This window comes from Marmota monax, unplaced genomic scaffold (assembly GCF_021218885.2).
Source record: "Marmota monax isolate L192 unplaced genomic scaffold, Marmota_monax_Labrador192_F-V1.1 WCK01_AAM20220418_F8-fsc00077, whole genome shotgun sequence".
Taxonomy (NCBI): domain Eukaryota; kingdom Metazoa; phylum Chordata; class Mammalia; order Rodentia; family Sciuridae; genus Marmota; species Marmota monax.
In genome coordinates this window covers 2,248,367-2,392,545 of record NW_026694610.1, presented here as the reverse complement: position 1 = coordinate 2,392,545, position 144,179 = coordinate 2,248,367, and the positions used below count along the sequence as shown (strand labels likewise).

Sequence of the window (144,179 nt, the reverse complement as noted above, 5' to 3'; positions counted from 1 at the left end):
TTAATCCCTGTTACAAAAAAAAAAAGAAGAAGAAGAAAATAGTGTATAGCATTTCTATATACTAGCAGCAAACCAATTTAAAACAATTAAATTTATTATCACATCAAGATACACAAAATACTTAGGAATGTATTTAATAAAATGTTCAAAACCTCTACACTAAGACTATAATATTGTTAAGATAAAAATAAAGAGTTAAACAGAGAGATATGCAATATCTGTGTATTGAGACACTTAATATTATAAATGTCAACTTTCCTCAAATTAATCTACAGATCCACAACAATTACAGTTGTAATTTCTGCAAGTATTCTATTACACTGACAAAATAATTCTAAATGTGTATTGAACATGAAACAAAGAGAAAAAAAACACTAGTATAACTGAACAATATTTTTAAAAAAGGAAAAAGTTGGAGGACTCACACTACCTCATTACAAGATTTACTATAAAGCTACAGTAATCAAGACAGCATGATATTAGCATAAAGACAGACAAATAACAATGGAAAACAATTGAGTCCAGAAATATGCTTAATAGTTAACTTGTTTTCAACATGATACCAAAGCTTTGAAATGAGAAAAAAAAACCTTTTCAACAAACATACTGAAACAAAATAGAAATATGAGAGAGAAAATGACTTTCAACTCCTATCTCACCATCCACAAAAATTAATTTGACACAGATCTTAGACCTAACGATCAAAGCTTAAACTATGGAGCTTCTAGAATAGTAGGCTATCTTCAAGACTTGAATATGAAAGTTCTAGAACAGAAAAACTAAATTAAATTGGTTTTTAAAAAATCAGAAATACAATTACCTTGGAGCGTATGTGTCAGGGCAGAGACTTGCTGCAAAGGAGCAAGAAGTTGCTCACTGGAGTGATCATGTTATACAGGTGTATCCATTTGAATCCATCAAATTATACACTTAAGATTCCTGAATTTCACTCCACATAATTTTTATCTCAAAACTACAAACATATATTAAACTCCAGTTAGCAAGTTTACTTTTCACAGTGGTATGATTGAGCAATCCTGAGGCTACATTCTGTGTATTTGAGCATGGGCAAATTAGTAATTATATTGAGAATGGGAAACAGCTTTCTCAGGATTGGAGAAAGTAGTTATAAATATGGAGCAAAGACTAGAATACAAGTAGCCTCACAAGTTCAAAACCAGCCTTAGCAACTTGGTGAGTCCCTAAGCAATTTAGCAGGACCCTGACTCAAAATAAGAAATAAAAAATGGGGTGGGAAATGTCACTGAATGGCCCTGGGTTCAATTTCTGGTAACAAAAAAAATAAATTATTTCTTAAAACAAGTATTGAAATGTTACACTATACCCCATAATTGTGTCAATTAAAATAAAATTCTTAACTCTTTAAAAAATTAAAATAATATATCTAATATTAGCACAAGTTTTTAACATTAATTTTCTAAAACTGGAAATTAAAGATTATTCTGGAAACATGCTCATGTATTTAATCAATTCTGTAACTATGTCTCTCTTTGATACCACATCACTAGTGGTTTGGGATTTTATACATTTTTTTCATATTTTACCCTTTAAGTCGAATCTGTAAATATTTAAACCTATTTTCACAGGTCTATTTTTCTCCTATTTAAAAAGTACTTTCTTCAGTAAATATTTATTATAAGATGAATCTGGTTTTTAAAAGTATTATTTTCATGATTCTTCTAAATAGTGAATCAAATTTAGATTCTGCAAAATGATAGTCTTTATCAATTTCAACCCATTCCAGAAGAGAATATGAACTTATCAAAAGTAAAATCTTTATCAAAAGTTTGTTTCCATTTATCAGTTTGAGCATTCATTCACAAATTTGTCTGCTTCTTCTCCTGTTTTTATCTTAGTAAATATCAATCTCTCCCTATTTGCAAGCTTTGGGGTTTTTTTGTTTTGTTTTGTTTTTGCTGGGTACCTGAGGGGATTGAACTCAGGGGCACTCACCTACTGAGCCACATCCCCAGCCCTATTATGTATTTCATTTAAAGACAGGGTCTCTTGAGTTGGTTAATGCCTCAATGTTGCTGAGGCTGGCTTTGAACTTGCGATCCTCTTACCTCAGCCTCCCAAACCACTGGGATTACAAGCATGTGCCACCATGCCCAGCTCAAGCTTTGTTTTTAATAATAGCTACTTACAGTATACTTTGAGAACTAAAGTTTTTGTCTATTCCTTTTATTGAATAATTTGATTAAATACTTCCAACTGACTATAAATAAAATGCAATCAAAATGAAGATGAATTCTTCACTATAGTTAACATGCAGTTGATTTGCCAAGTAATTAATTCTTCAAAAGCTCAAACATTTACAAGATCCAGTTGATGGAGAAATAGATACTGTCTGTTATACTAAAAGTTTTTGGTTTGTTTCTTTAACATCAGTTTCAATGTCAAAAAAAAAAGTACTCCAGGTACATATAAAAATATTTGTAAAGTTGAACTACTAGCAGTTACTATTTTAATAAAATATTGAAATTTGGAGGCAAGTGGGAGCTGTGTATCTACCACAATCAATCCAAGTACATTTATGAACCAGAGATGTCACGATGAGAACATAGTTTTGCTTTGGTGCTATGCTCTAGCAAAACATATTCATAAGATCACCATAGACACAAATAATTTCACTTTAAATGTTGAACTTTTTATTAAATTTGTTACATAATTCACAATGATGTCACATGTTTCTCCTTCAATAAACTTCTGGAAGCTTAACTTTGAGTTCATAAAATTGTCAGATGGAAAAAAGGAGCCGTTTATAGTCAACTTAATTGACTTCCTATTTGAATATCTGATGACCCTAATATAAAACTGGAATTATTTAACTGTTTACAAAATTCTTCTATTGCTGATAGGGCCAACACTTTCACATTGCTTTGTACATGCAAAAAATAATAATCTTAGTATTAAAAATGATTGAAATTAATTTAGAAAAATAGACATTTGATCTACATGAAAAATCACTTCAAAGAGTGATGTGTAAACAAACTTTTCCACAGCTGCACGTTAAATTGTTTTCTTTGAACATAATCCTCTTAAAATAACTTCTAACTCTGAAGTAGGTAATGTTGCTCCTTTGGCGGATGTGTGTCTTCTGCTTTTTATGTTTCATGACATCACTAAAATCTCTCAGTAGGTGGTAAATGTCAACAAACATTTTGTGCAAATTTTTTATTTATCATTGTGTTAGTTTTCCTTCACTATATCAAATACCTGAGATAAATTAGCTTATACATAGAAAAGGTTTATTTTGGCTCATAGTTTTGAAAGTTTTAGTCCATGATTGATTGTCCAATTGCTTTGGGTGGACAGCACATGGTAGAGCAAAGCTGCTCACTTCATTGTTGGGAAGTGAAAGGGGGGAAGAGGAAAGAGCTGAAGTCCCACAATTCTCTTTAAGGACACACCTCCAATGACTTAACAGCCTCCCAATCAGTCCCACCTCTTAAAGGGTCCACCACCTCTCAACAGTACCAACCTGAGAACCAAACCTTTACTACATGTTCCTTTTGATAATATCCCAGATCCAAACTGTAACCTTGACAAAGAAACCTTGACAAAGGAACATTTTAGAACTAATTTTTCATTAAACTTGTTCTTTCAGGATTTGGAATTATTGGTTTTCTTTTTAGTCTTTCTTCTCTCAGCAGCTCATTGTTGCTGAAATTACTTACTATGAAAATTTTAAGTAGCTACCAAGTAACAAATGACAAAACCATTATAACAAGAAAGTTCACACTATTTTCTAAATATGTCATCTGTATCAGTACTGCTCAGTCTTTTTATCCAACACATCTCTTACACAAACCTAACCTGTGATTTCTGGTGTTTCCTACTAATGGGGAATATTTTGGCTTTGTGAATCTTCCTGGTTATGGCCCAGCACATATCAGAGCACAACTGACTGGTAGACTGGGGGATAGGAGAAGAAGAAGATAGAGAAGAAGCTGCTCTACTCATTCAAGTGGATGACTGTCTTTGTGTGTGTGTATGTCTGTGTGGTGCTGGGGATTGAACCCAGGGCCTTATGTATGCAAGGCAAGCACTCTACCAACTGAGCTATATTCCCCAGCCCAGGCTGGCTGTCTTTTTAACAGCTAGCCTCTGCATGTACTTCTTGAAAAACAGTGGTTAAATACATTGCATCTGGGAAGACTGGGAAGGAGTATACCTACATCAAAATGTTATACCATACTTCATAAATATGCATAATTATGAGTCAATTGAACAGAAAAGTATATGTTAAAATTATAAAATTAAAAGAGACACACTATTATTGGTCCCCTTCCATATTTAACCACATTAGATTTAAAAACTCTTCATTGCTTATGCATGAACATGTGCATATCACATGTGACCATGGTAGAACCAAAAGCACAAGCTAGAGGGTTATTGTATTAGATTCATGTGCTAGACAACATATTTTATTTATTTATAAAATAGGAATAATAGCATAGCTACTCATTGGGTTCTTATTAGGATACAAGTGAATAAATATAAATATGACTGGGCCAAGAAAATTGTATTTTGGAATTAGAGATTACAATAATTACTGCTTTCTAGAAGAAAATAAAATACTATATGATTCCTTCAACAATTCTTCATTGTTGAAATTGTTAGGAACCAACAAGTTTTCCAAATCTTTCACTGTCATCAGTGTTCTCCAAATATTCCACTTGCCAACTCTTAGCCCAAAGTTGTATTTCTGCAGATAGTAATTTTATTGCTGCAACCTCAACAATTTGCTTTTGGGGGAAGCTATACTGCGTGTATGTTGGCTTATGTTAAACTTAAAATCTAAAAAATAAAAAGTTCAAATGTATTTCACATGAGCTGCTACTAAATCATAGTTTCTTATTTCAAAATCAAACAGTTGGTTTTATGAATATATGTTCCAAATTTTCTATTTATCCTTTATTGTCTAATCTGGTTATCTCTATTTCTTTCAAGATATTTTTGATAATCCAAATGAGAAGCTTTGGATTATTTGTCATTAAGAGGATAGATTTGAATTTAAATAGTTTAAAGTTTAAATATCAGTCCCACCTCTCATTAACTATATGGCTTTGTGCAATTTCAACCTAAGTCTGTTTTCTCATCTGTCAAATAACAAAAAACAAAAATTCATCTCACAGGATTCTTGGGATGATTAACTGTTATAACTGATCTACTGCTCAAGGTATTTTTATATAACTAAAATATTGCTGCAAATATAATACTTATTATATATAACATAACATCAAGTATTAAATTCAACGTGTCAAGTATTTCTACTTATATGTCAAGAAAGTGTAATTATAGAAAATTATTCAACAGAATAAAAATTATGTCTGTGACAGTTCAATAACAACCTCTTTCCAGGGTTGGGGATGTAGTTCAGTGGCAGAGTGCATGTTTTGCATCTGTGAGTCCCTGGGTTGGATCCCCCAGCACCACAAAACAAACAAACAAACAAACAAATCCCACCTCTTTTTCCAGGTAATAAGGATATGACTTTTGACAGCTACAAATTAATTTTATCTATCAATTTTAAAACTGTACCAGTAAGAATAACTTCTTATAGTCAAATCATTCTTTTTCTAATGCAATATCTTTGTGTCTCATTTTCATTCTCTTCTGCAATTCTTTGCATGTGTCCATATCAGTGAAAGCAAGTTCCCAGACAGAAAATGTATCTTCAACCCAGCATGCAAACAAGCAGAGAGCACAGCATCATGGACACACTGATGTTCAAAAAGCATTTGCTGATGACGATTGAATGTCTTCTAAGTATAGATATTTAATAATAACAAGAACCAACACTTCATAATTCTGTTCTCAGCACTTTGCATGTATAAACCTATGTACTCCTGTAATGATCTATAGCTGATGCTGCTATTGTCCCACTTTTAAAATGAGGAAACATTGTGTAGCTGTCCAAGTGACACAGCTAGGTTGCAAACACAGAGAGTGAGATATCGCCATGCTTTCCACTCTAACTCTGTTACTTTCTGCTTGTAGGAGACACTAAGTGCCACAAATAATGACCCAACTCAGTTGCTCTAACCCAGAGGGAGCCCCATGCTGCCTGGAAAAGCACACAAAGGGAATATATCCCAAGACGACACAACCCAAGGGCTGCGCCAATACTAAAATGATGCCACCTATTTCTCTCTAAGCCAACTTTTTCCATCTTCCACATTGTTTTCAAAGCAACTTACACCAAAACTACTTCTTTCTCCCTCCCTCACTATCTGGGTAGACATTGTGGGTGTCAGGGTGAAGGGATGGTGGGGAGGGCGACACTGCACCTCGTACCTTATATTTGACTGTAGAACGAAGTGCAGCACCTCTCAGGGTGTTTCTCCCTCACTGCACAGGCCAAAAATCTCACCCCAGCTATCACAGCCTGGTTCATCTTTCCTTTGCCCTACTTTTTTTTAAGCTCCTCCATCACAGCTTTTCCATTTAGAATATTACACAGAGGAACAAAGGTGAAGGAGTGATGGCAACTCCTCATCACATTCTCCATGGTGCTAGGTGGCTGGCACATCCCGAGCAGCCAACCTATCTCCAGCCTCTGCTCTGCCTGAATACCCCTTCTCTGCTGCCACCAGAGCCAGGTCTATCTGCAGTGTGGCCGGCCACCCTGTTCCTCCTCCCCTTTGCTCCATTTCCCCTTCCTCTGAGCGCTTTCGCCACCATCGGGCACCATTCCAGCAACTTCTGCTGGACAGAGCCCTTCTGCTGAGCAGCCACAAATCCTTGGTGAATGCCAGAAGCTTCCCTTACATGCTTGCTGGAGAAGTCAGTTCTACAGGACCCCAGCTCATGTCCTCCCTCCTCCAGAACCACAGTCATGCTCTGACATTTGCCAATGTATGCCTGCATACACATTCCTTCATCCATTTTTCCTCAGGGGGAAAGGCCACTCACACCTTGAGGATGCATAAACTGAGTCTGAAGATCAGTAACTGGAGACGGGGAGTGGAGACCATCTTCCTCAGCATCTGATACACTCCAGCTCACATGTCTCACCTCCAGGTGATGCTTCTGGGGCTGTTTACTGATGCTCACAGGCACAGGCAACTCACCCTAGCCCTTGGAGTGGAACCTTTTCCCCCCACTCCAGTTCAGTGCTCTTTCCACTACAGGAGTAAGGATGCTTCCCTCCAGATCCCCGAGGAACACAATCTCCCTCTGCAAACTTCCTACAGCACATGGTGTAAATCACTCCCACCTCCCTCAGCCTCGGCGATTTCCATAACTGGCTTACCCCCATCGCTGTCTTGGAGGGCAAGGCCAACATCTTGTTCATATTTAGAGTCAACCCCCTTTCTCCCACTCTGGAGATGCTCAGCGATATCTGTGTTATAGGGTTATTTTAAAATAGACAAGGGTCTGATAGAAATGACTTTCATTAATACTTAGGGTCAAGGTTATACACAACAGGAATTGGGGCAGCTGTCTTTTCTTCTAAGTGACTCTGATCCTGATCTGACCCATACACCCAGCATCACTAAACACAATAGATTCTGCCTTCATCTGTCCTTCCATTGGGGTTTAGTAATAACATCTCTTATAGCCCTTATCACAGTGGGTCCCGTACAATTTTTCCCTCATCTTGTCTAGACGGGGAGTTCATCAAGGACCAGAGACTAAGCGATTCACCTAGGCACCACCTACCATTCATAGTTTTTAAATGGATGAAGATTGCATGAATTAGATTGTCCACTTGAAATAGGAAGTGAGGCAAGTTGACATTGGCTGGTAGGATCTCAGAGTCTTAGATCTGAAGATGTTTGTGTTGAAAGACACTTTGGAAATGAGGCCTCACTCCCTCATTTTAACAAGGGTGACACCCAGGAAAGTTGAGCAACTTGCCCAAAGGCACAGTTAGTCACTGAGCTGGCAGTGGACCTTTGGTCTTCTGGTTCCCAATTCAGAGATTCCTATCCCTTTGACAGAAGAAAAAAGACTTAGATATCTTTCAGTGTTCCCATTTCCTCATCAGTCTAGGAGCCTCTGGAAACTAGTTTCAAAACTGTTCTTTTCTCTGGGTCTTCGATAGGAGGTGGCTGTGGAAGTTATGAAGAATTTGGCTGAATGGCTGAAAAGCTTTGTTTGCATTCACATTTTCTCCTTTTCCTCCACAGTGGCTTTCACTTTGCATAATCTACCTTCATCTAAAAGGTGGACAAAGTTTTACATGGAAAGAGTTTCATCACATAGTTATTTAATAGCAAAATTTTTATCCAGTATAAATGTCCAAAAACAGGGAGTCAGGAATGTAGTTCAGTGGTAGAGCACTTGCCTATCCTGTGTCATGCTCTGGATTCTATCCCCAGTACTGGGGGAAAAGAAAAATAGGAAAACATGAATTAAATCATGGTACAACTATATAGTGGCAGATACTGTTGTACAGCAATTCAATGACTCATTGAAAATTTTATTTTAATAATACATTAATCCATGCATGATATGAAAAATATTAATGTTAGCTGACATTAAATGGGTGCTTAATATATAGTAAGCTCTAGCTAAGGATTCTATCTGCATCTTCTTATTTAGTCCTGACAGAGTTCTTACTTACTGTTTTCTCCATTTTACACAGGAGAATACTGAGGCTTAGGGGACTCACTAATCACCGAGGTAGCACAAGTAAAAGGAGGAGTGAGAAATTTTAGAAAAATGTTTTTATTATAGTAACCGTAAAAACCAGGTGCATAACTTTATGTATAATTATATTATTCCAACTATCTATTTTGTTCAAAGGAAATACCACTTAAGGGACTTGTTAATGGTTTTTGGAAATATGTATAGCTTTTGTTTCCTAAGGATATTAAATATTTTTAAATATTCTATGATGGATAAATATTTGCTACATTTTATTTGTTTATTTATTTAAAGACATAAAGAAAGCTTTTTAAAAAAAAATATTGCTCTTATTAACCAGAATTTGAAAAACAATAAAAGAGGGAACTAACCTCTGTTGCTATATTCCTCTTTTCTGCTACTGAATTCCAAAAACTGAGTAATTTATAAAGAATAGAGATTTAAAATAATTTTATTGAAAATTATTCAACATCTTTAGTCATCAGGTAAATGCAAACCAAAACTACACTGAAATTCCATCTCTCCCCAGTCAGAGTAGGTATCATCAAGAACTTTTTTTTTTTTAAGCACTGGGAAGGATTTAGAGAAAAAAGGAACCTTAATAAACTGTTGGTAGGATGTAAATCATTACAATCAATATGGAAATCAGTATGGAGGTTCCTTCAAAAACTGAAAATAGAACTACTCTGATCCAGCTATGCCACTCTTTGGTATATACCAAGGAATTCGCTAGCATAACACACAGCCACTGGCAGACCCACATTTATTGTGGCACTACTCACAAGAGCCAAGTTATGGAATCAGTCTAGGTACCTGTCAACAGATGAACAGATACAGAGAGTGTGGTAATAAATACATAATCGAGTATTATTTAGGCATAAAGAAGAAGGGACTCGTGTCACCTGCAGGAAAAAGAATGTAACCGGAGATCATCATGTTAAGCAAAACAAACCAGACTCAGAAAGACGAGTATTCCATGTTTTCTCTCCTATGTGAAATCTAGAAAAAAACATGACGTGAAAGTAGAAGGGAAACAAAAAGAAGAAGGGGATGGGGAGTGAGGTGCCAGGGGGAAGAACAAGGGTCCGGGAAACGACCAAGTAGACACATGTACGTATACTCCACAATGAACTCATTGGTCTGTATAATTAATACACACTAATTTTTTTAAAAAAAGAATAGTGGTTTAATAAGGCTACGAGGACCCCACCCACCTTCATGACGACTTCATCTAACTCTAGTTACTTTTCAAAGGCCCAACCTTCAAATTCCATGAACCCATGAATTTGAGGATTAAGTTTCCAACCTGATTTTTCCTAAACCATAGGGTTGCCTTATGAAAAGGCATGAGAATGTGAGAGAAGCTGACCCCACACCCCACTCACACCTCCTCCAGACCTCCTCCCCGAGGTCTAGTATAGGTCCTGCCTGCACCAGTAAGAACTTTTCCAACCCAGGATCCAGGGATGGGGAACAAGAACTGCTTGTCTCACAGTTTCAGCTACATGAACACCAATCTTGGCCATTCTCCAAAGAAATTCCCCAGAAGGATCCTGAGTGGGAAATTCTGAACCCCCTTCCCTGAACTGTATTCTTCATCAGAGAGTAAGTAACTTACACCCACCTCAGACCCGCAGTCTCTGTACTGGGGATTTCAATGATTGCACAAGGGGTGCTGTTGAGAAGGCCAAGAAGGCCAGGGGTGGACACAAGAGCCACTGCCCATTTTCTGCTCCTAGTCAGCTATGCCTGGTTTCCCCCAGAATGACCTGTAGTTCAGGGAATAGTAGGAATGAATGCTTTGAGCTGTATCTGGCTGTTGCTTCCCCCAGCTTGGACAACCTCTCTGTTCTTTTGAAGCTCTGGGACTAAACTGCTTCATATAGTCACTACCCTTCAGAAGCATGTGCACACACATTGACACACACACACAGAGACACAATCACCTCCACACGTTCATAGGGCAGGGCACATCACAGACTCTCATAAAGCTAGTGCAAGGAGGAAGGTAGGCAGTAGGCAACTTGTCCAAGAAGCTGCTCTCTTCATGGTCTGCCTGGCTGGCTCTTCCTCTACCTGAGCCCACATGCTGGAGTATCCCAGGGCTCAACCTGCCCCATATCTGCTCTCCCACTACTGACATCCCTGTTGATGTCAACAAGACCCATTAATAAGCCAACAGTCCTCTAATATGTTTCCAGCCAGGACTCTCCAACTAACTCTTATAAGCCAATGATATTTATAGACAGCATAATTTTAATTTTGAGTTAATTTTTATATATGGTAAGAGGTAGGGTCTGGTTTCTTTATTCTGTACATGGATTAGTCAATTTTCCCATTGCTAATTTTATTGAAGAGATTTAACTTTCTCCAATGCCTTTCTTACTGTTTTTGTTGAAAATCAGTTGGCTATAGGTGTGTGAATTTTTTTTTTTCCACTAGGGATTGAACCTAGGGCCTTGTGCATGCGAGGCAAGCACTCTACCAACTGAGCTATATCCCCAGCCTGTGTGAATTTTTTTCTGAGTTCTCTGCTTCATTCCATTGGTTTAGAGGTCCGTCTTTTTGCCAGCACCATGCTGTTTTGTTTCTGTAGATTTGTAATAAGTTTTGAAGTCCAGTATTGTGTATTTCCAGCTTTTTTCTTTTTGCTCAGGATTGCTTTGGCTCTTTGGGGCCTTCTGTATTATAGTTCCATACAAACTTCAGGGAGTTTTTGTTGTTTGTTTGTTTGTTCTGGAACTGCATACAACCTGTATATCACTTTGAGTGGTCCTGATATTTTAACAATATTAATTCTTTCAATCCATGAACATGGGATTTCTCTCTAGGGTGTGTGTGTGTGTGTATGTGTGTGTGTGTGTGTGCGTGTCTTTTTTAATCTTCATCAGTGTTTGCAATTTTTGTTGTAGAGATTATTCGCTTCCTTGGTTAAATTTATTCCTGGGGTTTTTTTTGTTTTGTTTTTGTTTTCTTGCTTGTTTGTTTTTACTCCTGTAGATGGAATTGCTGTCTCAACAACTTTGTTATTAAGTGTGTAAAAATGCTACTGCTTTCTGTATGTTAATTTTGTGTCCTGGGATCTTACGGAAGTTGCTTACTGGTTTTAATGATTATTTTATTTTATTTTGTGTTTTTGTGTGTGTGTGTGTGTGTGGAATCTTTAGGTTCTTCCACATACAAAATCATTTCAACTGTGAATGAATAATTTGTCTTCCTCCCTTTCCGATCTCAATGCTTTTTTTCCCCTCTTGCCTTATTGCTCTAGCTTAGAATTACAATGCTATTTAATAAGAGTACAATGATTTTTTTTAGTCTCTACTTTCAATTATTTCTGTTCTTACCTTTGTTATTTCTTTTCTTCTACTAATTTTGGATTTGGTTTGTTTCTACATTTTTAGTGTCATTAGTTGAATCATTAGGTTGCTTACTTGAAATATTTCTTTTTTTTTAATGTAGATGCTATTGCTATAAAATTCCCCCTCTTAGTGCTGTTTTTGTTGTAAGTTTTGGCATTTTGTGTTTCCATTTTCATTTGTTTCAAGAAATTTTTTTAATTATGCTTTTGATTTCTTCTTTGACCCATTGGTCATTCAAGAGTATGCCATTTAATATGCCTGTATTTATAGAATTTCTAAGTTTTCTAAGTTTTGTTCCATTGTGATCAGGAAGTATACCTGCTACCATTTCAAATTTTTTAACTTATTGAGACTTGTTCTGTGGTTTAACACATGGTCCATTTACTGATGAGAAGAAAGTATATTTTTTTTGCATCTGTTGGCTAAATTATTCTGTAAGTGTCTGTTGTGTCCATTCAGTATTGGTCTATAGCATAGTTTAATAGCAAAATTTATTTGTTGATTTTTGTCTGGATGATTTGTCTGTTGATGAAAGTGAAGTGCCAAAGACCCCAGCTATTGCTGTATTAAAGTCTATAACTCCTTTTTTTTTAATCTCTTTTTTTACAGCCTGAAATACTTGCATTATTTAATTGGGTGCTCTAGTGTTGAGAGCACATTTATTTATAATTATTGTTTCCTTTCTTTGGATTGTCCCTTTATCACTATATAGTAGCCATCTTTATCTCTTTTTACAGTTTTGATTTAAAGTTTATTTTATCTGAATATGGGTGTTTCTGAAGAGAGAAATGGGAGATGTGAAATAATAAATAAATAACCAAATGAAACTTCCAGAGATGAAAAATAAAATGTCCAAAATAAAAAGTTTACTGGATAAAATTATTAGCTAATGAACATTAGAGGAAAAAACAGTAAATTTTAAAAGAGAGTAATATCTGAGTTAAGATGCAGAAATAAAGCAAGCTAAAAATAAATTATCCAAACAGCAGTGATATATGCAGCAGCATCAGGTGGTCAAGTATATATACAACTGGAGTCCTAGAGGGAGCACAGAAAAAAATATTTAGATAAATGATGTTCAATTTTTTTTCCCAAATTTGATGAAGAATATGAACTCACAAATCCAAGAAATTCAACAAATCTCAACAGAATAAGCACAAAGAGACTCATGGCAAGGTACATTATAATAAAATTGTTGAAAATCAATGATGAAGAGAATTATTGTAAAAATCAGGAAAAGAAAACATACATTAATGCAAGGGAAATGAAGATAAGAATTATCACCGATCTCTCATGAACAAGCCAGAAGAAAATGGACCCACTTTTTTTTTTAATTTAAAAGTGGGGAAAAGGAGTCAACCTGGAAATCAATTAAAAAAAAAAAGACCTTCAAAGACAAAGTTGAAATAAAAGAATTTTCAGACAAATTAAAACTAGGAGAATTCATTGTCACAGACAAAGACTTCAAAAAATGTTGAAGTGGTTTAGTCTCAAGAACAGACAAAAATTTCAAATGGAATAAGTTCACACAAAATGATGAATAGTCTCAGAAATAGTAAATATGTAGGTAACTGTGAAAGAACCTTGTCTTGTTTTTAAAGGTATTGAATGATATGTGATTTTTAAGGTGAAAAAAGGGATCTTGTGAGATTTATATCACGTGGAGAAATAAAATCTATCACCATAATAGAACAAAGAAAAAGAAGGAGGGAAAAAAGGTATGTTGGCCCTCTGTGTTTTGACTTTTCTGCGAAGTGTTAGACATGTACCTCTTATCCTTCTACCTTTCTTATTCCATCAAACCCTACTGAACCCAATCTTGGCCTTCATTATCACCTCCATACCAATTCTTCAACTCTATTGCATTCCTTGTCTTCCAACTAACTCAGCAGGAGCCTGTGGCCCTCACATAGATTCACAGATGCTACAGTGCCAAGAATCTGACAATATCCATCTCAAAACCTTCTCTTCATCCAGGTAAAGAGAGAGAATTCAGTCTTCCAGTTTCTTTGCCTCCAGTGATTCTCTGACCATGCTTCCAATGCTCTGCTTTGCCTTGCCTAACGCCAAGCTGTCTACACCCTTCATTAAGTTTCTTCATTTTTTAGAATTCATTGCCGTAATTAATTGCTTAAGAAATTCACTGGTAATTCAAGGGGTTCTATTACCATTGTGTGCATCTCATCTCTGCCTGGCTTCCAACACTGCAATATCTTCCTTCTGTCAAACTCTATTTAGTTCCTTGGTGGAATTCATAATTTCACCTCAGATATTTGCTTTTTTGTTTTCTTCTAGGTTGATCCGCCCTCTTTCTTCCTATGGTAGACATTTTTTAAGTATTTTACTTCCCAGCCTATAAACCACCCCTACTTCTTCCTACGTTTGAAGAAATTTCCCTCTGTCGGGGACAGACTTCTAAACTAGCCCCCAGGAGTCCTAAGCCCTTTGGGCACAGACCCTTTCTCCCGGTAACTCAGAAACTAATGCTGTGAATTTCCTGTTATTTAAACACTAATTTCAGATGTAATTAAGTTCCAACATCAATTGACCTTAACATAAGGAGATTATTCAGGTTGGCCTGACCTAATCACAAGAATCCTTTAAATCTGGTTTAGAGGTCAGAGATAAAGTCAGAGAGTAAGAGAGGGATTCAATTAGGAAAAAAAAAATTCTTCATTGTTGACCTTGAAGATGGAGGGATCACATGGCAAGGAATTGAGGTATTCTCTATTCTCTAAGAATGGCCCCCTAGCTGTCAGTCAGGAAACGGAGACCTCAATATTACAACCAAAAGGAGCTGGATTTTAGCACAACCTGTGAATTTAGAAGAGGATTTCAAGCTCTAGATGAGAATGCAGTCTGGCCAATACCTTGATCTCTTATAAAACCCTGAAAGGAAGCCCAAGAGTCTTGCCCTACAGCTATGAGCCAATAAACAGTTGGTTGTTTTAAACCACCAAGCTTGTGATAATTGCTATGCAGCAGGAAAAAACCTACTACACCCACATTATGAATTTGGGTAAGAGCAGAAACCATGTACTGGCAAGATGTAAGCATGCACCTTGGGGTTTTGCCTCTCAGATCTACTCACTTCAGACTTAACAAATATTGTCCCAATAAAAAGGGATTGTGACAGTCTCACTCTCCCCTTAGTGTTACAGGAAGTCACTTAAAATAAAGTTCCCTACATAGAAATGATGTCCATACGAGTAATGATTAGACAGGACCAATTTTCCCCAATCTTCACCCTGCATAATCTCTCTGTGGCACTGAACCCCACCAGTTTTTCTCTCCATTTGCCTGTTCAATTAACTTTCCTTGATCACACAGTATGTGACTTTTTCCTAAGCATTGAAAACATGTTGGATTAAAAAAAAAGAAATAAAGAAAGAGGGGTTAGGGTTATGGCTCAGTGGTAGTACAGTCATCTGATATTCATTAAACAGGAGGACCTGGGTTCAATCCTCAGAACCACATAAAAACAAATAAATAACTAAAATAAAAGTATTGTATCCATCTACAACTAATATATATATATATATATATATATATATATATATATATATATATATATATATATATTTTTTTTTTTTTTTTTAAAGAGGAAAAAGACAGGCCAGGCCTCTATACTCAGAGTATAGTGGTTACACCATGTCCACATATGTTTCTATATTCTACTAATCAAGTCCTGAATATGGGCTGATATTACTTCTAATTAATAGTATGCAGCTGAATTGAGAGTGCACAGCAATGACCCTCTCCTTGGCCCTCTCCAGGATGAAACCCAGATAGCAAAGAATCCCTGATCAATTACATGCAGGGGTCACATATAGATGTTCAAGCCAACAGTCCCAACTGAAGCTTCAGTGGACAGCTGCCATTGACTACCAGACATGAGAGAAAAGAAGTATTGAGATGATTACAACTCTGGTCCTTATCTGGCAACAATTAAATGAGAAATTATGAGTGAAACCTGTGTACCTGATCCAAGTCAACTCTCAGATCTGTGAGAGATAATAAATTATTATTATTATTATTATTATTATTATTATTATCATTTGCTTTGTATCATGAAGTTTGAGATTGTTAGTTATGCAGCAATAGATGGATTTATAGCCTAACAGAGGAAAGCATACATTAAACAGTTATCAAAAAAGAAAGAGGGATACAGACAGTAAGAAAAGAAATTTCACTGCAAGGGTCCCAGAAGACACTCTCTTTCTTGGTCCAAAGACATCACACCATCCCAGTCCTCTTCCCCCTTCCCAGCTTGCCTTTCCTTGGTTCTTACTCTGGCAAAAACCAAGGCTGCAAAATTTGAGTCACTCTTTACCTATTTTCTTTATAGTCATACTTAATCGATTATCATGGCCTGTTGATTCTCTTTCCTAAGGTACCTGCCGCCTGGCTTTTTCTTTCCAACCCCACCACTGCCTCCACCGGTGGAACCCTCAGAATCTCACTCCTGGTTTGTTGGAATGCCTTCCCCAGTTGGTCTCCTGAGTTGCCACTCACCACCTAGCCAATGCACTTGTTACACATATGTTCCTAAACCACATCCCCAATCAGAAAACTTCTCCTGCTCACAAAACATTACTCTTTTCACTGCCTAAAACATGCAATGCAAATGTCTTAGGCCTTCGTATTCTACTGCTCACCTTAGACCTGGTTTTACTTCTCACTCAGTTCTGCTATTGCGCACTACAATCCAGATATTCCAACTTCTCAATATGCACCTTCTGAACACACCTCTTCAATGCCTCTGAGCTCTTTATTCCTCTATCTGAATGCTCTTTGCTTCTCCATGTATCCAGAAATCCACCACCTGCAACCTCCAAGGTGCCCACAGCAGTAACTGTCATCAGTCTTATAGTAGGCTAATAACGATGCCCATCGCTCACCTGCCTCTGGCCCACCATCTCATACAACAGAAGTTATGAATTTTAACTGAGCACTTGACCGGGTAGAGGCTAAGTTCCCACCATTGTCTTGCAGCTTGACACAATCATGTGACTAAATTCTGGCAAATGGGCTGTAAACAGAAATGATCTTTGTCATTTGTGGGTCATACAATCAGAACAATTAATCATGCCCTCTCCTGGCTCTTTCCATTTCCTGCAAGCTGGAATGTGGTAAGTACTGGACCAACCATCATGGTCTTAAAAATGGAAGCTACAAGCTGAAAATAGTGGAGATACCTTTACAAGCCCCAGAATTCCTACTTCTGAACAAAGAGAAGAATAAACCTCTATTACACTATGCTGCTGGTATTGTGATCTCTTTGCTACAGCAGCTTAGTTTATACCCTGATTTATTATAATTATTAATCTTCATATTGAAGACTTTTTATGTTGTAGATACAGTACATCATATCCTTTAATCCATCCACAATGATACTATGTGTTCAACACTGTTCATCTTGCTCTGTTGCATAACAGTGAAGCCACACGGGCCTCCTTGAGGCCTGCCAAATGTTTCCACAAGAAAAAAATGCTTTGCATATACTAGATGTTCAATAATCATTTCTTGAATGAATGCTTGATTGGTTTTGGGAAAACAGGCTTTTTGAAAATTCTTAACTATACCAATGTGATAGAGTTGTTTCTAGCTATCCAGCACCTCTGTATCCCTATTTTATACAGAACATTCTCCTGGGTGCTTAATACCTGAAATATTTCTCACCAGAAAATACCATACACCCGAGCACTTTAGGTCCATGTCTTTATCCATCGTACACTCAATCAAAAGTATCTATGTGAGGTAGTTGGGAAACCAACAGCTGTTGCAGTCATCTGTATTTATTTACACAGCTGCTCTTCCCCTTGTTTAAGCAGAAGACTGTGGCCCAGAAACCAGAGATGGAAATAAAATTAGGGGGCTTTTTGAAGACTGCTGGGCAGGATCCCGCATCCTGGGCTCTCAGCAGGAATGTGGGGTCCAGGGACTTTCAAAGTCTTCCTTTGTGCTGTGTTAAGGGTACTGGTACAACGTGAATAGTGCTGAGAGCTTGGGCTGTGGGAGAGGTTATTATAAAGTACCCATGTCCTGCTGGGAGGGCTGAATGTGCCCCTTCTTTAGAGCTCTTATCTGGAGCCCTAAGACAGAAAGGTGATAGGACAGAAAGGTGTTGGAGCTGTTCTAGGGCTGCCTTCGGTCGTCCGCTGGGAAAACTTTTAGCAATAAACACAAATCAAGAGGAAGCTAAAGAATGATATTTTAAGGGGTCTTCAAACAACCAGGCTTTATTTTTTCAAGCAGCGGTGGGGGGGTGAAAAAAGAAGAAATTGGAGCCAACTTTCTTTTCAATTAAGTTCCAAGGACCTCCCCAAACACAACACAGATGCTGTGATGAGCACTAACAAACTCTTCAGTGGAGTGTGCTTGAACTCAGTGGCACTTGGAGAATGACTTTTGAAACTAAAAATTTAAAACAAAAACAGAACACATTCACAGAGGAAGATCATAAAAGCTTGTTGTAATCATGACTTGCATTAATTCTTTGGGAGGTGATACAATAAAGCAGAATTATTTTCCATCAATACGTTCAAAATAAATTCACTTTTCTCCTTCTGTTCCATACTGATGTATTATTAAGATATTATTTCTCTTCCTAGGTGCACTTACCATATTTACATTAATATGTCAATTTAAAAGTAAGCCTTATTTTGTTTCAAAACAGATGTTGGGAAACTCTGCCTGTGTTCTGGAATTCCATGCAGCTGTATGTCTCAAGTTCACTAAATCAGAAAGGATGCTGGGTCATTCCATTCTGGGTTCAGGGTCCACAGCAATAATTGCACCATCAAGGACATGAAGGGGACACTAGGAAGATGGTTTAGCACGTTAATTAAGTTGAGGTAAAAATGTCAGACAGAAACAAGCCATGTATAGGAGCTAAGAAAGATGGATGGTGATTCTGAAAGTAGGATCACTGGAAAGAGTTGAGCCCAATGTCCAAATTCCAATTAGAAGCAGTTGAAAGTTGGTCTGAGGATTATTTGCCTGTGAGATTGTATTAAGGGTTATTTGTAAATCGTTTCAAGGAAGAAAAGAAAAGAAAAGAAGGGGAAAATGTATCCGTTTCATGGATACATTTCATGTTTATGTTGGAGTAAGAGAGTAAACCAAAATATGTAGAGAATTTGTTTAAAGCAAGAAAAGCTTTGCATATGAAATGAACTGAAGTGGAAGATGAAGGTTTATTGCTATATCGCTTCTTAATATATGTGTATTATGCCTCTCATCTAAAACAGCATGGTAATAATTTACTCCTATCAGCATCAGACTGCTTAAAGGACATTATGGCTTGAACTTGGAATGAACTCCAAAATCTCATGTGTTAGGCAATGCAGCATTGTCCAGAGGTGAAATCATTAGATCATGAGGGTTCAACTGCATCAGTGGATTCATAATACTAGGAAGTGGTAAAGACTGACGACAGAAGGGGCATGGCTGGAGGAAGTAGGTCACTGGGGATGTGCCCTTAGGGGACTATAGCCAATAACTATTTCTCTCTCTCTCTCTCTCTCTCTCTCTCTCTCTCTCTCTCTCTCTCTCCTACCATGAGCTGAGCAGCTTTCCTCTACCATGATGTTTCTGCCTTGCGGCTAACCGTGAACTATATCCTCTGAAACTATGAGCCAAAATAAACTTTTCCTCCTCCGGGTTCTTAGGTATGTTGGTCGCAGTAACGAAACACTGACTAACACAATGGTGGGGAAACTCAAGGCCTCTCTCCAGCCTCTCATTCACACCTCTGGAATGAGGAGCAGCTCCTATCTGGCAGATTTGGGAAAAATAGACCAGACCTTCTTGCTTCTTGGCTCAAGCCCTTCTTTCCTTTTGGAAATGATCAGCCCCCAGGAACAGTAGTCTTACCTGGACAGCTCCCAACCCAAAGCCTCCTCCCTCTATCATTCCCTGACTGTGACTATTGATGAGGTGGAACTCTGTCTAATTTTATGGTTATTTCACAAGCCTATTTGGAGGTCCGACTTAGCTATCCAACTCAGCCTTTCTCTCTAGGAGAAGTTATCTGTTGATTCTCCAAATACCTAATTCTGTATCTTTTCTCCCAATTTGTTCAGAACACAGACAGAGAAAAGAAATTCTATAAGATGCTCCCTGAGTTATGGTAGAGTTACATCTCAAAAAAAAAAAAAAAAACCACCATACGTTGAAGATACTGTAAGTTGAGAATGCATTTGGAATAACTAACCTACTGAACATCACAGCTTAGTAACACCTTAAACTGCAGAGTACTGGTTGTTTCCCCTGTGATCACAGGGCTGACTGAGAGCTGCAGCTCATGCTATAGCCTAGCCTCTCAAGAGGCATTATATATAATACTTATCACTGGCCTGGAAAAAGATCAAAATTCAAAGTATGGCTTCTGCTAAGAGCTATCACTCCACACCATGGTAACATTGAAAAATTATAAGTCTAACCATTGTTAAATTGGGAACTCTCTGTATATTAGGCTGTCTGGGAAATTCCTACCAAATATTGGGGTTTCTTAAGATATCGCAATATATCAGCTGATATATATATTGTAGTACGTGTAGAAAAATAAGCAAGCAAGAACAACTGTGAACACAAATAATAAAGAAAAGTCTATTTTACAAAGCTACAATAATTAAAACTAAAGTTGTCACATTGGTTATGCAGATTGATCAATAAGTTGAATTAGAAAGCCCAGAAATAAACATATATGTAGAAATGTAATAGTTGTCAAGATGGCACTAAAATCATTAGAGAAAAAGATGATTATTTATTATAGTGTGTTGGAGCAGCCACCTGAAAAAAATTAAGTTGGATTCATACTTAGTAATTTGTGGCAAAATAACTCCAGTTAGAGTAAATGCTTAAATTAAAAAAAAAATGAAATAATAAAAATCCAAGGAGAAATTATTGGAATCTTTTTATAATCATGCAATGGGGAAAAGTTTTCAAAGTACAAGAGAACCACCACAAACCACAGAAGGAAAGGCCAATCATTTCAATCACATAAAAAAAAAAAAACTGAAGTACAGCAAAACCTACCAAAAGCACAATCAAAAGACACATGACAAACTGGATAGAATATCAAAAAGTTAAATCACAGAAGAATATGTAAAATTTCCTAATACATAGTTTCTATAAATCAAGAACAAAAAAGAATTAACAACTCAATAGATAAACAGACAAAGGTTACAAAATACAAATGGCTCATAAAGATATGAAAAGATGTCTAGAAACATTCACCAAAAGAAATAAGTAAGTAAGACTACAAAGACATTTTGGTTTTGGTTTTTATTTTGGGTTTGGGATTTTGTTCCTATCTATTAAATTGGCTAAAATAACCACCAATATCAATGCATACTTGTAGGAGTATAAGCTGATAACTCCTCTACTGAGATTAATTTTACTATGTCAGTCAAAATTATAAATGTGCATACCCTCTGACCGTGAAATTCCTCTTCTAGTCTACTAATATATTTGCATAAATGTGCAAAATGAAATATGCATGAGTTATTCACTATAGCATATTTATAATACAAAAGATTAAAGACTGTCTAAATGTTTATGATTAGGAAGCTAACTTTAAAAATGGTGATGGACCTCCTTTTAGAATATAAGCTACATGAAGGAAGGACTCTTGCTTATTTAGTTTACTGATATTTCTGAGCTTACAAAATCACCTCACGCATAGTACAGTTCTAATAATTATTTGTCAACTATGTCCAGACAAGGTAATGCTAAGATCTAAAAGGGAAAGATGAATCTTTCAAATACTTCATGAAAGGATGTCCAGATATATTATTAAAAGGTAATAAACAAGTGAACAATGTATATAATATGCTATTAAGTGTATATATACACAGCATATATATATATATATATATTAATTAAGATATTGCAATATATCAGCTATATATATATATTTGCTATATATAATATATATATATATATATATATATATATATATATATATATATATATATTTGCTTACATATGCATAAAAAATCTAGGTGTTAATATAAAATAAACTATGACATTAATTGTATCCACAGAGGGAAATGAGCACCCCAGGCTGGGGATTGGGTATGAGTAATAAAGAAACTATTTACCACATAACATTTTGTATCTTTGAATTTTGAATCATATGAGTATATAAACCATTCAAAGAAAAACAAATAAGTTGCAAGTTATTTAAAAATAAAAATGGTTCATACTCTTGATCATGGGATGGTTTCCTGGATGTATGCATATGTCAAAATTTAACAAATTATACACTTTAAGTATGTCTAGTTTATTGTATATCAATTATCCTTCAATAAAGCTGCTAAAATATATTCTAAATGAGAAAAAGATTCAGCATTCAATAAACAGTGTTGGAACATTTGGTTACCATTTCAGAAAAACAAACAGAAAAGTTAGATCCTTACATCACAACAAATTCCAATTAAAGTACTACATGAAAAACAAAACAAAAACCCTATAAAATGTAGGGGAGAAATATTGGATCAGACAGCTTACTTTTATAACTTTTGAGTGGGGAAGTTCTTTCCAAGAAATACTCAAAACACAGAAGCCATGGTATGTTAGTCCATTTTTCAGCAATGTGACCAAAATACCTGAGAAGAGCAACTTAGAGGAGGACAAGTTTATTTGGGGGTTCATAGTTTGAGAGGTCTCAGTTCATGGTCAACCAACCTCATTTCTCTGGGACTGAAGTGACAGAGAACATCATGGTGGAAGGGCATGGTGGGGAAATCTGCTAGGCTCATTGGTGCCCAGAAAGCACAAAAATAGTCTCCAAAGGCAATACCCTAGTGACCAACTTCCTCCACCCAAACCCCACCTGCCTACAGTTACCACCCACTATCTTCCATATCTTCTTCACCTATAGACATTGGTGAGCCCCGAGCACCCAATCCTTCATTATCTATTCTTTATTCCCCCCAGCTACCTTCACACACCATGGAAACACCATGAATATGCTGAAAAACCAAATGTAATCTCAAATCAGACCTCTCCTCTGAATTCTTTCTTTTGTACCCAGTAGCATATTCAATATTTCCAATTTTGATTTCTTGTCCTGACCACACCTCACATAATCTGTTCCTGGTCTTTCACAAATCAGTAAATTACAACTACATTCCTTCTTTGCTCTGGCCAAAAACCTTGATGTCATCCATTTAGAGCCAATAAATGCTTATGAAAATTTGGCTAACTATAAGAGGCAGAATAGTAGAGACTCAATTACTGTTCTAGCTTTTGTAACAGTGCTTGGTGTACTAGCATGCATAATGTTAAGCAAAACAAATTTGACTATTTAACTTTCAGTTAGTCCATCCCATTTTGGTTTGAATCTTCCCTAGCTTCATGTACTCTCAAGCTCTCGAAGTACATTCATGCAGAGTCTTAAATTACAGATGAATCCCAAATGTAGAACTCCAAGCATCTTCTCTCTCTACGATGCTGCTGCCACCTGGACATCTCCACTTGAAGACCTGAGAGAATCTGAAACACAGAGAGGTCTTCATTCCACTGCACCTCACCTGCACATGGGGCCCTCCACCCATTTCAGTTAGACTCTATTTACCCAGTCGCTCAAGCTTAAAACCTAGGCTTCACCCATCATGATTTGTTTTTAACACACTTTGTTCAAACTTCATCAACTCCTGACAGTTTTTATTTCCAAATACATCACCACATTGTACCACTTTTCACCGCCTCTGTGGTTAGTCAGCCCTGCTGTCAGCTCATCCGGACTCTTACAGTAGCTTCCTAACTAGCTTCTCTCTCTACCAACAACCCTCCACCAAGCAGCCAGTTAGCTCTTTTGTTTGTCTTCTTTGTAGTGCTGGGGATTGAACCCAGGGGCACTCTACCACTGAGCTATGTCCCCAGCCCTCTTTATTTTTGATTTTGGAACAAGATCTCACTAAGTTGCCTTAGTCGGCCTCCAACTTGAGATCCTCTGTCTCAGTCTTCCCATCTCTGCAGTTAGCCTTAAAAACAAACAAACAAACAAACAAAAAAAACACTTCTCCATTAGGCCCTACAATGGCCTCCAGTCTCACTGAGTGAGATCCAAGGTCCTTTCCTGAGACTGCCACGAAAGGGGGTCCAAGAAGGTCCTGGAGAAGGGTCCTCAACCAAGGACCTTGGGTCCTTGACAACATCACAGAAAAGAATTTCAAGATGGGTCTGACAGAGGCACAAGCAGAAATGTATTAGGAAAGTAAGGAGGTACGTGTTCAAGGGAGAATGGGACCATCTCAGGAGTGAGATGTACCTTCAGGGTCCAGGGCTCTCCTTCTCAAGGAAACTTAGTGAGAGTTGGGCATGGGAAAGTATATGGGTATGACATCAATCTGGTGATCACAAGATGGTTTATGGTGGTCTGGTTGTTCTTAGGATCCGTAGGTTGATGTCTTCTCCATTATCTGATTAATAGATAACACTGGGTAAAGTACCCTCTGTTACAAGTTTCATATCTTTCATTTCCTAATCTATGCTAAAAATGCATGTTTGTGGGCTAATTAACAGTGCACAGAGCAATTTTCATAAGTGGATAAATCTCCAGGAACTTTAAGATTGTGAGAGAAGATTTGCAGTTTTCGCAGACATTTGGGAGTAACGGGCCTGAGGAAGAACTGGCTTGGAGCAACAGGCCTATGAGGAATACTGGCTGCCCCTTTCCCTCCCTGTGTCTCCTTTCTACTTATCTCTTGTATTTCTTCTATCTCAAGACAAGGTGTCTTTGTTTGTCTAAGGTCTTTCTCTCCCAACTAGAATTCCATGAGTCAAGACCCCCTCTCCTTTGTTTACCACCTTATCCACAGCACAGTCCCACAGAGTAGGCACAATGAATATTTGTCGTGCAAAGAGACAATAAACTGCTAAATGCGAGGTCAAGGTCAGGATGTGAAGGAGAACAGGAAGGAGGGCAACATCAACATCCTTCTCTATGCTTCTTTGCTTTTGCCCCTCTGCAAAAAGGAGACATTTTGAAGACCCGAATCTAAAAAAAAAAAAAAATTAAAGAGAAAATTTTTAGTTGAACTTGATAATAAGTCTTAGCTATATATGATGACTAAAAGATTACTAGAATAAGCAAATTTGTGAGGTCAAGATGAATAGAGCTGAGGAAGTCAACTTCAAGAGAAAAATCCCAGAGAAGTCATCTTCTAGTCTGAATTGTCTTTATAATGAGAAATCAAAGTCCCAACTTTAACTGGAGCCTGTTTCTGTCTTGTTAAAGAATGTTTGTGACCTTGCCCATGCTCTTCTCCTGTTTATTCTTTTCCCTGTCCTTACTTGAGTAACACCAATTTCAACTCAGTCACTGAAGGTTTTCTCAATCTCCAGGTCCCCAGGCAGCCCCTCAGGAGTGAGGGAGGACATGCCTGAAGGAAGGACCTTTTCCATAAAGCCTCAACATCTCAAAATAAAGACTGGGAGCATATTAAGAAGACACAAGAGAACATTTCAAAATAGGCAACAAGGAAGCCATGAATTCTGACTGAGCAGAGCCCTGGCCCTGGGGATTTGGGGATTTGGGGTTTTTTCAGTCTGTGATTAGGAGTTGGGAAAACCAGACATTCTTGGTGGGTAAATGAAATGCTAGAGGCAACTCCAGGATTGACAGTAAATGCCCTCTTTCAGTTCTGGAGGGACTAGCATTTGCTAGATACCTGTAGTCAAAGACCAACACAAAGGGGAGTGACCTTGGAGTCACTTGCAGCCTTCTTATCCTAACCTATCCCCACACATTTTAACCAAGGGATAAGCCCCAGGCTGGGATTAGATTGGGACTCCATTGTACTCACAAAACCTCATAACACTAGATTTCATCTCATGGATTCAAGAGAAAGTCTGAAAAAATCCTGGAAGAATTTGAAGGCAGAACTAGAAGAAAAAGCAGTGGAGTCCTATCGGATTTGGTGACAGAGACAGAATGCAAGGACAAACAACCCTCTAGAAGGGGACATTCCAGCTGCCATGCCCAGGGCTCGAGGGGTCAGCTCTGGCTTAATAAAAGTTACAACTGAAAAACATAGCAGTCATCTAAAAGGGGACTCTGACCAATTATATATAAAAATTTTTCACTCTGTTCCACATCTGATGAAAGGTGATTTTTCTAGTCTTTTCTCTTTCATAAATGTTAACAATTATTATCCCTCAGTGAATCTGTTGCCCCCAAGACAGGTCCTCCTCTAATGGAATGGAAGGAAAACTAAGGGGTTTGAGCAGAGAATGTATGAGAATGCAGGAGAACCCTTGTTCTGCTGTTAGATATCCTGGAACGTGGAAGAATGTTTGCCACCCCCAAGGAATCACTCCGTGGTGTCTGTCACTTTGGATATATTTCTTTTGGCTCATGAAGGTTAGATAGTTCTTGGAAGGACTTTGAGATGATTTTGCTATGATTGGTGTTATTACTTGTTATGCCAAATAGCAGAAAACTTCAGCATTCTACAAAGTACATTGGCACAAACCTACCCTTAATTTTATAAGGCACACCCAAAGACCTTTTCCAACCCAAGAAATGCAACCACTACCTTGTTAAGAAAGCAAAGAACACTTGTTTCTACTTTCTTACTTCCCACTCCTGCAATTGTTGAAAATGTGCTATTCTGTCCTTCTCTCTCTCTCTCTCTCTCTCTCTCTCTCTCTCTCTCTCTCTCTCTCTTTCTCGCCTCTCTCCTCTGTCTCTCTCACCTCTCTCCCTCTCTCTTTGTCACTCTTGCCATGTGTAAACAGGAAGTCTGGGTTCTGTGTGAAATCCTGCCTCTTCCATGAACCCCTCTCTTCTCCCCACAACTGGAACTAATCTCTCTCCTTTCAGCCTCGGGCATTTTTTAACAGATACATAATGACATAAAAATTATGTATGTTAATAGGGTACTATATAATGTTTTGATATATGTATACATGGCATAGTGTTTAAATCAAGTTAAATATATCTGTCTTCTGAATCATTTATAATTTCTTTATGGAGAAAACTTTCAAAAACTCTTTTCCCTGACCTTTTGAAATGCATGGCAAATTATTATTATCTGTAGTCACCCTACATGCAGTAGCACATGGGGGAATCTGCTGTGTATTTTTTTTTGTACAAGGAATTAAACCCAAGGGGCACTTCACCCCTGAGCCACTTCCCCAGCCCTTTTTTGTATTTTATTTACAGACAGGGTCTCACTGAGTTGCTTAGGGCCTCATTAAGTTGCTGAGGTTGGCTTTGAACTTGCAATCCTCCTGCCTCAGCCTCACGAGCCGCTGGGATTACAGGCATGTACCACAGCTCCCAGCTTCTGCTGTGTATTTCATTGTGCATGTTTCCCTTGCCATACTCTTAATATCCATGAGGACTTTTCTCCCACTTTGTATCTGGCCATACCTCCAGTGCTTTTAAACATAGCAGGAATACTATAGGACATTATTTTCATGGGGAGTGTTAGTTAGTCAAGGCAAAGCAAAATCATGTGTCACTTAAATGCCTAAGCTTTGAATGCAGGAAGCCTGTGGTAGAATCCCTGTCCAACCACTTAACCAGCTTCTGACCTCGGTGGTTGCTAATTCTCTCAGAATCTCAATTCCTTCACTGGTAAAGTGGGAATAATAAAACATAGTAACAATGGAATTGTTGTTGAGGCAAATACAAAGTACTTGGCACCGTACCTGACACATAGGAAAAACTTAATAAGTGGTAGCTGCTTTTATTGTTATTAATATTACTATTAGCATGAAACCTCTGTGCAGAGACCAAAATAGTCTCACCACATGTTAATCTATTTAAGTAAATTGGGAGAGAGTGTGCTGGAGAGGGAATTTCACTAGTCCTGCCAATTCTACCCTCTTCCAAAGAGTCCTCTATAAAGAACAGTCACTTCATAAAACCTATCCAATAGAAATATAATGCAAATCACATATATAACTTAAAATTCTCTACTCATCACATCAAAAGGACCAAAAGGAACAGGTGAAATTGATTTCAATATATCTTACTTAACCCAATATATTCAAAATATTATCATTACAAGACATAACCAATATAAATAATTATTAATGAGCAATTTTACACTTGGGAAGGACTAAGTTTTTAAAATACAATGTACACTTTACACATAAAATAGCACATCTCAATTTCTACAAGTGGTATAAAAGTGTTACATGTGGCTAGTGGCTAATATATTGGTGTAATACAGGATTTGAAAACATATGTCTTGTGAATGAATAAAATCATACCAGGCTTCCACCAAATGCAGCTGCTATTATAGGACAGTGTGTTTCCTTGAAAATGACCAGAGGTGAGAGCACCAATACTAGGTTCTGGTATTGATTGTGCTGTTCATTTGGTTGACTTTGGACAGACCACTTAATTTTGTTGTTTCATTTCCCACCTTTGTCCTAGGGCTTAGCCAGGTCACAGAGCCATAAAATATGTGACTAGCCTCTCAGTCCAGTCCATTTTATTGCCATCCACTCCTCCAAACCTAAGCCTGAGACCTAAAACACAAACCCCCTACTTGTGGTTGATTTGTTAAGACAAGCCATGTGTCTACAGGCCGTATTAATTGAGGCATCACTAATACTATGAGGTTCTTGGAGTTTACTTCAGGTCTTAGGTCTTTTCCTCAGAAGTTATTCCAGCTCATAGGTACCTTATTCTTAGAATTTGAGTACTTTTAATTCCTGATCCAATCATTTTTATTTCTTGCCCTGTATTTGAGCCACACGCAGGGTGCAGACACTGACAGTGGGGAAAAAGGGAAAAGAGGTGGGGAGAAGAAACCAGAGGAAAGGGCAAATCTAGTGGCTCCAGATTCCCCACCCCCTCTTAAGGCATAGAAGGTTACAAGGCATATAACGGATGTGTAACATTGTTATTGTTTCATCATAACATTTTATTTAAATGAAGGTTTGAAAACTTTTAAACCCAGAGCTCACCTCACCCTTTTCTTTGGAGGAGAGGACCTCCTACAATTTTGCCCAAGCATATGCAATGCAGGTCTCCTGAGCCCTAGTCTCAGTGCATTTTCCTTTAATGTCCACACTATGTTTTCACCTGCTCATGGTAAGAAATTTGAAGCACTTATTGGACTTAAGCAACTGTCATAGAAATAAAGACTCTTACAACCAGGGCCTGTTGGTGTTAGTAACTAGTCGCCTGCATTAATTCTATTTCAGTATATGCAATCCTTTCTGTGTAAGAAAGGAGTCTTGCCTTTGCCTTTTCTATGACCCGGAAGTGAATTGCCTCACAAGGCCATAACAATTTCCCTGCCTGACCAAGGAAGAGGGGATTGTTAAGTCCTGGGGACTTTCTTCCTTGGTGTCTGAGCTTAAAAATCAGCCTACAGACATGGCAGAATATGAATTTTGACTCAGGAGCTCAGCATAAACCTTAAATGTATGCTTTAATGCCTAAGCTAATTCTATTCTAACCTAACCTCCATATTTCCATAACAGAATTCAATGACCAAAAGTTATTTCAGAAGCTAATGTTGATTTGTGATCAAGTCCCAGACAGTTTCCACCATTCCCCCTGTTTTCTCAGCTCAAAGCTGTATTTTCTGCTGCTTAAAAAATTTGCATATTTTCTCAGTGCCTGTTTCTGACTCACAATAAACAATGCCCAGACCTTCTGCCAAAAAAATGTCCAAATGCGAAATAGTTGCTATAATAGTCGTTTTTGTGATGGCAACTTTGAGCTGTGTGCTTTTAAATTATAATTACTTTTTTTCCTTACAAAAGATGTGTATCTGTCTTGATTGCTGTAATTATGATTCTATACCAGCAAACAGTTATAAAAGACCCATGTCATCACTGTGCTTCATAAAACCCGTGCCTTTCAATAAGCTTCCTTTGGTGACTGTATTATGTTTGTGTTTAATTTGTGGCAGGGAAACCTAATGAGAAACTATTAATCATTGAGTGTATATAAAAATTTGTGTCCTTAACTAAATAGACCAAAGAGGATATGGCAAGCCCATTATTGGCATGACATGATTTAGAGTTGGGAAAGGGACTTGAGAAAAATCATCTAGTCTAACCCAATTTTATGGATGATATTCAGAATCAGAAGGGGAAGCATAAAGGTTTGGCGGCTGCAAACATCATGGGACCAGAAGTTAAGGGAATATAAAGTTTTAAACCTGAACTTGGCACTAAGGAATTACCGCACAGACTGACTCAACTTCCTCATTCATTCCTGGTTTTCAACTGTGATGTGTAGAATCCATGGACCAAGGAGTTGTTTTAAGGGGCTTCTTGGGAGAAAGGAAAGGGAGTCACCCATTCAATCAGAGCTGCCCCACTTGGGTCTATTTTATGTTGAATGAATGAAAAAATAACTCATTGACTTTTTTTTTTCTTTTTTAAGTTTGAAGTTTACTGATGTCTTTTTCTCAAGTCTTAGAATCACAGATGGACTAAGAGGGAGAACTACAAGGGCAGTGTGGTAATGACTTTGGAAATTTACATCCAGGGGCCTTGGGAGCACCTGGGAGGGGGAACCGCCCTTCTGGATATGGGAAGTGGAAGGAGTTTAGAGTTGACTTCCCAGAAGAAATAACAGACAGGAGGCCTTCCTTTTAATATTCTTTACTTTCTTTTCTATCTACCTTTAATAAAAGCTACGTCTTTTATGAGATGAGAAAAAATGAGAAATCAGAGTTCTAAGATGGGTTAAAGAGAACTCTTGTCTTGTTGGACTGTACTCCTAGGCAAACTGCTTAATCTCTATGAACCTCCCTTTCTACGTCTGGTTGTTCAGGACTAGTAATGACAGAAGTACCTCAAAGCATTGTCACCAAGATTAAATTAAGTGATGAGTGTGAAAATACTAGTAAACCTATAAAGTCCTATAAAAACAGTGACTATCATTGCTAACACTCTGCTGAAAGATTTAACTCCAGTGACTTTCCATGATCTTTCCCAAACAAACCAAGACTGTGGTCCTACACAGGTTTGGCTCATGTTGGGCATCTGGGGAAAATATTATTTTACAGTGTAAATAATAATAATAACAATAACAATTGTGAAGTCTTCTTTAAAAAGCAGATTCTCTTTAGCTTCTCCTCTCCCTTGACTTTCTAATTCAAATCTCACTCACTTAAGGGCCTGGAGAGTTCTCTCCAAAATTAGATTCACACCCATGCTTAAATTCTGTGACTCCCTACTTCCCAGAAGTAGTTCAAGGTCTTTAATTGGGTGTTTGGGGGCTCTCCTTGCCTATTCTCCAGCATGTACCCCTACTTCGCCCGGCCACATAGCACTGTGTCTGCTGTGTGCAGGCACCATGCTAGACACTGCACACACAGCAGAGAGTCAGGCCCACAGTTTTTCCTTAGCTTGCCCTCAATCTTATTGGTAGACTGACTGGTAAATAGGCCTCAGCACAGAGTTCCCACAATTCTCTGTGAGATCCTCCTATGGTCCATGGCCTGAGAATGATAGGAAGTGTGTTTGTGAAAGGAACTGGAATTCAGATCAGTGGTTGCTCACAATTTGTTGAGTGAATGAATGAGTGAATGAATATGATAAAGATTAATTATAGCTAATCAATTAGAGTTAATTATAATTAATCTCTATAGTTGGATACAGTTAGATTTTGTTGTATTCATAGGATTTTTAAAAAAAAAAAACTTTTATTTTTAGTTGTAGATGGACACAATACCTTTATTTTATTTATTTTTATGTGGTGCTCAGGATCGAACCCAGTGCCTCATACGTGTGAGGCAAGTGCTCTGCCACTGGGCCATAATCCATACCCATCTTCATATGATTTTAAAATAAAGCCTAGTCAGATAAAAATCCAACTCACCAGAATTCCTAGAGGTTTTTTTCATGGGTGTATGCATGTCTGTGTGAGCTAATTTTACACTCACACGTTCATAATTTAAGGAGGAAAAACTTTAAGACAAAAAGAAAGACCAACAACCAGCAGTAGTACTTCACCTCCTGCTCTCTCTAGCTGGTCCACCCTTACACCCTGGGATCAAGTCTGGTCCTGTTCATTATATTAAGATTCTATAATTTCTCATTGTAGAACGGACACTCCTTACAGGTGATCGTAAAATGCATGCTATTTGAAAAAGGAATGAGAAAAATCCCTCCTGACATTAAAAATTAAAATAGAAAATATTCAATAAAGGCTAAAATGTCTTCATAATCCATTTTCTTGCTCAATAAATTCAATTTTATCAGAATTCTCTCATTTTAAGTGCTGAAGTTGAAATCTAACTCTCCTGTACTGTATTAGGAAAAGCAATTGTTTATTATCCATCATGATCTCTCATACTTCAAACCAAATAATGAGGATGCTCCCTTTCTGGATGGTTTAGATTCCATTGTTTCTTGTTATACCAGCATTTTTTTTCCACCAAAGGAAAGGACATGTCTACAGTATAGTCATAGAATGTTCAGAGAAAAATCTTGGCAGATTTTCCAAAAGGAACAGCAATTGTTCCATGTGTTTGTTTGTTTGTTTGTGGGTTTTTTTATTCTGGAATCCCAATATTAATGATTCCCTGGCTCTGGGTCCCCCACCCCAAGGAGCTTTAAATGAAATAGAGCATATAGAGGTTTATTCATAATTTATGGATCTTTCACTTATTTGGTGTTTCTATGAAGAAAAACAAATGTTTTTAAACTTAAGAATCTTACCTATAAAGTAGGATGGGTGGGGGTGGACAGAAACACATTGAGTAAGCTCAGGTTGCTCCCAGGACATTATTGCTATCATTTTTCCAAAAAAGAGAAAGTGGTGCTTAAAAGAAATAATTCACAATATTTTCTCTAGACTAAAACCTTGTAATTCAGATGAACTCTGAACTGACTGAGACTCTTTGCATCTCATTTTCTCATTAGGTTTTATTACAGCCAACAAAACTTTCAGTGGTGAATTACTTCCCCTCTCAATGAACACCAGACTCCCATAATGTTTGCACAAACTGAAATCATGAAAAGGTGTTTAACCAAACTTTAGGGATTAGAGGGGGGAAAGAAGGGAAACCAATATCATCTCATCTCTGTGCTGATGAAAGTGTGGTGTTCCAGCTCTTTTTCTTGCTTATGAAAAATAAAAAAATGAAAATGTCCCAGGGCTTGAAACTCCACTTAAAATCATCTAGATTTCTCTTTCAAGGTCCCTTGAAATATAAATCATTTCCACAAAAAGGAAAAACAAATTGGTCCTAAATTAGTGGCTCAGGTAGGACCTGATGCAGTCAATAAAGTGCTTTTAAAAACTGTCATGGTATTGAGACATGAGATCTTCTCCAGGCGTCTAAGTCAAGAGCACCAATATCAAAAATACTAGTTTTTAACACATAAGGTCAAAAAGTATTTTATTTCACATCTTTATATTATGCCAGCCATTCCAAAGAATTGCTTGATGCTTGCTACGTGCCATAGGACAGGTTCTTAATTTCAAAAAGCTTACAATTTTGTTGAGAAGCCAAAACTTAACACAGTTTTAAGAAGGACTCAAGGCAAGACATTGTATTATTAAGTGTTGAGTGCAGATACTAAATGATCCAGGAGGAAAAATGAAAGATCATGAGAGCTGAGACTGTCAAGAGAATGCATTTTCAATAAACTCTTAAAATGATGCCAAATTAGAAAATTGTTATAATTGCTGCTAATTTGTCAATTTAAGTCATTTACGTGATTCACCATTCCTTTCCAACCAGTAGCTGTTCAAAACCGCATACATGAACAGTTGAAGCTGGCAGGAGACATTTCATTACAACTCCCTTGATTTGCTAATGAGGAACAAAAACACGTATTTTCATGTTGGATAACAGACATGAGAATTGAGATTTTTCATGGAGAATTTAGTGAGCAAGAACACAAAGCTCTGGCTGTGATTTTTGGTATGAGTTTTGGTTTCTAATGAACTATTTTCTTCCTCCCAAATAAGTTTTAAGTTTGGGGAATGAATCAGTCTCAAAAAAATAATTTTTTGTTTTTTGATTATCCTATTTTCAAAATTTACTTTTCTTTTCTTTTAAGAAAAAAAAATGGACTGGCCTAGAAGTGCCGGTTATATTCTGAAGGCAATGACAATTTTTAACTCCTAAAAATGGTGTGTGGGGTGGGTGGGTGGGGGTGTTTAGCATCCTTTAAAATTGAGGCATCTGAATAGCAGCTTATCTTTTGAAATCAGGAGACTTCAAGTGTGCATTTGCATTCTTGGTCTTAAAATGCTTTTTACTTTAGAGTTTGGCAAACATCCTAGTCCCTTTGTGTTCCTTACCTTTTCAATCTTTGCATTGCAGGCAGCCTGAGTTCAATTAGATTTGTTATAACGGAGTTTAAACTGCTAAAATAGAGGCATGTCTCATCTTGTGTTTTCGGTAACTTTAGACAAGTTTAGAGAATTGTAGTAAGCATTTTTCTCTATATTTGATTGCGTTTAAGATCTCCCCAAGAAACGTCAATTATAAACCTAATTCTAAAAGGAGGCACTTCTTCCTAACAGTTGTTACTACCAGGCAAAAGAGCACACTCTCCCATTCCCATAAGAGTAGGAATCCTGCAATAATGTGAGATAATTAAATTTAGCCTTAGAAAAAGTCTTTGAAATGTACTAATCAAGACTCCAGTTTTCCCGAGAGTATGCGCGATTTATTTTTCAATTCTTCCTGGTCCTGATTTTGCATTTCTAATGCAAGTGAACTGACAAAGCGTGAAAGTGGGCTAAGGAGCAAAACAAAGCCAGCAAGCATGCTTCTGGTGTGCCAAAATTAATCAATATTCCAGAAACCTCGGGGCTCCCCCTTGGTCCCCGTGCCGTTTTCATTTCCCCTCTCCCCTTTCCCGCGCGCAGGCTCCTCCCCTTTTCTTAAGTTGCCTGATAGTAAGTTGCAGTTTCAGAGCACATGCATATTGTCAGGGCTGGCCCGCCTGGCGCGCGCCCTGCGCTCGGTCACTCCGTTGTACCTGCTGGGGAATTCACCTTGTCATTGCCTGGGGTGCCTTCCACCGCTTACAGGATCCGAGAAGGTAAGTGCGACGTCCTGTAGGCCTACTGGGTTCGATTTCTCGATCCACTTCTCCGCCGATGTATTCTGTTCACCAGGGGAGGAGTACCGAGAGGAAAAGCTGGCCATTTTGGTAGATAAAGTCCACGTTAGTGATTGAACGTGGTGTGAGCGTGGGGTGTCTATTTATGGCGGATCCTTCTCTTAATTTGGAGTTGAGTCATTCGGGGTAGACTGGGGATAGATGGTGATCAGAGATCTAAAAAAGAGCCAAGATTATTGAGCTGGTCTGCTTAAAAGTGACAGACTGGTAAAGGAAATCAGAGCTGCTAGTTCAAAAAAAGAAAAAAAAGAACTGGACCCTCCCCTCTCCGTTTCTTCACTTCTCCCTAAGCTTTTAATCTAGTGTGAAGTCTTAAACAAGCTGTAGGTCTTATTATCAATGACCCCAACCTGCAATTTTATTTAAAAGTCAAACTGTTAAGTCTTTTTTTTTTTTTCCATCCCTTGGATTTGCCAAAAGCTTGCGAGGAGTCCCCTGGCTTCCAGTCACCTCCCCCACAGACACACTCGCTGGCTGCCTGCGCTACCAGACACGCAGGTCCCCCTGCACTCCGGTTTTCATCTCAGATTGATCCTGGGGAAGGCATGACTTAGATGAGGAAACCCTTGGTTTACGCAGCAGGAGGAAACCCTCGGTTTTTCAGAACAGCTGATTTCCAGAATGAAGAAGGTTTGCTTCATTGTATTTGAATAACCTAAGAGCGCTTTAAAGGAGCCAGAAACCACACACTGTAATGTTTGGAATGAAAATTGGATTCATCTCCCCATCTGTTCCAGAAATCCTAAATTTTAAAACACTTAGAAGTCAGTGATAGTTTCCTCAGAAGACTCCAATGTGTTTGCCCCAAAGACAAATGTGACTTTGTACTTCTACTTGTAATAAAATGAAAATGGATTATGATTTTAGAAATTTTATAGAAGTGACTGGAGCACTTTGTTTATTTCATGGAGAAAAAAGTCTAAACTTTATCCTGTAAACTAGTGAAACGTATTTGTCATATCTTCTGGGCACTGGCATCCTTTCTGTGAGCATATTTACTAGGTGTTTTTATCCTTAATGAAGAAAATAGCCTGTTATTTTACTACTTAGAACAGCAACCTCAACTTTCTTCAACTGTGTATACAACATGAGTATCACTAAGTAATTATTGGGCATTTTGTGTGCGTTCAGTTCAATTGGACATTTATCAGGTGTATATATTGTGAGGCACTTGGCTAGGTTCTGAGGAGTAGGGTGTCACATCCAGTTCTGAAGAATAATATTTTGCCTCACTGAAGGAGAAGAACAAACTGAAAAAATAAAACACAATTTTCTGCCCCTATATTCTGAATTTATGCCCATTCTTCACATATGGTTTAGTCCAATAAAATACACACATTTGGAAAGGAAGCCTGGGTTGTAGCTTTCCAGGTTTTGATTTCTACCGAGATTATGCAGTTTGCTTGTAACCTACCATGTGGGCAGCACTGATATCTCACCCCTGAAGGCTATAATGCTTGTCTCTTTCTTTCCCATTGTAGTTGTGTTCTCTAAGACCAAAGAGATTTGGCTTTCTGGAGGCAATTTGGAGACCCTGAAATAGAAAGAAGAGACTCTCCTAGAAAAGTAAAATATGACGAAAAGCAATGGAGAAGAGCCCAGGATTGGGGGCAGGATGGAGAGATTCCAGCAAGGAGTCCGCAAGCGCACACTTTTGGCCAAGAAGAAAGTGCAGAACATCACAAAGGAGGATGTCAAAAATTACCTGTTTCGGAATGCTTTTGTGCTGCTCACAGTCACTGCTGTCATTGTGGGTAAGTCATTTGATAAAACAAAACAAACAAAAACCTGTATCTTGTTTCTCTGGGGCATCTGGCTGCCTGGGAACACTATCAGATGGATTGATTGTAGCTATTCAAAAGAATAGCCCAGCTTTCCTCTGAACTTGAAGATTTTTTTTCCACACAAATTAGTTTGTTGGCATCTTTGAAGCAATACATGGTAAACACGTGGGAATCTGAGAGAAGCATCCTTTACAATTATGCAAATCAGCTGATTGTATGGAGAGGAGAAAAAAAACTCCAACATCTTCCCATTTCATGTAGAAGTTAAGGAGGGACAATTTAATCGTTAGACATGAGCAGTTAAATAATAACAAAGCAAGTAAGCACATTAGATGTGGTCAAAATGTAATCATTATACAATGTCACCTTTGCTTAAAATTAATTTATACAATTAGTACACCCAAAATGAGATACAGGTCTCTGATGGTAATTATATTCTAGCTGGTATTGACTTGGAGCTGAGTATCAACACTTAAACATAGAGGCCCAATATTTTACATGTTTGCACTCTTTCACCCAGCAACTGGGAAAGGCAAATTGGAGAAAATGTTAACACAGACCTCTTTCATCCATTGCCTCAGACAGCCTGCCATAACCAGCTACATCTTTTTTGAAACATTGCAGTTTCCTACTAATTTAGCCTGGTTGACAGCAATCAGTACTAATAAAATGTTGTTTGGTTTGGTTTATTTGTATCTGAAATTTTCAGTTATTATTTATAGGTGACATTGACTTACCTTAAAACATAGCTGAAAAAATACTTATTCGAACTTTTTAACCAAACTAATATAGTAATCCTTAGGTTGGCAAACTTAAGCCAACACCAGGTTGTAAAAACTGCTCTAACATAAAATTCTACCAGTTTACCACCACAAAAGGGTGTTCATGTATAGTTTTAATCTCCACCTTGAAGCTTGCAAAGATTGCCATCAACTATTAAAAGATGATGACAATAAAAAATTAAGAAAATGCTGTAGCATGTAAACGTTATAGCTTTGTCTAAGATATGGAATTTATATAAGAAAAAGAAATGGATTTATAAATCGTAGACAAACAGAAATACAACAGGAAAGTATAGTTTGTCACAAGACTTTAGCTACATCCCATTTCAATATCTTTGGCTTCTTTCAGTAAATGTTGATTAATAAGTGCTCAATTAATTGTAATGATGTTCAAAGAGAACATGTCCTGATTCACCCAGAGAAGTAATGGGTTTCTTTAGTAGGCTACCAAATTTGAATGTATTCCTGGAAGAGACCTTTGAGGATTGTGTCCTTGTCCTGGAAGCCAGTGCAAAATGCAGCAGCCCCCCTCATTTTTCACTCTGAGTTACAGTCATTGTCAAGCCAGACAATAGCTGCAGAGTACTCATTGCAAACATTTATTTCCTACTATTCTAGCTCCTTTTTGGGTGTTTTGCAAATGTTAGTTCACTTGATCCTCAAATGAGCCCATGAAGTGAATGGGTAGGTATGAGTCTCACAATCTTCCTCATGTTACTGATGAAACCAGTCATGGAGAGTTCAAGTAGCTCACCCAAAGTCAAGGGCTACTAAATGATAGAGAAGGAAGTCGAACTCAGTCTAGTGCCAGAGGCCATTCCCTGCTTGCCTTTCTGATCAACTGACGAGCTGACATCTTGTGAAAGATGCTATAAAGACGATGCTGCCACGGGTGTAGGTGGAAGCCAATTAGCAAGCATTGCTAGATGCACTCACGTGGCAGCGTCATTTTAGGATCTGATTTACCCAGTTCAACTCAGCAGAAAGCTTACGATTCTTCTACAATTAAGCCATATCCTTCATTCATTTAATAAACTTTCATTTATTTTTCAATCCTATGTGTGTAATAATAGAGCTCAGAAGTACCAGAGTATGTTTGGAAAATATGCAGAAACACTTATTCAAAATGGTGTTCCAAACACCAGAAGAAGGCCAGGGATGTAGCTCCAGGAGATCTCTTACCTAGAACGTGGCAGAGCTCTTACCTAGAATGCTCAAGGGCCTGGGTTCAATCACAGCCATGCAAAATATAAATAAACTAAATAAAGACATAAACAGCAGAAGATTCAGTCTCTAAGATAGAAACACTTTCATTAAAGAACAGAGGAAGAGAAAGTAATAAAACCTGAACATGGAAGGTAAATTGATGGAAGAGGAAGTTCCTAAATACAGGTGAATAACACCCCTCGTAAAGGAAGAAAATGCCAGGACTTGAGTCCAGTTTCTCTAGGAGGTCTGGGATCACCTCCTAGCCCACTGAGGCCTTTCCTCCGATTTGTGAGAACAGCAGTACGAGTTGGCTTGAGCCGGGGTAGACCCGTTGGCTGGGCGCCCTCATGGTTGGCTTCACTAATGGAAACTGAGGAGTTAGAAGCAACAAGAAGAAGGCACTAACAAAGAAACACATAAAAAGAGCTCATTGACAGTCAGAGAGACCACCGAGTCTACACCAAGGACTTGGAATAGCAAACAGACAACTTAGTAGCAAACACATTTAGGAAAGAAGGAAGAGCCCTTCCGTTATCTGTTGGTGTGTCTTCCATGAGGGTCCAGTGGAAACAAAGACTCCATTTAGCTGGTCACTGGCTTCCATGTCTTCATCAGCCCTAGGCAACATAGTAGAGAAAAAAAGGTGTCTGAACACCAACTCTTTAGTTTATTAGCTACAGCATAGGAAAGAAAAGCAGGAGAGATGCTAGCAAGGAAGAAGGAAGTAGTTACTTTCCCAAAATACAGTACGAGAAGAAATAAAGCTATAACTTCATTTTCAAATTCTTAAATTTTCATAATTTTTAGTAAAAAGTACTAGTAAAACTTATGTGTTGGGGTGAATTTTTCATTCACTCTGTTTTATCTTTTTCAAACAAAATGTATGCACACTTAATGTATAGAAAAGGAAACTAGAAAAATATGAGGGAGGACTGCAGAGGCATGTGAATCTATATATTCAGAATAAAACAGAGAACCATAGTTATTTTGATATCACTTCCCTATAAGAATAGGACTGCTTGTGTAATTTGATGTCATTGCACAATGACATTGCATTCAGTGACAAAGTCTGAGTGTGCCTTGCTATGACTATGGCTCACAAAAGAGCAGATTAGAAACCTTATAGAGGTAAGGCCAACTTCCTTTAAGAGAATTTGTTGGGAAAGTATTAAATAATGTTGCAGACATCTGTCTGACACCTCCTTGCCCCCCCACAAAAAAATACTGAGAAAAGTAGTCACTATTTTTCTTTCTCTAGAAAGCACATTCTGGTTTCAAACCATGGTAAGTTGTGTTACGGTTTAGAGTTGACCTCAAACATCTTGGTGAAAGAAAGGAAAGTCTTTTGGTCCTTTGTCATGTTTAAGTCACAGAGGGATGACTCTTTTCCATGTCCAGGGAATGATGGCACAATGAAAATAAAATCTCATGTCAAAGAAATATGAAGAAATGGGTCATGAGATCAAAGGGTGGGAATCTGTAAGTAGAATTGCATAGAATCGGATGGTGGCTTTACCTGACGGCATTCACAGACACAGTAACTATCATCTCGTTCCATTATTGGTCTTTCCTTTTACACAACAAAAAAGTTGACATGTGGCTTGCCCTTTATAGGGGTTTAAGAGAAACTGATGACTTCTCAGAAAAGAAAACATACAGACTAAATTTTTATAAAACATTTTCCCCAACTCTCTAATTTTTCTTTGGTAGGAAATTTAAATTGCACTTAAATTCAGTACAATTCTATATAATATCTCACTCAAGAGACTGGTTACTGAGTATGCCTGGTAGGACAGGAGCTGAGTGTCTTAGGAATGGGTAAATGGAGAATTTCCTCTGAATAAGTTTTTGTATAGTTTGAATGTATTTTCAGCTCATTTATATCATCTACTGTTATCTATTCTGTGCTAAATAAATGTTAAATTATTTATTTTTATAAATTCAGTGCTATTCACCAGTTTAACAAATATTTCATGTTGCGTATCTGGCCCTGTGCTATGCAATGGAGAGTCCCTACTCTCTGGTAGTTTAGTGGGAGCAAAGGATGAAAAAATAAGGTGAGAAGGGAATTTACAAGGATCAGAGGTGGTAAATAGAGAAGGTTATAATTAACTCTGAACTTTTTAAATGAGCTAATGTTATGCATACTGTTCTACAGAATATATGGTGTCTTCTTGTGTTAGTACTTTTGAGGTTCTATTTTCTCGTTAACACCTGCATTAGGAACCCCAGATGTGCCATGTTTTAAAAAAAAAAATAGTGTGGCTTTTGAGGAAGGATGGACTTGGATTCATATACTAGTTCTATTTTTTAATAGCCATGTGGTCCTAAAGAAGGCATTTTACCTCTCTGAGCCTTGGTTTCCTCATATGTCATTACAACTATAATATTGACTGCTACAAATAATAGCTAACACTCTCTGATGTGTCAAACTCTGTTGTGTTTTAACTTTATTTAGACATTCCAAAAACCCAGGTGGGGAGGCATTTTTATTACTCTCATTTCACAGATGAGAAAGCTAAATCTCAGACATTTATCCTAGAGTCCATTCAAATCTGTTAGAGCACAAGTTTCTCATTCTTACCCACCACACTGTTCTGGGTGCTGGTCCCTGCTCACAGGGAGTACCCTAGTTTTATTACAGCAGTTAGCTAAATGTCTGCAGTGAATCCTCTACAGGAAAGATAAGGAGGAGATGTTGAATTGGAAGATTTTAGAAGTGTCACACGTGAGACTTGGTGATTGAATGAGAGAGGGTGAAGTACAGGCTGATGTTCTGATTTCTGCCTTGGGTGACCAAGTGGTTGATGGTGCCACCTATGAAGGTAAGAGGGCCAGGGTGCATGCAGATAATGAGTTCTGTTAGGGATCTGTTGAGTTTGGAGGAGGGCTCACTGCGCAATGGTGTCCCCACCATTCTCAGGACTGAACGAGGGTAATACTGTCTTTGGAGTTAAGTGACTTATGGTCAGTGACTCAGGTTATCCTACTGCATAATCTCCTTCATGCCCGAGAGCAGTCATCTTTCAGAAATGCCACAGCATATTCTGTGCCTTAGACAAGTTAGTTCAGCCAATCAAAGTAAACAGGGCAGTTACTGTCAGCAGCTGGGCTGAACCAACTGGTAGTGGGACCACACTGGCCACCTGCCTGAGCAAGTGGAGCAGGCACATTTTGGTACCCATGCTGACACGGACTCTGCTCCTGAAGCCCCTGACAGAGGGGCGTCTCACACAGGTTGAACCACGGGAATCCAAAGAATGGTGGACAGGTTGTGGGTTCAGATTAATGGTTTCGTCAACACTTCTGGGAAATGAGAAGGAAGAGCATCATTTCAGGAAGCTGGGGGGTGGGGGGATGGTGGCCCTGAGACAGGCCCTGCGCAGGCATTAGCAGACCTTGGCTGGGCTGCCACTCATCAGAAGCTCCTGGAGCAGAGGACTGGGAAGAAAGGAAGCTGTGGGTTTGCCATCCTTGCTCTGGAGAAGCAACACAGAGATAGGGAGCATAGACTAGAGTGTGATTTCTCTCTGCTTCATCCTCTCCTTCATGAAGCAGAAATACAGAAAAATTGTCAGGGGTAGCCATGGTACACTGAACCCAGCCCTCTCTCCCACCTTCTCGGAATGCATTCCAGGGAACTGTCTCCTACTGCATGGGTATAGTGGGGCTGTATATTGAGATCAAAATTCTGGGCTCTGGAATCAGACAACCCACAGATTCAGTTTTGGAGCTGAACCTCTGTTTTCTTCCAGCATAAAATAGAATAATTTAAAAACTCTGCCAGAATGTATACCCCACTTCTGCCATGTTCAAGCCATTTAGCCTTAAATGATTTTCTTAAATGCTTGACAGGTGACCTGCACAGAGACAATGTGAACCCCTTGCCTTTTGCTTCATCTTTTCTATGCAAATGCAGGTGCTCCATACAAAGTGCACTAAGTCAGTGAAACTGGCCCTCCAGAGAACTGCAAGTCTCAGGGATTTGAATAGAATGGGGGCAGGAATGGGAGAAGATATTTATTTACCTGGTTCAAGTTTAGAAGAAAAGCTTGTATTTCCCTGGCCAGAGAAGAAAGCCAAGAGAGTTGCAGGAAGAGACTTAATAGTTGTAAAGGGCTTTGGGAGGCAGAAATAAAAGCCTCAGAGTGATACGGTCACTACTTGTCCCCTACCTTCTTAGCCTCTTGAGTAGAGCCAGCAAGTAATCCCCAGGGAGCTGTTATCACAACACAGACTGCCCCACGGAGGGAGCACACGGCTGTAGATGCCTCTCTCAGGAAAATGGGGAGCTGCCAAGAAGACGGTTACAATAAATATCCCAATATACTCCAATTCATTATTTGTTCATGCCACTGGAGGCCCATCAAGGGGCTCACCATGTCCCCTTTCTTCCTTTTCTCTGGCATTTTTGTGTCTACTGCTGATCAGCATTGGGGCCCAGCAAGAGGAGGAGTGCTTGAACATTGAGAGGAAGTTTGCTGTTTCCAAGAGAGTTGGTAAAGACGGTTATTTTGGAGTAGGGAGCAGAAAACTTGGTGTTGTTCTAAGATTGTCTCCGGCTTTTATTTTGCTCTATTTTTCTTCCTGATAATTCAGATACCAAGAAATTTCCAATTTCTTTTTCAAGTAGACAATCAAACAAGCGGGTGTGTTTACAGAACCTTCCATTTTGTGGTGCTACAGTTCACAGAACACTTTTCCATTGCATTCCCTGTAGCAATGTAAGCCCACAGCCAGTCCACCCACTTTCTGGTTCTTATCCGCAAGTGTGTGGAACGCAGTTGAGAAGCATTGAGAGCCCAGCAGTCCTGGTTGCAGGCCTGGCTCTGCCATCAGTGATTTAAGACAAATCTCTGAGCCTCATATTTCCTTATCAGTGAAGGAAGTTTGGACTCATATCTGCTGCCAACTCCAAAATTATACTATTTTTAAGTATCATTTGCCATCCCATAAAGCCTCAGAACATGTGGAATAAGATACAGTGTTTTCTTTCCAATCCATGACTCTGGGAGAACTTTTCTCTTGGTCTGATGATCTCCCAACTCACTCAAGATGGCTTCTGCAATCTAACAAGCAGCCACCTTCTCTCCCCTTGACCACTTGAAGGCCATCGTGTCCCTGGTTCTGGGATTGATGATGGGAATTTCTTAGCCAGTGTTTGAAGACATAGGAGGAGCATTTCTCTGCAGAAGTCACTTCTGCCCATCTTTCATCAATCAGAGAGAGAACACTGTGCACCTTTGTTTTTACACTCCTGTGAATGAGATTGTGAAGAGTGGACACCATGGGGAGGAGGCAATCAGAGTTAAGCACCATCTCTTCCGACTGGTACGTTCCAGGTGTTAGAGTACTCTATGTTTATGGAACACTGGAGTATGACAATGGTCAGGTATTTGGTCTGGCAGCTGGGTGAGTTGTTTCACTGCCATGAGATACGGAAAGACACAGAGAACTCTGGGGCACCCAGTTTAGCCATTATACTCATCAAGTATAAGAATTATGAGTTTTGGGATCCCTAGAAAGAAAAGCACTTTGGGTACTAATGAGAAAGTTCGTTATTTAGATATGAGACTGTCGTTGATTCTTTTATTTGTGTCACACTCTTCTGTATTTTAAAAATCAACTGTGTATATACGGTAATTTTGCAACTGAAAAATAAAATAATACATGTTGTTATAAAAAGTAATTATGAGTTTCATGTTAAGCTTCAGTGCTATCAAAATTGTCCAGAGCTTATTCCTCTGGTCAAGAGTATTTACATCCCTGTGCCTGTTCAAGAAATGGCTCATCAGAGATGATGGCTTCATCCAGAGAAGTATATGAAGTCACCTGGTATATAGTATAAAGATACCTTTGCTTTGTATTTGTAAGCTGTTCCAGACTAGAATGCCAACAGCAAAGTGAGACAACTGTGTGTATTTAAAATGTAATTTCTAAATTTATATAGTCCCCAAAAATCTAAAATATCATAACTTTTTTTGTATATTAAACGAAGAGAGAGAGAGCAAAATGTCCTCAAGATGTTTTGAAACCAAAAAGAAAAGATAAAAGCCCCAGAGAGGTTCAGATAAAGGGAGAGACAGCCTGGATGAATTAGAATAGGGAATAGGGGAAGGCACTCCCCATCTCCCTTTGTGTATCATATCAAAGATTTGAAGGTCAATGGGAGCCACCAGTTGAAAGGCACAATCAAGTTTTGAATTTCAGGACTGAGTTCCTATCTCCAGCGAGGGTAACTCCATTCTTCTTGTCCCCGAAGAGACTTCTCCAGTTCTCCCAGCAATGAGTCAAGGCCACCCACTGCAACTGCTTCCCAGAAAGGAGACAGTGGGCTATTAGTGAGAGAACTTGTAAGAGGAGGCTCATTTATTCCTAATGAGAGTAGAGATGGGCAGTTCCTGCCCTTCTTACCCTGAAAAGATGGCATCTGCCGTTAGACATATTGCACTGCCGGAAATTCCAAAATTAAAGCAAGTAAGTGAAAACCCCAGGAATACATGAGCTGGACTGGACTCTTCCTGGTGTCTTTACTTTATTGATAAATATGGAGGTAAAGGCATCAAGAAGGAAATTGTGAGTTTGTTAAGAGACTCCTAAGACCAAAGCCATGGTAGTTTGTATTTATTTATCTTTATTTTCTTATATTTGCTTTCTTAAGGCAAATGGAATAGTCCTATGAGCAAAGCTGAAAGCCAGTAAGCAAACTCCCCAGGCCTTTGCAATGCTTTACACAGGATGAGAGATGAAGAAAGAGCATGCCCCCTTTGCCAGATGGTGTATAATGGGAGATTTCAGGTTGGGAATGCAGTTGTTATAACTTCAAGGGCTACTTGGTGGAAGCAGAATATGAGCCAATAACAACTGCATTTAAAGGTTTTTCAGATTCCCTTCCTTGTCTCCTGAAAAAGAGAGCTGTTGGTCACCAAGTGACCCACTCACTGTAAATTGAGCACAATCAGGGATTTCCTCTCAGACGAAGTAATGCTGTCATTGAAGCAAATGAGGAGAAACCAACCCCGTGGAAGTGACTTTTTAGAGGGATCCAGGCATCTCCCAGAAATGAATAAGATGAATATAATTCATTATAGTATTTTTTAAAGTTGAGAACATTTATTTTGATTATATATTCTGATATTTCACTTATGCATTAAATATATTCCCATAGTCCAAGGTCAAAAAGTACAAAAGGGCATAAAAAGAAAATACACCACCCATGAGAAAACAAAACCTCAAAAGTACTCCAGAATCTACTTCTTATGTGCTGTTAGAGGAATTTTATCAGTATAAAAATAAGTATAGGTTTATTATTTTCTTGCCATTTTGTAACAAATGATATCAAGGTATACAAAGTTTGCTTTTCACCTTGCTATTTCCCTCTATGCAATATTTTCTTGTATATTATTCTTTATTAGCCCATAAAAAGGTTTCTAATCGTCTCTCCAACTGCATTATATGGGTGTGCCATAAGTTATTTAAGCAATGCCCAATCAGTGGACACTTAGACGGCTTCTAATCATTAAATATTATTATACAGAGTGGCATAATGAATAATCTTGTACAAAAGTTATTTCACCCAGGTAAATAATAGCTGTAAGATACATTCCTACAGGTGAAATTGCCAGCTCTGAAATGTTATAGTTTTCATAAGTATTACTAATTTATACCCCAAAGAGGTTGTAGTAACTTGGTTCCCTCAATTGAGAGTTTTAAAAAAGAAACTTGCTGCTGCCACTGTCAGAAACAAGGATGAGTGGACTTTGTGGTTTGTGCAGGATGGCTAGATAGATGATTAAGGAAATCTATACAGTGGAAAAAATGCAGTTTCAGGATAGAATTAAGCAGATGCCAGTAATCTACCTGTCTGCTTCCAGAGCCCAGATTTAACTCAGAAGAGACACCTACAGCTTTCATTAGTATGATATATCCAGCGTTTGAAGCACTTTCACATATTTTATCATCTACCATCTTCGTACCGAACCAAGAGATGGAACAGGTTTTTTCCAAAACCTCACCCCTAATTTATCAGAAATTTAGAAGCTGAAACATGGAGTAACTTATCAAGGGTATTGAAGTGTAAGAGATACAGAGAGAAATCAAACTCCAGCAGCCAGGATCACTGCCATCTAGGCCAGCCCTTGTTCTTCGGGGAACAGCTTAGGGGATCCATCCTAACCACAGATAATTCCCCAGAATCCTTGAGCTGATAACCCGAGCATCTGAGCACAAAAGGGTCTCCACTGGATGCCAGGGCAAGATGAAATCAGGAAATTGGAGCAAGCTTAATTATTGTATCTCATAGAGTGACATAGAAGTGAGCAAAACAGAGGCTTTGAAGGAACAAGAGGGAATAGATGGAGATGGGACACCCTCGCTGCACCCAAGCATGCAACACAGGAGCCAAAGATGCAGCAGAGAACTTGGAAATCTTTTAATATATTTCATTTCCAGTCTCTACTCCTTCATAACAATAATTTTTTCTCTAGAAAAGAAAGACAACAGGTTATGATTATTTCAGTTGCTATTTCTAGAAAGGTTTTTTTTAATAACAGGGAATTAGACACATAAAAGATTTGTAGGATTATTTGTGAATTAAACTGTCATGTCACATAGATTCTGTTTGTTTGTTTTTGTTTTACTTTGTGCTAGGGATTGCACCTTGCTCGTGCTAAGCTTACCACTGAGCTACATCCTCAGCCTCACAGTTTTAGGACAAGAACACCTGGTTTTTCTCAGAACTCCAAGGTTCTTCTCATAGTTGTCCCTCCGAGTCACATGTGTGGACTTGTGTCTGCACCCTGCCTGGTCACCAGTCACCAGAACTGGTTCCTCTGGGAACTTCTGGTGGAGCAAGGATGGAGCAGGTATTTTCCACCTCCAGCAACAGGAAATACCAAAGGACAAAAGATTAAGCCTGGCCAGGACCCAAATCTCTCAAGGATGTGGGAACAGAAAGGTGGGGGAGCTTTGAGAGGTTGCCTCCACCACAGAGCAGCTTCTCACCAGAAAATGCTTGGAAGTTTGGGCTCAAGGGAAAGACCAGGGACCAGCAGAACTCTTGCAGGTAAACTCACCATTTATGCCTTTTTCCCATTTGTAAAACAGCCAATCGAACTTTAGGTCTACCAAGTTCATCAGGCTGGCGTGAGACAGACTTACGACTTCTCCAAATTGGACCAAATCCTGAAATAGAAGCTTTTATTTGCTTTGTCAAATAATTATTTATTGCATACTTGCCATAATCACTGTAATGGTCAAATTTATGAGGTATTCCTCCTAGGCATTATCAAGGGGTTTAGAATTCATTAGAAGAAACAAGATGAATTCATTTAAAGCAACTAAACTCTATAATGCTTTTGGTTTACATGATTCTTTTAAACTCAGAACTTTTAGCTGAGAACGTGAAAGTTCAAGAGGACCTTATCCCCCACCTCTAACATGCACAGACAGCATGTGTAGAGAACCCAAGGCCTTGTGCATGCTAGGCAAGCTCATTAGGGTTTTAAATACCATTTGTTCCACTCTATCCCTCCCACTTTGCAGATTAAAAAAAAAAAATGAAAGAAGCCCAAAGTGATGATATGATTTGAAGATGTGGAAACTAGCAGATCTAAGTTGGACAATGCATTTTGACACATCAATGCAGATGGCTCATTCTTTCTAGGCTTCAGCTCTTTGTCAATGATATAGTGATATTGAATTCTATAGATTTGTTAGGGAGATTAATTTATTTGCATAAAGTACCAACTAGCCTAATTTACTGGCAGAATCCGGCTCAGTATCCTCATCTCTGACTCAGTTCATGATCTGTCAAGAACATTCCACTTGCTTTCCCCTCTACTCAAAAAATGTGTCTCATGAGAAGCTACCCTTGAGAATCGAGAGACCTAAGCTTATAAGAAAGTGTAGTTCATTCAAGATGCATTTACATAGGTAATGAGAAAGAGAAGGAAGTCACACAGTTCTGATTAGAGGGGATGTTCCTTAGAATAGGCTACTATGCTCACAAAGCACAATGGGAACTTACCTGGGAGCACAGAGCAAACATTTCTGCATCCAGGAAGTGTGTTCCACAGCAGCTGGGGGCCAGGCACTGGCAGATGCTGGTCATCTAAAAGAGAATAAGTCATGCTCTTTGCTCATGCATTCAACAATACCTTAAACACCTATCATGTGTCAAGAAATATTTTAAGGGCTTAATATACATCAGTGAACAAAACTGACCAAAAAAAAAGCTCTTATTTCAGGGAGCTTACATTTTAATAGGCAGAAATGACAATGAATAATAAGTTAGAAACTTATGCTGTATTTTGGAAAGTGATAAGAACTTTTGAACCAAATAGAGCCACCTAAGGCAGAAGGAAATTGGGGGTAGGCCTTATTAAGAATGTGACATGTTGACTAAGTGTTAAAGAAAGTAAACCCTGTGAATACCTGGAAAGAGAGTTCTAGGCCAGAGGAAGAGCCAGTGCAAGGAACATTCAGTGGAATTGTATCTGAATTAATGGAGGAACAACAAGGAGGCAAAGTGGGAACAGAGGGGGAGGGGAGCCCTTGGTATGGTGGAGCCCATAGGGAGCAGGCCAGGAGCAGACATTGCATGGCATGACGTGTCCGTGCCATCTGAGTTGGAGAGCCAATGGAGGAAGCAGAGGAGTAACATGCTGACTTGGGTGTTAAAAGGGACCCTCAGGGTGTTGTGTTGGGAATAGGCTGCAGAAAGGCAAAGTGGAAACAGGGAAACCAGTCACAAGCTGGAAGATGGTGATATTCAAACCTTGGAGCCCTCATTTCTAAATTAAAAGAAAAAAAAAATACCCGAGGCATAGGAGGCAAAGGACTTATGCAGGGTCACAGAGAGTTAAAGGCAGGGATAGGCCTAGAATCCCAACATCTTTTATTCGCCAAACATCTAAAGAGCATCTCTTTGAAGTATGTCTACTCCACACTAGAAGCCTGGTGAGGAGGCCCAGAGACTTTTCAGGTTAGACAGACACTAACCACCGAATGTATGTGTGAGCCTGGGACATGAGGCTCACTCCAAACAATAGACTATGGCAAACTAAGTTTCTTTTCTGCATCTGAGCTCCTTTGGGGCACCACTTTTTCTTTTCTTTTGTTTTTCTTTTTGGAGCATTTTGCATTGTGAGTAATAACTCTAGAAGTCTTTGGTCTGCCAGTATGCTCAGGACAAAAGTTGTGGATGGAAGAAAAACGAACAAGATTTTACTATTTGAAACTTCGACACTTAGTAAAAGTTAAATGGGTTGATTTGATCTAAATTTCACTACCAACTGTGTCTCATCCTTTCACTCTTAAAATGTTTTCATGGATCTTAATATTTCCAATAGCTTTATTGGATGAAATCTGTATCAAATTCTTAAAATAGATGTTTAAGTTTTAATTTGGTGTGTGTGGATAGCCTTATAAACAAGCCCAACGTGTATTCTTCCTGAGGCTCCAAGGAGCATATTTTGTCTTAGTTTAGAAAGTGAGATGACATTTAATCTTCCAAAGAAGTATTTGATATGTAGATTCCCTAGGGGAAACACTGAACCCCTGATGGAATACCTTCTTGAGTTTTTCGTAGGCAAGAAAAAGTATTTAAAACTTAAATACATTTTAAATTTAAAAATGCATCTTTGTTTATAGCACTCAACCAGCACAGTTGATTTTGATGACCTTAAACATCCTAATTAAGATATTTTCTAGACTCTGGAAATCTTGTTAAAATACTTCGGCAAGAATGCTATAAGAGGGCTGGGGTTGTGGCTCAGTGGTAGAGCACTTGCCTAGCATGCATGAGGCACCGGTTCAATTCTCAGCACCTCATATTAAAAAATAAATAAAATAAAGTCCATTGACAACTAAACAAAATATTTTTAAAAATAAAAAACAATGCTAAAAGAATGTGAACCTAAAGTAGGCAATCTAATGATCGCTCATGACACCCATGTGTTGTATAATGTCACAAAGATGCAAATTTGGGAAAGTTTGTTTCAGCTCTAACACTTCCTACACATTTATTTTTGCAGAGTAATCAATAATGAAGATCTGTCCTTTCGCATTGAGGATGTTGTGGCTATAGAGCTTTTTATGAGCTCTTGGGCCATCTATCAATATGTTTCAAATAATTGCCCACTGATCGAGTTCAGTTTTTCAGAGACTGAGTTCCTTTACCAATGGGAAACAGAAGTGCTAAGACCTCATCCTGCTGCCTCTCATTGGTAGGGAGGGCAGAGTGAAGAGCACTCTCAGAAGTCTGTGACTGGGCTGTGAGAATACATTTCAGGGAAGCCTTTTTGTATTGCTGGGCTAGAATGTAATCAGAAAACTGCACTGCTTACCCAAAACAGCAGTCCTTTGCATTCAGAGAATTTCCTCTTGATTTGATGCTGATAGCTGGCTGACCCTACCACTGGCTTGGCACAAAGAGCTGAAGAAAAATGTCTTTTGTTTATTTGTTCAACAAATGGGTTGAAAAGAGCTAGATGTTACTTCATTAAGTAAAAGCAACAAAATCTTTCCCCAACTTAAGCTCTAGGTTTAGTTAACTTAAGGCAAAAGAGAATTTTTAAAGTAGCAAAATATTGTGTACTAACTTCGGCTCCTTAAATTAGTAGATGGCTATCACAAGACTGTGAGTACAGTATAGGGTGTGACAAGTCTGAGCTCTGGGGCTGGACAGAGCTTACTTTGACTGCTCACTGTGACCTTGAGCAAGCAGCTTGACCCCTCTAAGCCTTCCACGCTCCGCTCTGCACCAGCTGTGTGGTTTTGGTGATTCACCTGCCCTCTCAGTGACTCTGGTTCTTTGTGTGATGTGGATAATAGTCCTGGTCTCAATGGTAGGCGCTCGCCTAGCACACGTGAGGCACTGGGTTCAATCCTCAGCACCACATGAAAATAAGATAGATGTATTGTGTTCACCTACAATTAAAATATATATTTTTTTAAAAAAAAGTCTGCGAACCCTGCTTAGAGGCTGAGGCAGGAGGATCGAGAGTTCATAGTCAGACTCAACAAAATTTGCAAAGGCGCTAAGCAACTCAGTGAGACCCTGTCTCAAAATAAAATAAAATAAGCCTGGGGATGTCGCTTAGTGGTCAGCTGCCCCTGAGTTCAATCCCTGATACCAAAAAAAAGAAGGTGAACCCTGAAATAGGCTTTTATTTCATGTCCTTTCCACTTCTATTACACATGGTTTCCAATGAGTAAAATGTGGGCAGATGAGGGGAAAGGCAGGCTATTTTAGTTAACAAACTTTATATGAGCGTAATTAAATCATTCCATTAAAAAGGGATTTGGCATAGCACCTTCATAAATAAGAAGACCTATTATGTGTTCCAAACTTATAGTGCCAAGTGCCTCTGGAGGACCCAAGATCATTACTCAAGGGTGTGCACAACATAGTTAACGGTTAAAGATACTGAAGACCTGGGGACCAGGCTCCTTTGAAAACTAACCTCAGGCCCTGTCTACAAGGGTGTGTTTGTGTTTGAGAGGTATTAAAAGAGTAATAGAAAGAGCGCTTGGTTTTATTTAGAATCCCTCAGGTCATCCATTTACTATCTTGGTAAGTTTGAGCTGAGTAACTGACCTCGGAGCATCAATTTATTCATATTTAAAATAGATATGATAATATCTACCTCATAAAGTTGGGATGAGGGTTAAACACCACCATTAACACACAATAAAGGCTCCCCAACATAATCTCCTCTTTCCCAAGAAGATAACTGACTCATTTGGCAAACCCACCGACTGCAAAAAGACCAAAGCATACACAGGAACAAAACTGATTCAGACTATATCTGAACTTGCTGTCACTCTAAACCACTTCACTCTTCAAAACCTTTGACCTAAAACTGTGCCTTTGAAATTAGGGATGTAACCCTCTCTACTATTCCTACTATAAAGAAGAGCTTTTAAAAACTGTGTGTTCTGTACTGGAGAATATCAAGAAACAGACACGTAATAGAGGGATTGATGGCAGAACGGCACTTCCAGGCAAGACCAGCTTGTTGACTATAAGGAGACACTCATAAAAATCACTACCTTTGGAGACTTTGCCTCCCTGTCTGTTTGGCCTTTGTTCTGTTAGATATTTGTTTAGCAGGTTGGAGAGCTAAGGCATTGTCAGACACATTGCTAGAATGCATTCACTGTGCTGGCTTTCTTTCCCTCCTCTCACTCAAGTGAAAATTGGTCATCCTGAGTAAATGTGGTTTTGGGGGGAAGAGGAGAGAAGGCAGTGGAACACCCCAGGAAGAAAGAGGCTGGACTGAGCCAGCCCCACAGAGGAAGTAGAGTCAGCATTGACACGAGTTAGACTTTGGGAGGTGGAATCAAGCACATCTACTATTTAGAAGGAATAATTGTTTCCTCCATCCACACTGATTTGTCTCTTGTTTGCACAATGTACATCACTAGAAGAACAGCATTCTATCAATTATTACTAGATTATAAATTAACTAGGTTATCTAGACCAACCAGGATACTACCTGCTCTTGGAAATATTATCATATGTGAATAAATGCATTTCTAATAACAAACATAGATATGAATTTGTAAAAGCAAGTCTGACTTTAAATTGACATTTGAGGGATGTCTGAAATTCCTAATAGCTTTATATGTAGCAATTCTAGGCGACCAAAATGAGTTTCTAGTAGATATTGAGCACATTTTTTGTTGTCATTGAATGACAAATGCTTGAATATAAATAAACATCAATTCCAGTAAAATCACATTTGATTAGAAATAAAGCAAAATATTTGTTCATAATTTTATTAAAAGATAAAGAACTTATCTCTGTGTGACTTGGCTTTTACGTGAACAAGCAGGAAAGATTCAACCAAAGCCTTTCGTTAATTCTTATGTGTTGTGGATGCTGCTGTGTTACATAATGGACTTTGAAAATCAGATTAAAATGCTTTACCCCAAATTGAGTTCCAGGATGATTAAAGTTTAGGTACTTTAAAACAAAGAAAACAAACAAGCAAAGAAATAAAAAATGAGTTAAAGATTTATCAAACTTGAGAGGAGAAGGAAATTAAAGTTATAACTTTTGCTGAGGATTGAACCCAGGGCCTTGTGCATTTGAGGTAAGCACTCTACCAACTGAGCTATATCCCCAGCCCTAAACTTATAACTCTTGAAGAAATCACCTACTAAAAAAGGAATGCACACATTAGTTTGCAAAAATGAAAAATACCTGCGTATTTTAAAGTAATAATAAATATAAAGAAATTAGAAAAATCATTAAATATTTGATACATAGGTAAACAGTAATTATCTTTACTAAATAAAGAGTCTATACCAAACATGTATGCACACATACATAAACTCAATCTATTCAGATTAATTGGATGCTTATAGAAAATACAATCAGAAGATATGGTCAACATCATTAAATATTAAGTAAACCCAGAAGAAAACATCACATAATGTTACACATCCCATTAGCAAAAGATCATTTAGACTTGTCCTAACACTCTTTCTACAATAGTACTCTCCTCCAGGGAGAATAGGAAGTAAATTCTCATTGACTATAGGAACATTAAACTGATAGGAAGACAGTTTGATAACATGGATTGAAACAGTTGTATCCTTTAAGGTACTGGTCCCCTTTCTCTAACATTGCACTAAAAAACTACTCCTAGTTGGAAAGTAGCCTTCACATATTCACCATGATGTTCTTCAGTCTAAACCACCCAAGTATTAAATGACAGAGGAAGGATTCGGTAAATACTGAGACAGTTCTTGGATCTGACATCATGACAGCTAAAGGTGCTGTTATGGTGACTATATATGGGAAAGTACAGTCTCTGTGATTCCCATATATGTAGCTATATTTCAGAACATTCTAGAAAGAAATTTGCTAAAGCACTAATGATGTTTGTCTTTGCTCTGTAGGAGAGGTACAAGGATGCAAGGTGTTAAGAGTGTTGGATTAGAGTGGAAACTGCCTAGGTTTGAACACTAGCTCTGCCACTTGAGAATATTTGACTTTGGATAATTTTTAAGCTCACTATGATTATGTTTTTTCATCAGTAGATTGGCGGTAAAATAGTACCTACCTCCTGGCGTTGTATTCAGGGATTAAATTACTAAAGCAGACAAAGCCTAGACAGTGCCTAGAGTATAGTGAGAACTCGGTAGGCATTAGCCATTTCCTTTTTATATTAGTGGTAGACCCAATACAGCCTTTTGCCCCATCTTCCTGCATTTTACAAAGCAGCTTTGCCCTCTTGCGTATATTACTGTTACACTGTGGGTGAAAAAACAATCACTATTTTCCTGAAGGCTCTGAAAACTGGGTCAGCTGTATTTTCTAGTCACACACATTCAGACCCTTATTAGATTATCACAGGCTGTAGTTGGAGAATGGATAACTTCATGGTTGCTGAGGCTCAAGAATTGAAACTCAAGTTGCAGTGACAATTGTGGGGAACTTTGTGTCCCATTTCATAAGAGAAATAGCCCATTTCATAACAAGTTAGGAAAGTTCAATTTCTGTAAAGGGCTGCTTGCATCTTTTGGAAATTCTTGTGTGTCTCCCCAGTTTTCTTTCCTCCTCCCCCATTCCCACCCCCAATCTCTAGCTTTTAGGTAACTCTCTACTGAGTAGTTTCTTTTCTCTATAATTGACATGGACTTTAAATATATGAAATATAAAATCACGTTTTAATAAAAACCAAATTTTACTATATTTATATAAGTAATTTTTGAGGAGGTGCTAGGGATTTAACCTAGGGGTGCCTTAAACTGAGCTACATTTCCAGCCATTTTTATTTTTATTTTGAGACAGGATCATGCTAAGTTGCTGATGCTGACCTTGAACTTGCAATCCTCCTTCCTCAGGGTGTAAGGAAATTTTCTTTAGCAAGGAAAGTAAGTTAGGGAGAGGGGAGAGAGAAAGAATCAATTTGTTTTTGTGCCTTCATTAATTTCTGAAAATGTCAATAAGTATCATGCATCATTTGATTTACATATGAAGTTATCATTCTAAGAATATTTTTGAGGTTCCAGGAACAGAAGGGAAACTAAGGAGGAACTTGCTTTCTCTTTTCCCTATTTGCCCTCAAGTTTTCAGGGGAAATTTTTGGGAAAAGTTGGCTCACTTTGAAGTCTTCTCTTGCCAGCAACTAACAAGTCTGTATAATACAGTTGCCAAGGCAATGTCAAGACCATGTAGACAGAGGAAGAAAATGTGGTGTGCAGACAGGAGATGGTAAAACGGATTAGCAGTATGAGCAGGAAGGGTTTGTTTGTTTTTTTTAAATTGGAAAAAAAATAAAATCACATTATCCTTTATAAGTGGTTATACCAGCAGTTCTAACGTCTGTTATTGTAAATGAACTTCATTATAATAAGTTCTTTTTTCCAGATCACCTTGTTCATGAGGACATGATTTGTTTCTTGATTATTGTTCCTCTATACCAAGCCATGTCAAAATGAATTCTACTGCATTCAAGTTAGACAAAGAAATTTTTCATTTGCCCAAACCAAAACATTTTTTTGTAAGTTCTTCTTGAAGCCATGGATCCAGCCAAACCCTTCCAAATAATGATTGCAAAGATAGATGCTCCCAAATCTGTACAAATATTTGCTGATTGAATAAATTTACTCTTGTCAGGCATGAGTAACCACCAGCCAAATACTTGCTCATTTTTCTAGGACTGCTGCTTTAGTTTTCAAAAAGCTCAATTTCTCTTTCTTTCTTTTTTCTTTTTCCCCCTTCCTTCAGGTACAATCCTTGGATTTACCCTCCGACCATACAAAATGAGCTACAGGGAAATTAAGTACTTCTCCTTTCCTGGGGAGCTTCTGATGAGGATGTTACAGATGTTGGTCTTACCGCTCATTATCTCCAGTCTTGTCACAGGTACCATTTGCAGATTTTGATATTGGTTTGTTGTTGTTGTTGTTTTAAGTGTGCTTGTTGCAAAAGATCACTTAGAAAAGCAAACGGTTTGGTTTCTACTGGATGCATGCTCTACTCTAGAAAAATAAAGTCCCTTCAAAATGATGGAAAGGAGGCTTTAGTAATGCATGAATGATTATAACTCTCATATTTTACCAATCACAAGAGAAAAATGGATTCAAACAGCCATGTAATCTGGTCTGCCTCACCATGGAAGAGGTGCCCTGCTAGACACCACACGTCCAGCTTTCTCTGACCACAGTGATGTAGTTGACAACAGCGTACAACAGGTCTGTTTTCTCACCCTCTTATCCCACCCAGATAACATCTGGTTGGACAGCCTATTAGCTATTGATGCAAGAATGCTTGTTCTCAGAGCCACCAGGACTTGAGCGGGAGCCTTCTTGGAAGCCTCATCAAGAGGTAATGCCCACAACACACTCACCAATTCTGCTGCCACCAACACTTTGTCTTTTCCTGGTATACCCGCATGATTTCATTTCCTTCTCCAGTTACCCCTCACCCCCATTACCTTTTATTCTGGGAGGAGAGTGGGGAGGGGGTGGGAGATTTCCCTGTTGGATATTTTGTTAGTTGCCACTTGAATTTTTAACCAGTGGAAGCTTTGCAGGATACCTTTCGATTTTCCATGACAGTGAGACAGTAGTTCACCCCTGCATGGAAAAAGGCTAGAGTCACTGGCATATTGATTGACGAATACAGACTGAGCCAAGAAGTGGTAGAGAAACATTCCTGTGAATTCCTCCCTGCCCACTCTTCTGTCTCCCCATAGCACATCTCTGACTCAGAGAAGGAATTTCCATAGACACTGCCCCAGCAGGATGGTTTCTGGGTTTGTAGCTAAAGCCCAGAACTCAGGTATTACTGACCCTGTTCTCTTTTCCCCCTTAGGCAGACCACTTCACCTCTGTGTGAGCTATCTCTGAGCATCTTTCCCCTTCTTCCCAGGGAGTTCTCAAAGATACTTATAATCTCCTTTCAAGATCTCTGTGCAATGAAAATTTCATAGTGCAACTCGAAAGTCATGAGGCAACATTCTATCACATGCCTTGGAGGGCTGACCATTACTTGGACAGGAACTGAGTTAGATTTTTTCCTCAATGCCTTGTAGATCTCAGCTGGCTCCCACATGTCCAGAGCCCTAAACAAGTAATTTCATGTATACCAGCTTGTATTAGAGGATGGATTGCACACAAACCAGTCCTGTAGACCTTTGGGGTACTTGTTTGTGAAACTGGTCTAATCCATTGCTAAGGAGGGGTAATCGTAGCAGCTTCAATTCTTATCACAGAAACTATATTCAACGCTGACCTGAGGGCATATTTTCATTTTGTTATCCATTTTTCTAGGGAAACAAATTATTTACATAAAACATGGGTCAGAACCCACATCCAAGTTTTTATTTAGTAGAACAATGAGTCCCTCTTCATCCCCCTACTTGCGAGGCATCCAAACTGAGAACATATAATTTTCCTGGACACAAACCAAAGGGTCTTGGGTTCCTTATCCTGGCTCTTCCAGAGTGGAACCAGTATCAAGAGGTTTCTGCTTTTACATAATTGTGCTGGAAACCCACAGTGTTGCTGTTAAGAAGAGAAAAGCCCTTAAATGATACAGTTTTTAATGTGCTACTTTTGTAGCAGACTCAATCCACATTTACCTTGAAGTAGGATTCCTTGGTGTTTTTAATAATTAGTAATCAACTTTATAGAAGGAATTTGTTGCATCATTTTGCAGAAAGAAAAAAAATCTATGATGCAGTCCCTTTGCTTGGTTAAAAAGAAATTTTGTTCAAACCTTGAAGAAATTATCAATATTTACAATATTGTTATTAAACAGAAAGGAATTATAAGCTTCAAACAACCAATATTAAATGGTTTTTATAATGTAATCTAATTGCGTTTTGGGAGTGTTGCCACATGGGACCATTAAGAGAGTCTTAGCTCTTACCCAGGACTGTGTTAAGACAAGGAGCCTGAGGACCATAATTTAGCTTTGCCAAAGATCTTTCTAAGGTGCTAGTCTCAAAGGAGTAATTTCCAAGCTACACAGTAATTTAGATACTTATGATCAATTAAAATGCATGATTGATTTAATAAGAATTTCCTTCATGTCTTTGAGTAAAATCATTCTAAACCAAAGGGTGTGATCTATTGGGAATGGCAGGGGGGAATTTTTTGCAAATTAAGCCAACCCCTGAGGATCCCTGTGTGTGTTGAGAAATGTTACTGGGGAACCTGTTGCCTAGGGAAAGAACAAAGGAAGGCTCCATTCTGTTAGGATGGAAAAACAATCTCAAATGTTTCCAATCTTCAAGCTGGTAACATATATATATGAAGCTGCCCTTTCAGACTGCTTTTTGTTTTCTTACTTTGATTGAGTCATGGATACAGAGAAATATTTCTCCTCAATGGGAGAAGGATCATGGACAAATGTAATGATAAGTAAGAAGTGATTACACTGCAGAACAAGCAGACAAAAGAGAGGCAAGGACACTGTTGGGACTTGAAAAGTAAGACTAATCACCTCCTGCCAATCATTGCCACATATCAACAAGGGCCAAATCTTCCTGGTTTTCTAGAGAATGTTGTGATCCAAATTTTTAAAAGCTCTTTATCAATGTTAATGCATTTTTAAATGTTGATATAATTCACTAAACAAAACACTGCAAGGCAAGCAAAGTGTATCTATCGGGCCAGTCCAGCATCAAAACTCAGGTCTGGATGTCGGTGGTAATAATGAGAAATGCACTGCTCAATTCATTCACCCGTAAGGCTGTCACTGGGTTTCATATTTTGCCTGACACAACCAATGGCAGTTCCATGCTAAAGATTGATTTGCAACAGTGAAATTAGCTACTGACCGCCATGTTTATTGCTGGCTTAGCATAGCTATTGCAAAGCCTCTCCCCTCCATCTTCTGGGTATGACCACATTGTTTAGAATCTGTTTTAGTCTATTTTGCACAAGACAAGAACATCATAGTAAGAACTCAGAGGTCACACTCCCATAGAAAGTATTTCCTAGCAGAAAAACTTAAATGATTTTAAGTTCAATGCCTGAGGGTCTGCACAGATGGAAATGAAATTCCATTAATTTGTTATTGCATTTCTTGGACTAAGCATTCTGTTTTGGAAGATTCTAGAAAACAGGTTATATATTTAATTGAATGAAGTCATGTTTAGTTTCACTGAGTGGAGTTTTGCAGTCCTGGGAATCAAACCCAGAACCTCGTGCATACTAAGCAAGCACTCTACCACTGAGCTACATAACCAGCCCTGAAACCATGAAATCTAAGCTAGAGTTTTGTACTTGAAACATCTGTGTTTGTGAGTTATGGCTCCTAGACCCCTGTAAGCCACGATTTCCTTGTCCTGAATTGAAATTCAAATCTTTCCAAACATCCCTGGTGTGTATTAGCATTCCAGAAGCTGCCAGGGAGAAGCTGGGAGAAAGCCTAATGGCTACATTTGTACTCAAGTACCTATTTTTTTGAACAAGAAGAATATGTCTGTGCCAACACACCACACAATAAAATAGGGATTTGGCACCAATTTCTATTGATTTGGTCAGGATAAGCAGCCAAACTAGATATTTCATGCCAGAAATATGAGTTGGCTTGGCTGACTTCACCTGATTGAAATTCACTGGATAACAATTAGACAACGTATCTGGTTGTACAGTGTAGACATAGCCATCACCCCCTCTTTACTTTTGAATTTTTTTAGAAAGCTAGTGTGTTCTTCTCTTCCATTCAAAGTGTGCACTCCCCTCAATCACTCATCGCAAAAGAAGGTTCATGTCTGGAAGTGGGGAGCTTTTGGCAGACCGTCTCTGTGGAGTGGGACATATTATAAGTGAAAGGGGATGACAGGGGGGCATCAATAGTATCTACAGTAGCCATGTGGGGGCCTTCAGGAGGGCACGTTGGAGTGGGATGGTAAAATAGATGAAGTTTATCCTGTAACGTCCATTCACAGCTGTTTTACTGTGTGAGACCTGGGCTGGTCACTGGGGATTCCTGAATACAAAAGAAGTCCCGTAAAGAAAGAAAACTTCCCAAATCGCTTAACTGATGCAATCTATGTAAGCAAATTTCTACATTAATGACACTGGTTCTCTGAACTCCCCACAAGAAGGACGAGGCAATTGCATTGACTGTCTTAAGAACATGATCCCAAATCTGATTTTCATAGTCATGGCATCTTCACCCCAAAGCCAACTAGTCCAACATTTTCCAGCCTAGGCACCATTCCTGTTCTCACTTACTTTAATTCTACTTTAACATACTTTTTTTTTTAACAGTGCTTCAAATCATTACCAAAAATGGGAACTTCTTGTTCCTTTTCTTGTGAAGCAGATAGTAAATAGCAGTGTTATGAAATTTTGAATTGATAGAGTTGCCTGACAAAGACTCTGAGAAACTCAAACACCCGCCGCCACTCTCATAATTTAAAAAAAGGAAAAAAGAGGGAGGTGTAAGCAAATGTGTTCAAGGGCGACAAGTAGCTAAGACTGTCTTTCCTACAATCTGAAGAATTGAAGGAGAGATGAAAAGAATTACTATCTTACTCTATGATTTAATTTTAATTAAGAAAAGGTTTCCGTGCCACCAGAGCCATCGTATCTCCTCCACTCAGGGAAACACTGATGTGATCCAGCCATTCTGTCCAAAAGATTATCCAACTTCCACCTGAACATGTCCAAAGACGTGACCTCTTTAAAACCCATTTATTCTTATACAACTAACCATGTATCTTTGTATCCAAAGTAAAACAAACAATTCTTTCTTAAAGAAAAACCAAACAACACACCTGCTTGCCTGTGACCACCTCTCTGTGTGACAAGTTCTATAATGTGTCAAATTAAAAGGCAGTGTCCCTTTAAATCTATAAACCGGTGAACTCAATGGAATGTGTGACTTGACAATAGTTAAAGCCAACAAGCTGGAATCTCTTACCTGAGAAAATAATGAAAGTAAAAGCAATAAGTGTTGTACCTCAAAGTATGGCTGTTTGGCTTTAGAGAAACGACAATAAGAGTGGGCTGAAGTTTGTCATTTCATTGATCACAACAGGCCAAAAAAAAAAATGAGCTTAAAAAATAATTTGTTCTTGAGCTGGTGAGCGTTTGTTTAAGGCTTGCAAAAATGAGAGCCAGAATCATTTAGGAGAAATTTAATATTTTAGACGATACATTGCCAAGGCTCTGGTGTGTAGCTCAAGCCAGTTTGGATAATCTGAGCAGTCACAGTCAAGAAAGAGGCCATAAGTTACACACACATACTGTATTGGAATAAAAACTGTCTATCTTGGATGGGGAAGTGTTTCTTTAGGCTTCCCTTTCTTTCTCTGAAGAATAGGGGTGAAGATGGTCCCATAGGTGTGAGGATTTATGCCTGGCACATAGTATGTGCTCAAGCAGTGGTAACCACTGGCACTAAGAGCTGTCAGCTGGCCTCTGGCTGTTCTCACTGTGCAAATGAAAATTCAAGAGCAAGAAGAGAGAGCTTCAGTTCAGGAGCACATAATGAAGGCTGCAGATTCCAGGAGTCTCATTTGTCTATGATCCTTGCGGCAACCACTTCCCTATTAAGGTAAATTAAAGAAACCATAAAGTTAACCCAGTAACAACATGGGAAACGGAGAAAATTCCTTGCTCACCACTGGAGGGGATTGGTTTCTGCCCTGCAGCATGGGACTTGACTTCCTTATCGCAGCTGCATAATTCCAAATATTATCATTGGTTATACAACTGCCCAGTTTTCCCTGAGAAGCTCAGCCCCAGTGTGTGGCACCCTGCATTCTGCCAGGCAGCGAATTCCACATGCAGCTCACACGCCGCGAGCTGAGACTTTACAGCTCACCAACACTTAAGGCAAACTGTGTCTCTGTCTCCACACTGGAACACACCTCATGGCCACTTGGAAACACGTCAGCTGTAGAGAAGCTCCAGTCCAGGACATTGGAAGCCTGTAGGCTGGTCTTGCATGATGGTGTCTGCAGGACTGATCACACTGTGGGCATGGAGGCTGAGCCATGCCTATATACTGGGAAAGGTTGTAGGATATAGTGGAAGAATCCATCTCTGCGGTAAGGCAATCCCCCAACTTCTTTGTATCATGGAGAAAGGAAATCTGGAAAATCAAATGCTGCTTTCCCTCCATGGATTTGGATTTTGGTGAGATGCAGACAAAGTCTACTCTTTGTTACAGACAACTTCATTCGGTAAACAATTTGGGAGGCTTCCTATGTGCCAAGTAATTTCTAGGACCTAAGGATACCCAAATGTCTTCCAGGGTTCACAGTCTGGTTCATGGTTCTGTGATTGCAACTGAAAGTTGCAAGGGTAAAAGGCAGTAGGAGCCTAGTGAGGGAACCAAAGGGGAAGGCACACTGTAACCTTCCCTCTTCCCCTGGCTCCCAGTACTCAGGCCATCTTGCCATTAAATGACTCTGAGCAGGGAAAAAAGGGACATTTTTTTTTCCTGACACGTGAGTATTTCACCATTAAATGCAGTAAGAACCAGAGCTGGAGACCTGTGTGAAGTCCCCAGCAGAAGTCACCACAAGGAATGTGGTTTTGCAGATGGGCAGTCAGAGAGAAGACATGCTTGACAGGATTTCGATTCTGCAATTTGTATACGGGGTAAAAATGGGAGTTCATAACCCACTTGAATCAAAGTGTGAAATATGATATATCAAGAACTATGTAATGTTTTGAACAACCAACAATAAAAAAATTAAAAAAAAAAAACTACACACACACACACACAAAAAAAATCTGTCTCTTTCAAGAGGGCCCAGGAGATTTATGGGCTCCTGAGTTAAAAGAGATGTGGAAGTAGCATGGGCTGCCTTATTCCCCTCCCCTCTCCAGTACCCCTAGAGGGTTACCACCCAGTGGTTCCATTTTAGAAGGTCTCAACTACTGAACCCAAAGGCTATCTTCTGTGAGATCCACCTCTTGGTCCTAATTGTGCTATAGGAGCAACAGAGGAGGACACTTTTTCAGACAGTTTCAGGAGAGTGCCTGGTATCTCTTTGCACACCTGAGCCCCAGCTGGGTTCCTGGTGCTTCTTATGTGCCTGTCTCTAGGTGCTCCACCATCCTGTTCACCTCCCACACCCACTGTGGTCCCAGGACTGACCCTGGTGCTCCAGCTGCCATGTGACTGGGGAGGGACAGTGATCTGCACCCAGTGCTTCTTAACACAGTTTGGTACCAACTGCAGCAACTCAGTGAAATTGGAGAGAGTTGGGTGCTCTTGGGAAGTCTTGTACTAAAAAACGAAGCAGTTCTTCCATTGAAAGAGCAGAGCCTTGGGCTCCAGGCTCAGTGTGAGCTGCTGCTTTTCCAAAGGGCTTGGTGAGTAGGAAAGTCTCATCTGTGAATTTCTTCACTTTCAAGGTAGCCTGTACTTTGGGTCAATTCTGGTTTGGAAGAAATTTTTGAAATTTTTTTTTTTAAGAGAGAAAATTTAAAAGCTTCCTTTAGAAAAAAAAAAGGAGTCTCTTCTCCCCTTGATTATCAGTGTAATAACCTCTTTCCTGACCCCCTGCTGATGCATGTTTCCAGAGGCCTGGGTTCATTTCCATCTCTTTGTTTCTGCACCACAATGTGATTAGTTGTTAAGTCATTTTAGTCTTCAGAAAAGCTTCTGGAAGGTTCTGTGTCTTTATCTGGCATATTTTGTGCATGGCCTAAAGAACAGAGTATGAATTCTTGTCATCACAGCCTTCACAAGCCGCTTTACCAGCATCCTTGCCTGATGCTTGGCTGACAGAAACCCCACTTCCTCTTTCAATGTCCTAATGCCCTCAGCACTTCATTCTTCCCCCTGGTGTGTTCCCCTCTTGAATCAAACGACCTTTTCCCCAACTCCTTTGAGGTCCAGCTTCACTTTCAATCCTCCACAAAGTTGTTCAAATTTTCTGAACATAAGGATCCCCTCCGTGGAGTGCCTGTTGCCATTATTTGTGTGTCACCAGCACACACTGCCGGTGTCTTGCCCTACATTGGAGGCTTCCACTAGGGCCATGTTTTATCCACTAGAGCACAGTCCGTCCTGCCTGACAGCAGACCACGCTAATGGCTACCTGTAGTTACAAAAGCCATAAACAGTGTACTTTAAAATGACACGTAAATATTGATGTGCATAAAGTGAAGAGTGAAATGCTCCTGCGCAGAGGGAGCTACCTTTCCCAGGGTGGAAGCTGACAGAGAAGCCATGGGTGGGAGTGGGGAAGAGTTCAAATCCCAACGTGGCCACTTCCCAGCTCATTGATTTTTTTCCCAGTTGTAAGATTTTTCACTATGAATTGTTCTTCAGCCTTGGACAAACTACTTTTCTCTGCCTCCATTTTTTCATCTACAAAATGGGGATAAATGCAATCAATACCTACCTCACTGGATTGTTAGGATGATCCAAGTGATATCTCTAAAGTATTGAGAACATTTCCTGACACTTAATATCTACTAGAAAATGTGACTTGTTAATCTTTCACAACTTCTTTAAAAGCTTACATACAAGTATATAATTTTGTTAAAAACGACAGAATCAAGTGTGTTTTTCTGCAGTATGCTTTAGTTGATCAAAAATAATTTGTGGCTGTTCTACTGTATTAATCTATACAAATATGCCTTACCACTGTATGCTCGGGTTCCCTCCAATATTTTGCTCTTTCAAAAAATCTGTAATTAAGTTCATTATATACATATCTTCATGTTCTACTTTTGAATGATGGGTTACTAAAAGTAGAATTGTTAGAGCATAAACTATGCTTTAGATAGAATATTTAATAATATTAGATTATTTCTAACTGGTTATCATTTGAATTTAATACTCTCAACAGTGTTTGTATTAAGAGCTGAAGCTTCATTATTCTTAAGCTAATTTCTTGAAAGTGTATCACAAAATGTTCCCTAATTGAAGTATAGGGATTCACACACACATACACCCCAAAAAATCTTTAATACCAACATATCTGAACTACACATTGAAAATTTAAGAAAAAGATGGAAACGCTAATAGCTTCTGGAATACTGATTCTTATCTTGGAACCCTATGCTCAACACATCTAAAAGCATTCACTTGGCAAGGACCCCAAAGAGTCAGACATCAATGTAATAATTCTCAAATATTAACTTTTTAAACATTCTTACAAGTACTATTAAAAATGTTTACATATTGGATTCTATATATAGGTATATTCTTCATGACAAAATATGGCTTTCATGTAGTTTAAGAACAAAACTTTAAGAGTGTTTCCATAAATAGTAGAAGCTACTGAATCTAAGCATGATTGGCAATTTCAAATTTTCTGAAATCTTTTACTCATAACACTTCATAACTTTCAAGCCCTTTTTCAGTTAGCATTCATACAAAGTGGAGGGCAAAAAAGGCTCAGTAACAATTCATAATGAAAAATCTTTCAATTGGGAAAAAATCAATTTGTTCGTTTTTAATCTATTAATTTTTTCTCTGGATTGGGCACAAGGCATCATTATTTTATTTTACCAGAAAATGTTTAAATGCAGCTTTCAGAACACAGATGTCCTATGGGAACATGACTTGAAGTCACTATATAATTTCCCATTAAATAAACCCCAGAACTTTAACTTAACTCCCAGTGAGGTCAAGCACCTGAAAAGTGCTATATATGCCAGCTGAGCACATTTCCCTTATGTGAAAGGTGCATTTCTAGCAATGCTCATCAGACTTTCAATTGCTAGAAACCTTCTTGTTGCCAACTTTGCCACTACCACGAGCTTCCCCTTGTTCCTTAAAAGGCGGAAACTTACTTCACAGTTCTAAAAAAGGGTCTTTTATCTATATGAAGTCCCTAAAGTCATTTCTTGGTTTTGGTAGACCTAGATTTATCTTATTTCAAAATTGCACTTATTTCTTAACATGCTTATTGAGAAATTCTTCACTTACAGTTTACCATTTAAAGTGTACAGTATAATGGCTTTTAGTATATTTACAGAAGTATACAGCCATCATCATAATAGATTTTAGATTTTCATCACCCTTCAAAGAAACCCTGCATTCCTTGGTTATCATCACCCAATTCCTCCATTCCCCTAGCACTAAGCCCATACCAATCTACTTTTTTCCCCCTGTAGATCTCTCTATTCTGAACATCATGTAAGTAGCCTCTAATATGACCTTTTGTGGCTGGCTTCTTTCACTCAGCATAATGTTTTCAAAATTCATCCCTATTGTTGCATGTATCTGTATTCATTCCCTTTTATGGTTGGATAATATCCCATTGTATGGACATACATTTTATTAATTCATTCATTAGTTGGTGGATATTTGAATTGTTATCATGTTTGTTTTGTTATTTGCTATTCTAAACAATGCTTCTATGAATATTTATAGACATATGTGTTTATTTCTCTTGGGCACAGAATAGAATTACTAGGTCATATATGGTAACTTTGCTTAGTCTTTTGAAGAATTTCAAATGTTTTTCAAAGTGGCTGCACTATCTGCATCCCTACAAGCATAAGAGAGTTTTAAGTTCTTCACTTTCTTGTCAATACTTGTCATTACCTATAATTATATTATTATATATGTTTTTGTCAGGATGGGTATTTTGTCAGAAGTGCTATCTCCTGACTTAATTTGCACTAGTCTGATGGCTAGTAATGCTGAGTATCTTTTTATGTGCTCTTGGTCTTTTGTCTGTCTTCTTGGGAAAATGTCTTTTTAGATCCTTTGCCCATTTTTAGTTGGATTGTCTTTTTTTATTTATTTTTTTTTTTTTTTGTGGACACAATATCTTTATTTTACTTTATGTGGTGCTGAGGATTGAACCCAGTGCCTCATGAATACTAGACGAGCAATCTACCACTGAGCCACAACCCCAGCCCAGCTGGGTTGTCTTTTTATTGTTGAATTATAGTATTTCTTCCCATATCAAAATTGCACTTTTTAAACAACTCTGAACACTAGATTATTCAGCAACTCCTGTGTAGCTTGTCATAAATCATAGTTATGATCATTCTTTTTTATTGGTGCATTATAGTTACATATAATAGTGAGATTCATTATACCATATTCATACACACACATAATGGTCCTTCTTAAATAGGATTCTTTGCTATAGTTAATACTATAAATAAGCATTCTTAAATTCTTGTTACAAAGTATAATGTAAGCAGTAAAACACTAGTGAAAAATGCTGTTCTATCCTAATATGAACTATTGGAATAAACCTTCTCCCCTCCCTCAAAAAAAGAAAATAATTGAATGACAGTGTTCAGTACAATAGCACTTCATCAAAAATATATTTTGGCCAGGAGTGGTGGTGTATGCCTGTGATCTCAGTGGCTTAGGAGGCTAAGGTAGGAGGATTACAAGTTCAAAGTCAGCCTCAGCAACTTAGCAAGGTCCTAAGCAACTTAGTGAGACCCTGTCTCTAAATAAAATAAAAGGGCTGGGGATGTGGCTCAGTGATTAAGTGCCCCTGGATTCAATACTCCTGGTAGTATATACATACAGTAGCCAGGTGCATTAGCACCTGCCTGTAATCACAGCTACTTGAGAGGCTAATGCAGGAGGATCACAAATTCATGGCCAACCTCTGCAGTTTAGCAAGACTGCCTCAAAATTTAAAAAATTTAAAAGGGATGTGGATGTACTTCAGTGACAGAGCACACCTGGGTTCAGTTCCCATTGCTGCAAAAAGCAAGAACATTTTTGCTTTTATCTGAAGAGATTTGTGTTTTAGCAAAAACTTAGAAGTCCCAATATAAGTAGTCTAGGTTTTCTAATTGTGTATTTTAAACTTCAAAAAATGGTAAAATTCAAACTATTAGTCTTTTGCTACACCAAAATAATTGCTGAAATCCTTTAAATTAAAACATAGATGCTAAACTCTTCAGTTATAACCTTTTATTATATTAAAGTGCAATATGTGTTAATTTCCTCAATTTTAGTGAATAAAAATGTAGTTAACTTTAAAAACAAGGCAAGTAATACAACAATTTGAATATACTTTACTATACATTTAAAAATAGTTAAAGGGGTGAGTTTTATTATGTTCTTTAACACAATTAAAACTTTAAAAAAAACCAAGGCAGGAGTAATATTTTAACGTCAAGTCTTTTAAAATGGGGATTCTGAATGGTTATTTGCTTATCAGTCTAGCCTTCCACAGTTAAGAGTTTTTACACAAAGCTTTCAAAGCACATTCACTGCTTTGAGTTGGATAGCTTTCTCTCCATCCTGGAATTTACTTTCTGAAGTGAGTCATTTAGATACTTGAATTATCCAGAACATGCATTCCTCGGGGCAGTGATCAGATATCTAAGTTGAGACATTCCTCAGCCACCCCTCGATTGCCCTAAGGAGATGGTTGGGAGCCAGGGTTGGGCGGGGGAAGACACAACAGCAAGAGGACCTCTGGATTCCAGTTTCTTCCAAGGAATGTGGATGCAAAGACTGGCCTGCTGATACAAATCTCACTGGGATGCCTGGTCTCCTGGTTCAGCTCCAGTTCCAGAACATCTCTCTTGCTGAAAGTTATTTAGGTCTTTACCTTAGTGTTGAATTGTATATTCATTATATTGCTTTTTATTGTGTGTTGTAATCCCAAACCAGTTATTTTCAATTCCAAAAGGAAATAAATATTTACTTTTCATAGCTATTTGAACTTGAGTGTCTGTGAGGAGAGACCCTCGTGGTTGTGTTCTTTGAGGACCTTCCCTTTTGAAAGCATTAGTAAAGACCTCAAACCCAAGTCTTAAAACTCTGCGTTTTAAGGAAAGACTTCTACTGCCTTTTGAACATCAATAAGGAAAAGCCAAAGTGAAGCTGGCCATAAAGGCTTACAAAGATGATCGTTGTCAGTAATTTGCACAGTTGTTTCATTCCACTTCTCTCTGATGTCTTGAGTTTTTAGCAGAGGCTAAAAATTTACTTTTATTTGATGAGTCTATTTATTGTGGTGCAGGTTATGGCTAATTTTTATTCCTGATCTAGCCCAAGCATCTTCTTGCACAGGCATTGACATCCTTTTTCAGATATATGAACACAGTCATCCATCTGTATTTTAGGGGATCTGGCTCAAGGACCCCCTTTATACCAAAATGCACAGATGCTCAAAGTCCCCTATATGAAATGGTATAGTATTTGCATATATTCTACGCACATTCTCACAAGTGCTTTAAATCATTTCTAGATAACTTTTTAAAAAATTAATAGAATGTAAGTGCTATGTAAATAATCATTATACTGTATTGCTTAGGGAATAATTACCCAAAAACAGTTTGCACATGTTCAGTAAAGATAAAAGTTTTTCAGAGTATATTCTCTCTGCTGTTGTTTGAATTGGTGGATTCAGAACTTGCAGAAACAGAGGGCTGACTATAATCTATGTGGTGACTATAGGTGATTCCTCTGTGTTCATTAAAGAAATCCCCCAAAAGACTCTTTGGTGCAAACTAAATTTAAGCTACTGAATAATCTTTCAAGAAACAAAGCTCTGTTGGTAAGGGAAAACTGAAGACGGTTGAGTCTTTTGAAGTTGATGACAAGGAGGACAGGTTGTCTTCCTTCAAAATCTCCATCGGTGCACCTGCCAGAGACAGGATGGACTATCAGTCATATTGTCACAGAAGAAGAGGTGTCTCCTAATAAGGATTCATGGAGTTCTGGGAGAAAAGGGGAAACTCAACTTGCCTCTTGTCATATGTGACAGGGAAAGAATTTCGACACACGCCAGTCAGAGACATAGAGGTTTATTTAGGGAAGTGAGTACATGTTGAAACAGAATGTGGACCATGTCAAGAATGACAGATTCGGGCTGGGGATGTGGCTCAAAGGGTAGCGCGCTCGCCTGGCATGCGTGCAGCCCGGGTTCGATCCTCAGCACCACATACAAACAAAGATGTTGTGTGCGCCGAAAACTAAATAAATAAATATTTAAAAAAAAAAAAAAAAGAATGACAGATTCAGTTTGGGGGTTCCAGGTTCTTCTTTGAAAGGACACCTGGTTGGAGGGGTGGGTATGGAGAGGTATATAAGAACAATATTAGTCCAGGGATCTCAAGACAGTTTCTGGGGGTCTGGTCAGCCTCAGGATCCTCAGGCTGATGTGGCCATCATTATCTGATCAATAGATAGTGCTGAAAAGTCCCCCCAATTATAGGTTCCTCAAGATATCATATCTCTCTTTGCTTAATCTATTCATTGAGGGGTTAATTAATAGTGCACAGGTAGGTTTACAGATTTCCCAGGAATTTGGGGAGTAACAGGATTGCAGGAGAGACTGACTTGGGGAGTGACAGACTGGAAAAAGTATGTGGAATTTCTGAATTGAAATCTTATTTCCTTGTCCTCCTTCTATGTCTCCTTTCTCCTATTATTGCTTTTACCCTACTTCCGTACCAAGGATACATTGGAATGCTAAAGAATACTGATCGAATATTGCATAGACTATCCTTCATAACAAGGGCTGGTTGTTTTGTTTTGCTTTATAAGTAACAATTGATTTCCTCTGTTTATTTTGCTTTTTCAAATTATCTTTTCTGTGTAAAAAAAAAAGTCACACAAGGAGCATAATAAAATACAAACCCTCAAAGAAAGTAAGCAAAATATTCCAAAAATTTTGTTCAACCACACCCTGGTATATCTGTCTACTTTGTTCTTTGACCCTGTGACTTGCTTTTGGTGTTTCAGTTCCAAAAGAGTTTCTTTTGGAACATAAGCTGCATGAAGGCAGAGAGCCCTACTCTGCTTTAATTAAGCTTTGCGGTAAAACTCCTTGACACGTGCTGCCCAGGCATCGTGGTCTGTCAGCCTTTGTTCATGTAAATACAGATGACTTACCCCCATAGCGGAAGATGGGATTGTTCCCAGGGAAAACTCCTTGTAGTGGCATATATGTGGTCTCTGGAAGGAGGAAATTCCACCATGTGGTTCAAGTCTTTGAAAACTTTCTGTTTCAATAGTTCCTGCAAATAATGCTTAAAGAGATATACCTAAGAAAAAGATAACTGGGAATCTTGCAGGTTTAAGTCATTCCTGATTCCATGAAGTACAGTGTGGTGTGAGGGAAGCAGAGCTGCTGGTAGAATTGAAAAGCACACTTTGTTTACCTGCTGTTAATTGTGCTAGCAGGGTATAAAGGTCAGAGGTAGAGTCGGTTTCTTTGAATGTTTTTGATTTTTAAGTCATCTCTATTATTCGAGCAAATTGGGTGGTTGAGGCAGGAGAATCACAAATTTGAGGCCAGCCTCAGCAAATTAGCAAGACTCAGCCACTTAGCAAGACCTTATTTCAAAATAAAAGAACCAGGGATGTAGCTCAGTGGTAAAGCACCTCTGGGTTCAATCCCCAGGTGGAAGGAAGGAAGGAAGGAAGGAAGGGAGGGAGGGAGGGAGGAAGGAAGGAAGGAAGGAAGGAAGGAAGGAAGGAAGGAAGGAAGGAAGGAAGGTGCATACCTGTAATCCCAGGAACTAGGGAGGCTGAGGCAGGAGGATTGCAATTTTAAAGCCAACCTCAGCAACTTAGCAAGGCCCTAAGCAACTTAGTAAGTCCCTGTCTCAAAATTTAAAATAAAAGTACTGGGGATGTGGTTCAGTGGTGAAGCACTCCTAGGTTCAATCCCCAGTACCAAAAGAAAAAAGAAAAAGAAAGAAAGAAACCATCTCTATTCCAAATCCCTCCTGTCCATTGTCAAGTTGTATCTATTATTCTAGTAAAATATGTCTCATATGACATCACATTAGAAAATACCTTTCCGTTTATTTTTCTTTAATTATCTTATTATAAATGTGTATGGTGGGGAGGTGTTGGCTTTTGGGATTTTGGCTGTTGGTTTGAGGGAGGTGTTTATTTTTGCATTTTTAAGTATGAATCTAATTTTATCATTTTCCTCTTAAAATACTCTTCTAGCCCTGCTAGTTCTCAACAAACACTCACAGTTGACCAATTTCTATTTTCAGCCACACACAATTCAGAATGCAACTTTTCTTTTAAGAGGAGTCCAGTGAAATCATTTAACTATTTTCAACATACAAAGGCAAAATTAGCTGCCATGAATTTCTGTGGAGTAAAACATCTTTGATTCTTCCAAACAAATGTTTTCGTTTCATATACATATATTTGAATTTGAGTTTATCTATATTTGTTGTTGTTGTTAAAGAGAGTATTTCCTTTGACAATTGAAATGCTCCCAAGCATTTCTCACAAGAGAGATGGAGGAAGGGAGAACAAATACCTCAATGAAACTTTAATCAGTGTTACTTTGGCATGTTATTTCTGCCTTTCTACCTCTCAGTCACATTACACTGAAAGGCACTTATAGAAATTAAGATAGGTTCCATGATTCATCCACAGTTAAAGATTTTCAGCACCTGAAAAGGCAGGCCAGATTTTTACTGACAAACAGTTCCTTAACAAATATCCCGACTCTGGTATTCATTTTATTTTATTTTATCAAATAAAATCTGTTTTTGAGAAAAGGAAGCAGTTGCCACAATTGTTAGACTTTCCATAGTTTCTTTTGTCACCATTGATTGCAGTAACTTCATGACATTTTTGTTTCTTGTTTTTAATTTGTCTCAGTACTTACTTGGAGGAGGCTAAAATCAGCTGCAAGTTGTAATGAGCATTTTAGAGTCTTATTATTTGAAGCATCCATTATTTTGTATAGAATTGGAGAGTTCGAAATGCCTCTTACAATAAAAAGATGTTGTGATTAAAAGATATTTCTTGTAATCAAGGCATTAATTAACATTAAACTCACCATTTAGTTTGTGCTTCTTTTTTGAGGGCACAGTACATAGATGCATAGGAAATAGTGTTTTATTCTTCTAAATACCTTTCTGTTAAGTTTTTTTTTTTAATTACTGTCTCAATGTTGAAAGGAAATTTTAAAAAATTACAGACAGGACTATGCCACTCAATTTTCAAGTGTTTGGATTAGAAACTTTTCAAGGAAATTTGAGATTTGTTCCAAGAAAACTTTTTTAAAAATATTTATTTTTCAGTTTTAGGTGGACATAATATCTTTATTGTTTATATTTATGAGGATCGAACCCAGAGCCTCATGCATGCTAGGCTAGCACTCTACCACTGAGCCACAACCCCAGCCCCAAGAAAACTTTTTATTGATGATTAATAGAATGTGGAATACAGTCCTCCATTCAGATCTTCAGGGTCTACCATTTCTGCCCCATAATCAGGCAGACTTTTGTACAACCTCCGCACAAATCTGTACAACACCTCATACTCCACAGAAAGGTTGGAGAGTTTGGCTCTTACATCCTTTGGCTGCCCTTGGTATTTATGAGTTTAGTGGGCTTAGTTCATAATCACAATGTTCTTGCAGGCTAACCCCTGGCCCTCTTGTGACACTGAACTGCTGATATCAATTTCTACATGTACAGATTGTCCACATTCAAAAAGTGCAGACTCATTGGGAGTGAGACTTGAAAACAATCTCTTGAGGCATTAGCAGGCCCCATGTGTAAGTGGCCTTAAGAGAGTAATTCTCACTATTTTCCCCTTCAATCATATACACTGAAAAGACTTCATGGGGGAAAGTGTAGGACTTTGATCTCTCATGAACCCTCCCTGAAGTAATGACCTTGATTCTAGGGTTACTTAAGATTTCAATAGAAGAAAAAAGTATGAGAACAAAAAAGCATTCAAGAAAATCACCACAGATATATACTTTTGTACAATGTGTAATGAACATTCCTGACTGTGTGGGGCAGTTGTTATAAACTTTATGTATGTTTAACTGTAAAAGTCACTACTCCATCCTGGATGAATGAATTTATCTGATTGACTCATCAGTGAAAGATTCTCTGAGAATTTTGTTATCTCTATCACTAAAGAAAAAAAAAATAGGAAAGTTGGCGTAAATTCCTACTCTAAGGATTCCCAAAGAAAAAAACAATTCTGTCTTCTGTTGGTTAACAAATCCAATCTGGAAGAGCCACATGAGGAGTGGGCTGTGGCCATTCTGTAACTTGGAATTTGTCTGTTAGAAAGATGTTTCTTTTTTTTTTTTTTTTTTTTTGGAGCTTCATTCCAACAGATTTGCTGTAGAACAAATCCTGGCTGCATTAAAAGGAGAAAAAGAAGATATGGTTCACTTTGAGAAAATAACCTAAAGAAAAATCCTATCAATTGGTCTCAAAAATTCTCCAGTCCCAGCTTATTTGAGGAATAAAAAAAAAAAAATCACTCTTTGCAGTGATTAATAGTACTGAATGTAACCTCCTGTTTGATTTTCACTGTTGGTATGAAGGGAGCAGACAGGGCTGTGTAAACCTGTATGCTTTTTAGAAAAATTCTAGAGACTATTCTGACACCCTGATGCTCATTTCCCCCCACTCCTTAACACTTGAGTGAGATGTGCCTTCCCAGTTGAAAACCACCTTGAGTTTTCCAAGGGAAAAAAATGAATTTTTAAATGCTCTGCCATGGATCACTTATTTAAATTTTATTCAAAGTTTTTTGGAACATTGATTTCACTTTCAGGAATATTTTGCTGAGCAAATGTGAAGGTTGGGCTCAGGAATGTCAGTCTACCTTACTATTTGAGAGGCATCCGCCTCCTAGAGTAGAAACTGGGGAAAACCAGAATAAATGATGAGTGAATTTGTCCACTATCTACCTTGACCTGTAACTCTGAGATGAGGGTGGAATTTCTCCTTTCCTGAATACAGGATAAGGCCTTTCATAGTCTAGAATCATTCTTCCCTTTTTAAAATCAAGTGATAGTCCTTTATTATTATCAGCCAACCCATTTTTTAAATCTCCATTCCTTTCCTCTCTTTTAATAGTTTGTTGATGCCAATACTGTGCTGTTTTTGTGACTATAGCTCTGTAGTATAGTTTAAGGTCTGGAATAGTGATGCCATCTGCCTCACTCTTCTTGCAAAGGATTGCTTTATTTATTCTGGGTCTCTTATTTTTCCAGATGAATTTCATGACTGCTTTTTCTATTTCTATGAGGAATGTCATTGGTATTTTGGTTGGAATTGCATTAAATCTTCTATAGTGCTTTTGGTAGTATGGTCATTTTGTCAATATTAATTCTGCCTATCCAAGAACAAGGGAGATCTTTCCATCTTCTAAGGTCTTCTTTAATTTCTTTCTTTAGCATTCTGTAGTTTTCATTGTAGAAGTCTTTTACCTTTTTCATTAAGTTGATTTCCAAGTTTTTGTTTTTTGTTGTTGTTTGTTTGTTTGTTTGTTTTTTGAGGCTATTGTAAACTGGGTGGTTTTCCTAGTTTCTCTTTCAGAGGATTTGTCACTCATATACAGAAATGCTTTTGATTTATGGGTGTTGATTTTATATCCTGCTACTTTGCTGAATTCATTTATTAGTTCTAGAAGTTTTCTGGTGGAATTTTTTAGATCCCCTCGGTATAGAATCATGTCTTTGGCAAATAATGATAGTTTGAGTTCTTCTTTTCCTATCCGTATCACTTTAATTTCTTTCATCTGTCTAATTGCTCTGGCTAGAGTTTCAAGAACTATATTAAATGGTTTGTTGATATGAATCAAGGCACATCCCTTTATCTGAATTTCTTTGTCAACATTTTTCAGTCTGTAGGTGCTAGTTTGAGCCCCATCTCCTTTCTCCATAATCTGGATTGTGATGAGGTATCTCTCTGGTGCTATTTAACATTTTTTTCCTTGTTCTCTACACCAGTGTTTCATGGTCATGAGATCCACAGACAGAGAAGCAGCAGAATTCTGCAGTTGAAAAAGGCCTTGAAGAGTCCCCAGGAACCACAGGTTTCAGGAGCTGGTGAAATCAGTTGGCCAAAGAATACTGAGTTAGGCAGGGCCAGCCTTTAACAATGCCATAGATACTGATGCCTACAAAAATTCTTTCTTTTGTTTCAGAACAGCAGAGAGCTACAAAATAAGTCATAAGGTGCTCAAAGACACAATAAAGACTGCAAAATTCTGCTTAAAAGTAACTTTTCAGGTTACTCAGATTTTTTTGGAGCCAATTCATCATTCTGAAGTCTTTGAGTGCATGTGAAATAAATATAACCTGATAAAAATATAAACATGGAAGAATTTAGCTATTTTAGATTTAGAAGAAAAGAATAAGGAAAACTATTGAAAAGTTTATTTTAAAGATCAAAGGAAATAGAGAAACTAGAGGCTAAGTCAAACACTTGGACTCCTCCTTCAATTCCTTCCCCCTCCCCCCACTTTGGCTCCTGTACTGTCCTTATATAGACTCTGATTGTGGCCACCCCTCCACCTTGGTCCAGGCAACACCATATTGATCCTAATCTACTTTTTTTCCCTGCCTTCCCCTCACCCCACTCTTCAGGATCTTGCTCTTTTATTTTATTTTTTTGTTTGTTTGGTTGGTTGGTTGGATTTCGTATGTTTGTTATAAGAAGACAGTATGAATGGCACATACTTATATCCAATAGCTCAGCTCAGGAGGCTGAGGAAGGAGGATTGTGAGTTCAAAGCCAGCCTCAGTGACTTAGCAAGACCCTGTCTCTAAATAAAATACAAAAAAGGGCTGGAGATGTAGCTCAGTAGTTAAGCACCCCTGAGTTCAATCCCCAGTACCAGGAGGAGGAGGAGTGGGAGGAGGAGGAGGAGGAGGAGTGGGAGGAGGAGGAGGAGGAGGAGGAGAAAGAAAATGAAGATGACAATGACAACAATGACATATGGTGTTTCTAAAACTCAGCTTTGAGTTTATTCCCCTCGTTGCTTTTGGAATAAAGGCCAAACATCTGAGCATGTTTGGCATGGCTCTCATTTATGTATTTTCACCATACTTCTCACTCCTGCTGTCCCACCCCCTGCATTCCTGGACTTTGCATCTGAAACCCTTCCTTATCCTCAGCTCTTCCCTTGCATGCCACTTCCTCTGGAAACCTTCCCTGCCCTTGCAGTGTACTGAGATGGCCCCATAGTCAATCTTCTTCTCCTCCACCAGCCAAATGGAAGTGTCATGAAAGCTAGGACCTTTTCATTAGCATTCCATTCCGAGGGCTATCAACAGTCATTCTTTGAGATTCCAGAGAGTCTTAAGTCATTTTATAAGATGTGCATGTTTCCACTTTCATTTTTAAGAGTATTATTATACTGTGCAACATTATTTGGAGAGATTATTGCAGGAGGAATAAAGGATCAAAGTTTCAAGGTCTGAAACTGTTATACTGCTTCCTTGAGCAGTATAAAAAAATATATATATCTGGGCCTTGATTTACAGAAAGATTGTGCCTTACTGCCAGTCTTCGTTATTGGCTCTCCAGACACCCACGCTACTTCTTTTTAAACAGGCAAAGAGAGCTTTACCGTGCTTTTCCTGGAAAGATTCACTGATTCAGTCTTTCAGTTAATATTTGGTGGAATGCACACTAAAGTCATGGCATGCAGTTCAGCCCTGGGACAGGAAAGTGTGTGTGCCTGCCGATGAAAACAGTGAGCATGACATGGAAGTTCTCTGCTTGCCAGCTAGTTTGCTTCCCTGACAGGCATTTCCGGATGTGTGGAAAGATTTATTTTGGCACCCCCAGCTCCAACTGGCATGGGCAAGTACGCAGGCACACATACACACTAGCTCTCCCATGGTTCTTAGGATCATCTGTCTCCAAAGTTTGAAACTGAGTTAACACTCCAGCAGAAGAGCTGGCTCTTGGTAACTTTCAAGGGGGAAAGGGCATCTTTCCCTCCCGTACAGCTGAGTACAACAGCTTAAAAATAGCACAATGTGTGTGTGTTTGGTGTATTCTTTTCATCCTCTGCATCAATAACAGGTGTACAGTTACAGACACAAAGAGCTAGATTCACATCTTCCGTAGGCCTCCAGAGAATTCCCATAGTTACCCACAGAGCAAGAACTGAGCCTAATTTTGTAAAAAGAAAGTAACCCAATACAGCTATGTACTACTAATGTTGCTGTATCACATGGTTCTATTATTCTTCTCCCACAGTGATTCTAGGATGTAAATGCACCACAGAAGAAATTTTTACCAAGAACAATTCTTAGGAAACTTAACATGCACATGTTTTCCAGACCACAAAATAAAGTTAATGCCTCTAAAAAGTTGAATTGGAGAAACTGACATGACTACTGTAAATTGCAGGCTGTGAAATGGTTTGGGTGAGGGGTCAGAAAACTGAAATGCTTTCACCAGAGAGCACAGGGACAGCTTTGAAAACCTCATGTGTAACTTCAGTTTCATTTGCTAGTATGCTTTTAGATGCATATTTAAAGATGCGCTTCTTACATTGTTTTATGACCTCTTGACTTCACATTTGCTTTGTGATTAAATTCCTCACCCACTTTGCAATATGCATGGTCAGGAATGGTATTACTTAATGAATCTGTTCACACATAAATCTGCAGTGTAGAAGCAGCATCCCCTGCTCACACACACAGCTGCTTGCAATTCCTTCACGTTCCCTCCGAGGAAATGGTTCATAATAGATGTGAACAGATGCTAGCTAGGTGTTTGGCAGCATTGTGAAGGCTACTAGTTTTCAAGATGTGGGTTCTTTGGTATCTCATGATTAGAGTTTCAACAGCCTTTAAGCTTCCAGTGTGTTCCTATGTTCACATAAATACTTAACTTCTGGCTCCACATTTACCTACCTCTCACCAGTTCTTCTGACCTATTTATTGGTTCTGACAACACCACTACTGAATTCTTGGCTCTCCAAGTCGAATCTGGTAAACATGCACGAGCAGATCTGATTTGGCACTAAAATCCCTCCTCCTTTTTGGATTGAGTTTTTCCAGTTGTCCCCCAACAATGTTGCCAAAACTCCAACTTATAGTTTATTAATTTCCCAAGTCCCTTTTTCCACTGCCCCTCTTTTCTTCTACCCCATGCGAATCCCTTTTTTCTCCATCCCAGACACTGCTCTGTCTGATGGAATGCTGTGGTCCCCTGGGCTCCTGAGCTCTGAGAGCAAACATTAAGTTGTATTTCTGCCTATAGCTCCTGCTCCTGGCATGCAATAAGTGTGCAGTATGTGTACCTCGAATGAGCCAAGGATAGTCAACTAAGAATAAAGAAAATATTAATTCTATCTTCTTCATCCTCTAAACTTCAGAAGACTCGGAGTACATCTCTGAGAGGAGCTCATGTTTTCCAGGGGATGTGAAGAAACATACCAAAAATTGTTTGGATGCACAGAAAATGCAGTGTGAGTGGCTGAGCCAGTTGGAATCTTTCAGGCTTCAAAATACTCAGTGGTAGATGAAGGCGCTTTGTGTACCTTGCACACCGATTCCCCATGGATGGATAGCCCATTCACCCTGCTTCTTTACCCTTTTTACGTCCTTATTTGAAATACTTTACACTCCTGTTCCTTTGAAATCTGTCCCCCCAAGTATCTGTGAAGCATTTCACATTTGCTGTGGCCTCCATAAGGCTGTCCATACGTTTCTCAGAGGCACGAACACCTCCGCTTCCTTTATTTCCCCTGTCAACCCTCATGTGGATCTGTGCTCTCACTGGGTTTGCCAAAAATACCTGACAGCATCTGCCCTGTGGGTGCTTGTTCCATCCCCTTCCTTGTCCCCATCACCTTGTGAGTCATGCTCAGCTGCTATTGTCTAGCCAAGGTTGTGACTTCATTTAATATTGAGCTCCTTCAGTTAGCTGTGCTAGGTGCTGAGGAAGGAAGTCCCAGGGCTGGTAATCCTGGACTCCAGGTCCTGGATCTCCCCACTGTGCAGAAAGATGAGATGTTGACATCTGAAAACCTGAACAGTCCCCTGCCCAGGGGTGCAGAGAACACTCCTGTTAGCTGCACATATTTGTGGTAATTCCTGGAACACAAATGTAGGAGGTACCAGAAGGTTCTGAGCCAGTGACAGCTCTGACTAGCTGTGGGAGAAATCACTGGCATTCAGGGCTCATTCATGGAGTGGAAGTAATAGCGATAGTGATAAAAATATTTGTTGTAGAAGCCTGGGGTTGGGAGCACCTGGAGGTGAGCTTGGTGGAGACCATGCTGAGGGCACGCCTTACATGCATCTGCAGGCACTGGACTGGTGTCAGTGGTCAGCACTAAAACATCAGCTTCAGAGGCTCCTTTGGCTACTTTGCTAGAGAGAATCTGGTGTAAGGCTCCTCGCCACACTTGCATCTGGGTCTGCCCAGAGAAGATCATTTCCTGGGTCATGGCTCAGGTCCAATGTTGGCATTGTCATTGACCACTCCTGGCTTTGTCACTCATTGGTGGCCAGTCTCAGAGGTGTTGTGCGTTACTTCACCCACTTTCAGCTGGTTGTTGTCTACTGAGTCCTTCTCACTCATAGGTGTTTCTGAATGAGAAACCACTTCTGGTGACCCCAAGTAAACAAATGAAGTCACTGTATTTTCTATGTTAAAAACAAAAAAAGACTACAAGAAAGCACCTGACTTTCCAAGGTGAGAATATTCCATTTCTTCATCTGTCATAATGCAACCAGTTTTAAGCTGGTCCACTAAAGCAGAACTTGGAACTGCCTTGTGTTGACAAAAAGTCTTGAAGCTTAATTCCATCCTGACCTCACCACTAACCTGAGGGGTCATTTTATACATCATTGAGCTTCTTGGGTTCCTTGGCCTCACTCCCCAAACCTGAAGGGCTTCAGCCACGAATCAGCCCCTTGTTTAAGGCATTCACTTTTGGTTTTTTGATGACAGACTTGGTTTCCAAGGGTGTTTGCAGATTTCCTGGGGGATTATGTTCTCTCCAATCCAGTTTCCCATCATTAAAAAGCATGCAGTGCTGGGGCTAGGGCTCAGTGGTAGAACACTTGCCTAGCATGCACAAAGTCCTGGGCTTGATCCTCAGCACCATAAAAAAATAAAAATAATTGAGTGCCAGTTAAAGGCAATGCTGCGAGGTTTACTAGCCTGGAGCAGAACCTGGCACATGGCACATGGTCACTCCTCAGTTATTAGCTAACTACAGTAATGTGAGGTTTACATCTGAAGCTGTAAATGTTTGAGAAGATTGGTACTGCAACTCAGATCACGTGTACTCTTCCATCTTAAAATGACAAAATAATCATCCTGACTGCAGATTCATTCTATGATCGGTGACAATTTTTATTTTACCTGCTAGCAATTATTGAATATTTCTAAAATGTCAGTTGTAGAACACGTATTTTTGTTATATTACTGGTTCTTTTGGGAAAAGAGACTTTATTTCCTGGAGTTGCAAAGTCAGTTCTGTGGTATTCTACAGAATCATTCTTGTAATAGCTCCATGTACTATAAGGAATCTTTTTTTGGATTTCAAAAATACTCTTCCTATAATAACTTTTTGGCTAAGGAATTCCTGATACAATTTGTTTTGGTTATTCTGAAAATGTTTGAGCCTTCCTAATACCTTGGACAATAAAATAGGGTCTCATAAAAATAGTAAAGTAGATTTAAAAGAGGCTGAACGTTCAGACCTATAAAGTATTTAAGGTTCTATGACTATTGGGGAAGTACCCTGGGTGTACTTTTAAAAAAAAACAAACCTGTCCTGTTCCATATTTTTATCAACAACTCAATGGCACAGAAAGCATCTATGAGTGTTTTCAGATGACATAAGCCCCAAAAAGGATGGTTTTCACTACATGTGCCTGTGATTACAATCAAAATGACTCCAATAGGCTGCAATGCTGGATGGAAACCAACAAGACAAAGTTGGGCAGGGAATAAATGTACATGTCTGCTTTTAGATTCAAAAGGCAGTTGCGCAACTACAGGATGGAGAGCAACGGAGCTTGGCAGCAGTTCATGGGACTAAAAGCTTAATATGAACCAACAGTAGGAACTGCAGGCTGAAAAAGAATGAATATAGCCGTATGCTTCCTCGGTAGAAATATTAATAGTTCACTGTAGTCTGCACCAGTCACGCTGTGTTGGGAATAATTTGTTTAGTTCCGAGCCTATTCAGGAGAGACTTTGACAAGGCAGAGTAGCTACTAAGAGGGTGTTGACTCTAATCCAAGATACATTTATTGGACTCCTGTTTGGGGCAGGCAATGTGCTAACCAGGGCTGGCAATAAAGACACAAAGGGACCTTGCGGGTCTCTAGCCTCAAGGAGTTGAAATTTAAAACCGAGAGAGTCCGACAGGTATGCACATGACTATGAAACAAAGCAGACTCTGAAGCCAAGAACCACAAAGAAATGTGCTGTGGGAATTCAGGGGCTGGACCAGCAGTAGGGTTTCTACAGGAAATGAGGACAAGCGCAGAGGAAGCCTTGGAAACAAAGATGCAGAGACAGGAAAACTAGAGGCACATCTAGGGAATACTGAGTAGTCTGAGTTGCTTGGAAGAATAGGGTAAGCCTGAGCAGGAAATGAAGCTGAGCAAAAGAAGGTCTGGGCCAGAGCAGGAGGGCATGTGGGAGGCAATGGAGGCATGACAGATCAAGGAGCGTCTAGAAGTGATGACACATAAGGACCTGTTGGAGAAAGAATGTGCATGTAGTCAGAGGAAAAGAGGACCAAAGTCTACCTGGGAATGTGGACCAGGCTTTCCTTGGTTTTCTCCAGAAACAAAAATTTATCTCAAGGGAAATGGGCTATAAGGAACAAGATTACAGGGTTTTTCTAAGCACTTTTTAGTTTGGGTTTTGTTTTGTTGTTGTTCTTTGTTTGTTTGTTTGTTTGTTTTAATGATAGCTGCCCAGTGATGAAGAGCTAACCTAGCAGTTTGTGAGCACCATCATGGATGGACTTAGAGAAAATTTGGTAACTGAGACTTCACGCAGATTGGGGAAAGAAGGAGATGCTGCAGGTTCACCAAGCGGCCAGAGAGGTCTAGGAATTTCCAAGGTCTTTGCAATATGTAATTACACATGGTCGAGTTTGCTCTCTTTCCTCTTCTTCCATTGAGGAGATCCATTAGTGTATCACCTTCTGAATAAAGCCACCATGTTGTGATGTCAGGCTGACTCCAGTGCAGAGGTCCCCATGCTGTGACAATAGCCACTTATCATCATTGCCTTGTTTTACTACATATGTCATCCTTTTTACTATGATATGTGTGATATCATGATATCCTTTCAAATATGAATTTAAATAGATTTTTGTCACAGTTTCCCATTAGGGTGGATCAAATGCAGACCAAAGGTTGATACAAGCCCAGTGGAAATTATTTATTTTGCAAAGAATCTCCAAAGCAATAGTGTAGTGATTTGCAGTTTCTAGAATCAGAAAGATAAAAGAGTTTAGATGTCAACAGTGCCACTTACTAGCTGTGTAATCATGAAGGAAGGATTGAACCTCCTTGTCTCCTAGTTTGTGAAGGAAAGTTGACCATTGTTAGTCCCCACCTTGGGAAGTTATTTGGGAAGATCAAAAGAGATAACGCACTTAGTATAGTGCCTGGCGATAGACTCTAATTTTACTAAGTTCTCACATTTTACAGTGTTGTTACAAGGAGCCTTCAGAGCTAAAGACCTTTTTTAAAAAAAAAAATAAAACATCACTGACATCATGTGCCAGCTATTATTCTAAGGCATCACATATATCAATTTATTTAATTTTGAGAACAACCCTATTTACCAATACACTGAGAGGTTACATATCTTGACCAGTCACAGCTAATAAGCCAGTAAGCCAGGATTCAAACCAAGCAATCTCTGGAGTTCACTGTGATTATAATCATTTCTTTGCAGTACATACCAACAGATTTCCCAGTTTGTTTCCCAATTTCATCCCAAACCTCTCAGCTAGAAAATTTTATGTGTTGTATTTGCTCAGGAAAGTTTCACAACTATACTTTTTAAGTCTTATTGGTTGTAATAAATAGCCCTCTGTAACTGCAGATTCCATATTTTCAGATTCAACCAACTACAGACCCAAAATATTCAGGGAACAAAATGAATTTAGTCTGTACTGAATATGTGCAGACCTTTTTCTCCTTGTTGCTATTCCCTAAACACTACAACATAACAACTAATTACACTGTACTTACATTGTATTGCATATTGTACATAATCTATAGAAAACAAAATATGCAGGAAAATGTGCATAAGTTACATGCAAATACTGTGTCCTTTTATATGAGGGCCTTGAGATCTGCAGATCTGTATTCCCTGAAAATATGGAAGGATGGCTGTATCTTGTATGTGTTAATTATCATGTCCTTTTGCCAGACCACTCAGAGGGCCTTAATAAATGTTGAACAAATGCATGAATAAGTGAAAATTTTTAGTTGTAGAAGCAATTAATAGTCACATTTAGAAGAAGTTATCCTTCATATAACTTCAACACCTCACTAACTCACTTCATTATAGCCCTTTGAATCGTTCATTTAAAATTCATGTTTTGCACCCTGTTTCCATTTACCTTGTTTATAAATATCTTATCAATATTCCTTTTAACAATAATGGCCCCAGTTCTCTCTTTTCTCTTTTAAAATCATTTAGTGTGAGCATATTTTATTCAAGTATACCCGTCCACTAGTTGTGCTTATTCCAAACATTGGTGACTACCTCATCATCCAAACATTGACTGCCTACTCCTGGATCCCATGTTAAAGAACCATTTTACCAACCCATCCCATGCAATATCACAGTCTCAAATCCATCAAATGTCACTTCCACATCTTTTCTTTGGACACACTCCTAGATCCCTGAAGTCTATTCAAGATATGTGAAATTGGATGTAAGTGACTATACACAATTTTTTTTTTGTAGAATTTTTGGGAATTCCTAAATACCCCTTTGAAAAAAGATTAAATATAAATCTGAGAAGCAAAAGAAATCAGGCACATTGTTTGTTTAATTTTTTTTAAGTAGAATATGCAAAAACAGCTCCCTTATATAGATGGAAGAATGTTTTCAAAGTATTGGCCACTACCTGTGGATTATCAGGAATAATTTAATTCCATTGTTGCCCTTGGACCAGGGGGCAAAAATGTAGCTTTTCCTGTTCCAAGGAGAAAATGTTCTACTACACACAAGGCAGAGATGAGGCAAGCCAATCAGTTCCATAGTTTAGGGCAATTTTTTTTTCCCACTCTGTGAAATGATACTGCTCTATTGTTTGGCTCAGGTAGCTGGGAGAATATAATCTCTGACTCCCTGGGTGTGACTATTCCTTTATAGATTAGATAAGAACAATTGATGCGCTTTTTAAATGCTGAGAAAACTAATCAGAGCTAAAAGGAGATGTTTGTAGGCCACAGCCCAAGAAATATACTACAAGGAAAGCCCTGACTGAACTTTTCTTCCACCCAAATTTCTCTGCTTTTCAGTTTCTCTTTCTCTTTCTCCTCCCGTCATTCTCTACTCTCTTATCTCCACAGTCTTCTCTTTGTCCTCTCCTCATCCCTCAACTCTATCCCTAAAGATTTAATTTGGCACAAACTATATCCTAGCTGGCCAAAACGTGGACCTGAATTTTATTAAAAATATATTCTTTATAAAGTAGATAAGATTCACATCTCTGGATTTAATTTAGAAAATAGATAAGGTGAACATGTTGTGTTCTCTAGTTGTTTCTTTTATTTTTTTTTTCTTATAAAAAATACTTCTTTTTGAAAAATCAAGACTTCAGTCTTGAGTCACACCCTTAGCCTCAGTCCAGTTCAGAGTGCTCAGGTTGGGTTCTGGTTCCAGGCTCTGTCCATGTCGAGGCATGGGGATGGGGGAGAGGAGGGGTGGCAGAAAACCATTCACCAGGGGTGTTCAGTTCCTTTGGCCCAGGAGTCCACTGCCTCCCGGCCTCAGTGCTGGGCCTGGAGTCACACTCGCTTCAGCTGTTCTTTTGGAAGCGGGGCCAGGTCCAATTGGTCTTCAGCATCCATATGTTGCTTTCAACTTCTCTGAGGCTTTCGTTCCAATCCCTATTCTTCTGTGAGGGACAGGCCCTTCGTGGGAAGAAAGGGCCCCCCTGGGAGCCGGACATGCTCTACAGTCAGCTCCAGACGCCCTTTGGTTGACTTTCGACAAGCGGAGCCCAGTTGTGGAATCTGTCGTGGCCACTCCGCACCCTGCCAGCTAGGAAACGTGCTGTCTTGACCATCTTCCTAAGAAAGTCACCCGGGGAGGCCTTTCGCATTGCGGGAAACACAATCCAAAGTAAAGACGGCTTTTTTGGAAATGGCAAACTATTCATCCAGTGGTTGGTTGATTCTTTGGGGGTAAAAAGGCAGGGGGGGCTGGGGCTCTGGCCTCACAGAACTTCCTCTCATTAAACCAGAGTAATTCACTGCTCTCTGCGGGCTCTTTCTGTTAGTGAATTCACCTACTTTTCCCCACTAATGCTAACACTCCTAGTTAATGGTGCCCGTGGATGGCCCACCCTGGCAGGGAGGTGCCTGTTCCTGCAGGACAGAGGTTTCTTTGCAAAGCCAGCTTTACAGGTACGACCAAGAGTCGCTTTGGCCAGCCCATTGTCCCCACTGCCCAACACACACTTTTCTTTTTGCTGCTGTTTTCTGTGGTCCTGGGTTTCTAAGTCTTGGCAAGAGGACAGTCATTCCTTTGTGCTCGGCTGTTACAATGAGGTAACCAAAGAAAGGGTCTTGGTCTGAGGCTGTCAGCTGTTACTAATCATTACTCCCCAGCTCATCGTGGGTCCCGCTCGCCTCTCCCTCTTGCTCTGCTTAGCACACATAAAGAAGATGAATTACTCTCTGGTTCCTCTTCAAAAAAGCATATTGTGCCGCACATTCCAATACTGTGAGCGAAGGATGGGCTAATGTGAAGGGTAAATGGGTATCTAAATCACTCCCCGTGGGTCTCGCGCCGGCAGCTGTGGGCCTCTGAGAAGAGAATTTCAGGGTTGCCCCTTCTGAGAGTTTCTGGCGACCTTGCTTGAGACTGAGAGGAAGTCCCTGCGGTGGGCTCCCTGGCGAGCCAAATGACAAGACCATCACAGGGCTGTGTGAGCCTGAAAGTCCACTGAATGTTCCAGACTAGTGCAGAGGGAAGCAAAACCTCAGACTCAGAGGCCACCACTGCTGGATGGCCAGGACAGGCAGTCTCCTCTCCAAAGGTTAAGCCAAAGGGCGTTGGACACTCTTGGACATTAGAGGTAGCAGTGATGGAAGTTGGGCCTCAATTTCCCCTCGGTGCTTCCTTATGTGGGAGTTCATTCTCAAAGGACAGCTGTAGCCAGAGAAAAGGAATTGTCTGCTTAGCCCTACCAGACTGAGGGTAAAAGTGATTTATTTGACTTTTTCTGCCACTAATAATACTGTCTGCTCCACTGATTTTTTTTTTCCATTTATACAATCTTTCAAAAAGGAGAATGTTTCTCTTTTTGCTTTTCTGCACTTCATTTTCCTAGGGAACACTGGAGCTCGAAGAAAAAGACTTGTTGACAAGTTTTAAGGGTCAAATTTTAAAAATCCGTTTGCCTGACAAATCATACGTCGTCACAAGTGGCAAGTTCGTGACAGACTTTCCCTTGTCATTTTCGTGGCATTCAATCTTATAAAGCTGAGTGGTGTTCTAGGTAAATGAAATGACAAGTTCTATGATATTATGAACATATGTCAGAAAAACTTTGGCCCACGTGAATACCCATGTGAAAATACTTGTGATTTAATTGACTGTGAATGCTACAAGATCTTTCTCAGCTCTTTGTGAAGATGATTTAATTCTTCACTAGGAAACACTGATAAAAGTGAATTGCCTTCTTTTCTCAAAATTCCATGAAGTAAAACTTTTCTAAAGCTTTCCCCCTTGTTTCCCCTCTAAGATTTCTGTCCAGATGAATTGACCAGGTACCAGTGCTAAGCACCTTCATTTTCTTGGCCTTCCCCAGTGAGATGAAATGAGTTCTTGGGTCTGGTGGACAGCCCAAGGACACAGGACGTGAAAATGATGAGAAGGGAAGACCATAGCTCATAGCTTCTTTTTAAAGCCTGAGCTATTATCAGAATGGGAGTATATACCAGTGTTGCAAACCTGCACCTACAATAATAAAAACATTTTGCACTGTGACCTGGTACATATATGCATATACCAGAGGGCTGAAAAAATGTTTTAATAAAATAGTACTTTATCAAATGTGACACACTCTGGTATTTTCTATTATAACCTTTTCATTAGTGAATAAAAATACTAGTCATGATTCACTAAACTGATTTCATGACATGCACAGTAAGCACTTATATAGCCCTAACTCCTCTGTGCCATTCCCTTCTTTCCTTTTTACTTTTTTGTTTATTCACTCATTCTTCTGAACATATGGACAGATGGAATAATAGCAATTACTTCCATAGGTTCATTTGAAAGAGTGAAATTTGTTAGCAGAGGAGATCAGAAATATGTTATCAAATATGTTAGAAAATTTAAGAGTGGGAGAGGGAAGACAAAGGGCCAGTTGGACGGGGGTCTGGGTGTTGCGGAGTAGAGGTCTGCCAGCATCCTGACCCTCCTGGCCTGCCTGGGGACACCTTGCAATAATGACCTCCCAGGTCCAGAAATGAAGTTCCAGATGAGGCCATGTGTACTTGGTCTATTTTTCCCCACAAGGTATATCTCTCATTGTTCCAGATAGAATGAACCTCATTATTTTAGATTCATTGAGGGAAGATGAATCAAAATTGAAGAATCTAAATTTCAGAGTATTTTAGCAAAAGCAGCTTTAGTTCTTATAATCTGTATAGTAACCCAATCTAAGTGTTTAAAAAAAATAAGTGTGTGTGGCCTCTACCCAGCACAACAACAACTGTTTCATCAACAAATAACTAGAGGCTCTTCCTGGGTGCTAGCGCTGTTCTAATGCTTCCTTGGTTTTGTTCTCTGAGGTACAGCAATGAAGAAAACAGATGGTTCTGCTCTCTTGGCACTAAGTTCTAGTAGAGGAAAACATAGACTTACTGTGACTGTCATTATCCAGGGTCTCCTTTGTACAGTGTTTAGTTATGTTTAATCTTGCCACCTAGGTATGATTAGCTTCTTTCTAGATGATAAACAGAGGCTGAGAGAGGTGAAACAATACTTGGTGAGCAGCATGGTTATTATTTATCTGCTTAATTAGTAATAATAGCTAAGATTTGCCAAAAGCTTACCATGGTCCAAGCACCATACAGAAGCCCCTTTTTAATGCCTATGAGGGAGCTTTTATTATTCCCATAGTATAGATGAGAACTGAGGCTTAGAGAGGCCATACGGTACCAAAGCCAAAAGTGGAATCCAGGTATTCTAACGCCACAGCCTACACTCTTAATCCCTGAGCTATTTAAAAAAAAATTAATTAAGTTAAAGGAATGTGCTTCTAAAAATTCTCAAAATCCCAAAAAGTGAAACTTTTCTAAAACTTTCCCCCTTGTTACAGTGTTCATACAATTTCTGTCCAGATGTGATTTCTGTCCAGGTACAGAGATCAGCATCTTCATTTTCTTAGCCTGAGATTGGCCTTAAGTCTTTAGAATATTGTCTTTTAAATAAGTTCTGAGGGTTGTGGCTCAGTGGCAGAGTGCTTACCTAACATGTGTGAGGCACTGGGTTCTATTCTCAGCACCACTTATAAATAAATAAAATAAAGGTCTATTGACAACTAAAAAAAAATATTTTAAAAATAAATACATTAATTAAGTTCTGAGGCTGTTACCTGCTCAGGAACTGTAATTCAAAGTTGTAGTACAGTGATTCTGTACAGTTATTCTTTACCAACAATAAGGAATTTCACTTTTAAGTATTCGCCTTTGGTTCTGGAACCCATGGAATCACAGAACTTTTTAGTTTCTTACTGGTTATTCTACAAAGGGGTTGAAGAAAATATTGTAGTTCAGAAAAACTATATATATTATCAAAAAACGCTTGCGGTGTCTCCTTGCTTGTCCTTAAGAAGTAAAGTTCTCACTCTCTTGCCTTTCCTCTGGGAGTTTTCTAGCCCCTAGCTCCCTCCCCTTCTGGGGTGACAATGTGCCCAAAATCCAGCAGGAGGCAGCTGCATAGGACTTAGGGACCTATTTGTAAATCTGTCATTATGAAGTATATTGTAGATTTAGAGTTTCATTTTCCTATTTAAAAAATCACCTTGTATTCACATGAATACGGTACATGTTAGAGCTCATCCGGGTTGTAAGTGTGCCCATCTTGAAATTCTAGGAGGGCTGAGAACAGGCGGCTTTCATTAGATGATGTTTGAGAACTGCATTGTGGAGGAGGAGTACATCTAAAATAAAATAAAAACTGAAGCAGAACAATCTTCTTGCATCAGCAGTTGCCATTATCCCTTTCTGTTCTTTCTGGGCCTTATCCAGGGGCCTTGGAAGAACAATGGAATGTCATGAGGATCAGTGGAAAGACAATTCAAAACAGAAGTCTGCCGCTTTAGATTCCACGTTTCCAAACCAGAGACAGGAATTGGTGCTGATGGTGTTGGGGTTTGGATAGGAGGAGGCAGACTGAAACACGTTAATTTATAAGACATAAATATTTCAACAGATGAGAGAATGAAATCCATGCAAATGGCAGAACCTTAGTAACTTGGAATTATTTACTTTACCCTTTAATATTTGGCTGAATACATATTTTACTTATCCAAGAAGTCATATCAAATATTATACCAAAAGGAATCTAATTTACAATACAGATTTACAGAGCTCCACATACATATTCATTCCCCTCCCCTCAAAAAAGAAAACAAAATCCCATGAATTCGGTACATATTTGTTGTGCTAAACTGATCACCCAAAGACTGTCTTCAAAGACAAAAACATAATTGCATCATCGTTTCAAAGAATTCTCTTTCTTTTCTGTATCTTCCAAGTGACTGCTGCCTAAACTATTTAAGTCTTTGAAGCAAAGTTTTGATCTTGTACATTCTAGAAAGCCTGTTCAGTCTCCTTTCAAGGCTTAACTCATTGGTGAACATATCATAGGTTTGTAGAATTGGTTCCTTGCTTGATGACTGGTTATCGATGGGCAGATTTCCAAAAAAGGAAAATAAGACTCAAGTGCTCACAGCCAGCAAGAATCCATGGCCCTCCACCCTCTATTACAACATGCATGTTCTGGAATGGTGAAGAGTTTGTGCTAATATTTCAGATCTCTAGCTAGTCCTTCTAGTGGCCAGCATTCCTCAGCTCAGCCTTCAGGTATGTTTAGGGAATGCGGAAGAACTGGACAGAGGCTTTCCACAATGACAACCTTCCGTAGAATTTTCCTCAAGCCAAGTGGCTCATCTCAACATTGAATGCAGTGTCAGAAGGCTAAGAGAGTCAGCATGGATAACAAGCAAGTACAATATGGTGGCTCCTTGCTTATCCTTAAGAATTAAAGTGGTAAGGATACTCTTGGACATTGGGTTTGGATCCTGCCACTGTTGTTTATTAACTGTGCAGCACTGGGAAGTTTACTTAGCTTCTATCACCTCTTGTTTCTTCACCTGTAAAATAATAACAATAACATCTGCATTATAGAATTGTCATTGAATCGAATGAACATGTACCATCACACACAAAACTTGGTGAGTCAGTGGACCAGCAAGTATACAAAAATATACAATGTGTTTGTATGTTTTGTGTATTTTGAATTAACTTTTGGTTAACACAAAACATGCAAACACATTGTAGTGACTGCAAGAGCCATCATGGTACTTGTAGCAATCGCACAATATAGAATTTCTTGGGTCTCACGAAGGTCTTGATTCCAATGGCAGGTTGTTTTCATAATAAAGATGCCATGATGTCTTGAATGGGGCTAAGCCCAAACCCAATGAAAAAAAAAAAAGAGAGAGAGAGAGAGACAAGTCAAGATCCCTATCTTTACTGCTCTCTCTGGAATGTGTTTCTCAAATACACACTTAGATGAATGCATGAATGCATTGTTGTTGTAACACATTCCCACAAATACCCCATACCCAAGTGGTTTCCTGTCTCCCCATCGCCCCAGTGCCCTTTTCTCCCATATATTTTAAAGTAAGTGACAAGGCTCAATGCAAACTTTCTCCTTTGCAAACATTTAGGGCATTCTTTCCCAAATTCCCTTTTCTACAAAGTGATTTAGTATTTTAACCTTGCCTCCAGACCCTCTGACATGTGCTTAGTTTCTGGCACTAAGCTTAGTCTCTCATATTTCACAAGGTTGGGGGAAAGGGAGTTCAGGTAAGGGAAAGGAAGCTCACTTGGGGTTTCCTCTTCCAGAGTTTTTTCTCCACTTTCCTGGTTCCCCAGTATTAAGGCCCTTGCATCCCTGCTGATGATGTATGGCCCTGTTCCTGATGGTCTTTTTAGTTTTACAAGCTGGAGCACCCCAGGAGCAAAGGTGTGCAAGTATCCTGTATGGAACTCAGCCCCCTTTAGGACAAAGACCTTCATGGAGATACCCACCGCTGCTCTTCCTTAGCTAAAACAATAGCCACTGTGGTCTTATTCTCTTTCAGAAAGAAAGGACCAACATGCAGAAGTAGATGAGGCCTCTCAAGTTACTCATGGTTCTCCTTCTGTGCTCATGGCTAAGAGAATGCCTTGTGCTGGCTGTCTTCAGCTTTTTCAGGATAGAAAGTATGAAGAAAATACTTCAGTATTGGTTTTCATTTTTTAAAAAATGTAAAACCTGCACATTTTATTTCCTAGAGTTGATAGCCCAACAGCTGTGGATACTGGGATAACTTTCCCTGTCTGTCTCCCCAGGGAGTTGGGGGGAGATGGAACCTCTTTGTCTCCCACTTTGTTCCCCAGTGCCCTCTTGATCATTTAGCATTGTCTCTGATAGCTATAGGTCAAAACTAGTGACAGGAGCATCAGAGAAGAGCTGGCATGAGTACGGAGCAGTGCCACAGAATGGGAGGAGGGAAAGAAAGCATCTCAGAGGAAGAAAACTGTGGCCCAGTACCTCCTAGCAGAGATATCCGGCCTAATGTGCTTCCACCACTCCTGGGTCAGGAGGGAAAGAGCCAGAAGAATTGCAGGCTTCAGTGGTGACTGGTTCAGGCAATCATGGGAAGGATAAATCATCATAAGCACAGAAAGTCAAGATCTTTTCAAAGGATTCGGATCTGAGAATGGAAGTGATGGGAGGGGACACCTCAGCTGAGAACAGATTAGCCCATTTATAATGTAGTTCATTACTGAAGTGGTGCCATCTCAATAACTAGACACTTAGCCCTGGGTTTCAAGAAAGTGGGCAAGGACAAAGGAGGTTATGTTCATACACTAAAGCCAAGTTGGCCTCCTCATTTGTGGGAGCTGTAATTGGTTTTCTCAGAAGCAGAACATTCAGTAAATTTAGTTACATAAACTCTGAGTTCAAGTTTCTACTCCATTAAACTTGATTCTAAAACCTTAGTCTTAGGCTTAATTTTTTTAAAAAAAAAATCTGCTATATAGGTTGTTGTTAAAAATAAGAACATACCAGATACTAAGTATATGCTTATGAAGATTACAGATTGTATGACTTGAATACAAATGGAATTGTAAATTGAAAGTCATGGCTTCATTTTTTTTACCTTTATATCTTCAGTATCATTTTTTAACAAACCCAACCAGTTACCTGGCCATCGTGGATATTTTTTTGTTTGTTCGTTTGTTTGTTTGTTTTAATGCTTCACATTGTTCTAAGTATGTTTATGTGGACATGGTCACTACCTAAATATTGAACCAACATTAGAATCTGATATCTGTCATTTAAATGCATTTAAAATAATCTTGAATACATTATGGAAACATCATTATAAATAGTAAAGAAAATAGTCTTTTTTTAAAAAAAATTTTAAACCTACACATTTTATTTCCTAGAGTCTGATGAATTCTAATTGGAATAGGATATAATAGGATTTTAGTGTTACAGAGGAATCGGGGAGGATAAAGAAAGAAGAAAAGTAAGGAAGCAGCAAATGATATGGAAGAGCCCATATTAGAGACGATTTAGTCTTTTGAGAATTTTGTGTCCTTTCCAACTATTTTCCAGCCCAAAAAGCACTGATTTGTGTCCTACTAGCTAGTGCTACCCAGCCACCTTCAAAGTCATGCCTCTTTTTTAGCAAGATGAAAATTTCTCTCAAGTTGACTCTGAAGATGTCTTGAAAATGAGGGGAAGGGGTATTTTAACTCACAATGACGTATCCTAGACCTTCTGGGGCAAGGAGAGGAAAACAGGGCAGGAATGTGAAGAATGCCACCAAAATAATTTTTTTTTATTTGATGAGATGAGATGAACCAGCAGAGAAACTGGATGAGAATTTTGACTTTAGGACAAGTGTTTACCTAAAATGCAAATTGAAGATAGATCTACAGGTGATGGGAATAATAACTTCAGTGTTACATAAAATACACCATATAAAATATATACTCCCCCAAAACATTAATAAAATAGTCACTCTTTGGAAAGAATCTAATGGCAGTTAGTCACTGTAAATCACCACATACTTGAAATCGAAGTAAATTTAGATCATCCTACTGGAAATTTTTTTATTATTATTTCTGTATACGTACACACACACTACTCACAACTCCTCCTTGTAGGCTCCTCAACCAGTAGTAACCAGGGGAAGAAATGACTTGCACTTTCAAACCATCAGAGCAGGTCTTCTTTGGCCAAGTGGAATCAACTCTTGGGGCAGAAAATGGGTGACCACATGTTCACTGATATTCAGCCATCCTACGGATTTTCCCTTCCCTTTTTGGGATCCTCTGATTCAATGTGGGGCCAAGTTCTCCTATCACACACTGCCGGGTGGGACGAGTGAAGGGGAGTACAGAAGGAAATGCGGTTTCCATTGTCTTCCACTGCAGAATTCCTTCATCTGACTCCTGAAATTCTCCTTCTGTTTGCCTTCCCCAGGAATGGCGGCCCTAGATAGTAAGGCATCAGGGAAGATGGGCATGCGAGCTGTAGTCTATTACATGACGACCACCATCATTGCTGTGGTGATTGGCATAATCATTGTCATCATCATCCACCCTGGGAAGGGCACAAAGGAAAACATGCACAGAGAAGGCAAAATTGTGCAAGTGACCGCTGCAGATGCCTTCCTGGATCTAATCAGGTACGTCCTTGCAGGCCCATCCTTTGGGGTATATGCTGACCACTAGCCTCCCTTATTTGGGGAAGAGAATCAAACCCTGAGAGAGGTGTCTTACTGAACCAGCCTTACCAAGCCTGGAACAAAACTCACATCTTTACTTCTTTTTTTAACAGAAACTGAACTAAGAATCTAATTTCTGAGCTCATATAAAAGATGTAAGATGAGTAGGGAGAAGGGAAAGATTTTGAGAGCCCTGCTTTTAGGATTCAGAATCTTATCACTAAGTTCTCTCCACTGTGAAGTTCACCTTGGAATATTAGTAATTTACTTTCCAGAAGTCTTATTCTTTCAGGCTGGTTTTTAGGCTAATCACTGGACTTCTAACTTAGAACTAGTGATCTGTTTCATTGTTCATTATACATTACAATATAGTTCCAGAAGGGACTTTAGAGATTGTCTGGTCACTGCCTTCCCAAGTTTTTCCTCTTGTACTATTTATGAAGAAAGAATTTGGCAGATCAATAATAAAACATTAAAGGGTAGCTGATTACAACCAAGTCTTAGCTAATACTCAAAGCAGACTTGGTAATAGTTCACCTTTCACAGAAAGGTAAAGCAAGCCAGAGGTTGATCCTAGTGCCTTCCTGCTTTCTCTCATGTACACCTGCCCTGTGATCAGTCAGGTCCTAGCAAGAAGCATACACTATTACTCAAAAGGACCATTAAAGAGGGTTTGCAAAGTACAAGCAGGGTTAAGAGAACCTCCAAGGGATGCTGGGCACCAGAGGACTGATAGTAGGAAGCTGCTTTGTTACCATCCTGGCTATGAATAGACAAAGGAAGGGAGCTGTTACTGGAACCCAGAAAAGGCTGTAGCCCTGGGACGGGGGCCTCGGATCGAAGCTCTAGCTTATTTGAAGGAAAGGAGCTGCCACCAAACCCATCAAAGAGAGAGCTGGGAGAATATATACATGGGCCACTTTCTCTCTCTACCCTGTGACCTACCAGTGATTCCACTAGACACACCCAGTGGGCAACCAGAAGGCTAAAGAATCATTATGCCACGGCCCAGTGGCACAGAGAAGAATAGAGAATGGGTCTGGAAGGGCAGATGGATGACTTCCCAGCAGAGGCCTCGACATCCCCCATCTGCTTTGCATTCCCCCACCAAGTAGCCTCATCCAAACTGTGTTCCCCAAACCTAACCTTCTCTTCCCTTCTTCACAACTCACCTGCGCAGTGGCTAGGTTGCCTGTCCTAGATACACACTCTGAAGGACTCCCTTTGATCATCTGAAGGAAGCTCCCCCAAGGGATTGATTTTGTATGTCATCTCAAGGAGCAGGTCTATGGCAGCTAGAGTCCAAAAGAGATTTGGGGAATGAGGGTCTCCTAAGAAGCACCCCCCAATTCCCACTGTGGGTAACTTGGCACCATCTATATGTAAGCCCTGCCAGCCCTTGAGGCCCATTCTTGAAAGCCCTTTTCAGGGAGTTAATCACAATGATCAGAAATTAACAAGCTACCCTATAATATTATTTCAAACCAATAACTATGTTTTTATTTAGTTCATAAAGTTAATTAAAGCTTTTCACTGTGTTTCCATGAACTTGACCTCAGGTAGTTTGGATCAGAGGTATTTCATCACACTCTCTTTTCCTGTAATTTCTACCCTGATTTGAAGAGTTGGCTCTTGCAATCCCCAATATGGTTGGTCCATCAGAGCACTGTGAATTCCTGGCCCCTTTTGCCTTAGTGACAAGTGTATGAATATCCAGCCTCCACCCAGTCACTTGGCTTGAGCCTTTATCCTGGCATCTCCTCTACACAAACTTCTATCAAGGTTATAGAAGCAAATACAAGGAGCATAGATATGAAGGAAAAGGAAACAAGTTTATAACCCAATGTAGGGCTGTGATACATACAACTTCTGGATCCTTTTTTTTTTTAAGTTGTCAATGGACCTTTATTTATTTATTTATTTATATGTGGTGCTGAGAATTGAACCCAGTGCCTCACACATGCTAGGCAAGTACTCTACCACTGAGCTACAACCCCAGCCCCAAGTTTTGGAATTTTGAGCCCATCTAACTGCCTAGGTCATGTTTCCTGCCAATGAGGGTCTAATCTAATCTTCTCTTTAACAGATGAGTCAGCTAGGACACAAATGGGTGCCATGCCTTGTCCAGTGTCACACTGGGTAGCCAGAATGTTGCCCCTCCCTGACAGTGAACTCAAACAACTGCTCTGACAGTCTCTGAGAAAGTGACAAACCCTGCCACATAAGCCTCAAGTTCGGATTTTGTGCACCATCTTCCATTGACCACCAAAGAGCCTCCAGGGATTCATTGCCAATGTTCCATCCCCCAATAGCCTTTGAGAGGATTTTTTGGAGAACAAAATTTCACAGTCCAACCATGAACTTTGGATTCAGAGCTAGACACATGGAACAATAACCCAAATAACCACTACTAAATAATACCTCAGTCAGTGATGCTGCTAATGATTAAAGGTTTTCCATTCTCATTTTGATTCTTCCTTGGAGCAGGGTTTTGATGGCATAATGGCTGAACAAAGAACCCCAATAGCTGACAGTCAAGGTGAATGTGGTACTTCCTGAAAAATATGAATTACATGGGCCACTCTTAGGGATAACCATATGCTTCATTTCAAGTCATAAAATTCACCAAAATTTCTCTTTCTTCATTTGCTGCATGGTTCAATGAAATCTCTACCTTCAACACAATGAAACTATCTAAGGAGCAAACTTACTATGGGAAATTTTTCAATTGCTTGCTATTTTCTTTGCAGGAATATGTTCCCTCCAAATCTGGTGGAAGCCTGCTTTAAACAGGTAAACACTCTATAGCCACTAATTCACCCTTGAAATTCCTCTTTGGCATACCATACCAAGTGGGACCCTCTATTCCCCAAACCTCATTTCTCCCTAATAAGAAAATTTCTCTTGCCAACCAGATGGAAAGCACCAGTGTTTTCTAGAAAATCTGGGCCAAGAAATGGTTCTTACCTTGTATTTGAAGTCTTGCCATTTACCGAGCACTGTGTGTCTACACACAGATAGCACATTGAGTCCTTATTATTGTTAAGAGGGCTAATCAAGTGGCCCCTTTCCTTTCCCTGTCCCACATCTCCCATATGTGAAAGTCCATGAAGCAAGCAAACTCCAATATAAACTGCATTAATAACTTACTTTAAAGATTAAAGAGACTACTGTAGTTTCTGGGTTTGATTTTAAAATCATTGGACTATTTATCACTACTAAAGGCCTTAGGGATTCTAAAACAGAACCATATCAGAAAGGACTGGTATCATTTTTTGAATGCCTGCTGTATGCCAAGTACTAATGTTATATTTAGCCCTCACGAAAATATGGTGAGCATCTCTGTCTTCCTTTTACTGAAGAGGCCACTCATTTATAACAACGGAGGGGGGGGGGTTGTATAACATTCACCAGTTCCCACAGGTAATAAATGGCAGACACAGAATTCAGATCCATTGTGATGACAACAATTATCTTCCTGATATTCCATTCTGTTTCCTAAAAAGCAGTATTTAAGGTGATCAGACACCTACCTGAAGGCTGTAGTGAGATTCTGTTCCTTCTAGCCTCACATCCAAGCAACTCTTAGTCTTCTGCATTGTAGATATTGATACATTTTACTACTAGGGAATAAAAATCAGAAAAGCTCATTTTAAGCTCACTTGACTATAAAAGCTTTGTTGCTCAAAATATGAAAAGGGAAACAGACATTCTAGATTAAATAATAGTTGCAAACACTTCTCCAGATGGTGTCAATTCACCTCTGTTGTAATTCCCTAACCTTTCTGCTTGGGATCTATAAAACCAGCAAAACAAAACCCTGACCTCAGGGAGAACTAAGTTTTACACATTTAAGTTCCCCTTTGTTTTTTCCCTTTTAAAATTTTTATCGAGACTATTTTTAATAGGTCATGCATGCACACACTTGCAAATTTTCAACAGAATCCTTCCTTTTAAAAAAAAAATAGAGAGAGGCCAAAAATCCAACTTTCTTTGTTCAAAAGCAACTATAACCATAAATAACAAACCCCTTTCAATACAACCAGCCAACCCTAGCACCACGGGGCTGACTATTCTAGTCAGTCAGCTGGCACTGGGTGATATCAAAATACTGATTTCCAGATCTTTCAGATGGGAAAAGTGCTGATTCATGAACATTTATTGTATTTGGTTTGGAATTGCATTTACAGGATTTTGAAGGGGAAGCAAATATATCTCCCCAGATCTATTTGGCTTAGACCAGAATGCAAATGAGGTCATAGTTTCTGAGTAGGCTGCAAACTGTGTCTAAGGAGAAAGAGTTGGAATCATAGAAAAAGCTGATCAGAATTGAAAATCTACCATGGACAATCTGTAAAATGCATAAGCACCCAACAGTGTGAAGATATTTGAGAGTTGGCTAGAACAGGATGTCCTTTGTTGCTTGAAACTCCCAGCAGTACCACTGGTTGTTCAGGGATGCATCCCCAGAACTGACAGCAGCCATGTCCTTTTTTGGGAATAATGGTTTCCCAATGGACCAGAAAGTCTCCCACGTACTTTTGACAAAGAAATGGCCAAGCACTTCCTGTCTGGCCACGCTTCCCCTAGGCTCTAGATCCAGTCAACATTCATGTGTTATTACTCTTACTGATGCTTTGCTACCATCACTGTCAAGGCCAGGAATCTCACTCTCATTAATACCATAGAAGGTTGGGCTTCATTGTTTCATGTGGCCACCGCAAAGTTGTCAGCATCTCCCGCCTGGCACATTTATGTTGAAGCTATCAGGAAAGGCCATCGCTTGAGTTAGAAGAGAAATACCACCATGAACTTGGAGACCCAGACTGGAAGATTACGACACCAACTATTCACCAGGCACCTCTTCTTAAGAACTGATAATATCAGGAATTATTTAAACAGTGGTGTTTTTAGATTTTTCATTTTTAATGTCCACTGAAATCCCCAGCTGAGTCTAATTCCTGAAAGGCTTTGTCACTGAGCCAACCTTAGCCTAGTTCTTTAAAATTTACAAAATGTTCTCATGTTATGATTCATTTGACCATTGCAACAGCCCTGTGAGGTAGAACCAGCACAGTTATCCCTGTTTGACAGCTATGGAATAGGAGAGAAAAGGTGTTAGGTGATTTGTTCATGGTCCCATAGCACGATCCCCACAGGAAGTAAAAGGACTATTGTGAATATTTGGGTTTTATGGCTTTTAAAAATCCCATTATTGTCTTTTTATTAGGGTGTCAGAAGAAAGCAAAAGCACATGTGTGTGTTTGGTTCAACTATTTATTTACCCAGTTATCTCTTCTCTGTCATGATTTTTTATGTATTTGAGTGTGTGTTGTGATTTATGTGTATTTGTTTGTGTGCACATGTGCCATGTGTGTTGAGGAATAGGGGTTTGCCACATAGAGGTGATAGATGGATGGATGAATAAATAGATGGATAGATAATCAGATACTTTCTATAACATTATGTTCTTAAAATAAAGCAATTTATATCATCATAGAATATTTGAACAACAGCAAATCATTAAAAAATGAAAATCTCTTTTAATTCGTGTTGTGTTTTTTTTTTATTTTTTAAGTTTAAAACCAACTATGAGAAGAGAAGCTTTAAAGTGCCCATTCCGTCCAACGAAAGCCTCGTGAGTGCCGTGATAAACAATGTGTCAGAGGCCATGGAGACCCTTTCCCGGATCACAGAGGAGATGGTCCCAGTTCCAGGATCTGTGAATGGGGTCAATGCCCTGGGGCTGGTTGTCTTCTCCATGTGTTTCGGTTTTGTGATTGGAAACATGAAGGAACAGGGGCAAGCCCTGAGAGACTTCTTTGATTCTCTTAACGAAGCCATCATGAGATTGGTAGCAGTGATAATGTGGTATGTATTTCCCTTTGCTGTAAAGCTATATACAAGATGCTTATTGCCATCAACATGTGTTCTGTACTGCAGAAGATGCTACCAGGCCAGATGGCCAATTGCAATTGATCTCACTCTGGTAAGCACAAGAAAAGTAATGCATTTCTGGGCCCATAGAGGCCTAAAACCTATCTGCAAGTCTCTCTTAATAAGTTTACTTCCTTGTTTTCAAAAGGTGTTAATTTCTTTGTATCCTAGTGCTTATGGAATCCCATTCCTCATTCCTCACTTTCCATCTACTCATTCATTCATTTCAGACATATTTATTGAGTATCTATATATTACAAGCATGGAATGCCAGGCATTGTGGATACAGCAATGAAGAGAACCTAGGAGGATTACCTGGATCTTGTCATGCTTTTAAGAGAGACAAACAACAAATATGCAAATAAATTAACCATATGCTTTAGTCACAAGTGCTGTGAAAAACTTACATAAGACAGCAGGTGACCGGGAGAAGGCATGAAATTGCCTTGGAGGGTATAGAAAGGCTTCTGAGGTGGCACTGTTTTCTAAGACATGGATGACCTGGAGAAAACAGTCACACGGTGGCAGGAGAAGAGCAGTCCCAGTAGAGGGAAGGGCACACAGAGGCCCCAGAACATCAGAAAAATTGAGGACTCCTCTCTCTATTTGAGCCTCAAGAAACATACACGTCAGCTCTGCCGCAATGTGTAGAAGGACTCGGGAAGAATCATGGGACACTAGGACACAATAACAAGACTTCCTTTAATGAATCCAAGAGCAGAAGACAAAAGGAAAGACTGATTCCAAAATGGAACATTGACCTCGGGAAGTAAACTTTGCCCAGCAGGGAGGGAATCTTTGCTTGGTTTAGGCCTCATGTGGAGGCTGCTTATCTTTTATCCTGTATTTTTAACATCTAGACTCCTCCTTAGCACCTGAGGCAGGAAGGCATCTATTTGCTAAGAAAAGCACTCGCTCACCAACATGATTAAAAATGTCCTTTGTCTTTAATACCACCAATGCTCAGAGAAATCCACTTTTTAGAAGTTTGCACAAGATAGATATGAACTTGTGCACAAAGACGGGTCAGAATGTGGTCTCCACAGGAGCCTCCGATTGGAAGGCTCCTGTGAAATGCTGGCAGGGCTGAAAGTGGACATTTATCTTCATATTATTAAAATGCCTCCACCTTTCACCTCTTGTATGAAAGAAGCCCTTTCAAGGTCACTGAATGAACCTCACATGCAGCTTTTCTAGCTGTATGTTTGACTACACATTCAACATTGAGTTATTGCATTTCTGAAAACAGGTACTCTTGTGATTTCCTGGCCTGTATTTTTAAAGGACATTTGAAAGAAGCATTGTGCTTTTCAGTTTGCAATAAGTCTTCCGCAGTTCCCAGCAGACCTTTCTCCTTAAGGGTGATTGGCTTCTCTGTTTTTAGTAACGTGAGTTTACATCATACAAAGGGAGTTGGAAACCAGGCAGTGGGGCCTTTGAGCAACCAGGGTTATTTCAGTGCCACAAGTCATTTTGTGGTCATTTGTTTTTTTCTCTCATCGTCTGCAGCGGAAAGCTCACAAATGGCAGTAACAGCCTGTGGGTAATAGTTACTTACTCAGAACACCTATAAGCTGATTGTGGTGGTACATACATACACCTTATTAATTTTAATAGTTCTGAAATTATTTAATGGTCTCCTATTTATGGTACTAGTTTTTTGCCATTTGCACTATAACACAAATTTTTCTCTTAAGTTTACTTAAGTAAAAAGATGATTTGAAGAAAAATCTTAAGTAATATTCTAAGTAGCATGTAAATTTGGGGAAAAAAATCATCAAGGCCCTGGAATAAAGGGCTGAAGGCAAATCTGAAACACCAGCATGGTATTGTGTGACTCTTACCTTACTTTGGGGTGCGGGTTATGATGTGAAAAATGCTTCAAAGTCTGGATCTAAGTACAGTGGGTTGTGGCAGTCCTGGCACTTAGCAGAGGTTGGGGGCAAGGGGAGGGGGTGGCATCTGAAGACCAGGTACAGTATAAGGAGAAATGTTGAACAATTCTAAGTGAGAGGAAAGACTGATTCTGCAATATTCGGGGGAATTTATAACTAAAAAAGAAAAGAAAGAAACTCACTTTCTACAAAGTCCTAATAGCATCCTGGAAGAAAAGTTTGGAAATCCACCCTCTTTCCCTCTGTCTCACCACTTGTTGGAAACTAGACTTCCAGGTGTCTTGTGTCGCTTCCCCACAGGTACGCCCCCCTGGGTATCCTCTTCCTGATCGCAGGGAAGATTGTGGAGATGGAAGACATGGGGGTGATCGGGGGGCAGCTGGCCATGTATACGGTGACCGTCATCGTCGGCCTGCTCATTCATGCCGTCATCGTCCTGCCTCTCCTCTACTTCCTGGTCACCCGGAAGAACCCTTGGGTTTTCATTGGAGGGTTGCTGCAGGCACTCATCACAGCTCTGGGAACCTCTTCAAGGTGCGTGGCTTACCCCTCTGAGAAAATGTGTCTGAAACTTTACCTTGAACCTGGGCCCCTCGGGTCGCAGGCAGGTGGAGGCATTTTGTTCTGAGTTTTAAACTTCAGGAACAAGAAATAGGCCCTTTCACCTCCGATGCTGATCGCATCCATTTGGGATTCAGGGACTAGCTAGCTATATATACTTTGGGGGGGACAACATGGAAGTCAACTTTCCTTTCTTCTTTATAGTCATCCCCTTCTCCAGCTGACATCTGCCTAAGAGAGAAATGGCAGAATGACCTGGCCCAGGCTGCTGGGATGGGGGATAATCAGAAGTGATATCGCAGAGGAACCCAGAAGCAGGAGAGCTGCCAAGTGATCCCATGAGGGGCCACACTGTTCCTAACCTCTCTCCCTTATTTACACAAGTGCTGACTTAGTTCCCTTTAAGTTAGGACATGGGAGAGGAAGGAACTGTCTGTCCAAAAGACCAAACACAGACTTACTCAGAAGTACCAGAACCCTCAGCTGACATGCTCTTTGTCCTGTTCTCAGTTCTGCCACCCTGCCCATCACCTTCAAGTGCCTGGAAGAGAACAATGGTGTGGACAAACGCATCACCAGATTCGTGCTCCCTGTGGGGGCCACCATTAACATGGACGGGACCGCCCTCTATGAAGCTTTGGCTGCTATTTTCATCGCTCAAGTTAACAACTTTGACCTGAACTTTGGACAGATTATTACAATCAGGTACAGGGAGAGTTCTACACAACATGTTCTTTGAGAATGACTTTACCAAGTGTGTTGACTTTGTGTTGCTATGAGCAAACACCTGATGAGAACAACTTAGGGAGGAAAAAGTTTATTTTGGCTCACAGTTTCAGAGGTTTAGTCCATGGTCATCCAAATCCATTGGTCTGGGCTCAAGATGAGGTGCAACATTATGATGTAAATGTATGGTGGAGGGCTGCTGCTCACCTTATGGCAGCTGGGAAGCAGAGAGACAGAGCAGGAGGTAGGGGCTACAGGACAGATGAACCATTCCAGGGCACACCCCCAGTGACCCATCTCCTCTAGCCACACCTCACCTGCCTGCAGTTACCACCTCCTCTCTTCAAACTGAGATGAACTGATGAAGTTCCAACTCTCACAATCCAATCATTTCATCTCCAGACATTCCTACATTAACACAGGAATTTGGGGAGAACACTTCATATGCAAGTCATAACACTAAGCCAGATGTGGTGACACATCCCTGTCATTCCAACTACTCTGAAAGCTAAGGCAGGAAGATCACAAGTTCAAGGCCAGCCTGGGAACTAAGACCCTATCTCAAAATGAGAAATATTACAAAAGGGCTGGGGATGTAACTCAGTGGTAAAGCACCCCTCCACTCCCTGTAAACACCACTGAATAAATCCCCTGTACCAAAAAGCAAAACCAAAACAAACAAAAAGAAGGACTTTAGCAGATGACAAGGTGATGAAGGTTGGTTGAGGAAACCGGTTGGGAAGAAGATCCCACATGTACCGGAGGTTGGAGATTGGAAGACTAGTTTTGTTTTTAGATTTAGATATCTTATTAGCTTTTTATTACAGATATGTCCCCTCATTAATAACAAAGTAAATAGTATAGAAGTATAGAAACTAAAAAGTAAAGCATATACCCACCACCATATCATTCCACATCTTTCTGTAAGTAACCATTATTCATGTTCAGTGTGAAAAGAACTTTTTCTTTGCATAGACACACTCACACTTCTTTTTTGTAATTAATCATATCACATATACTGTGTGCCCCTTGATTGGTTTGCTTATCAATATGCCATTTATAAATGTATCTAGCTCATTCTTTTTAATGTCTATGGAAGACATAGTATGGATATTTCTCTTTTTTAAAAGTCTCAAATTTTACTTCAGCTTTAAAAAGCATTAATGTTTTGGTTATTATAGACAATATTAGAAAATGAAAAATACACCAGTAAAACTGGATTGGTGTTTTTTCTCTGGGGTTAGTTTTCAGGTCGTATAAAATAGATGACAGATCATGCTGACACGTAAGATTTGAGAATTTTATTTTTGTGGAGAATATTTTTAACTATTATATTTGAGTTGTCTCATGAAAGGTAATTTTCTTTCCATACCTTCCCCCAATCTTGGTTTCCTTCCACAGAGGCAACCACTGTAACTTGCCAGTTTCCCCTGCACCCTTCCAAAGACAGCCCATGCTTCTCTGTGTATATATGCAAATACTACTCTCTCCCCCTTTGGCCTACTGGAAGTTACTAGGCAGAAGGAATTTATAAATCTAATGGCAACAGGGGGCTTTAAGCCTCCTAATCCAAGTTGGCTTCTGCTTTTCATTGTTACGGAGTTTGGCTTTAATTATTATTAACGATATGTTTGAAGATCAAAATAGGTCAGCTTTTTGCTTTTCCTTTCATAGCTTTTTATTATGAAAGTTTCCCTACGTATAGAAAAGTCAAGACAAGCATCCTTTACTTAGATCTAAAAATTGTTTTTAGACACTTTGCTGCTTGTAAGAGTTTTGTGACATTTTGTAACATTTTGCTGCTTCTCTCTCTCTATCATGATAACATTTCACCTGTATATCATTTGTCATGTATCTCCTAACTTGGAACTATTGAACTAAAAATAAGGATATTCTTCTACGTCACCACAGTAGTAAGAATCTTAAAAATACTTCCTGAATACCCAGTCTAGCTTCAGATTTCCCCAATTACCTTTTATAGCTTTTTTCTCCCAGACCAAGATTAAATACAGATTTATGCCCTGCATTTGGTTTTATGTTCTCTTTTAATCTATTATCAGTAACCCCACATTAGTGTTATGTTTATTTAAAAATGTTATGTTAGACTCTGTATAAATGTTTATGCCATTAGAGAAGAATTGTTGTAAGGTGAATTGGAAATAAAAGGAGGCAACCAGAGGTCATTGACTGACCTTGGGGTTCTGGGAGCTCCAGGCCCAGTCTAGCTACACTGAGGGTGGCAGATCAGCATCTCAACGTACCTTAACCCACTGTGTTAGTCAGTATTTCATCACTGTGACAAAATAGCTAAGAAAATCAACCTCAGGGAGGAAAGATTTATTCTGGCTCAGGGTTTCAGGGTTTCAGTTCACGGTCACTGGCTCCATTATTTCTGGTCCTGCTGAGGCAGAACATTATGGTGGGGAGGGTGTGGAATAGGAAAGCTGTTCACCTTATGGCAACAGGAGAGCAGAGAGAGAAAGTGGCTGGGAAAAAAATACACCCTTCCAGGACATGTCCCCAGTGACTTGCTTCCACCCACTAGACCCTACCCTGTGGGTTTCCACCACCTCCCAATAATGACTTCAGCTTAGGAATCCATTAATGGATGAACACACTGATGAGGTCAGAGCCTGTGGTCCTATCACCTCCTGAAGGCCCCGTTTCTAAACATTGCAGCACTAGGGACCAGGCCTTCAGCACATGAGCCTTTGGGGACTAACCATGGATCCAAACCATAACACTTATTCTTGAATTCTAGATCCAAACCATAATACCTATTCTTGACTATACCTTGGCATGTTGGTTAAATGGTTCCAAGTTAGGAAAAAAGGTTCAGTGCATGTGTGAGAGTTAAAAATAATGACAACAGTACCCGTGACTTAAACAAGACAGAAATGCATTTCTCTTTCAGCTGTGCTCCACAAAACCCTTATGGCTGGTAGGTGTTCTACAGAGTAAGGGACCAAGGCTTGGTGCCAAAGTACTTAGGGTGTTACCCTTGTCTAGGTGGTCTAGGAAGGCTCATCTCCACCTCCAAATTTTAACCAATGGGAAGTGGAGAAGTAGCCCAGCCTCTAAGTTGATCCATCATTTCCACTTGGCCTCAGGTCCATGGGAGGCTGGAAGCGTAGTCTTCATTCTGGTTGTCCATAAACCAGCCAAAACATCTAGAACCATAGAAAGGAGACAGTACAGGGAACCGTGATTATTTTCTGCCACAGTCTTATTACTTTATTACTACCATTTTAGATATAAGGTAATGTTTACTATGTTATCACATTCTCACATCACTCTTCAAATAGACATTTGACAGACTGAGTCTCAGACAGGTAACACACTTGGCAGGTTCACACTGACACCACACACAATAAAAGTACAGTGCTACAGAACTTAGTTCACCACCCACTTTGCTTTTGAATTGGTAAATTTCATCTTCTTTCTGACCACACTAATCATTCAAGTTCACTCTTTGAACGCCCCTCCACTTGGGTTGGGGACTTATTAGTACCAAATTAGTACTATAATTCTATAGCATTTTATACCTTACAAACTCTTGTAAGGACATGAAAAGAACATAGCCACTAGTATCTCCATTTAAAAATGGCTGTAATAGTAGGACCAACTTCAGGGGGGTTGTTGTGAGGACCAAATGAGATAAGCCATCTTACCATATGGCGACACATGGCAAACACATGATAAATGTCGGTACAATCATTAGCTTATTGACTCTTTTTTAGACACATTTCCATTTTTCTAAAGCATATCCTCGGCTTTTAACATGACAAATCGTGCACCGGCACCATGAGTTTTGCAGGGTACTCTCAACTGAGAGAGATTTGTAAAAAAAAAAAAAAAGAAAAGAAAAGAAAAAAAAATGTTTTCTGTTTCAATTTTTCTTTCTACAGCATCACAGCCACAGCTGCGAGCATCGGGGCGGCTGGGATTCCTCAGGCTGGCCTGGTCACGATGGTCATTGTACTGACATCTGTGGGCCTGCCCACTGACGACATCACACTCATCATCGCAGTGGACTGGTTCCTGTGAGTACCTGTCCACTGAGTTCCAGGTCATGTTGCAGGGCCCCCCCCCCCACCACCACCACCACCATTCTTTGAGGGTGCTAAGTAGCTTGGCACACCTGTCAAAAGAACTCGGAGGAAGGGGGCAGTTTGGCCTGGAATCCAACTGTCCTCATTGCCTGATCCCTGGCTGTGATCTGGACACCCAGCCAAGATGCCATGTGCACTGACTCCCCTATCAGACTGTGGGGCGCATCTGACTGCTGTGCTTCTCACTCCATAAAGTCATTCAGAGTTGGGAAACCTGCTGTTTGCAAAGCCAACATAAATCAGCAAGGCCCTTTCTGAATTGCACAACACGTCCTCACAGTGACTGGAACAAAACTGCAGGCCCCACACACTGGTTCAGGCCCTTCCTCCTTGTGCTTTCCATTCCAATGGTGTAATATAATGCAGCTGTCTGAATCTGAGTCCCCCAAAACAAGGGGTGGCCATGAAGATAGTGGGAAATGGAACTAGTGTCACTTCATGGGATTGATTTTGGTTTCTGGGGAAAGTTCCAAGCAATGTACCCTCCATAACCCTCAGACCCTAACCACCAGGGCCCATCCCTGTGCCCTCTTCCTTACCCTTCCCGCTTACTTCTCGGCCCCTTGTTGCTCATAAGTTCCCTTCCATTTTTGAAAAATTTGTCCTTTGGATACCCAAAGTGAATACCTATAAGAACACAGAGGAGTACTAGAGTGAAAAATGCTGAATTCACTAGTTCCTTAGTCACTTGGATCATGTCCTGGCCCTGTCTGGCAGGCTACCCAGACCCCCTCGTCTCCACCTCTGTAAAACATGGTGCTCATGTCCTCCACCTCCTGCTGGTACTGGGAGGACTGAATGCACTGGTGCATAGGAAGCCTGCAGCCTGACTCTGGCTTTTGGTCAGCACTCAGTCACTCCAGCACTTTTGTAGCATGAGGCTACTGTGCTCAGAGTTTCTTAACTTTACACTTAAAACTTTTTGCGTTAAAAAAAAAAACAACCTTTTTATCTAAGTGGGCTCTCTCTTATCATATTAGAACAACTTAAAAATTTTTAAATTCATTTGAAAGTTATGATACTACGTACTAACATAAATAACATTTCTTTGTGAGAAACAACTATTTGCAACCCAAAAACTTAGTGGGAAGAAGGGCCTATTTTTACATCTTGTAAGTCTCCTTAACGTCTTATTATGAGACAGCTGGAGTCATCCCAACTGCTTCTGCCCCCAGCGTGTTTTGACATTATGGCAGGTAGTCTATAAAACTCCACTACGCATTCATGAGAATGTGAGAGTGAAAGGGACAAGTCACATTCTGGTGTTGTTATAGAATACTTTTGACCTTGGGGACCCCCAGGGGTCTCAGGGCCACATTTTGAGAACTGCTGGCATAATGGAAGGTAAATCAGAGGAAAGAGAAATTTTAAATAAAAGGAGAAAGAGAGAGGCTGGTATTGTGTAGCTCAGTGGTAGAGCACTTGCCTAGCATGAGTGAGGACCTGGGTTCGATCCTCAGCACCACATTAAAAAAAAGAAGAAGAAACAAATAAAAAGTTATTTTTAAAAAGGAGAAAGAGAGGGGTTCTTCCCCACTGCTGAGACTGTAGCCATAGCCAGCTAGTCACTGGACACTGATGGTCTATGTGTTTTTACAACTTTTATAGCTACTATGTCCAGAATGTGACCTTGCAGTTGGTAGACACGCCCCCTGGATTTTAAGAGAGGCTTTCTGTAGACTTCCCAGGAGATTTCCCAGTAGAAGTTGAGCTCTCGTGGTGCTCACAGGAGCCTCCTCTCCTTCCTTCCCACTCCACCCACAGGGACCGCCTCCGGACCACCACCAACGTGCTGGGTGACTCCCTGGGAGCTGGAATTGTTGAGCACTTGTCAAGACATGAGCTGAAGAACCAAGATGTTGAAATGGGTAACTCAGTGATCGAAGAGAATGAAATGAAGAAACCATACCAGCTGATTGCCCAGGACAATGACACTGAGAAACCCATCGACAGTGAAAGCAAGATGTAGACTAACACCAAGAAATGCTGTCTTGAGCATCAGGTGTTTGCAAACTGTTAAGAACCATGTCCATCTCATCATAGCTCACTGTCTCCGGTGAGCGCTTTCCCTCCTTTCTCCTCCCTACTCTGCTAGGATTGGAAACTATTCATCCAAAAATAAGGGAGGATTTTGCAGTGGCCCAAATGAATTATTTTCATTTTCATCCCATACTTGAAAATTTAAAATCATTTCATCTTTGTCTTCCCTAAAAAGGTACTGGGATCAAAAACAGTCTTGATCAGATCTTACCAAGGAATGTGGCACATCGTCCTATAAATGTGATTGTCCTAGAAGTACCCTAATAAGGTACTGGGATCAAACAAATAGTGAGCTAAAATCATTTTAAGTCAACTTGCAAATTTTAAAAAACGTTTTGACTTTTAGTCTCAAAGTGTTAACAACTTGAGGAGCAGCAATCAGTTGTGGCTTGGACAGTGGAAGGGCTTTTCCCCTTTCTCTTCTGACTTGCATCCTCACTTTAGTAGTAGCAGGACAACTTATATCACACAGAGCACAGCTGTGAGGAGGAACAGAAAGTGAAGTTGCTGTGTGGCCTTGAGCAAGTCACAGCTCATCTCTAGGGCCAAGTGTCCTCACCTATAAAATAGGTGACTCCCCTAGATGCCTTTACAGTTCCTCCAGCCCACACCTCCTGTGACATCATGGAAGAACCTGACTTCTATTTCCCCTTGGAATATCCTGCACCAGGTTCCATTCCATGGAGCATGGAACTCTCAGAAAGGACACTTCATGGGAGAGAACATTTCTATGTAGGGTCAGGATGGCGTGTGGTTCACCCAGTCCTTTGTCCAAGATGTCAGTTACACAAGTCACCAGGTAGGAGGCCATTCCAGGAGTGGGATTATTCATGAAACCGTTTGCCTAGTTCTTTCCAACAGAGGAAGTATCCCTTCTCTTCTACTCTTCCCAAACAGAAGGGACTCCACTGGAAAGGATATCTCCCACCACAGAACAGACTCTTAGAACATAAACAGAAGAGTAGTTACTAGCAACAGTGTTCTTGTGGTCTTACTAAAGAACACTAAAGAGCTAGGAAAGGACGGAGCATGGTTGACACTATAAAGAGGATTTTTAACTCACCAAGAGTGTAGTTTCCTTTTCGGAAGAATAAAAAAGAAGAGCTTCATTTTGATATTTTTGTTTTGTTTTGTTTTTTGCCTGAAACATTTTTTTCTCTTCAGTTCCAAATCATTTCCCAAAGAAAGGTATACACAAAAAAAAAAAAATAAAGTGACTTCTTACAAATATTAAAGAAGTCACATGAGCTCATTAGTGTGGGTCCATGAGCTGGGTGGTGTCTCATCTGAAAATTTTAATCAGAAGTTCTTAGAAGTAGGTAAGCAAGATACTTCTTTGTGTTGGGATTGCACTTGCCAAATCATTCAAAGCTTTCCCCTTGGAGTGGGGATTGCTTTAGTTTTGTTTGTGTCCCTAGGAGAGATGGTAGAAGATGAATTGGTGTGAATAATGTCAATGAGGTCGCAAGAAAAGGGAGCAGGAGCTTTAGTTTCTGGCAAGGCAGCTCCCAGGTTTAGAGGAGATTAATTTTTACCCCCTAAGGAATATCCAGTCAAAGACACTCAGTGGGAGCTGTCAGACAGTACCAGCTGTGTTTGAGTTTCCGACAGAAAATGATGAAGAATGGACTTAATTACGCTAACCAACTGAAAATCTAGACATACATCCTCTGATATACAATTAGAGATTTTTATAGAGATCCCAAGCATTCTGCACATATAAAAGTTAACATTAGGCTGTGGTGGAGTAAAACATTTAATGTCAAGGTTCTATTTGAAAAATACACTACAAAAGTTAATGTACACGGCTGTCATCTTATGACACCAGTAGAGCAAAAATTAATCATGTCAGATTAATTCTGTTATACCGTGTGATGTTTTTTATACTAACCATTTCTTATGAAAGCAGGTCCCCTAGTGTGATTCTCTTGCCAGCCCATCACAGGCTCTGCATATCCATGCACCCGGTATGGAATGGGAAGCATTACTTTGTAGGAGTATTTTCAATAAAGAAAAAAATAGTTTTACATTAATATCTTTGCATGTTGTTGTCATTCTTTTCCCCAAAGGAAAATTAATTTTCCACTCATGAAACTTGTTGTGAGCTCAGGGGGTGCTGGGTATGGATGCCACATGGTGAAATCTTGATGGAAACAGCCAAGGAGACAACCACAAGGAAATGAGCAAGAACAGGTTCTCCTGCTCGCCTCCTAAAGGCGGGAGGTGGAAACAAGAGGAGGTGAAGGGAACTCTTTGCTATAACATCCTGCACTTACTTGTCCAGGTCAGATTCAGATTTCTCAGATAAATGGAATTATTTCCATGTTAGGATTAGAAAAGTGCAATGCCACCGTGGAGCTCTTCCCCAAAAGTGACATCCTGCTCAGCCTTCAAATTAGGGAGATCCATCTCTCTGATTTCTAGTACCATTTGTGAAAAGAACTAAGTAAAATCTGAAGGGGTGTTTGAAACAGCCAGGATACTAGTGAGCCGTGATATTCATTCAGAACAACTTCTGGACAACTACGTTTCCATGCTTTTTAGTAAAGAACTGACAGGCCATGGGTCACAGTGGCACACGCCTGTAATCCCGGCAGCTCAGGAGAGTGGGTATCGCAAGTTCAAGGCCAGATTCAGCAATTTATCAAGGCCAAAGCAATGTAACAAAACCCTCTCTCTAAAAAGAAACGTTTAAAAAGACCTGGAGATGTGGCTCAGCGGTTTAGTGCCCCTGGGTTCAATCCCCAGAGGAAGGGAGGGAGGGAGGGAGGAAGGAAGGAAGGGACAGGCAATATCATGAGATTTCCAGACTGAAGTTGGGTATAGACACTCTTAAATCTGACCCCCTCTGCAGGGGCAGCTACCTAGAGGAAAGTCTCTAAAATAGGATTCATGGACTCCTAGGTCATCCATGGTGAAGACTTTATGAGTTTATAGTCCTTAAAATTGTGAAGAAAGTTTTATGCATTTGCCTTTTTTTTTTTTTAGGGAAAAACTTCTAATTTCCATCAGTTTCCCTTATAGGATCTTATGGTAGGGAAATGGCAAATGATTGTATTTGATCAATACATTCCTACCTTCTTCCAAGGCATAGAAGATATTCACATAGTCAATTTGGGTATAGGAAGGAGGCTACTTGGCCTGAGGGAACCAAACCTGCCACACCCACACCCACCCCCCGCCCCCCGCCCCCAAGGGATAAACATCTGTGTGCCTGTGGGACCTTCTGGACACTGAGAAGCATTCAGGGAAGTGCCACAAAAGATCAACCCACAGCTAGGAAGTGCTTTCTCTTGTGGTGAGGGATTTCCTTCCGCAGCTCAAGTTAGATTTCCCGATCCCTACAGTGCAGATGTGAGAAGCTGGTCATTCCTACACTGGTTCCTACATGTGGTAGTCACAGATTTGTTCACAAATGGAACTATGAAAAATGTTCAGGTTAACTTTTTTTTTTAATGTTTCTAAGTACAATTAACAAAATTTTTAAATCCTAGACTCTCAGAAGTTAGGGTCTGTATCCTTCCCTTCCTAAATTCATCCTGTCAGCATCACGGTCCCTATTTCAATTTAAAAAAAAAAAAATCTTATTTTACTAGTTAAATCCTTTTTTTATATATGCCTTTATTCTACACATAACGTTGAAAATAGAAATTTTAGTGCCATTAATTGCGTGGTTCTGAAGGAAGCTTGGAGGAAGGGCTCGCTGCCTGCTGGAGGGGGCGCCCTGTGGGGACGATCTGCTTGGGGGTCGGAAGCACACTGCCTCTTTCCGGGCAGCCCGCTGGGCACTTGACCCAAGGCTCCTGTCACTCATCCGGCCTCAGAGCCCGCAGAGCTTCCCCTTTTCCGACCCGGGTGGTCCCAGAACTGGGGCAACAATGCCCAGCTCTGTGTAGCCTCATCCTGGGGCCAGAGCATTTGAAAGGTGTCACGCTTCCTAATGAATAAACGGACAGAAAAAGAAGGAAGAAGAGCGAAGGGGACAGCGAAGATGAAAAACTGTGGGTTAATCTAAGCAGAGTCCGGGAGAGTGGTGCTCACAGTGGCCACCAGAGGGAGCCCGGCGCTCGTGCTGGGCTGATTGCTCAGGGAGCCCCGAGTAACCTGGGATTCCAAATTCTGCGGGCAGAGAGGGAGTAATCTGAGAAAATCAACAGGAGGTTTAAAATTCCTCAGTGCCTCCATTTCACATTTCTCTCTGCTTATGCAACAGTCTCTTCAAAGGGATCCCCTTTTTTCTGGGAATGCTCTCCCCCCACCACCTTTCAGCATCTTATTCCAGATTCTGGTCTTTCCCTTCTGTCTCCCAGTCACTGACTCAGAAGGTGGGACGACATTCCCCAGCCCAACGGTCACGCCTCATCCTGCCCACAAACCTGCTATCTATCTCAATCTTCAGTTTTGAAATATTCATGGCTTACTGAATTCCCCACCTGTAAGTAGAGTAGTCAGGTAAAATATAGGACACCCCGTTAAATTTGAATTTCAGATAAATAATAAATCTTAAGTGTTAAATAACAAATAATGTGTTAGTGTAAGTATGCAAAATACTGTGCAGGGCGTCCTGTATTTTAATTTGCAAATCAGAAAAACCTCATGAATAAGTGAAATGAACTGAAAATAAAGTGAAAAGGAGATAATACAAGAGCTTGTGTGTTAGGAAGTTGTCTTCATTATAATATAATCGTTCCTATTTTGAATTTCTCTCTAAAGGCAAAAACATGCTTTAAAAAGTTCCTCTCTGGCATTTCCTATGTATTTGTTCTGGGTGCATTAGCACTTATTCTGTGCTTGTAAATCTTGTGGCCACAGTTAAAAAGCCTGATGAATCACCTTCAAGACTTCACAGAACTGTCTTAAATAAATTAAACAATGTTTCAGTCATCTATGCTTGAAATATTTTAAGATTCACATCTGTTTTTCTTTTCTTCCCTTTCCTTTCCGGTTCCTACTCCTTCTGCCTCTGCACCCCTCACCCAAAATAAAATATTTTCTCTAATCCATTACAGGGCTGAAAAAATTGGCACACACATACCATTTTGCAAGGAGAGACACATTCTTTTCATTTGGGGGCACCTTTTAGAAATGCACTCATTTTTTTTTCATATTGTGCTATTCAAAAATGATCCATTTTCCATCACTGTAAAATTAAGAATGAGGCATTTTTTCAAAGGTTATCAGGGAACTCCAGACTCCATGTATGGGAATCATTCCCCCAAAAGTCCCTTCTGACAGCCATGGATGGGGGATATGAGAAGCAGAGGTGACTGGTTCTACAGAAGGAAACAAAGTAAAATCATAAACTCTTTCCCAATAAGACATATGCTCAGCCACGATAAAGACAGCACTGAACCTACTAGAAGATGGTGTCCCATGACAACTTTGGAATTTCTTTCTCAACTCTGTAGGTTCAGGGGATCATAATAAGTCCTGAAAGCTGCCAGCCAGGAGCTTCTGGTGACAGCTGTCACAAGAGAAAATAAAGATCATTCAGGAGTCAGCTCAGCTCAGCACACTGAATGGATTATTGGTATGTCCTGGGGAGAATGTAACCCACAAAGATTCTTGTCAACAACTCAAGTCTGAAAACTGTCACCAAAGTCCCCTGCCTTGCAACTGAGGTGGCTCAGGGAGGCACTCTTTCCTTGAAGCCATGAGAATCTATTAGCCAGAGAAGTAGAAAATAAACTTGAGAAAGTCAGACATTTGTTAGAAAACTCACATAGCCAAGCTAAAAAATGATCCCTGAACAGTAGCCTCCCTGAAACCCAGAGTCCTCATCTGTCTGCCCAGGGGTTGAAGTCCATCATCTCCAAACCAACTTTCACATCAGGTACCTTGCTTTGGAGAAGATGTTACGTTAAAGTGGACTTAGCTAAATGGTTCGACTAAGCTTAGCAAATGACAGGTCAAACTTCAGCTGGCTAATCTTAAATATATGGATATAGATTTAATTTCTCAGCATCGTTCCTGGCACTCAGGAAGTTTCTTAATACGTTTAGAACAAAACCAACTTCACAAAAGAGGAAGAGGCCTGGAAGTGACACTGGAGAAGGGGCCCATGGTGCCCTGGAGGGACTCCTGATAAGCCACAGACCTACAACTTATGGAGGGAGGCTTTGCCCAGGCCCTCGAGGACCCCTGGGAAGCTGCCATGGAGAGTCTGCCAGCCTCTTTGCCAAGGGGCCCAGCCTCTGCGCTAGGGCGGCCAGCAGCCCCTGCCACTCTCCTCCAAGGCTTTTGTGAAGCCTGGCTCTCCCAGCAGCTCCGCGCTGCTTGGTGGTTTTGTGAAGGGTACAATTCGACGCTCTGAGGAGACCACCCAGCTTCCTCTCCCAGAGTCTCCAAGAGAACAAAACTGTCCTTCTGTGTGCCAGCGACCTCCCCCTCTGCCCAGCCCCCTCCCACTGCCCTCCTCCACCCAGCCAAGGGAAATGGGGAGCCAGTCAGGGCCTCGCTCACATAGTGGGAACCCAGGGGATAGGGTGCTAATGAGCTGTCCAGAGCACTCAAGGCCAAACCCTCGGTGCCTGGGCTGCTGCTGCCACCCTGTGGCAAAGGGCTAATGACCCAGAGCAGAGCAGACCCAACTATGTGGAAACTCAAAGCATTTTCTGGAAATTTCACTACTGTGGACTCAAGGAGGGTTATAGAGCCAGAAAGAACTTGGACATTTGAAGGCAAAAGGAACTTGAAGCAATCTGTTGCCTGTGTCAGCGATTCTCAAAGTGTGATCCCTGGACCAGTATCAGCATCTCTAGGAATCTACTAGAAATGTAAATTCTCAGATTCCACTCTAGACCTACAAAAGCAGAAAATGAAAGGTAGAGCCCAGCAAACTGGTTTGACAAGCCCTTTAGGAAGTTTTGAGGCACCTTAACGTTTGAGAACCCCGGGTCTAGAATATAAAAAGAAATGCACTTTGAAGTTGAGAGACCGGGATCCTAATCCTGGCTTTGCCTATGAGCAGTGGACCTTGTACAAGTTACTTAACCTCTCCATGCCTCAATTTGCTCATCCCTGTTGTGGTAATCCTTCCTATTTTCTAGAATCGTTGAGGATTATATCAAAAACAAAAGCAAAGTCACTGGCATGAATATGTGCCTGATAAAGGGTGCTTGTTTGAGGTATTATCATAATGAAGTCATAAATTTGCTCACATTACTTCTAGAATATACAGAGAAAATGCAGTTCCTTCTCTCATGTATTTAACAGATATTTATGGAGTGTCTACTATGTGCCAGGCATAATGATGGCAATATAGATGAAGTCTCTCCATTCATGGAGCTACATTTTAATACAGGTGTGATCTAGGGTGCTGTATGCAACTGTATTTGTAGATCGGGATTTGGGGAGGCAATTAAGTTTAAGTGAGATCATAAAAGTAGGGTCCTAATCCAATAGGATTGGTGGCTTTATAAGGAGAGAGAGAGAAAGAGAGAGAGAGAGAGAGAGAGAGAGAGAGAGAGAGAGAGAGAGAGAGAGAGAGAGATCTTGCTGTGAGCATATACCAAGGAAAAGCCATGTGAGGACATCATGGGACATCTGCTCTCTACAAGACAGAATGAGGGCCCTCACCAGAAATCAATCACACTGGCTCTGATCTTGGACTTCCCAAACCATGAGAAATCAATGTCTGTTGGTATAAGCTACACAGTGGGTGGCATTTTGGTATGGTGGCCCAAGCTGACTAAGACAAAGGTCAAATGTAATGTTATGATAATACTGAGTCCAGCTGAGGCCTAGAGGAACTGGAGCACTGTTCAGGTCGGGTGGTCAGGGAAGGCTTCCTGAGTAGGTGCTGTGTGAGGAAAGATCTGAAAAGAGTGAGACACCTGCTTGTGGATTGAGCAGGAAGAAAAAGCAAGTGCCAACTCAGGTGCACAGGTGTGAGCTGCGTGGGAGTGACTGGGAGGACGCCCTTGTGGCTGGAAGAAGGGGAGAGTGGGAGAGGGACCAAGGGCCCATCTGGTGAGGTCTTCCGGACACAGTGAGGCTGAGGACTCTATTGTACATGTGATGGGATGCCACTGGAGGACTGAGAGCTAAAGAGATCCTTTAATTATCTTGAATGGCTCCTGCAAAATCCAGGCATTGCCAGTGTGATGGTATTAAGACCTGAGACTCCAAAAGGTGATTAAGCCATAAGTGCTCCTCCGTCATCAATGGGATCAATGCCCTTATTTAAAAGCCTTCATAGAGCATTGAGTCCCTTGCCCTCCAGCCTTCTGCTATGTGAGGCCAGAGTGTTTCTCTCCTCCAGAGGACCCAGCCCTTAACCTACAACTAAACCTGCTAGAGCTTTGATGTTAGACTTTCCATCCTCCATAACTGTGAGAAAATAAGTTTCTCTTCTTCATAAGTTACCCAGTCCCAGATATTTTGCTATAGCATCACAACACAGACTAAGACAATATCTAACTTAATTGCTTGTCCTTCAGTCAACATCCCAGCTGTTGCCCAAAGAAGTAGCCTCCTTTGGGTAACTCAGACACTTTCTATTTAAATGCTTAGTCTCTTTTAGTACAATACCCTAGTCTTTCTCTTCCCTCTTTCTCCTCCACATTCTTTTTTTAAATGTTTTTTTAGTTGTTGATGATCCTTTATTTTATTGCTTATTTATATGTGGTGCTGGAAATCAAATGTAATGTCTCACGTGTACAAGGCAAACGCTCTACCGCTGAGCTACAACTCCAGCCCCTCTTCTCCACATTCTTTATCCAGCCTTGGAATTTGCTCCCACCAAGGTAGGACCCCCATCAGAATACCTGGCTTTCAATCTGACACCCCCACCTCACAGAAGTGTGTCTCAGATGTGGAAGCCACGTTCCAAGTTGGCTCTGGCAGCCAGCACAGTCAAGGACTGGGCTCCAAGGTCCCCACAAACAGAGTCCTTCTCGGCTTCTGTAACACTTTCCTCTTGAGCCAGAAACTTTCCCTCTTCTTCTGGCCACCCTTACAATGGAAGGGTTGGGTTTTCTATGCCTGCTTTTCTTTCTGCATAAACCTCCCAGTAAAAACCCCATAGTCTGACCCAACAGGCCCAACTTTGGATAACTAAGGAAGAAAATGTGGGAATTTAGAAAAATCTCCCTCTACAATACCTGCTCTCAAACCCACTGCCTTGAATCAAGATCCTATTTTGAGGGCTGGGGTGTAGCTCAGTGGCAGAGCACTTGCCTAGCACGAGTGAGGCCAGGGGTCCTCTCCCCGGCACTGGTGGTAGGAAAGGGGAGAGATTCAATTTTCAGAATCAGAATCTGAACACTATCAATTTCTTTCTGCTGTCGTTATACTAATTTCTTGAGGCAAATGAGTGGCCTTGGCTGGCTTGGCAGAAAATACATCTGGCAAGCAAAAGACAAAAAACACACCAACTCTCCGTCATGAAATATTATGTTGTTATTACAAAAAAAAAAAAAAAAAAAAATATATATATATATATATATATATATATATATATATATATATGAGGCCTGATGGCAAAGAAATCTTCATTCGGGTTCTTTTTTCACACAACAGAGTTTTAAAAGACTGATTTTCCACTTTCTATCTCTCCCTTTGAGATTTATTCATTTATGAAATTCAAACAACTTTGGACTTTTATGTGTGGCCTACTTTTTATCCCATAATTTCTTCAGCTTCTTCCTCCCTTGAGATTGTGACTCACCCCAGGTCACCCAGGTCTTCTTCACTGTGCTTTAGAGGCCCATGAGGGAAAAGACTATGGATGGAGAAGGAGACAGGGTACGTCAGAGGCCAGACACTAATGGAGCCTCAGTACAGTCTTCTAGCCCCTGAAGGGTCATGCCCTGGGTCAAGTCTGGTCATTTCCTAAAAAAAATAAAATAACTGAAGAAAAGAAAAGGCTTAAAGTAAAAATAATGGGAATCTTTCAAAATCCCCAAAAAGATCAAGGAAAATCTTATAAGGGAAGAGCTCACCATTTACCAATTATTTCCTGCCCCAATGGGAGGCAGAGACCAGGAAGGCAATAGCATCTCCTCTCTGATTCCCATTTGGGCAGGAAGAAATCAAGGAATCCACATGAGCAGAATGCAAAAGACTTCCTCATTCCCCGTCTCAGGCTCTCAGACTCCATGCAGACCAGGCACTTCCTTGGTTCTGCTGTGGACTCCTGAGACAGCCAGTCTCCAGGTGGATGAGCCCGTGCACTGGCTTTGCAGGTCAGAGGCTCCTGGTCCAAATTAGACCCCTTCTCTTATGCATCCTGGGACACTAACCACTTTTCTAAACCTGCTCTGGGGAAATGGCATCAGAGCTGTGTGGAGACAGAATTGGGTCATACTTAGCTCATGCCCAGCACGTTCAAGTAGTCAATAAACTATAGCTCTTCCTGGGGCTCAAAGTCAGCTGAAAATCCACCACTCTGGCTCTTTACTGTCATGTCACTTCAGATTGGTCAGCAGCTGTAAGGCTTTTTAGTCTCACCCCTGGCTCTTGTTATTACTAGTATCATTATTACTTTTCCTTTCACACTGTTTTTCTCATGTGACTAGAAAGAGAGGGGGAGAGTTCTTGCCACAGGATGGCAGCAAATCATTTCCATTGTGCCTCCCAGCTCTGAAGTCCCATCAGGCTGTTGAAATGATCTACTTAATACAAATGAAGTCAGTCTGCAGAGGGTTGAATTCTAACACATGTCAGTAATGGGAGCCAGGAGGAGCAACCTTACCAGTTCCTTCTCATCCAGGCAGGTATCTGCAGTGTCCTCTACAGGGGCTGGTGAGCCTCAGGGGATTTCTTCACTCCATTTTCTCTTCCTTCTCTAATCAACTGCCCTCCCTCGATTGCATGGCTCTCTCCCCAGCCATCCAGCCGCCAGACCAAGGATTCAGAGAGCTTACTGGTTTGCATGTCAATCATTCCCCCTAAAGTATCATCCTGCCCCTCCCTCTGTTCCTGACATCATGCTCCCCACAGGCCAGGCCCAGGATCCTGGAATAGTCCATTCCAACCTGGACTCAGCAACTCAGGCTCCTAGTTGTCTACAGGGAATCAGATCAGAGAGCCCTAGGTCACATCAACTAACTAACCATCAACTGATATTTGTTGAGTGCTGCGAAACACACTCAGCATGGAGTTAGCTGTGGGGCAGGACCAAGAAGGGAGGCCAGGCTGTGAGCTGAGTTCTGTGAGTGCACATACCAGCGCTGGCCTTAGAGGGATGGCTTCAGTCCCAGCTCTGGTGTTCAGTGAACATGTGGCTTTAGAGAGGTGTTATGCTGTCTCCAAGCCCCAGTCACCTCATCTGCAAAATGGGTATAATAATGCTATCTACCTTGCCACGGTGACTGCGAGGTCAGTGACATGGGGTGCGTAGTCACAGTACAACAGGCATTATTTCACAAGATGGGTTCAAGGAATTTACATGCCCCGTGAAGAAAATTATGTGTAAATATATCACAAGAAAACAAGGACAGTCATGTCTGGATTGTCAGTTAGGGGTCCAGAGGAGCTGGAGTGCAGGAAAATTATCCTGTTTCTCGGGGAACTATGAGGCTCTCCCAGACTCTGGGGGAAAAAAAAGCTTACAAAAGCTCCATTATAAAACAAATCCCAATTCTCTAGGGACTGCTATTTATTACCTTGAAAATTAGGGAGTCAGGCTTCCAGCTCCTCCCTCACCTCACAAGGCTCCTGGAGCATATTCTCCAGGTGGGAGGTCTGAACCACCATCCTGGGCTTATTCATGATTATGCATTAATTCACCAATACTTGCAGCACCTGCTATTTATGAGCCAAGCATGGATCCTATCAGGACAAGCAATTAAATGAGTAATAGTGAGAGTGAGGATGGGGCACAGGGCTGCTGGGGCCTCCTGGAGAAGTAACTCCTTCACTCATCTGTCTTCCTCTCCCCAGACCTCTGAGAAGCAGTTAGTCCCACATTCTGCCTGTGAGCACCACTGTGCTGGAACTAGGAGCAGTGTCCCCCATGCTTAAGAGCTTCCTCTAGTTGCTGATTTTAATACTGAAATTCCCTTCCACAACAGGAATGCCCCTCACTTAGTTAAACTGCAGAATTCTTATAGCACATGTAGTGTATAAACCTTGGAATACAGGTGGCGAAACCATATATTGAAAACCTGTTGTATCCCAGGTTGGCAGGATTCATACCATTTCACATACCAGAAACTTGAGGTTCAGTGGATTAGTAACTCCAGGTAAAGTTGCACTTTGAGACATTCAAAGCAGGTGTTTCCCCTCTGAGTCTACTTTAACTCTGGGCAAGCATAGCACACCTAGTCCTTATTCTAAAACAGACTGTGGGATAATCTCCTAAATCAATGTTTTTCAAATTATAGCTTATCTGGGGCTGGGGATGTGGCTCAAGCTGTAGCGCGCTCACCTGCCATGCGTGCGGCCCGGGTTCGATCCTCAGCATCACATACAAAGATGTTGTGTCCACCAAAAACTGAAAAATAAATATTAAAAAATTCTCTCTCTCTCTCTTTAAAAAAAAAATTATAGCTTATCAGGTTAGGGGGTCCAAATAGCATTTTTTAAAAATGAAAGACGAGATTAATCACACGATTAAAACATTGTTTCAGGAAACTTTTTTAATTGTTTATAGGTGTATAGGTTTATACCTTGAGTAAGTTCCATTTCACAATTAACAAGTTTAAAGCTACAGCTCTAAGCTTTTGCTAATCAATAACCAGTAACCTATCGGTAATTTTTCAAAAGTCCACGTGCCTTTCGGTTTCCAGAACTGGCTACTTTCCAGGAAGGTTCATTTCTGAAATAGAAATTGTTCCTTAGGAAGTGATGTTGTCGACTTTTAAGGAGCTAACTGTTCTTCCACCACACATTTTCCAAATTCAGTGCAGGGTTCTGCTAATATGATTCTCTGACCCAGCCCCCGCAAATCGCCCCACACAACCACCCTAAACTTCTCCAGACAACCATATCTGTAGCCACTGCTTGCCAAACCAAGACGTATGGGAGCTCTGGCACTAGGCTGTGGAGGAAAACTGAGTGGAGAATTCTTCGTCAGCACTGACATCTGGTGGTCATGGAGCAGCCAGCACCCCGGTATCTTGAATTCAAAGCAAAGCACCCACCTCAGAACCAGGTCCCAGAACCAACTCCAGCCAAAATGGTTCTTTGTGTCCCCAAATCCCTCCTGGGACCTCCCTTCTCCATGCAGCTGGACTAAGCAGGATGGAGGCAAATAAAGAGGATTTAGTCTAGTCACACCTAGCTCCATCACCTGTCACATGGTCCTGGGTTAACTAAAACTGCTACAAAATCAAAAATAAGGAAATAACAATCTACAGTGGGAACTGGGGCATCTTATTTTATTGACCCTCAAAACAACTCCTTCAATGTTGATTTTTCAGACACTTCAGCATTCAAAAGATAATGGTTTCCTTCTCTTTATCCAAGGCACTGGCTCATCCTTCAAAGTCTGGAGCCTTACTGCTCAGCCCACCCCCATCATTGCTTGCCTGGCTTGCTCCACTGAAATAATAGTTAGTGTTTGTGGGGAGCTCACTATGACGCAGGTGTTGTTCTGAAAATTCATATGGTCAAAATAAAGTCATGTGGGCCCTCTTAAGAACAGCTGTCATCTTGCCCCCTTTTATTGGAGGTGAGATTAAGTGTGATGCCCAAGATCACAAAACTTGGTACTAAATTTTTAAACTCAACTGTGAGAGCACGTTGTTAGCCTTTGAACTGAATTTGACTCTTTGCCTCCTGTTGTAATAGTAGCTAGCACTTACTGGAATGCTTATTAAGTGCCAGGCTCTTTACATGCATTTTCCATCTGTATAGAAGATTCCTTCCCTCCCCACCCATATTCTCAATTTTCACCTCATCAGAACAGAAGTGAGAGCACACTGAACTTCTTGCTTGATACCCAAGACACTGTGTTCTCTTAACCCTGGGCCTCAGTTACACAGGGCACTTCTTGCCTGGAAACCTCACCTCCCTACCCCAATTGTCCCCTCACTCCAAACACTCTGCCCACCTTCAACTTGCTGACTCCAACTCCAACTTCAATGGAGGCAGCATCTGCCTCAGGATTTCTTTCCGCACCCCTCTTCACACCCAGTGGACTCCCTTTACACCCCGTGGACAAAGCAGAATGCACTCTGTCCCCTACTAGCTACACTTCCATAAGGCAAAAAGTGCCCTTTACTTTTTCACCGTTGTACCCCAGTGCCTAGCAGAGTTTAGATATAGATAGACATAAAGACGGATAGACGTGTAGACATTAATGTAGACGTGAATATGGTTCTAGGTAAATATGATGAGTCACATATGGCCAAATGGCCAGTGTCAGCATCTATTTGGGCACTACACTGTGCCCTTCCCCTGGCAGTGCTCTTCAGTACAGGTATTACTGACATCTGGACGGGACAGTTCATCCAGTCAGACTGCATGGAAAACCATAGACACCAAACATTGGTAGGTCTCCACCCCTCTAACCCTCCTTACCACCTCTCTCCATTTCCCACCTTCTCCTTTATTCTTCCCTATTGCTGTTGCAACTCAAACCACACTTACGCCTTTTTAAATGTCCTCTGGAAAATATCTTCCCCAAGTCAAGAACCACTGTTGCTAAGGTGGTTCTGATTCAGACAGAATATACTTTCCTTCCCACCCCACCTCTGCCCCCAGTACTAGAGACTGAGCCCAGGGGTACTTTACCACTGAGTTGTATCCTTTTTATCTGTTATTTTTTTTTTTTTTGAGATAGGGTCTCATGGAATTGCTAAAGTTGGCCTCAAACTTGTGATTCTCTTGCCTAAGCCTCCCAGGTAGCTGGGATTACAGTGAGCACCACCAGGCCCGGCTGGAAAATACTTTCTTTGAATCAGGCAATGTTTACGGAACGTTCATATTTCTAACACGGTTTCCCTCTCAGTTACCTGTTGTATATCAGCTCCGAGACCCTCTTGGGTGGCAGTGAACTTGAGCTGTTCTGCAATACTGTTGTCATGATAAATCCACCCATAATGGGAGTGAAGGCAGAGGAGGGCAGGAGGAATCCTAAGAGACAAAATGTCACGTGGACAGAGCAATGTGGTGCTATAGTATTCGCTCTTTTATTTTTATACCAACTTTGTGAAGGTAATAAAATTATTTTTCTGTTTTCTCATTATCCATTGTTAACATCAAGTATACACGCTGTAGCTATCAGGTCTATGACAGGAACAAATGGCTGTCCTGGAGAGATGCCTCATGTGCTTTAAGATGGCTCTGGAATTTAGAAGGTCTACAAGACGTGTTGACTATTTGACTATTCAACATTGCTGATTTCCAGTTGTGTTGGGAAAGCAAAAGTCATTATATGAGTGGTGATTAAATTATTTCCTTCTCTGCAAATGGAGATCTGGTTTTGTTTCTTTCTTTTTTTTTTCTTTTTTCTTTTTTTTTTTTAACTGGATGGAACAAGAAGGAACCTCAAGGAATTTATTGAAGGTACCATTCACTTTTGTGGGTGCATGTTTGTGTGTGTGTAGTAACTGGGGATTGAACTCAGTAGTACTCTACCACTGAGCTACATCCCTAGCCCTTTAAAAAAAAAAAATCTTAAGATAGTGTCCCATTAAATTTCCCAGGCTGGCCTCAAACTTGGAATCCTCCTGCCTCATTCTCTTGCCTCATTCTCCTGCCTCATCCTCCCAAGTTGCTGGGATCATAAGACATGTGCCACCGCACCTGGCTCAATTTTCTATTTTGAAGAATATTCATTGTCCATGTGAGGACTGTATTTTCATTATTTGTCAGCACATGAAAGAGCTAACTATGGGAGTTTGGCCTGATGATGGTGTACATATGTAATCCCAGCAACTAGGAGGCTTAGACAGGAGCATCACAAGTTCAAGGCCAGCCTCTGCAACTTAGGGAGACCCTGTCTCAAAATATAAAATTAAAAGGGCTGGGGATGTAGCTCAGTGGTAGAGAACACCTTGTTTCAATCCCCAGTAACAAAAAAATGTTTTTAAAAGACTTGTAGAACTATGCCATAATTTCATAATTTCTTTCATGTTCATAAGCCCTGATCACTGTAGTAAAAAAATAAAGCACTTTGCTTAGAACAATTAAGCTTTGACAATGTATGTATAAGCAGAACATTAAATTGTAAGTGTGTTCATTTTCTTTGTGACTTCTACATGTTAAAATAATAGAGACAAGAAAAGTAGGTGGAAGAGGATTCTAAGTAATTTCAGGGAATTATTACAAAGTGAAGCTGGTGCGATTTTGTCTCTTTGACATATTGAAGGCAGCCAGAGAACAAATCTTGTTTCAGGAGTGCATTTTCACTTAGCTGCCCTCAAAGTGGAGATGCGCTACTCCTCAAAAGAAAAATCAAAGTTCTTCAACTGCTGAAGATAAATGACAAATTTGGCTTCCAGCAATACATTCTTGACAGCTACTATAGTTTCAGGAAAAAAAATAAGAAAATTAAATTTAACAGAAATGAAGGGAAGAAAAAAGATATTTTTTTTTCTTCCCAGTTAGCACCTCAATGTCCTTGAATGGTTTATTTTCGTGCAATTCAATAACAGAGCACTTAGGTATGTCCCCCACATTCCCTTATAGATGTGGATGTTATCTTAATGGAGCTGCCACCAGTATACAATAGGTGGTACCCACGTGTTTAGTCCCTGGATTGATTGCATGATAACTTGCTTGAGACAACTTGAGAACAAAGCTGAGTCACAACCTGCCTGGGAATGAATTGTACAGGTTTCCATCAGACCTTGCTCTTGTCAACTCAACAATACACTCCTGCAGGATTTTTGCAAGAGCCTGTTCTCCATCTGGGGCTTCAGATTGAGGAACCTGTTTGTTCCATGTGTGCATAGCTGTGCTGTCCAATATGGCAGTAACTATTTAGATTTCAGTTAATGCAAAAAGTTGTTTAAATCAATTATTTAAGTTAATTAGTTGATTTTATTTAGAATAAAATCAAATTTCAGACTGGCTTCTTCAGTCACACTAGCCATGTTTCAAGTGCTCAGTGGCCATGTATGGCTAGTGGCTGCCACCTTGGACAGCGCAGGTACTGGACGGAATGTTGCTGTCCTGGCGGAAAGTATTATTTATCCAGTTCTCTGAGCTCAGTTCAAGAATATGTGGATGGAGAAAAGCCCATCTACATAACTGGGGGTTGTCATAGGCATATTGTGAAGATTAAATGAAAAAATGTGTGTGAAAGTTCTTAACAGAGTGCCTGGCAGATGGTAAATATTCAACAGGTATTAGTTTCTGCTCTCTGTCCCAGAGCCCGCGAGTTTGGGGAGCAGGCTGCTTGGCTGAACTCCTGACTGCCTCTCTCTGACTACATGATATTGGGTACATTGCATTCCCAAGTGACAGGTGAGTGTGGACATATTACAGCTCAAGCTGAGCACACCAGTGTTTGCAGCAGGAATGGGAGCCAGCGGCAAAATCACTTGGTAAGAATCCATTTGCATGTCTTATGTTAAGGGTAAATGTTTGCCAGTTCATCTCAGAGTTAACAATTAGAAAATGGGGGAGCTGATACTGAAGCAACCACTCAGAACAATTGGGTGTGGAAGAATCAGGTAGAATTCCATTTTATTTACACTTGCACGGCCAGCCCTGTTGCAATCAGCATCAGCAGTGATATCTTAGAACACTTCCTATGCTTGACAGTTTTAGAACCTAATCACATACATGTTGGGCCTATGGTGATATCTCTTCTATAGTACATCATCCGCTTCCTTTTCATTTAGCTTGACTAGCTAATGGGTAATCTTCTTGAAAGCAAGAGCTGAGTATATGCTCTTTATATCCTACATGATATGTAGCACAGTCCTGTTCTAGTTATAGGAGAAAAAGAAAGATGGGAAGAGTTTGTGTGCATGTTAAAACTCTGAAATAAACAGGTATTTCACAATAAAATGGCCATGCTGGGTGAGACTCACATGGCCCATTACAGGCTTATATCTGATGTCTGGTCATATTATGACAGCATGTGAAAGAACAGGGTTCTTCTTCATATCAATCCTAAGTAATCAAGGCTGCATCTTAGAAACATACTAGAAAAATCCTTTAAGGTCCTGCAGCTATTACTTGTTCTCAATTTCTTTAGAGAGGTATATTAAATTATTTTTCCCACATGTTTTTAAAATAGTACTTAAATGTATTCCCTTATAAAAGATTTGAATGATAAGGAAATACACAAAATAAATCATAGAAATTGCCTACATCCACTTCTCTCCCTTCCCAACCCCCTGGCAAGCCCTGTTAACTATTTGTTGTGTTTCCCTGAAACAATCTAACTCATTATGTTCAGGTTATGTGTGTGTCTTAGTTTCCTCTGACTGCTGTAACAAATTACCACAAGCTTAGAGGCTTGAAACAACAGAAATGTATTCTCTCACTATTCTAGAGATCAGAAGTCCAAAATCAGTATCACAGGACCAAAATCAAGGTGCCAGCAGGGTCATGCTCCCTCCAGAAACTCTGGGGGAGAGTCTATTCCTTGCCCCTTTCAGCTTCTAGTGAGGGGCTGCTGGCATTCCTTGACTTGTTGCCACGTCATTCCAATCTCTGCCTCCAAAGTGCCATCACCTTCTCTTCTCTGTATATCAAATCTCCCTCTGCTTTCCTCTTACAAAAATTGCATCGTGTGGAACATTCCTCAGTCATAGTGAAGAATGACTTTATGACATTTGCTGGTAAATGGAAGGATCCAGACACTATCATGCTAAGTGAAATAAACCAGTCCCAAAGAAACAAAGGTCGAATGTTCTCTCTGATAGTGGATGCTACACACAACAGGTGGCGGGGGAATAGGAGTTCAGTGGATTAGACAAAGGGGAATAAAGTGAAGGGAAGGGGAATGGGAATAGGAAAGACAGTGGAATGAATCTGACATAACTTTCTTATGTACATATATGAATACACCACAGTGAAGCTCAATATCGCACACATCCATAAGACTGGGATCCTAATTAGAATAAGATATACTCTGTGTTCATGTAAATAAGTCAAAATAAACTCTGTTATCATGTATAACTAAAAGGAACAAATAAAAAAATTAAACTGCATTGTAGTTCAACTTAGGGCCACTAATCTTTCCATCATGAGATCTTTAATTATATCACATCAAAAAGATACATTCTCAATGCATAGTAACATTTATAGGTTCCAAGGATTAGAACTTGGCATATTATTATTATATTACATTAGTATGTAATATATTAGTATATTCTTTAGTGTTGTTGTTTAAATATTACATATTTATTTATTTTATTACGATTCAGTCCACTATGACAAATTATAAGCTTTTATTTACAAGTTAATGACAATAGCAACAATGAAACAGCTGTCCCCACCTTAATCGTGTTCATTAAACTACAAAAGGCTAACATTCTGATGAATCTCCCTTCTCTAATATCCCTCCTCATTTTTCCTTTAGCCAACTTAACAATTCTTTGGGGTCATCTTAAAAGAAGTGGGATGTCCTAAGGAAATGTGCAGCTGGTAATTTAAATTCAGTGCCTCAAGATACTGTTTTTAATCTTCCCCTCGGTTCTCCCTTCAGCAAGGATAACTTAACTCCCAGTGCTACCAGCCCCTTCCATCCTGTTGCATCAGTTTACCACCCTGCTTGTTCCAGCCTCCTTGTCAGAGCAACATGATGAAAGAGCTTCCGCATCTGATGCAAGACTCTGCTCCCTGGGTACCCTCATGCCTGAGCAAGTTGGCTCTCTGCCCCCGTGTGACAACCAGGCTGCCTAACTGAGGAACAGTCACCAGTCCCTGGAGCACCTGAGATACTGACTTTGAAGGAGCCTTCAGGGCTTCACCTGTGTGAAGCAAAAGAACTCTGCACACAGGTGGGATCACTAGGATAGACAGCAAAGTAGAGGTAATGGACGATGGAGGAGGAAGGAAAAACAGAACTGAAATCCCAGCTTCCACTGACCTGCTTTCCGATCCTGATTTATCCTGGTTTATTCCAGCTCAAAAGCTGGATCTTCCAGAGACAGTCTGGAAGGTCTTGCCTAGGGAACACACAGTGCAGAGACTTGGTGCTTCCGTTTTCTTGCGTGATTAAGCATTGAAAATGATGATTAATCTAGAGCTTCCAGGAGAAGTTGAGCTCAAAACTTATCACCTTATCACATCTTAGCTCTTACTCATCCTCGCTCCACCTCACCAGTATCTGTTTTACTACAGGGAAGGAAGAGTTAAATTTCAATGTGAAATAATTGTGAAAGTTCCAGAACTTTCATTCACCTCTAGTAATTGCTGCTCAGGAATAAAAAGAAGAAGGAGAAGGAGAAGGAGAAGAAAGCATAACTCCAATTCCCCACAGTCTGCCTGCTAGATTTTTTCCCCAGTAACCAGCATCATATTTACCAATATATTTTAAGTCAAGCATAAAAAAAAGTTGACAATACCAATAGCTTTATCATTTAAAGGGCTGACAAAGGATATAATAGGGCAGTTAAACACTATGTCAGACCAAGCTCATTCCACAAATATGCCCATCCTCGTGGAGGGTTGTTGGGAGGAATGTATCCAGGGTGCTCTGTGCAGCGCCTGGCAAGTGGCAAGAGCTTGATACATAGCAGCGATGCTATTATTAGCACAACAGTGGGGCCCTGTGGAAACTCCATCCAGTAGTAGGAAAGGGAGAAGGAGTGAGGGGGAATGCATGGTAAGAGGTAGGAAGGAGAGAAAGGGAAGAGAAGGAGGGACCAACAATCAGACTGATAAGATTTACAAGTTTCCCTCAGGATAAGCTTATGCCCTAGACTCACAATCCAAAAGCACCATTCTTATCTGGTTGTTAGATGCTGCCAATTGAGCTAAAATTATCGTAGTTTTCATTAATGTCAGAAAACATATTCCACGCTTGGAAATGCAGTTAACTCTATTCGTTTTCTCTTCTTTACAAAAACTGAAAGACCCGGGTGCTGATTTATTTTCCCTACGTGCCCCTGGGAGTCAATCCCTGTGTTATGGCTTCATGGGCCATTTGCCTATCTGCAGTATCTGGAACGTGTGCCTGACTGGGTGAAGCTTCCCCCTCCTAGCCAGGCAACCAAGACCTCCTTTGAATGCCATAGTGAAATGGGTGACATTTGTGCCACCTTTCTGCCTTTCAGTGTGTTGGAGTGAAATAAACAGCTGACGTTCACTGCCAGCCTTTCCCTGGGGAGTGAGATAGCAACCATTAATATTCTTTTACCTATTTGTGTCCTGTATTGGTCCATGGAGGATTTGAAAAGCTTTTCAACAACAACATGTACAATATTATGACAGAATATGAATTAGAATAAAGAATCAACAGCAGCAGGAACAATATAAATAAAAACAGAAAATCAAGACTTGCCTAAGACTCGGACCGCCATAGGGGATATAACTGTGCCTCGAATTTAGCCAAAGAAATTTTCAGTAGCCAAAGCAGCAACCCAGGAGCCAGGCCCAGGAGGCCAACTCAAGACTAGAGAGAGGGAACAGCAAGAGCCACTGGTGTCACCAGGAGGACTGCAGGGCCCTGCGCACAAGAGGGTGGGGCCAAAAAGGGACAGGCAGAGGTACCAGCTTCATTCTGGTGGTTGCAGCCTAAACACCCCCCTTTCTTGTGGCCCCAGGGAAACACAGAGAACGATTTGTAGCCAAGGACTCTGTGCAGGTAGTTAAGAGGTGCTGTTTAAGGGTGGGTCCAGATGCTTTGGGGATCAGATGAACAAATGGCAGGGTACCTGTGGGTAAAACCCAGGATTTCCTAGAGAAACAGTCCCCTGTAGCATGCCAACAGTTAAGTGCTAAGCTTGTGGCATTCTGTACTACAGATCAAGACTCTCTTGCTCTTGGCATGGAAAATACTTAAAGCAGGTATTACCAGTCATTCAGCAAGTTTTTTTTTTAAAAATATTTTTTTCAGAACTATTCTTATGAGCAACAGCTTCCCAGTGGACCTGCTTGGATAAATTAACTGTGCACATGCCCCCAGAGAAACTAGGTGAGTTAGCCTGCCGTGAGCATTTACAAGATATGAAGCAGTGCATTTACTGCTCACATTAGTAAGCAGTTACCAGATATGAAGAAGACATCTGCCAAAAGAGTAATTTTCACTTTAAATTGGTTAATATTGAACAGTTCTTGGAAGGAAGAAAGGAAAAAGGAAGGAAGGAAAGAAGGAAGACATGCAGGATTCAATCAGCTTTCCCTATGATCAGCTGATCCCTAACAAGAAGCCATAGATCAGCAAACTGGAAGGTTTGCCTGTTTCCTACCATCTATATAGACAGGTGTCCAAGCAACAGAAAAGAAATTTCAAATCATAGAAATGTAATTTTGCAAAAGGTGAAAGTGGTGAGGAAAAATAACATAAAATTATTATCTATTTTGCTGGGTGTGGTAGCACAAATCTGTAATCCCAGAAACTCAAGAGGCAGAGGCAGGAAGATCACAAGTTCAAGATCAGCCTGAGCATTAATATTATCAAACATGACCATACTTCCAAAAGCACTTGTTAGAGTCTGTAAACAAGTCAAGATGGCGCCTGGCATTTTGCCAGAGGGAGTGGTTTGAGAAGTAACGCCAGCGAGCCATTAAGTGTGGAGATTCCTGATTGGTTGACTGCTGTATCTAGTTTATGTTAATTAAGATAAGCTGTGTGGAATGTATATATACCCCTCCTGTCCTACAATAAAGGGCTCCCACTCCTGCTGTATCAATCTACACAAGTTGTTCATCACCCCCCAGTTATTTTGCTGCAGCCAGCCTGCGGCAAGCACTATACAGATTTAATGCAATTACAATCAAAATACCACTGACATTCCTCCTCATAGAAATAGAAAAAGCAATCATGAAATTCATCTGAAAAAATAAGAGACCCAGAATAGCTCAAGCAATCCTTAGCAGGAAGAGTGAAGCAGGAGGCATCACTATACCAGACCTTAAATTATACTACAGAGCAATAGTAACAAAAACAGCATGATATTGGCACCAAAACAGACTGGTAGACTAATGGTACAGAATAGAGGACATAAACACTAACCCATAAAATTATAATTATCTTATATTAGACAAAGGAGCCAAAAACATGCATTGGAGAAAAGATAGCCTCTTCAACAAATGGTGCTGGGAAAACTGGAAATCCATATGCAGCAAAATGAAATTAAACCTCTATCTCTTACAATGCACAAAACTCAACTCAAAGTGGATCAAGGACCTAGGAATTAAACCAGAGACTCTGCATCTAATAGAAGAAAAAGTAGGCTCTAATCTTTATCATGTGGGATTAGGCCCCAACTTTCTTAATAAAACTTCTATAGTGCAAGAATTAAAACCAAGAATCAATAAATAGGATGAATTCAAACTAAAAAGCTTCTCAGCAAAAGAAAAAAATCAGTGAGGTGAATATAGAGCCTACATCTTGGGAGCAAAACTTTACCCCTCACACATTAGATAGAGCACTAATCTCTAGGGTATATAAAGAACTCAAAAAGCTAAACAACCAAAATAACAAATAATATAACAATCAATAAATGGGCCAAGGAACTGAACAGACACTTCTCAGAAGAAGATATACAATCAATCAACAAATATATGAAAAAAGTGTTCATCATCTCTAGCAATTAGAGAAATACAAGTCAAAACTACTCTAAGATATCATCTCACTCCAGTCAGAATGGCAGCATTATGAATACAAACAACAATAAGTGTTGGCGAGGATGTGGGGGAAAAGATACACTCATACACTGCTAGTGGGACTACAAATTGGTGCAGCCAATATGGAAAGCAGTATGGAGATTCCTTGGAAAACTGGGAATGGAACCACCATTTGACCCAACTATCCCTCTCCTCTGTCTATACCCAAAGAACTTAAAAACAGCATACTATAGGGTCACAGCCACATCAATGTTTATAGCAGCACAATTCACGATAGCTAAACTGTGGAACCAACCTAGATGCCCTTCAGTAGATGAATGGATTAAAAAAATGTGGCATATATACACAATGGAATATTACTCAGCAATAGAAGAGAATGAAATCATGGCATTTGCAGGTAAATGGATGGAGTTGGAGAATATCATGCTAAGTGAAGTTAGCCAATCCCCCCCAAAAAATGCCAAATATTTTCTCTGATATAAGGTGACTGACTCATAGTGGGGTAGGGAGGGGGAGCATGGGAGGAATAGACGAACTCTAGATAGGGCAGATGGGTGGGAGGGGAAGGGAGGGTCAGGGGGTTAGCAAGGATGGTGTAATATGATGGACATCATTATCCAAAGTACATACATGAAGACACGAATTGATGTGAACATACTTTATATACAACCAGAGATATAAAAAATTGTGCTCTATATGTGTAACAAGAATTGTAATGCATTCTGCTGTCATTTAGTTTTTTAAAAATAAATTTAAAAATAAATAAATAAAATTAAAATTAAAAATGTCTGGGGATGTAGCTTAGTAGTAGCGCACCCCTGAGTTCAATTCCCAGTACTGCAAATAAATATATAAATATAAAAAATAATTATCTGTTTTCATGGTAATTCGTTCTGGCTAAGTATGCTTCTGGTAGAAGTATGAATATACAGTGTACCAGAATTCACATCATGTCTGAATTAATAGCATAATAGTTTCTGAGAGCTGTGAGCCCTCCAATTATCTCTTCTGATTTGGAAAATACAGAGCAGGAATCCCTAGGGTGTTTTCCCCCATGATTTTGTCCCTTATTTCCTCAGGGTATGCAAAATAATGCCCCTCAAAGACATCCACATCCTAATCCCCCGGAATCTGTGAATATGTTAGGTTACATGGCAAAGGGGAATTAAGGTTAAAGGGGGAATTAAGTTAATCAAATGACCTTGAAATGGGGAGATTATCTGGGATTATCCCAGTGGGCACAATGTAATAAGAGGGTCCTGAAATGTGAAAGATGAAAGCAGAAAAGAAAGAACCAGAGAGAGAGAGAGAGAGAGAGAGAGAGAGAGCGCACTGTGAGGACTGAACCAGCCTTCAGTAGCTTTGAAGATGGGAGGGAGCCAAGAAGGAGGACATGCAGGCACTTTCAGAAACTGGGAACAGACAAGAAAACAATTTTCCCCGGAATCTCCAAAAAGGAAGACAGCCCTGCCGATATCTTGATTTCAGCCAGTGACACCTTATTTCTGATTGTAAGATAATAAATTTACTATTTATCTCTTCCCAACTCTAATTCATACAACTTTATAATTAATTCACCCTTCTCTCCTCCTGATGATAGTGGTTCCCAACGTCGGCTCACGTTGGAATCCTGGGTGGGGGGGGACTTTCAAAATACTGAATCCTGGACTCCAAACCCAGAGAGTCTAATTTAATTGGTCCAAGGACAGCCCAGGAATGAGGAATTGGAAAACTTCCCCAAAACAATTCTAATGGACAGGTGGGTTTGAGAGCCACTGTCATTAACCCCTTGGTGTCTTAATAGTGTAATCACTGGAAAAGCTGAAGAAATGGTCTTCAGGTCAAGTTTTCAGGAACATAAAGCCACAACGTAGGGATGGTTACCAAAGATGCTTCTGCTTCTTATGCGATCATCAAGCAGCTGGCTCCAGATTCAGTGATCAGTGGCAAGCTCACCTTTCTCTGATCAGGAAGATGCTACAGTGGAGAAGCTGCCCATTAGGAAGTTGCACAGACACACTGTGATGGACACCAGCAGGAGGGATGCCTGGGTAAGCTGCTTGGTGCCCACCAACTTAGTTACCAGACAGTACTGTCTATGTTAATGCTGCTACTGGAGGAAAAAAGGAAAGGAGGAAAAGAAAAAGCTTCATGACTATGATTCCTAGAAAAAGCAAGACAAGAACATCTCACTTCTGCTTTTGAGACTTCCTTGCCCAAATGAGTCTAATTGTCTCCAATTACGTGGATCCAAAACCTTAGCTACCAGAGAGTCCAGGAAAAGTAATTCTCTACTTTCTAACTTCTTCAGTTGTGGAAAGTTCTCCAGAAGAAAACTTGAATGGATCTTGAGTGCCAATCTACCATAAATTCCATAGACTGTTCCTCAAGTTATTCAATATCCAAAGTTACCTTCTCCACATATTTAAACTTCCAAGCAATATCAATATAACTGTCCCTGTACAAAAAAAAAAAAATACACTTACCTCTCCTCAAAAGGAGAGAGCTAATGTCCCCTAAGTCTCTGTACCTAACTCTGGATGTTACTGATCACTTCCCTAGTTCAGTCACAATTTCATCATATTCTGTAATGTGAAAATTACCTTATAACATTTACCACCATCAGTAGACCACTTATAAAACTGTGAGGAAAATAGAAAGGAAATGAGGAAAATCGTTAATACATATAAAATATGCATAGCAAAGTAAGGACGAAAATATTGGTAGTTGTGATAGTTCTTGTTTCAGTCACCAGGCTATAGTTAGCATTTATAACTCTTTCTTCCATAACTCATGATATGTTACTTTCACCCTTGGTCAGCATCACAGCTGGGCCAGGTTACTTAGCTAGTGGAGTTGGCCAATGATCTAAGCCCTTGGTGATCCTGATTGTACGAGATTTCTGTAGTCTTCCATTACAAGTTCATGTTAAATATATAAATTATCTATATATACCTATTAAATGCATAAGGCTAATATAAGATAACCTTTACAATTGAATATGGCGCTACTTCAAGTTGCTTCAGAAGACCCCTTAGGTCCCCCAAACACTCCTTCCTAAGGGGATGGGGATATAGCTCAGTGGTAGAGTACTTGCCTAGCATGTGTGGGATCTCAGGTTCAATCCCTAGCACTGCAAAAAAATAAATGCTCTTCCCTATGCCATCAAAATACAGTTATCCTATTTCTCATTAATTGGGATTAATCACCTAGCTGACATAGTAGTGACCCCTCTTTTGCCTTTGGTTCATTAGCACAAATTGCCAAAAATGATCAGTGGCAATCTCAAATTCCAACTCAATGGGACAAACTGACGATGTGTGCCTCCTGATACCTTGCACTGAGAAAGACACAACATTGGTTAGATGACATTCCTGACAAAAATGCACAACTCGGATCTGATTGTGATGAAACAATCTGTCATAATGGGGAAAGAGACATACAGACAAAACAAGACAATGTGTCCAATTTATCTTTCATCAATTTCTCTTCAATACATGCCCTACTGTGAAAAAACACAGGCCACACCTACCCCTCACATTCTGTGCCTATCCTACAAGTTCCACCTGCATACTTTTTCCTCATTCTTTTTTGATACTAGTCTTCCAATATTTTTCCTTCCAAATCCCTAAGCATCCAGCTAATCCGTGCCCATTAGCCTTTATCAATAAATCTGTGTTGGCCTGCAGCTCTGAACACTTGATTTTCTACTGACAGTAGATACGTCAGTCTGTGGAAAGTTTTCCTTGCCCCATTGTACTTCAAGGCTAGAATGCCATGTCACTTGACATCTGCCTGATGCAAACATGTCATGTGAGTGGGTCCTTAAACCAGACTTGATTTTCTTTCTTTCCCAGGTTACTTGCTCCTTGGACTCTCCCTGAGAACTGTAGGTATTGATCCAGCAATAGGTGATGCCCTGGGAGTGTGAACCCGCTGCCAGGCATTGCACTATACCTTCAAGACCACCCAACAATGAAGTGCTGTTCTTATAGTGTGGTTCATAAGGTAACACTGAACAGACAAGGACAGCTCTTGAAATGCAAACCAGACCCGTTTCTCAAAGGGAGAATAATCAACTGACAATAAAATATGACTTTACTCTATAGTCCTAGGGAACTGCATTGTAATTCTCCTAGAGAGGCTGCTACAGGCTTCATGCACTTATCTAATATAGACATTTCAGCCATTAGATTTGCTGAGTTTTTAGGGCTGAGTGAAAGCGCTTCTTGATCTGAAGTCTGGACCATCTGAAAAGCCTTTTAATACTTTATTCAGCCTTACGGTTCACTCAATAAATGAGTCTGAACAGCATATCAGCCTTACAGTTCACTCAATAAATGAGTCTGAATAGCATATATAAACATAATAAAGATATCTGCCAAACTTGTGCTTCTTTAACTTTGATGGAATATCTCAAAATGCCTCAGACCATTGGCCTTCCATAAACTTTACTGAGGTGACAAACTCTTATATTTTTATGACTTTTTGAAAATGTCCTCTATCATGTACCAGGAGCACATACTTATTTTATCATTGGAATAATGTCATTAATAGAATGAACCAGTGTGATGCTCTATGGCATGGGGTGATTATCAGTGTCCCTGCAAACTAAAATTGGACCAAGATCCTGGCAGTTGACATAATCCAGAGATAAGGATGATAGGGAAAATGGACTACCATCTCTGTGAGGTAAAAGATTCTTGTATTCAGTACCAACTAGAACAGGGAAAAAGAGAATTGCCAATTTTATAGTTCCATACTAGGTCAGAAGCTAAACTAATTTGATATCTGCAATAGCCAATACAATTGAAGTCATCATCTGATTAAGTTTACAGTAATCCACTGTCAATCTCCAAGACCCATAGTTTTTCTTAAAGGCCAAATACATTAGTTGAATACATATATAAGAGAAATCACCATCCGGGCACTTAATGAAACCTTCTATAGCCAGGCACAGTGGCACACACCTGTAATCCCAGCAGTTTAGGAAGCTGAGGCAGGAGAATCATGATTCAAAGCCAGCCTCAGCAACTCAGCAAGGCCCTAAGTATCTCAGTGAGACCTTGTTTCTAAAGAAGAAGAAGAAAAAAAAATATATATATATATATATATATTGAATTGGGGATGTGGCTCAGTGGTTAAGTGCCCCTGAGTTCAATCCCCAGTACAAAAAAAAAAATAAAAATCCTTCTATGATAATGCTAATCTGCCAGGTTTCGTTCGTGACTAAAACGCTCAGGGGTCACTCCAGGGAAACTGGGCTAATTGGGCTGCGCCAAATAACCACACAAGAGACACAAATGCCTTTTTCTTTGGGGTCGCTGTGACAGCTCCTTGACCTTAAGGGTCCGCAGAAAGAGAGAGCTAGAGCACGCGCTGACCCCTTTTATTAAGGAGAAGCTATTCAAATGAGGCAAAGGGTCAGGTTTCAAGGGGCTGAGTCTATCTTCGTGATGTCCACTGTCAGCAGGTTGACTGACATCTGGGTAGGCCACACCCAAGGGCACAGTAAGAGAAGGGGACACACACAAGGCACTTCCATGGAAGATTCTATCCTAAACAGGGCAAGGGGTTATATTACAAAGGAACAGGTAAGCATAGCTTCACCCCTAGGGCTGTAGCAAGACACACTCATGCACGAGACACCATCTCTGGAACCCAAGAAGGGTGGGGAAAGTCTAGCAGAATGCTGCCTGACGCCTCAGCACCCAGCAGGGGAGTGTGACTCAGTCACATGCAAGGTTGATCTCCCACACTAATCTCTATGATTTTCCTTAGGGTTGTAGTATTTTAGTTTGTTTTGCTATTTTGATAAGTAGTAGTAGTCCCAGCTCCACCTGACCCTTCAGACTCTTCATCCTTGCAACACAAAATAGGCCAAGGATTTCTAGATTTACAGTATTTTTTATCTCAAGTGCAATCCTGGTGGACTGGCCATCTATTCGTTTCTAGAAACTCAATGATCAATAAAACACTAGCCAAGATCAGAGTGCCACTCTGTCCTGCTACCAGAAGCCAATTCTACCTTGCTTCTGAAATTTAAGAATTGCTGCTTGTCTTCTACCACTCTAGCATCTCCTACCTCCCCCACCGCCAACCTACAGAGGGTTCCATAGCAACACTGTTTAAGAATGTGATGCTCACAGCTGTGTTCTCAATGCCCTAATGAAAAGTTCGTTTTTGGTGGGTAACTGAATCATACTGAAATATCTGTTCAAATAGTTATTTTTCCTAGGTATCTGGATTCCTCTCGCTATGTCATACAAAAAAAATTTTGACACCTCAAGTTCCTTCCAAGTATGCCATCATTTGGTCTGTTTCAGTCAATCAGGCTGAGTTACAACCATTCCCAGCTACACCAACTTGAAAAATGAGTCCAGTGTCTTTAGGAAATACACCCACACCAATAAATCAATATAGATTTAAATTTTTGCTTCTTCCTCTATGGCCTAGATTTTAACAATCCATCCCCACACCTACTCTCTAGCTTTTTGTTGATTTAAATGAGCAAACTCTGTTCTTCAACTTTTGCCTAAAGCTTACCCTTCTGGAGCATGCTGGGGATGGACTGTAGTTATAGGTCTAGAATGATGAGCGGTGGGAGAGAGGAGCAGGAAGGCAACTGGCATCCCCTTGCAAGGATCTTCTTGACAAGATCATTACAAAGTCTCTAAGTTACTGATGAACCAGCTTCCTCCAACTGGGGAAGAGAAGATACTTCTCCAGGCCAGGGAGTTACAATGGGGACTTAGGGGTTTTGTGTATTGGAGTTTAATTGAACTCACCCAAATGGCCCCATTACATTTATCAGGGTCCCACTCTTTCCCAATTAATATCCAAACATTTACATTCTTTGAGTTCAGGCCATTAATGTTAAGCATCAACCCACAGGATCAAATTGCCTTTGAAATTAGAATGCATCAGTATTGCAGTACATGAAAGAAATGATTCGTCTAGAAAGTTATAGACACTCTCTGGTCCTCTGACTGGGTCTCATAACAACAAATCCAAAATCCTTAGCACAACTTTTTTTTTTCTTAAATTCCCCAACATAGATAGAAACAGCCCTCCAACTCCACAAGGCTGATACTCCTTATTCTCACCACTGTGGTCAACAGGCACTCAGGCAAGCCTGGCCTTCACTGGGCACTTCATTCCACACAACCTGTGGATGATATCGTAAGTAACTATTTTGCCACTGCCTGTCATGCAGCTGCCAGTATTCCATATTCTAACACTGACCTAATCAATTCTCCCTTCAAACCCAATCAAGTCAGAAAAAAACAAATCCAGATTTCCAACTTCTTTAAAGTCTGTTGCGTGTAACCCTTCTGGTGCCAATAACAGTCAAAGTCGGGGTTTGGCTGAAGAGAGCATAAGCTGGTCTAGCAAGTTTGAGCGTAAAGAGGTTTATTATCAGGTACTAAACAGCTCACTGAATCATTGGGACAGCCAAGGCTATATAGACTAAGGTGGAGGTTTCAGAAATGGCTTCCAAAGCCACATGGAGATTTGGGTCACCAAGTGAGCTCTTGGCTCACCCAAGATTAAGAAATGGCCACCTCCTAAACCACAATATGGCTACCAAAGTCAGAAAGCCACTACAATGTGGGAGCTGTCATGGAGAGGGAGCTGGCTCCACCAGACCAGATGTGCCTCGACTCTTATCAGCAGAATGAGGTCCCCATGACCCACCTGTGGATACCACACACTTACCCTAGTGCTGCAGTAGAAACAAAAGCCAGGGCCAGTTGAAGCTTAGTGGTGTTTGCTTTGTGTATGTGAGGCCCTGGGCTCCAGCCCCAGCCGTGCAAACAAAAAACAAAACAGAAAGAGAAAAAGCATGGCTTCCATCTCATTTCTGCCTTCCCAACCTTGCACCAGGGCAACATAATGACTGATGTTTAAACCACATCCAGAACCCGAGGGCGGGGAATCAGTGAAATGTGGTGTTTAGTTCTCCTGGCTGTGCAGATACAGAAAGGTGTATTACAAGGTAGAGGGAGTGGACATCTGGGGCAGATCTACTAAACCTATAAAAACCCCAAATACTGAGTTCTAGTCTTCAGTTCTGACAAAGAACCTATGTCAGTCTATCTCTGTTCGCAACCAATGAGACCACAACTTACACTTTTTTATATTCCCCACACACCTAGTATAATCGCTTGACAGTTACCGGTAAACGATAGGTTCTCATTGATTGATTGATTGATTTAAAATATATTATAACAAAGGAAGAATTTTTTCTGATGCTTTACTAGAATTCACTAGAAATGGATCCTCCACCCAGCTGCAGCACAAGATATTTGCTGTTTATCTTGATGATATCCCAGAGGGGCTTCTGAATCATCCAAGTAACAGTAAATGACACTCAGTAGTATTGTAGTTTGAAGCACATTGTACAATATACTCATTTCTGGAAACTGATATGGGGAACCAAAACACCCTTTCTTTCCATTCACTTCCAAAAACAGAGAGTTTACTGTCTTAAGAAAAAGCAGTTTCGTGGCCTTTTGCCTTGAAGTCAATAATATGCCACACAGAAGAATTCCATTGGGATGACCAGTCTGTCTTCTTCAAGATATCCCCTTTCTTGTCTTCCTTTCAGTTGTCTTGAAATGCCTAAGATCTCTAGAGTAATCATTCTGCCTGAAACAGAGAACATCTTTGTGTCTCTACAGCCCCCTCCTTCAAAGTCTGCTCTCAGCACCAAGACCTATGGGGGTGTATAAATATCCAATTCACACAGGGTGCCAAGTATTGGGCAGAACCCACCCCTGGACAGTCCACCTGACAGCTCAGAGTTTGGGAGATCAAAGGTCATCCTACTCATTCCCCTGTCTTCAGTCAGGACTTTGCAAAATCACTCTCGATCTGTAAGAAACTGATTGTGACTTGCAAATAACATGAGACACTAAGTACCATTCTCTTTCCAAATCAAGTTTCCCTTGTTAATTCCCAAGACATCGATTGAAAGAGAAAAGTAGCTAATGAGGGTGAAAAGGTTGAGTTTCAGGAGCATCAAGGAGATCTTGCCAAGGCCCAGTTGGCCCCGAATAAATTATATTTACTCAAAAAGTTAAGGATTCAGGAGGCAGCACCAGCCCAGCAGTGTAGCATACATTAACATGAGCAAACCAGATCACTCTCAGCAAAAAAAAAAAAAAAAAAAGGAAATGGAGATAATCATTCTAGTAATTCGAGAGCCCCTCTCCTCCTGAATTAGTGCAATAACTGCCTCAGTCCTTAGTGGAGCCTGGATTACAGACTTAGTAGCTGTTCTGGGCTTGGACCCTAAGAGTTATCTTAAGGGTACAGTAGTCTTCTATTCCTACATTCCTAGTGAAAATTTCATGCTCTTTAGTAATGTATATGTAACCCCTTTTTCTTCTTTCCTTAAACACACTCAAATCCCAGCTTTCTTCCCTAATCCTAAATTCTCAAGCCTTGTCTATCAAGTAGAGCCAGGCCCCCAAGGGTATTGGCTAGGATGGAGGTTTATGGCTCCAAAGGAAG

General features: G+C 40.0%; 1 protein-coding gene, 1 long non-coding RNA gene and 1 other non-coding gene across 4 annotated transcripts; 2 read left to right on the top strand and 1 right to left on the bottom strand.

The window, feature by feature from the left end:
* Window positions 1–11,052: 11,052 nt before the first annotated feature.
* Trnaa-cgc (transfer RNA alanine (anticodon CGC)) lies at window positions 11,053–11,120 on the bottom strand. Its single transcript has one exon. It is a non-coding gene; the product is annotated as a tRNA-Ala (tRNA).
* Window positions 11,121–34,827: 23,707 nt separating this feature from the next.
* On the top strand, window positions 34,828–113,047 carry Slc1a3 (solute carrier family 1 member 3). Of its 2 annotated transcripts, none has more exons than XM_046422341.2 (10): window positions 34,828–34,985; window positions 36,548–36,820; window positions 56,588–56,725; window positions 95,500–95,704; window positions 98,494–98,536; window positions 101,322–101,614; window positions 103,876–104,109; window positions 104,647–104,841; window positions 108,771–108,905; window positions 110,739–113,047. In XM_046422341.2, the coding sequence occupies exons 2-10, from the start codon at window positions 36,640–36,642 to the stop codon at window positions 110,941–110,943; spliced, it is 1,629 nt and encodes a 542-aa protein (XP_046278297.1). In that variant the 5' UTR covers window positions 34,828–34,985; window positions 36,548–36,639; the 3' UTR covers window positions 110,944–113,047. The 2 variants fall into 2 exon arrangements, with proteins under 2 accessions (XP_046278297.1, XP_058428055.1); XM_058572072.1 differs by lacking the exon at window positions 34,828–34,985 and adding an exon at window positions 35,553–35,696.
* Window positions 56,739–63,540, top strand: LOC131423315 (uncharacterized). The gene is made up of 2 exons (XR_009224700.1): window positions 56,739–57,187; window positions 57,677–63,540. It is a non-coding gene; the product is annotated as an uncharacterized LOC131423315 (long non-coding RNA).
* Window positions 113,048–144,179: the final 31,132 nt, after the last annotated feature.

Bases quoted from the DNA above. Each gene is read 5' to 3' on its own strand.
- Slc1a3 (XM_046422341.2), top strand. From the start codon at position 36,640: ATGACGAAAAGCAATGGAGAAGAGCCCAGGATTGGGGGCAGGATGGAG. The intron at 36,821-56,587 runs GTAAGTCATTTG...CCCTTCCTTCAG, and splicing joins AGTCACTGCTGTCATTGTGG to GTACAATCCTTGGATTTACC. The intron at 104,842-108,770 runs GTACAGGGAGAG...TTCTTTCTACAG, and splicing joins GGACAGATTATTACAATCAG to CATCACAGCCACAGCTGCGA.